Here is a 144,179-nt window from a genome sequence, read left to right as displayed (position 1 = left end):
GAGGCTTGGTCAAGTCCATAACCCATGGACTTATAAAAGCCAGGCTGGGGAGAGGGCGATGAGCTTTTCCCATTAACTTAATGACAACGTCAACAAAGGTAATCACTACTACCAGGTGCTGAGCATCGACTCAAGAGCCAGGCCCTGACGTACCCCATGTAGTTAGATCCTTATGAAAGCCCTGTTCATTCACCCAACCCTATTTATTGAGGTCCTACTCCGAGTCAGGTACTCTTCTAGGTACTTGGGGCAGATCAAGGGCAGGATAGACAAAGCCCCTGTGCTCATGGCAGGGTCACTGTATGCAATGAACGACACATGACTCTAGGAGACGCCATACTCATGGGCCACCGTGTGACTGGGATGCCCTTGTGTGGGGCAGCCAGCTGCCCCTCTCAGTGAGATACTCTAGTGAAGGTAGTGAGGTACCAGTGAGTCCGTGTCCTCCATTACTGAGGGGAAATGGAGACATAGGGTTAAGTGACTCCGCCAAGGGTTTCCAGCTAAAAATGACTTTGCTGTGATTTATACCACAGTTAGCTCGACCCAAAGCCCTTACGATTCACCTGTTTTCTGTACCTACCATGCGCTTGCTCCCTGGTGGGCTCAGGAAGGAGGGAGCTGGGTTGTCTGTCTTGGTGGAGGCACCATGTCCTGCTGGGTGGACTAGGTCTGGTTGCAAGGTACCAGCATCTCTAGGTGAGACTCATGAGAGTCTCCATGGGAGCAGTGACCTCCACGGAAAGCCTGGGAAGACTGGCCATTTATCGTCACTAGTTGAAGACTCCTTCAAAGATGTCTATCTCTGGGTAGACCTCGTGGTCTTGGGGGACCATAGTCAGTTATTGGTTTATTTATCGTTTATTAGTCCTGGCTGTGTTCCGGGGACAGAGAAGTAGGTCAAGGGACTTGGAAGTTTGCGTGCACAGCTTCCAATCACCTGTGGGTGATGCCCTTGGGTTGCTTTACTGAATAAAAGGAGCATGCGTAGCAAGAGCAGAGACTGCCCTGTCCTCTGGGCAGCTCACCCTGCAGGGGTTGAATTTGTTTCCCTAGCCGTGAACTTGAGTCTTGCTTTTGGTTGGACACGGTGGGACCTCAGACCACGAAAGGAGGAGTGGCTTGTTTAAAATGTTCTGCCTTTTGTTGGAGCTTCTGTGTGGATGAGGAAGGAAGATGGCCCCTGCTTGTCCTTCTTGCTGCTCTTCAGCTGTGTCTTCCTTCTCCCATTCCTGGGCGAACCTGCATGAGGGGTTTTCCTTCACCGGGACCAGAGTTCATTTCCACTTGCAGGAGTAGGTTGTAGAACCCCTCTCTCCCTCTCCTGGAACCAGCGGACCCAGATCCTACTCACCAGCTCCTTAGATAGACATGTTGATTCCATCCTTTAAACTGTCATCTGCCGTCAGCTCCCTAGGGGAAGACGGGAGTCTGGGATATTAGAGAGAGAACAGGAAGTTACCCGGGTGCCAGAGACATTGGGGGTGGGAAGGCCGAGGGAAGCTAGGTGTGCTCAAAGCCATCTTCTCTTCCTCCCAAATTTTGCCTAAGACCCACATTGCCTGGGTCACCTCTTTTTGGAAAAGAGAGAATTTGGCCAGCCTGGCACAGATACTGCCATGCTCCTGTGTCCCCAGCTCACAGAAGACAGAGCCTACTTGTCCTTCTCATTGGGACTGTAGGTGTGGATCCTTCTCAACACAGCCTCCAGGGTGGCTTCAACAGTCAGAGGTGACATGGGTAGCAAAGCCCATTTCCTGGGCCTGTTTAAGATGTTTTGCTGGGAATTCCCTCTAGCTGCCTCTTTTCAGGAGCACCCTGTCTCTCTGTGACTTGGACAGAGCTCGGAAGCCCAGAGAGGACAGTTCTGTGTTGCTGATTCACAGGAGGCCTCTGGATTTGATGGCTTTCAGGGTATACCAGATCTGACTGACTCATGGGTCTCTTTGTCTCCTGCACTGACCGAGCTGGTTCTCAGGGCTCAGCAGGAGCACTGGCTGAGCCCTCCCATTACCCCATATTCCCTCTATTACTAACGAGGCGTTGTTCCTTAATTAGGAGGTGCTGGATACCAGAAGTGCTTTCCTTTGTTTCAGTGGATTTAGCAAAGGACTTACTGAATATTTCTTGAGTTTGACATTCACTGCTTGATTTTTTTCATTCTTTAGGAGTGCAAAGGTCATTGATTTGGGAATTGGGGCCAATTAAGTGAGCTGGGGATCCGGGTGCTCGAAGGAGGCTAGACCAAGTGATACCTAGGACATCTGCAGGTGTGGAATTTGTCTTTATCATTGTGTTGTTCGGATTCTTTGGCAGGTCCTCGAGGGTATGTGACTGACTCACTGAAAGTAAAAAAGAACCAGAAAGTGGGAGAAGTAGGTGCTTGAGGCAATTTAATGTTATAACTGATGAAGACAAATGAAATTATCATATTAAATCACTAATAGCCCTGGCTTTAAAAAAAAAATTCCAAAATAGGTGATCTCAGTTTCCTACCTCAAGATGTTCTCTCTCCTCAACCTAACAGAGCCTTTAAAGATTCAGTTCCAAGGCCCAAGGTTTCTAATCCTGAGACATAAAAATTGGGGGAACTTTGCTGAAATTTTTCTGCTGGATATAGAATCCATCAAGAAAATTTTATTTTGTGAGATTAGCATACTATAAGGATGCAACCGCATCAATGTTTATAGCAGCACAATTCACAATAGCTAAGCTATGGAGCCAACTTAGGTGCCCTTCAACAGGTGAATGGATAAAGAAAATGTGGCATATACACACAATGATTCCATATTACTCAGCTATAAAAAAGAATGACTTTATGACATTCGCTAGTAAATGGATGGAACTGGAGACTACCATGCTAAGTGAAATAAGCCAGGCTCAGACCCTGAAGGTCATAGGTTAAACGTTTTCTCTGATATGCAGAATCCAGTATAAAACAAGGAAACCAGAGAGAGAGAGAGAGAAGAAATGGGGTAGGGTGGGGATTCCATCAAAACAAAGGAAAGATCAGGGAATAGAAGGGGATTGAGGGGGAGGGAAGAGGGACAGGATAGGAGGAAAAGAGTGGAAAGAATTTGACCTAACTTTCCTACGTACATATAGGAACATCCTACCATAACTCTCAGCATTATGTATTTCCATAAGTCACCAATTAAAGAAAAACAACTGTAAGTAAAAAGCACAATGATCAGTAAAGAGAACACAGGGAAAGGATAAGAGGAAGTACTGGGGTCTCGATTGAAGCAAATTATTTTCTGTGCATTTATCATTATGTCAAAATGAATCCCCATGTTATGTTTAACTCACATGAACAAAAAAAAATACCAAAAAAAGAGAGAAATTGTCTTTTTTAAATTAATGCAAGATTTTTAATTAATTAATTGATTAATTAATTTATTTTTAAAGTCACTTTTCTTTCTCACAAAAGCTAGGAAAATAGTGGAAGGTAGAGGCTGGTTGGAATACTAGTGAATGGATGGTATTCTTCTTCATCTTAGGGAAATGTGTGTCTGAAGGCAAAATGAATGTTAGACCCTGGTGGCCTGAGCCAACCACAAACAGTGAAAATGGCCTGAGGTCTCAAGGGGCATTATAACTACTGTCCCTGCCAACATACTCAGATCCAGGATGTCAGGGAACCTCTGTGAGCCTCAGTTTCCTCTTCTGCAAACCAGGCCGGGTAGTTCAGCCTGGCAAGACATTTAAGTGAGAAAAATGTAAGATGAGTGCCCTGAAAAATATGTAGAAAGACATTAGACATAGTTTTATTCCATGTTGTGTTGAAACTTGTTTTTAATAACAATTTTTTTTGTTGACACTTCCATGATCAATTAAATATATCTCTTGCATACATTTGAGAGAATACACACACACACAAAAAAAAAAGAGGGGAAAAGAATCACACAAAGTCTTCCCAAATACAAGTACTCTTAACGTTTGGTTTATTTCCTACTAGCCATTTTTGTGGTGCATTTTTAAAATTGTGGTGAAATATACATAACATAAAATTTACCATTTTAACCAGTTTTAAGGGTCGAGTAGATTCACCCTTTTATACTGTAGTACAGCCACCACCAGGCATCTTCCCAAACCCAAATTCTGCACCCATTAGACAGCAACCCCCTCCCCCACCGCCAATCCTGGTACCCACTGCTTTCCCTTCTGATTCTGTGAACTGGGCTTCCAGGTGTCCTGTAGAAGTGGAATCACTTCTAGGCATTTTCTGGGGGGGTGGGGATAGGTGGTGGTACCAGGGATTGAACCCAGGGGCACTCAACCACTGAGCCACATCCCCAGCCCTTTTTAATATTTTATTTAGAGACAGGGTCTCACTGAGTTGCCTAGGGCCTCTCTAAGTTCCTGAGGCTGGCTTTGAACTCACGATCCTCCCGCCTCCACCTCCTGAGCCTCTGGGATTATAGGCGTGAGCTACAGTATCCAGCACTTCTAGGTATTTTTTTTTTAATAAACAGATTTTCTTAAAAAAATATGAATGGAGTCTAGTGAATGTTGAATTTAGTGTCCTGAGTTCTTTTCCTCAACATTCTGACATCCCAAGATCCTTTTCCATTGCTCTTCTCTCTGGATGAACACCATTTTAGATGCCTGAACTTTATCAAATCCAGTGTTTTTTTCATTTTATTTTGATTCTGCAGGGATGCGGACCACTCGTAGGGTTGGGAAGGCACCCAATGTCTAGGGAGGAAGTGAGAATGTGGAGTTCCAAAACTCCCATGGAGGAGAGACTTAGGGTGCCCATGTTTTAAGGAAGGCCCTACTTTTCCTTGAAGCAGCACATGCGGGTCTAGCACCATTTCCCCCCTTTATATTGTGAGTATTGGGGGTGACTTGGAGATTTGCTGATGATGGCAGAGAGTCTAAAGTCTCCCCCCAAACCACCCTGGGTTCCTCTACTTGGGGAAGAGGCGATGTTCTCTCGCCTCTTGAGTTTTTGATTCCAGGACTCTCCTGCAGTACAGATCACCCGTTGGACCCCCAAACCCCAATGTTTTTTATAGGCTTGGCTCATTCAGATGTCATCCAGAGGGAGCCCGGATCTCTCCCTTGCCCAGGTCACAGTGAGCAGTCCTGAGCTTCGCCCGCCCCAGGGCTTTCTTGGCAGCACAGCCTGAGCAGCGCCACACCCAGCTGCCTTCGCTGCTGTCTAAGAAGACGTCACCGCCACGAGAGATGGGAATCAGCCCATTTTCTGCCCCGTGGCACTGTGCTTTGGCTGCGGGGCCAGAAAGCTGGGCCACATTTACCTATCATTTTGATGCTATCTTGGGGTGTAACTGGAATTGGGTTCTCCGTGCAGAAATTCTCAGAACACAAAGGGTGGAAGAGTGTTGGAGGCTGAACTTCACCAGGACTCTTCCCGGAGGCCTCTTGGCAGGGGTGGCTCTTGTTTCTTGGAGCGGTGGTATGGCCACCGGGTGGGTGTTCCCTGAGGGAGAGAGTTCCTGCTTTTTCAGTAGCTAGGGGCCATGGCAACCCTGAGGTTTCCTGCCTTCTCCGCTCTATTTGATGACTATGTGGGTGAATTGCTGCCTGGGTTAATCCTGAAGACAGAGCGGTGGCAATTTGGACAATTTGTTGGTTCTTCTTGTCTCTTCGGGAACCTTGGTCTGCATCTCACTGTTTCCCTTGAGATGTATCTGGGGGTCCCTCAAATGGCTTTATGCCCTGAGCGATGACATTCATATTCCAACCAGATTCAAAGCCAACCGTCCTAGCCTTCAGAGCCCACAGTAGGAGGGACAGAGTATCAATGACCCTAGGTGTGAGAAATCCTATTATTTCTACCCACACCAACAACATAAGCTGAAAAATTCGTTTCATTGAGGTGTGGGATTCATTTCTTGCTCCAAGTTTTCTAGGTAGAGTTAATAGAATGATTTTGATTGGATCCTCCTTTTCCTGCTTGGCCTTGGTTAATTCTCTCACACTAGCAAAGGGCATGTGCTCATTTACTAAGGTGAACACTTACTGCGTTTCACGAAGGGGTGCAAGAACACACCGCAATTCCTGTGGAATCCCTTCCATCATCCTCCTTTCTCAGCTGAGATATGGGTTCTGACCCTGCTCACTTGGAAAAAAAGCAAATTGTAACATTTTTTTTCTCTTTTTACATTTCGCCTGTTTTAAGATAATATGAAACAGTTGGACAGCAGTTGGCTGCGATGGTAGTTATAGGCCTGGCCATGTTGGGCGTGATGAATGGCATGATGTGCATAATGTCACTCGCTCCATTTATTTGAATTGGTGATGATGGCATTGGCAGGATGATGGTTAAAGGGATGGTCACATTGAGGGTGATGAGCATGACCAGAAGTGGCAGCCTTTATAGTCCCTTACACGCACCACGTCACCAATGCTTGCACCCGCCTTTCCGAGCCACCCGACAAATATGCTGACTAACTTGTGTGTCCTGTCTCCCGACTTGGCCTTTCTGCTTGTGGATCTGTTTTGCTGGTGTGCCCTCCTCCCGTGCTGCTGGATCTCTGGCCCTCTGTAGAGGCTGGTACCATGCTTGCTGCATGTGGGTTCCGTAGACAAAAATCTCTGCTCAGGGCAGCCTTTATCTTCCAGTAGCAGTTGATACTCAATCAAGGAAGTCACCTCTCAGGCTCTGGGGACTGTGGGTAGAGTGCTAGAAACCTATGGAGCATGGCCCTCTGTGGCTTTGTTCATGCTGTCTTTGCCATCAGGAGAGAGGGAAGATGTTGTAGGGAGCAAGCTCTTGTTCGTGTTCACACCTGGGCCTAATGCCCAAACCCAGGCAGAGAGGCAGCTGGCATGTGCATGTCCAGAAATTCTCCCAGGCCTCCAAGGAAAGGCTGAATATCCACTGGCCTGGGGAATATCCACTTCCTGCAGAGAAGGACTTCCTCCCGCCCACCCCCCCAAGATTAGAACAAAGGAAGGCTAAGATTGTGCCCAGTAGAGGCAAGAGGAATGGCTGAAAATACAAACCTGCCTTAAGCTCTTTCTGTGGGCTGGAATTTTTCCACCCCTTTTTGGTTGGATTTTGAGGAAATATACACCACCCTTTCCAGGAGTGGCTCATGTTTTATGTTTTTAATACATTCAGGAATCAGGGGCACTTTGATGTAACCTCTCCAAATTCTCATTCTAGGTATTGACTTGGGAAATAAACCTTTTAAGCAAATTCTGACACGGGAGCCTCTTACCCCTTATTTTTTACTTTTTTTTCTATAGATCACATTGTATGTTTCTAGGATATTCTGAGCAGTGATGCTTAAGAACATACCCTTATCTCTTTATGCTAAATCTCTATTTGGGGTGTCACTCTTGTCTCAAGCTATTTGACTCCAATTCTAGGCTTAATGTATGAGATTTTGTAGAATGACATTTTTATGTTTTTAAAACACTAACTACCCATGAATTCAACACAAAACATCATTCTATGGGCTTGAAACACTTGATTGGTTCTAGACTTAATTGTAAATATTCTTTGGGTTAATCTAATCTTTGGGTTATCTAATATGCAAAGAATTATGCAATTTCAATTTGGGATCGCAGTTTTCTTTTCAGTTTCTTCCATGTTGGAGACCCCAGGACAGGGAAGAGAAAGAGATTTTTATTTGATGAGCTGATTCTGTGCTTTTCATGGTGACTCTGAGGAGCACTGGTCACAAAGCCAGTTTTCTAACAGAGGTAAAAATGAGTCCGGTGGCCCTCTGGTTGGCAAGATGGAGCTCACATTAATTCTTGGAAGCATCATTTTGGCTAAACACATCAGATTGACCACTCAACATTATCTAGTACCTCCCCTCCCCAGCTCCAACCCCTTATAGGAAATTAAAAAAAGGACTAGAAATATATTCATCAAGTGCTAAATGGATAATCAAAATGTGGCATCTACATATAGAAAAATGGCACCTCAGCCATAATGAAGAATGAAATAAATGCTACACATGTTTGACCTTCAAAAAAATCATGCTAAGTGAAAGTCCAGATACAAAATGTCTGATTGAATGACTTGACTTATTGAAAAAATATAGAACAGGAAAATCCACAGAGACAGAAAGCAGATTGGTATCTCCAGGTGCTAAGGGGAGGTGGGATGGGGAGTGGCCTTCTAATGCACACAGGGTTTCCTTTTGGGGTGACAAAAGGTTTGGAACTAGATAGAGGTGATGGCTGTACAACACTGTGTTGAGCTCATTGTCATGGGGTTATCTGGAATGGAAAATTTTATATTATGTGAATTAATTTAAAAAAAAAGTAGAAACAGGCAAACACTGAGGGAAAGAGAGAAGAGGAGATTTCAACAAATTTTAAAGTATAAAAAATATCTGGAGGAGCAGTAATTGGATTACCAAAGAGGGGGAAGCAGTAGCCTTACATGATTGAGAGGAATTAGGGTAAACAGTTGGTACCAATGAGAAACAAGCCACTTTACCAGAAGGAACCATGGAAGGGCTGATGTGTGAGGACAGCATGTGCTACCTTAGGTGGCCATGGAGGGAGATGTATACAAATTCAGAATATAGAATTTCTATATTTGGATGTTGGGACCTGTCCCCCTGCCAAGCGGCCAAGAGACTGTGTTATGCTCCGGGCTAAAGAGACGTGGAAACAACAGAGTGGAGGACGCAACACCATCCAGGAAATGAAGATGAGCAAGTCCACAGGTGAGACTCCACCTCTCTTCCTGGAATGCTGGGAGCCAGACTTACACCAGCCCCCGTACCCTGCCTCCGGCAGAAGACCAGACGCTCCCTTTCTGGAGAAATGGCAAATCCAAAAGAACACGTTTGGGAGTCCCAGGTGAGAAATAGAGCTCACCCCTGATATAGTGATGGCCATGGATCAGGCCCTCCCAGGAACCCAGAGCTTCAGCGTCCCGTCTTACTGATCAAAAGATCACTTTTGATGAAACTTCCAACAGAAAAGAGAGAATAAGATAAAGAGGAAGAAGAAACTTGGTAGTGTAGACAGAAGAGAAATGTCAGGGAAATAAAAATATCACATTCCTAAAGCAAGTTTAAGTTACCATAAAAGGAGATTTTTTTTTTTTAAATTAGAGCTGTTCTTTTTTTTTTTAAGAGTGAGAGAGAGAGAGAATTTTTTAATATTTATTTATTTTTTTAGTATTTGGCGGACACAACATCTTTGTCTGTATGTGGTGCTGAGGATCGAACCCGGGCCGCACGCATGGCAGGCGAGCACGCTACCGCTTGAGCCACATCCCCAGCCCCAAAAGGAGATTCTTTAGTGAAGAGAAAGAAGAAAGAGCTCCCGGAAATTAAAAACACAAAAGATAAACATTTAAAAAAATTAAACAGAAGTTTAAAAGATTACTGTTGAAATAACAAAACTTTAGATTTTTGAGAATAACCACCGATAATCAATGTAGAAAGTTATGTGTGATCAGAAGTTGTTTCAGAAAAATAAAAGAGGAAAGTAGGGGAAGAAGAGTTATAAGAAAAAAATTTCATGATAAAAGGTCAGGGGTTTCCAGATTGAAAAGAAACATCTCACACCCAGGGAATGGGTTTAAACACACACACACACACACACACACACACACACACACACACATGTTGAAAGCCATTTCTGTGAAATTTTATAACAAGAAAGTTCTAAAGAGCCAAAGGGGGGGAAATGGGTCATTTAGAAAGGTATTGAGCTCAGAGAGGCATTAGACTTCTTTATAGCAATCTTGAATACTAAAAAATAAACATGCCTTAGAATTTCTAAGAGAAAATGATTTTTTTTTTTCTGGCCTTCTATATCCAGCTCAATAAAAACCTGATGTGAAGGAGGACTTAAAGTATCAGGTAAGTATTTAGATAAGGACCCTAAAACATTACACCCTGTGTACCCACCCTCAGGAATCATTAGAAGATGTGCTTCATCAGAACAAGCCCAGAAATCAAGACGGGAAGACAGAGGGTTTGGCAAGCAGGGATACCACACAACACAGAGGGGTCTCAGAGAAAATGTATCCAGGGAAATAAGCGGAGGACAACTCTAAATGGACCATCCCAGGGAGAAACAAAAGAAATGTCTGATTAGTTGAATCATTTGGAAAGTAGTATTAACAATGTGTGTAACAGACACGTTGTTACATTTGTTTTAAAACAAGTAAAGTACTCAGAGAAAACCAAATGTATGAAAAATAATAAAAAATAATAAAAACAAGCTTTCAAGAAAAGGAAAGAGAATAATGATGTACAACTTGACTAATGAGTGAAAAATAAAGATATACATAGTTACTAAAATTACAACACTGATTTTTTTCCCCAAGGTTGTGTGACATTTGGAGGAAGAGGTAGGGCAGCGGGGTAAGAGAATTAAATTTCATTTACCATCATGTCTAAAACTGAGATGCCCAATAACAGCAACATAAGCCCATTATTTTAAAACACAGATGCAAACATCAGAAGAAGAATTAAAAGATGTAAAGGTGCTTACCTCGAGAAATAGATCTGGGATGTGACAGTAGGAGAACAGGGGCCAGCTGGATTTTGTTTATGTTTTCGGAGGGTGTTTCTGATAAGTCTTTCAGAACCATTAACTATATTTTCAACAATGTTGAAATTTTTAAAAAAATTTAAATTTTCAACATGTCTCAAGATTTTAGAAGTAGATAGTTAAAATTACAATTAATTAAAAATATGTGCCAGTGTTGAATGATTCAATGGCATATTACGTGCCAAGAGTGATTGATGGCGGTGACTTCCTTGTGTGCGTATCCTAAATGAGGGCAGATTGTTAAAATTGCTGGCATTTATTGGGCATTTAAGATGTGCCACTCCACAACATCTCAGTTGATCCTCCCAACAAACCCTGTGAGGCTCTTGTACTCCCCTCATTTTACAGAACAAGAAACTCAGAGAAGGGTTTAACTTGCCCAGGGTCCTATTGCCAGCAGCCTGCAGTGTGAAAGTAGGAGTCAAACCAACTCTAAGAGTCCCCTAAACCCATATGCTCATTGTGCAGTTATGCTACCTACCCTCTGCACTTAGGTGGCAATGGAGGGAGATGCATAGAAATTCAGGATATAGATAATAATATACCTAATTCAGAACATAGATAATAATATACCTAATCGCCCATGCTCTGTGCGGGCGGGGGTGGGGGTATGACAGGGGGATTACCCACAAACAATGAGTGCCTTGACTCTGGTTGACAGCAATATATGAAAAATAAAGGCTAATAGACCCATGAAATGATCTTCAATGCCACTAATCATTGGGAACATGCAAATCAAAACTACAATGAGATACTACCTCAAACCTAGTCCAATGGCTACTATTATAGCCAGAAAATAACAAATGATGGTGAGGTTGTGGAATAATTGGAACGCTTAATAGGATTGGAAAATGTTTCAGTCAGTATGAAAAATAGTATGGCAGTTCCTCAAAAAATTAAAAATAGATTTACCATGTGTTCTAGCAATTTCACTTTGGGGAATATATCGCCCCTACGAATGGAGAGTAGGATCTTGGAGAGCTATGTGTGCATCCATGATCATTGTAGCATTATTCACAAGAGCTAAAACATGGAAGCAAGCCAAGTGTCCATAGATGAATTAAGAGCAAAATGTACCATAAACATACAGAGGACTTTTAGTGTAAAAAGGAAGGAGATTTTGATGCATGCTGCAACAGAGAGGTCTGCTTGAAGAAATACTGTGTGAAAAAAAGCCCAACAGGGGCTGGGGTTATGGCTCAGTGGTAGAGCACTGGCCTTGCACGTGCGATCCTGAGTTCGATCCTCAGCACCACATACAAATAAATAAGTGAAATAAAGGTATTGTGTTCAACTACAACTAAAAATAAATATATATATATATTTTTAAAAAAGCCCCACATAAAATGACAGATATTGTATGATTTCACTTACACAAGATACTTAGAGCAGTTGAAATCATAGAGACAGAGAACAGAATAATGGCCACAGACAGCGGATATAGCAGTTACTGTTTAATGGGTTCAGGGTTTCAGTTTTACGAAGATGAAAAGATGCTGGAGATGGATGGCAGAAGTGTCGCACAACATTGTGAATGTATTTAGCAGTACTGATTAGTACGCTTAAAATGGTTAAGATGGTAAATTGCATTTCATTTGGATGTTAGCACAATTTTAAAAGATTGGGGCTGGGGGAAAGCACACATACATTGCCCACTGATTTCCAGCTAGCATACCGTGAGGGGGAGGTGCAGATGGCACTTGGAGCCCTGTAATTGCGGATGTTAAAGTGATTTGGGATGGATGGGGTGGTGGTGGGTAGGGATGCCAGAACAGGTCAGGTATTCTCCTGAACCAAACACTCCGCTCAGGCAGATGCTAAATCACCTGTGCCCAATCTGTCACCAAGAAAACCTCCTTACCCTTTGAAGATTCTCTCCAAGCTATAACTTTCCATGCTTTTTCTGTTTACAGCTGATGATGTTCTTGTTTAGGTTTTAAAAAGTTGATTTTATGTTTTCTCCCACATAAACTATCAAGATGGACATTTTTTAAAATTGAGAAATACGGAGAAAGAAAAAAAATCATTCAAACTTGATCATAACTCCTCCTTGGTTTTCTTTAAATTTATTTTTATTACTTTTTAATCAAAGAAATACACATTTAGAGTTTAAACACTCACGAAGTACTATAATTTTGCAACCAACAGCAGGGAATAACTCCCTTTATCCTAGCCCTTGGTTCCAATGCCTCTGTTTTTTTTTTCCCCATATTTCTCAATAATATGCTTCAACAACTTTTCTGTTTTTCTGCATTATTTGTTGATTATTTGTTGAGTCTATTCTCATTAAAAATAAGGATAAGTTCACTCATAGGATCCTCATATAGGGCCCACTGTACCCACCTACATACATGACACCCGCCCCCACCCTGTAGGTAGTGAGATTCCCATTTTGCTTAAGTCAGAGGTCAGTATTTATAACTGTATAAATATGATTGCATAATGTGTTAGGGTGATATTTTCTGTCTTTTACTGCTTCTCTTCTTCTATCTCCCACCCCCACCTCACTGGAGTTCACTTGCCCTTCTTTTGCTTGCTTTTTTAAATACCTACCTCCAGCTTTTCTCTCCACTCTTTCTCTGACTCTTGTCTTCATCACTCTATCTTTTCCCCTGTTGACTCCTCTCCCTGAGCCTCCCACCTGCTCAGTTGTCTTTCTGGATTTTCTCATCTTTGTTATCCTGGGAATTCCAGTCTCCCGTTTCCTGTGCTGGGCCCAGTGTCTCCGAGAGCCCAGATCTTCCTGGGTTTTTTTTCCCGTTCTTCTCTTACTTTGATTGAGCACACTACCTATGAACTCCCTAAGGAAGAGTGAAAGAAAACTACATTTTTGTGGGGTTTTTTTGGGTCCTGGCTGAATCTTGAAGTCAGCAGCCCAGAAGCATCTCTGTGCCTTCATCAGTATGTCCGAATCCCCTGCACTTTCCAGCTGTAGACTGTTCTTTTCTGTCTCCCTAACTTATGGTGAACCCATCCCCCAGGACAACACTGTGTCCTGGTCTGGCATGAGGCACCTGCCTATGCCCAGCAAATGCCAATCAACACTTGTCTTAATAATACCTTAGCCTCAACACTTAAGGTTTAAGTTGCATTAATCACCTAATAAAGAAACCTTCACAAGTGCTAATTACTAACTTAGTCCTCATGCTAGACTCATTTAAAAAGGTGGCATCTTAGAAGCTATACGGCTTATAATCATTCAACAAGCATTTATTGCCTACCATATACAAGACACCATGCAAGGGCTTTCACATGGGTTATCTGATTTAATCTTCCCAATAGTCCTGTGAAGGGGGCACTATGGTCATTTGTAAATGAGGAAGTAGTTTTAGAGAGATAAAGATAATCTCTCAACACACTTACGATGCAGCTACTATAGGCCAGATGACGAGAATATACACAAGGTGGATCCATGTGTCCATGGCCGCTTGGAGCTGCCAGTCCCACCCATGGGGACAGACATCAAACAAATAATTTCACAGACAATTTCTTGAATATATTTGGGACAAGTGCCATGAAAAATAAGTGCAAGATTTTATGGGAATGTGTACAGGAAGCAACTTGTTCTAGTCTGGGGAGTTAGAGATGGTTTTCTGGAGGCAGGGCATGGAGGCTATAAAATAAGGAAGACTTATCCAGATGAAATGAGGTCTAAGAAGGGAGAGAAGGGAGGAAGAACGTAAGCAAAGGCCCAGAGGCAGGTAGGCGCTGTTCATAAGTGAGGAACTCAAAGGCCAGAGTAGCCTGAACAAAGTAAGAATGTGGTCCTACAGAGAGAGACCAGTCAGGGAGCAGGCTTATGAGGTTCCTGCACTGGGTTAAAGAATACACGTGTATCTTGCTGGACTTGAAGGAGGTGCTGAAAAGTTTGGCATAATGGAGAGAAATGGTGGGCTTTATTTGGTAAGCACTCTTCCTTACAATTGTGCAGAGGACATTGGAGGGAATGAAAGAGACCTGGGAAGACCCCAGAGAAGGCTGTTCCAGTGTCACTGTTGGAAGTGATGACTGCTCAAGAGAGGTACCTGTGGAGGTGGCGGGGGTAGAGGGAGTGGAGGGATGCAGGAGGTACACAGGCAAGAGGCTGTTCAACATCACACAGGCCAGAGCCAGGATCTGAGCCTCGCTCTTGTGGTGACAAGGCCATTGTTCTTTCTGGGACATGAAATCAGCTTCTTTCTCTGAGCCAGACGGACAGGGCACCAGCACAATCTTTGTATCTCCAGGCAGTGCTTAAGGATGCTAAGTTATGCTCTAATTAAGCCAGGAAGAACCCGAGTCCTTCCTGTGCCACGAAAAGGCCTCTACCTAATGCTGTGCAATGTGTCAATCACAGGGATATGGGAACCAAACACGGTCAGCTCCCTGTAATAGCACACAGCCTCAAAAAGACAATGGGAATGTCAACAGGATTAAAGAGTGAGTTATGGAAGTTGTAGAATCTTATGCAGTTCTTGGGGCCATAATTTGGGGGCTGTCATTTTTTACTAACTATGGAATAGGCAGCAGTATCTTTTTGTTTTTTAAATATTTTTTAAGTGATAGATGGACACAATACCTTTATTTTGTTTATTTTCATGTGATGCTGAGGATGGAACCCAGGGCCTGATACTTGCGAGGCAAGTGCGCTACCACTGAGCCACAACCCCAGCCCGGCAGCAGTATCTTTAATGGTCCCGAAACTCAGAACAAGGGCAACACTTTTGAAATTGTCTTTCTTTTCTAAGTTCAAATAGTTCTGCTAAATAATTGATCTTTATGGGTTTTGGCCAATGTTTTAAAACTTGAATGAATTTCTTGGTCATGGGGTCCGAAATTCTGCAAGTCAAGAACGAGACCACATGGCCTAGATTTGCTACAGCGTTTACTCAATGGTGTAACCCTTTCATTAGAACATGGACCTAATTTTGGTTTGAAAATAGGATTTACCTCCCAGGAGCAGTGAGTAGGGAGTTGAAGGAGAGTGTTTCCCGGGGAAACTTTGGGGTTCAACTTGAAGAGAGCTCAGGACTCTGTAGAGCCCTTGGCATCTTGGCTAAGGAGTCTCTCGTGGGCTCCTGGGGACTCCAGCTGTGTTCCTTGGACAGGCAGAGGCTGAAAGGTGGAAAAAGAACAAATGCTGAGAACCAAGGTGATTTGTTCTCAATGGTTGTGAGTCCTATGTTACCTGGCCCAGGCCTTAACAAAGTGGTTCAAAGTACATAAGAAAAGCCCTGAACACAGGGTGTGTTGGTGTTATGAATTGGATGTGAGGTGTCCCCCAGATCTCATATATAAGACAGTGCAAGAAGTTTCAGAGGAGAAATGACTGCGTTGTAAGAGTCTTAACCCAGTCAATGATTTAATCCCCTGATAGGAATTAACCCAGTGATAACTGGAGTGGTGAGGTGTGGCTGGAGGAGGTGGGAATTGGGGCATGGCTTTGGGTATATATTTCTATCAGGCCAAGTGGAGTCTCTCTCTGCTTCCTGATCACCTTGAGGTGAGCTGCTTCCCTCTGCCACCCTTTCCCGCCATGATGTTCAGTCTCACCTGGAGCCCTGAGGAATGGAGCCATCTTTCTATGGACTAAGACCTCTGAAACCGTGAGCCCTCAAATAAATTCTTCCTCCTCTACAATTGTGCTGGTCAAGTCCTTTAATCACAGCAGCAAAAAAGCTGACTACAACAGTTGGTAAGTACGGATCGATACGAAGATCATGTAAACACAATTTAGAAATGACACTAAAATATACAGTTCTCTTTCTTGTGAATTCTTGATAGTCAGTTGATCCCCAACAGAATGCTTTTTGTTGATTTTTGCTTCGGGATCTTAAACCCATAGTGTAGCCAATCTAGGACTTCCCTTGATGAACAAGTGTAGTTCCAACAAATACGTGATATTTCCCTTTAGGTAAACGAGGGACCAAGTGGAGTGACAAGTTACACACCAGCCTTCCATCATTTGCCAACGATGCGAACAACTTCTTAGATGAATTGAGGGCTGGTTTCCAAAGGCTGGAAGAACATTTCCTCACTTTTTTTTTTGTTGTTAATTGCCATCCATTGGCTATAGGTACATTTTAGAATTTAATCTGCATTATTAACATTTCTCCATCACTTTAAAAAATTCTAGACCAGGGATTAGGAAAATTATAGTCCAGGCGCCAGACCTGTCTCCCCCTATCTTTGTAAATGCAGGTGTTAGGACACAGCCGTGCTGGTTTGTTTTACATATCATCTAGGGCTGCTTTGATGTTTTTATGTCAGAGTTGAATGGGTTGGATGGAGATTGGGTACAAAGTTGAAGATACTTAATATCTGGTCTGGGCAGTCAGGGCAACGCTTACATTTTATAAAAGGATTCTTGTTGACACCAAAGCATGCTTTTCGGCTGCCTAATCTTCCCTTCACCGATGGTTTCTCCATGACCAGGCCATCTTCCCATTGGCAGTCCTGCCCGCCCTTCCCCACCCTCCATGGTGCCAGATGGCAGAGCCAACCAGGAACCTGGAACACACCAGTTCTGGTGATGCACCCCGTGTGCTCGGCATCAGCCAAAACCACACGAGTCAGGCACTGGCAGTTCTAGATATGTGCAAACTGCTGAACACCTCCTTCATCTCCTTACCCCCTAGTGCATGTACCAGCTGCCCCACCTTAGCTACAACTGTGAGGTGGAAATAAAGGGGAAATGCAGGGAAGAGAAGGAACTAAAGGTAAAGATGAGAAGGGGAAAAAGTTTTCAGGAGAAATCAGAGTCACCCAAGAACAAGATCGGGCTGGGTCATTCCTTTGGAGAAAACAGTAACCTCCTTGGGGTGACTAAGAATTCCAAAGATGCCCCTCACACCTTGCAACATTACCAGACATTTAAACTCTATAACTTCCTGCTACAGCAGGAGGAGACAGGGCAAAACCCTGGGGTTCAAGGACTCCTTTGTCATGCAGCAGAGTATAAGAAAATCCAGGGTGAAAACACAGGAGGAGGCAAGCAGGTCAGACTCTGGACTGGCAGTAGAAATGAAGGGCAAAGACTTAGGGAAAAAACATGCGTGTTTCAGCGAAGGTTTATTGAGCATCCTCTATGTTCCAGACCTTGTCTAGGCACGGGACTAAAGTATAGAATAAAATGAAGCTCTTCTTCTTATGTCCCTTGCATTTTTAGTGGGGAGGAGCAGAAGACAGCAAAATGGCAAGAGCAGAGAGTGCGGGAAGAGTGGTAGGAAGGCAGGTTAGAGGGGGAGGGTGCTGGATTACGGAGCAAGCACTAAGACAAGGCAGGAATCTCCTGGAAGGGTTTGAGCAAGGGCCGGTTAAGTTCCGACTTGCATCTGAAGAGGAAAACTCTGGGTGCTACATGGGGAGAGGACACCAGAAGCTATTGCACCAGTTCAGATGAAGATGGCTGGGTACTGGAGGTGACGAGAAGTAGCAAGTTCTAGATCTGCTACAAAGGCAGAGCCGGCAGGATTTCCAGATAGGTTGGCCATGGGAGGTGAGAGAAAAGAGGACTCTGTAGGTGGCTTCAAAGTTTTTGGCTTGAAGAAGTGGAGGAATAGAACTTCCATTTACCGAGACTCAGAGGTTGTGAAAGGAGGCATCAGAGGGTGGAGACAACCAGGAGGTTGCATATGGACTGGGTATGGACTACCCACATGCAGATGGTGAGTAGAAGCTGTCAATGAATACAGTTTAGGAATCATTGCTATGGAGAGAGCCCCTAAAGGCATGAAGCCCAGTTATCCCACCTATAGAGAAGGTTGGATGCTGAAGAGGCTGATCTGGGCTTCAGGACCCAATGTTTAGAAAGAAGGAACAAGCCAAGGAATCCAGTATCTATACAAGAAGAAGGCATGGAGAATTGTCTTCATCAGGCATTTACACAGGGTGTTTGGAAGTGGTTTAGCTGTTGGGTGATGAATCCGGCTGATCACTGTGTCTCAGAGAAGACATTGTAATATTTGGTTGAATTTCTCCAAGTCAATTTTAAATGACAACATATGTCCTATGGTTTTCTAGAATGTTCTACAGTCATGCAAGCAGCCATAGGATGCGGTGGGCTGCAGGAAGAGTGGGGGTTTCTGAAGCTGTCAGGCTAGAAGAATGAGGCGTGAGGGAATGATCTCTGGCTACTCCTCAGTGGGAGACTCTATGGAGTGTTTCCCCAGAAACATTTTGCAACTCACCTAGACGCCTGCACATTAAATATGAAGGTTTCCTCCTTCTTTCAAGTCTCAACGCTGCCACTGATAGTTGTGTGACTTGAGGAAAGTTGCTTAACTTCTCTGAGCCTCTGTTTCTTCCATGGTAATGACTAATAATTCCTACCATAGGATATTGGTAAAGATCGAGTCATTTTAAATACGTTAAAGCATGTAGTGAACTGCAAAGTGATATGCAAATCTGGGACAAGAATGACTGCCTGTTGCCATAAGGCTCCACTGACGCAGAATGGGTTTTCACACTTTGCATAAATAATGGGGGTTTCTATACTCAGCTCAAGCAACCTAGTATCTTTAGCATCCAAAATCTCCAGACAGCATCCTTCACTAGCAGGTCAACTATTTATTGTTGGCCCAGAGAATTAAAGCAAGCCCCACTATCTCTCAGGCTGCAAACTCAAAGCAGAATTTTCCGTTTCCAGGTCAATCCACGCTCTCTTCCTCTGATTTCTGATCTGCCTCCTCCTTATCTTTGTGAACCCTTTAGCCAGTTGCCCTGTGGAAATGCCTCTGATCTTTCTCTTCTGCCTCCCACAAAGTTGATAAAAAGCAGGTGGGAACATGCTGGATGAAAGCAACCCTGATCCCATCAGCCTTGATTATTAGAACATTTTAGGCTAAAGAACGGGGTGTACGTATGCTGGGTCTAGGGAGAGAGCTGAATTACATCAAGGGTCAGTGGATCGGGTTTTAGTCTTGACTTTCACAAAGCCTCTCTCTACAACATTGACATTATTCAGTGAAGTCAGGGGATTTGGTTCGAACATTCAGGACCTTTCTTGCTCTTTCTGCTGGGAATTCTGACTCCACTTGATTTAGACTAGAAGCCCATCACTCTCAGTCTAGTTATTTCTGTGTCCTGCCACCCGATGGCGATGTTTCCTTTACCCCAATACAAGTTTTCACTCTTGGAAAAAAGCCAGGCTTCATTGCCAACATTTTATCCCCTGAACGTGCAAAAGAATGATTCTTCAAAGCTGAAGAAGGAAGAAAGAACATTCCTCTTAAACACGTCGGAGAGTTTATGCTGGAAACAGGACTCGGGAGAAGATTTCTGCTTTCCATGGGGACTGGGAACTCCTGATGTCCTCTGTGGCGGCATAACCAAGGGAGTTGGGAGGTGTAGGAATTGGGTCCTAGGGAGGTTCGGGTCGTGGAGATATGCCTTAGCTGGTAGGCTGTGTGAGCCCTGCAAAACTACCCAAACAGCAGCATTAGACGCCAAGTGTTTCCTGGCCATGCAAAACTAGGAATTGCTGATGCATGTGCAAGGCCGTTCAGACAGTCCTGGCAGGATCAGACTTCTGCACTGTGAAGGTCAGAGATGCAAGAGCAACATGAAGTCCAGCCCTCTCCTCCTGCAGATGGGGAAACTGAAGCCCAGAGAGAGTCAACACTTGCGATTCTATCTCCTTGGCCATTCACTTTGTAACTCAACATTTCAAATGACTTTTCCAGTGTCTCATGTGATATGCTCCGCTAATGCAACTTATTAAGCCTCTGGCCTTGGTTCTGCCCAGCAGGGCATGCTATCCTGGATGAGGTTCCACAGTGGATTGGCTTACTAGGGGAGAAAAGTCATGTCAAGTAATTGTTTATTAACTTGCAAAACAAATCTTGCAGCAGGATTTTTTTTGCATTTAATAATAATATAACAACAACAAACATTTATTGAGTGTCTCCTGTGCACCAAGTTTTGTGTTAATTACCTAACATCATTGTACCATGTAATCTTCCTGAAGAAGCTGTTGGATAGCTATTATTCTCTCTGCTTTACAGATGCAATGGAGGCTCAGAGAGGTTAAAAACTTGCCTAAGGTCACACAACTAGAAGGAATAGAGTCAATATTCACACCCTGATTTGCTTAACTCCAGATTGATCTTTCAGCATCCACACCGTGCGGTTTTTTCTATGACACTTTCTCCCATTTATAGAATCCGATGTAGAAACTGATCAGAGTTTCTTTCTGGAGCGCCAGTCACCATCTCATCATTTTCCTGTTGTGACATGAAGGCTCCATGTTGGTGAGAAGGCTAAGAGCCTGGAAACTTGGTGACATCACTGTCACACCTACAGGACACTCAGAATGTGAACCTGTGGGACAACCAGCAGTGTTCCTGCAAATGACTGCCGGGATCCAAGAAAAAAACTGGAATCCGTGCCTGCTTGGACAAGACCCTCACCTGCAGAAGTCAGGAGGAGCAGGTAGCCCTGGAGACTGTGGGAGCAACATCAGAGGCGGAAGCTGGTGTTCCGAGGGTTTCCTCCGTGCCAGTCTCCGAAGGAAGTGTCTTGGGGGCACGATCTTCTCTGCAGGAGAATGCAGGAAAGAAAAAAGAAAAGAATGCTAGATAAAAATGGTCTTTAGAAATCAAGGTTCCTGTTTTACCTCAAAAGGGTGTGAAACTGACATGGAGACATGAAGATGTAGACAACCATCAGTGCCCAGAGCGATAGTCACTGTCATAGGAATAGAGTCAGGATTTCCAGTCTGACAGATTGGATTCCGGCTCAACACCACCCCCTGCTCTAACCCTGTGACCTCAGGCAAATTACCTTGTCTTTTCTGAGCCTCAATTTCCTCATCTCCCAAAATGGGAAAATATGATATATGTGTCCCAAGGTGGTTGTATTAAGTGGCATGCCTGGCTGGATGCAATTTGTGGCATGAAGTTGTCATGAAGTAATGGTGCTGGTGAGGATGGTGGCTACTAACGCCCACCCTTCTGCAGAAAGAAGAAAGATTCTTCTTTCTGCCTGCCGTGAAGCATTTCGAATCTCTGTACCTAACCTCCAGAGCCCGACATTTCTGCCTGTTGACTCTTATTTCTCTCCCATCCTTCCTGCCCTACTCCATGTTTTCCCAGACTCCAGAATATAGGCAGTAAATCCTCAGGATTTGAGGAGCTATGGGCTAGGATGAATTTATTACCTGTGCCCAATAAATGTTAGTGAATAAAAAAAACCCAAAGCAAAAACAAAGTTTCCTTACATGCACTTTAGAGCTTAATAGGCCTTTGTATCCAGGCTACTCAGAGCCAAATGTGTGCCTAATAAAGATTTTACGAAGAGCTTGGGATGGTGTGGCCAGAGAAGCAGGGTTCCAGTGTCCATCACTAGAGGTCCGGTAGACAGTCCTCTGGGGCAAGGCCCGTGGCCACATGTCACCAGGTCTGATCAACACCATGAAATCCACTCTAGTCAAAAGGTCCTATCAAAGAGAGGAGGCCAGAAATGGAAGAGGGAGGGAGGAAGGAGGAGAAAAACCCCAAGGCCACCTTCTTCCAGAAGGAGGAACTATAAATCCAAAACAGAAAGTCTTTGCAAAAGTGACAGACAGCTGCCTTGATGACGTTCTGGCACCTGAATGGAAAAAAGCCACAAGGAAGGACCCTGTGACCAGCTGTCTCATGGTCTGAAATTCCACATTAGGATTCCCCCCCTCCTCTGGATTAACCACCAGGTTAAGAGTAGGGTCTGGAAAGTTCTTATTCTACACCTTCAGCTTTTTGAGTCACCTTTTCTTGATTATAAACATGAACAAAAACTAAAAACCCTTTCTTTTTTTTTTTTTCTTTTCCCCCTGGATTCAATGACTTTAATGACAACTATAGAAAAAGTTCTAAAAGGAAATATCTCAAAAGAGTAACATTGGCTGATGCTCATTATATGTACAATTTTATGTGTTTATAAATCAGTTAAAAAACAAATTAAGAAAAATAATAATATTGGTTGGTAGCATTCGGTTTTCCTCTTCCTTTCTACTTTTTTTTTTGTTTTGTCCATATTTTCTACCATATTCACGTTTCCTCTGCAATTAATAGGGAAAATAAATCTAAAATATGGACAAATAGGTACATTTGTAACTAATGTTTGAGTTGTATTTCATCTTTCATTATATTATGTTGTTCTTAGCTGATATTTTTTAAAACATCAAGACAGAAAATTTATTTAAATTGCATGCTACGATGATATATACGTAGCATGTTTTAAAATACGTGTCTGATTTTACTTTGTCTCTCATGGGTAAAGTGTTGATGGAGGAGAAGCAGATCACTGCTCCTGTAGGCTCTGGCCCCATGAGATCAGGGACAAACCAGCAGCTGCTGGATCCTTCAGCTCCCAGGTGATGGAGTTTCCAAGAAAATCCCAGGGAAGTGATTCAGACCCATCCCCGTAGGTGAATTGTTGCTTTAACCCCGTGAAAACTTGTACTCTGGAATGTTTCCACCCGACTCTGATGATATGATGACTAGGAATCTAGGAGGGTCAACCGGAGTAGGCATGACCATGGGTTGTTCATCCATCTGGCTTCCCCCTGGGCTGTGAGTTCTTCACCAACAGGGATGGCGTTTTAAGTTCTCTCTCCCTAGCAGCCACTCTTGTCCCTTTGGTGCTCATTTAATAGTTCTGGAGGCTGTGGGAGTCCAAGATCAAGGCACCAGCATGAACTGCTCTTGGTTTACAGATGGCTACCTTCTTGCTGTGTCCTGAGGCATGGAGTTGAAGAGAAAAAGACAGTGCTTCTCTCTCTCTCTCTCTCTCTCTCTCCTCTCTCTCTCTCTCTCTCTCTCTCTCTCTCTCTCTCTCTCTCTCTCTCTCCTCTCTCATTATAAAAGAAATTTATATTCATCACAGAACATTTGGGAAAAAAAGTGATAAATTAAGAAAATAAATTCATTCTGGAATCAAATCATCCAGAGATAACTACTATTAAAATGTATGTATGCCCTGTGCTGTTTCCTTTCTAAACAAAATATTTTTCCTTATAAAACTTGACAATATAAAATTCAACTGTCTTTTCCTTTGTGAGTAATGATTTTTGTTTCTCATCTAGAATTTTTTTTCTGAGTCATAAAGAATTCCCTGTATTTTCTTCTAAAATCTTTGCACATTTTGGCCCTAGGTGGTTAATATTCACCTAGAATTGATTTCGGTATGACATGCAGGAGGTATAAGTCCTACTCTATCCTTGAATGGAGATCCTGGAGCAACAAACTATCTCTTCCCTACTACACTGCAAGTTTCATTCGTTGTTGAAAACTCAATTGTCCACAGATGGGTGGATCTCTTTCTGGTTAATCCTGTGTTCCACTGGTCTATCTGTACGATGGACAGGCTATACTTTCTTTTGGTAACAGACAGCTTCAATATTTCAAGGATGAATAAATCAGAGTTATTCCTTTTTTGCATGAAGGTCACTGGGGATGTAGGAGATGCATCAGGACAACTGTCCTTCCCAAGGCGAAGTATCTGCCCCATGGGATGTTCTCCATCTGGAGAAGAGAGATTGGGAAATGGTCCATGAGGTTCTTATTGACTCACCATGAAAACATCACCCATCATCTCCTTCCTCTTACAGCTCACTGGCCAGGACCAGAGTGTTCCACCCAACTGCAAAGGGATGTGACGTGCTGCCTGCCATGCGCCAGGAGGGGAGGTTACTCAGATATTGGAAAATACTGGTAATGTCTACCTCTATTTATCTCTCCCTGAATGAAAATGACAGTCTTAATTATAGCAGGTTAATAGGGAGACTCCACACCTGGAAGAACAAGTCCTTCAACTCTATGCTTCTTCTTTAAGAAGGTCTTGGCTGGTCTTGAACCTTGGGAATTTAAATTTTAGAAATCATTCAAGTCCTTTAAAATTTCTGTTGGGACTGCCATAACTCCATCTAAGGAGAATTGACATTTAAAATAGTGAGTATCCCAATCCATTAATTTACATCTATTAATAAAAAAAGAAAAAAATCCAAAATGTATTAAATTACAACATACCATGTGGTTGGTATATTGTAATTTAATTCATTTTTCTATATTGACTTTATATCCAGCAACCTTGTGAAACTCTGCTAAATTCTACAAATTACCTGTAGCTTCCCATGACTTTCCCATGAGGTAATCATATAATCCACAACAATTCTACTTCTTCCTTTTTTGATCCTTTATTTCTCTTTCTTGCCTTTACCCTTATGGGACATGTAGATAGTGCTGAACAGGTGTGAACATTTTCACAGGGAACATTTTCAAGGTTTCGCTTTAATATATTGGCCATTACAGATTTTATTGCAGATAACCTTCACCAGATTATCTATGTGCCTAGTTTTTTTTTTATTGTTGGTCGTTCAAAACATTATATCTTTCTTGATATATCATATTTCACAATTTGATTCAAAAGGGTTATGAACTTCCATTTTTACCCTGTATACAGATTGCTGAATCACATCAGTTACATCAGTTACATTTCCATTGATTTACACATTGCCATTCTAGTGTCTGATGAATTCTGCTCTCTATCCTGTCCTCTACTATCCCCCCTCCCCTCTTCTCTCTCGACCACCTCTACTGTAAAACATTTATTCCACTTGTATTATTCTTCCCTTACCCCTCACTTCCTCTTGTATGTAATTTTGTATAACCCTGAGGATCACCTTCCCTTTCCCTGAAATTTCCCTTCTCTCTCCCTTTCCCTCCCACCTCTCATCCCTATTTAATGTTAATCTTCTTCTCCTGCTCTTCGTCCCTACTCTGTCCTTAGTTACTCCCCTTATATCAAAGAAGTCATTTGTATGTGCCTAGTTTTTAAGAATAAATAGATGTAGAATTTTATCAAATGCTTTTTCCTGCATATGTTGAGATGGTACCTGATGTTCACAGACTTACAATGGGGTTATGTCCTGGTAAATCCATCATAAGTTGAAAATAATGAGTCAAGAATGCATTAATGGACTGGGGATATAGCTCACTTGGTAGAGTGCTTGCCTCACATGCACAAGGCCCTGGGTTCTGTCCTCAGAAACACACACAAACACACACACACACACACACACACACACACACACACATCATAGCTTAGCAGCACAGAGTAACACACCATGTAGGTGGTTTCTGCTTGTGGTCCCAGGGCTGCCTGGGGCTGTGGCTCGCTGCTGCTCTCCAGCATCTTGAGAGAGTATCATACTGCATATTACTAGCCCAAGGAAAGATCAAAATGCAAAATTTTAAGTACAGTTTCTACTCAATGTGTATCACATTTACACCATTCTAAAGTAAAAAAAAAAATTCTAAGTCAAAGCATTCATGTGATTTTGTTCCTTTGGTAAAATGGTGAATGGCACTGATATTTTTTGAAGTGGGGTATTGGGAATGAAACTCAGGGGCACTCGATCACTGAGCCACATCCCCAGTCCTATTTTGTATTTCATCTAGAGACAGGGTCTCACTGAGTTGCTTAGTGCCTCACTTTTGTTGAGGCTGGCTATGAACTCAAGATCCTCCTGCCTCAGCCTCCCAAGCTTCTGGGATTACAGGCGTGAGCCACTGTGCGTGTTGGCACTGATTTTTTGATAATGAAGCAGCCTTTATACCAGAATTTAAACTAACAGCCTGGAAACAGCCCAATTTGGACATGATGGGCTTGTCTTTTTATATATTGCTCATAATGTATTGACTCATAAATATTTTGTTTTCTCTTTTTGAACTTATATTCACCAGCAAAATTAGCCTGTGGTTTTCTTTCTTATGCTGTTCTTACTAGGCTTTGGTGTTACTCTAGCTTCACAAAATAAAATGGGGAGTATGCCCACTTATTGTGTTTTCTGGAAGAGTTTGTATAAGGTCAACATTAAATCTTGAATCATTAAAGAAAATTTGCTTGAAGCCAACAAACCTCCACATTTTGACAAGTTTATTTTTAACTAAAAATCGATCATTTTAATAGTTATAGGATTATTCAGATTTTCTCTTTCTTCTTTTGTTAATTTTGGTTAGTAGGAGTTTGCCTATTTCATCTAATTTTGAAATTTGTTGACAGTTTCTTTGAACATTCTCTTCTACCTTGTGATACTAATGATATTCTTCTTTCATTACTAGCATTATCTGTGCTTTCATCACTTTTTGTCTTGATCTGTCTTAGCAGAAGTTTATCATCTTTATCAGTCATTTCACGGAACCCAATTTTGACCAATTAAATCCTGTCCATTCTATTTTATCTCTTTCTTAATAGTTTTTGCTTTTTTTGCTTGTTTCCTTCCCTAACTCTGGAATATTCTTTTGCTGTTCTTTTTTCTTCTCTTAGGACTCCTAAAACAAGTGAGTTTACTCAATGCACTTTTCATCGTTATATTTTCTGTCCTGTTGCCTCTCTCTGTTTTTCCCAGGGAAGTCTCTTCTGACGGAGCTCAATTTGCGAATTCTCCTCCACCTATGTTGGATTCACCATCAAAATCATCTGGTGAGTTTTTCATTTTTGATGTTGGGGTTTAAAATGAAAGGATTCTAGAATTTCTATTTGTTTCCTTTCTCAAGTGTCTGATGATTTTGTTTCAGCTCATTGCTGAAATCCTGTAAGTCAAGTGCATCCCTGAGCACAGTCGTGTCCAGTCTCTGTGTGAACATTGTCCCTTTCATTCATCTTCCCAAGTTGCTGGGAGCAGGAGTGGCTACGAGAGGCAAAGATTCTCCCTTTCAGGCTCTTATGAGGCTTACCCATGTTTCTTTGATGACATCGGTTATTTTCTTATCTCATTGTTTAGATACTTTCCTCCTCGACAAGTCTAATGGTTTACGGTTTATCAAAGATAAATTCTCTGGCTCGGTCATCTTTCTGTCTGTCATAGTACTCATCAGAGTTCTGACTAAGATATGGAGATAGTATGAATAAGTGAACATCTATCTTCCTACCTACCTCTCACTTACGTCTTTTGTCCCTTGGTTTCTTCCCTAGCCGCCATTACTGCTGCTCTCTGCTGGGCTCCTAGTAAAGAAAGATAATGACCTCAAGGTTACTGCACTTGCTTTTCCTTCTGGAACATTCTTTCCCCAGTTAGTCTGTTTTAATCTCTCATCTCGTCCACATCTTGTCTTCCATGTCACTTCTACACAGAGATCTTCTCTGGCCATTTTTCCTATGACAGTGCTATTCCCTGTCCCCTCTGCCATTTTTTCACCTCACTTTGCCTTATTGTTCTTGTTCATCACCACATAACAGTTTATTATAAATGCTTTTGTTTGCTTATTATATGCACCTATCACTAGTTCCTAAGTTCTTGGAGGGCAGAGACTTATTTTTTTGGTTTGCGGGGTTTTTTTGTTTGTTTGATTGTTTTATTTAATTAATTTCATTTTTAAAATACATGACAGCAGAATGCATTATTTTGTTTGTGTATAAATTATGTTCACACCAAGTCATGTCTTCATACATGTACTTTGGATAATGATGCCTATCACGTTCCACCATCATTGCTAACCCCCTGCCCCTTCCCTTCCCCTCCCACCCCTCTGCCCTATCTAGAGTTTCTCCCATGCTCCCCCTCCTTACTCCACTATGAGTCAGACTCCTTATATCAGAGAAGACTTTCGGCATTTGGCATTTGTTTTTTTTGGGGGGATTGGCTAACTTCACTTAGCCTTATCTTCTACAATGCCATCCATTTACCTGCAAATACCATGATTTTATTCTCTTTTATTGTTTACCACAATGATCTCTGGTACCTTGAAGTGTGGGTGGTTTGCAAATGGTGGACATTTAATGAGTGGATGGATTTTGGATGAATATAGATAGTTATTGGATGGATGTGTGGCTGGGTGGAAGGATAGATGGATACTGAGTGGATGGATAGACAGGAGATCCATAGTATATGATGTATGAAAGAAGAAGTGTTAAGCTAGAACCTGAAGTAACTAAACTGTCCTGAATCATTGATTTATATAAAATTAATTTCTCTCCATCCCTTGTACAATTTAAAAAGGAATTATCATCTTTATTTTCCTGATAAATGAACTTTGGCTCAGAGAAGTTATGTTAACATTCTCAAGGAGACACAGCTACTGAATGACTGATCTGGGATTTAAACATAGGTCTGTGCTAATGTTAAGCTGCCAGGTCAGCCTCACATACCTGACAAATGCCTACTAAGACATGCATATAAAACTAAAACAGGCAGGCAGGGGGCCAACAACTATAGGGAAGGGTAAGGAGAGTACACTGAACCCATGGGGTAGCACCCAGCACTCTCTTACGGGTTGCCGTCCTCTTTTGATCCCTCAAAGGATCAGCTTGATATGAGAATCCCCGAGCCTGCTCTGCCTAAGTCAGCCTCTCTGGCTGTGGTTTGAAACAGCAGTGTCAGCAGAAGAATGATGACCAGATATATCGAGCAAAGTATCAGAGGGAAAAAAATAAAAAGCCGCTCAGGTGATGCAAGATCATTCAGATGTCAACGCTGTGATCACACACATGTTCGTTCATGCTGTTAATTTTTTTAACATTTCTGATAAGCCCAACAGATGGGCTGCTGCCCTCAGGACCTCTCTAGATGAATTAATGTAGGCGTCTACGGCTCAGATTTTCCAAAGCCAAGTTTCTGAGCCAAGTGCAGGGGAGGAAGAGCTTCCAAGAACCCTGGGAGAGAGAGAGAGAAGGACAATCAAAGGACTCCTGGAAGTTGCAGTACCAGGGTCCCGTCCTGGAGGTTTGGAAGGGGGATTAGAACAGCATTCACCTGGACCCTTCGCTGCTTCACTAAAGCTCCATTTAAGAGAAAGCAGGAAGGAAATGCTGAGCTCTCTGGAGAACAGAATGAGGATGCCCTACACAGAACTAGTCTTGTGTACAATTGTCTCCAAGGTCATCTGGAGATGGAAATGGGCTTCATTATGGATTGGGTGATGGGACAGACCAGAGCCTGATTTCAGAGTCAAGCAGAACTTGACTGGAATTTGGGTCAGAGAGGAGTAACCCAGAGGTAGTTATTTAATCTGAGTCTTTGACTTTGCCTCTGTAAAATGGGAATTATACTAACTACACCACAGCATTGCTTTAAAGAGTACAGCACCCATGTACTGGCAGTGCCTTGGACTAGGCCCAGCACCTACTAGGTGGTTCCCCGTACTGGGTATGGAATGCTGGTCAGAAATGAGCTCCCTAGTCACCTCAGGATCTTTTCTTTTTGTGGGTACAGACAATGTTTTTCTGTTTCATGGAACAGTGGACCTCAAAATTTGTTTTCATAACAATCATCTGGGTTGCTAATTAAAAACACGCCATCCAAGTTTCCATTTCCCAGATCTTCTATTTCAGTAAATGATATTAGGGTCCAGAAATCCGTGTTTTTACCAAAATACCCACTATTGTGGACTGAAGGTATGTGTCCTCCCTCCTCAAATTCATATGCTGCAATGCTAATGCCCAATGCAATGGTATTAGGAGGTGGAGCCTTTGGTTGATAATCAGGTCATGAGATCCAGACTCTTGTGCAGGGTTAGTGCCTTTATACAAAGTCCCCAGACAGTTCCCTTACCCCTTTCACCCTGGGAAGACACAGGCGAAGATGGCCATCTGTGAATGAGGAAGCTGGCTCTCTCCAGACACAGATTCTGCTGGTGCCTGCTAGTCTCTAGAAGGGAAAGAAATTTCTGTTGTTTGTAAGCTCGGTTTAATAGCAGTCCAAAGGGACTAAGGCACCATCCCCAAGCCCTCTCAGGTAATTCTGACTTGAGCAATGCTGTCCTAGGATTTAAGAATACCAACAAAGCCTGGTTGACTCAAATGCAAAGTATTCTTTTAAAGACCAGAATAGAAATGAATACTCCCTCAAACTCTTTTGGGTGTGCCATTTGCATAGTTATAGCACCTTTTCATCAGGTGCAAATGAGACCCAAATGAATCTTTCCTGTGACCCAGGAAGAATGTCTTCTGGTGGTAAGGACTGAGGGCAGAGAGAAGAGTCTGAACAGCATAGGGAAATTAACACCGCCACAAGACACCTGGCTCCTGGCTCCTGCCCAGTAGCCAGCTGTGTGTCACTGGCATGTCACTTTAGCATCTATAGATCTGTTCCCTAGTCTGTAAAATGAGAGTGGTACTCCGTGGGCCCAGGGCAGAGGAGGAGCAGAGAATACCCAGCTTCTCACTCCTCCATCCGGTCTCCAGCTGGCACCGCCACTGGCTGAACCCAGGAAAATATTTCTCCTCTATGGAGCACAGTCCCCTTACGTGCAAGACAAGGATCAGAGGCTGGCGTAGTTTTCCCTTCAATTTCTCACTTCTTGGATTCTGTCCCTGTGGGGGTGTGCTGCCCAGTAAGTGAGCATCGTTTTTCAAGTCCACACCTCTGCCTCTCTCTATTAGCAGCCTCTGTGTTCACCAGCACTGCGTTAACCAGAACTCTCTCTGAACTGGCACTTGCAGCTCCTAAAATGCCTATGTGGCCTCTTCATACTCCCGAGACATTTTCACCAAAGAAGCATAACGCTATGCTTAGAGACCATGTCCTAATGGCACATGGATCATGGAGTTTTGAAGTCTTGAAGAACACGTGCATGGTAGATATAACAGTTATGAAACTTGGGACAGGTGATGATTATTTTTCTGGTGTTTAACTGAGTAAGGGTTAGGTAAAGGTTGGCTAAATTCCCTATAAATACTTACTTCCCTGGACAAGGAAACGTAATATTGACTAAAGTTTCCGATAAAAAAAAAAAACTTGGTTCAATGCCATTTCTTTTCTCATGAATCTTGGTCATTGTGCAGGCAGTGACCCAGATCTTTACCACCTTAACTTTTGGGACTTTTTTTTTTTTTAATTTTAAACTTTTGAATTGAGTCATTAAGTGCTTCTGAGGTACAGGATGGAGAAGGGTAGCCCTGTTAGTTCCAAAGCAAATTTCATTATCAAAGATCTGTGAGTGGGACTGTGTCCAGGCGGATCAGAAGAGTGTGTCCTGGGCCTCTTTCTCCTCAGATCCATTCTCTCCCCTCTCTCCTCTCCTGGCACTCATTTATCTCTCATCTGCTCTTTTTCCTTTCGGTCGAATGCCTGAGGCTGCAGGACTTTCTCTGGCTCCCGTGTCCCACCAATCCAGGTAATTCAGGGTTCTCCACCTAGCGAGTGATGAGTAACCAGGGACCACATGAGATCTACCTCGTTTTGTCATCCAACTTGTCATCTAAGGTCAGGATGAGCGATCAGAGATGGTGTGACTCAAAGACCACAGTCATGGGCCTCCCACGTTCCCATAAAATGGTCCCATTCCTCAGATGCCTTCTCTGATTTAAGACTCAGGACTCTCTGAGGGTGAGGCCAGGAATTCTGCTTTCTAACTGTCTTCCCTGGTGATTCTCACACATGTTCACGCACACGCACGCACTCATGGGGCTTTATTGCATGGAAAGTGAATGATAGAATGAATGAAGCCACCAGTGAAGATGCTGTCACAGGGTATTTCTCTAAGCTCCTGTTTAGGTTGTTTCCAGCTATTTATTTTAAAAACAATCATGTGATGGTGTGCACTGTCACCTTGTGATGTGACAGTTTCCCAGGGCTTGTATCTGGACACGGATTTGGTGATCTTGGGCACTCCGTCTTCCTCTTTCTTAACATTAACAACTCACTCTCCAACATGTTTGCAGCAATCCACGCTCCTCCCTCTTCAACGTGTCTTTGCTAATGTTTGTTACCATCAAGCCTTTTCATTTAGTCAGTTTAAATGACCTGGTAGTTTGTGTATGAGTTTATGCTTCTCTGATTATGGGTGAGGTTGAACATCATTTTTATTTTTTATTTTTTTTTAAGTACTGAGTATTGAACCCAAGGGTGTTTAACCACCAGCCCTTTTTAATATTTTATTTAGGGTCTCACTGAGTAGCTAAGTGCCTTGCTAAGTCACTGAGGCCGGCTTTGAACTCTTGATCCTCCTGCCTCAGCCTCCTGAGCCGCAGGGATTACAGGCATGTACTACCACCGCCTGGCTGTTTTTATGTGTTTACTGATGCTTAGTCTTTTATTTTTTTTTAGATTTTTTTTTTTTAGTTGTAGTTGGACACAATACCTTTATTCAAATTATTTTTCCATGTGGTACTGAAGACTGAACCTGGTGCCTCATGTATACTAGGCAAGCACTCTACCACTGAACCACAACCCCAGCCCCATGATGCTTATTCTTATTGATTTTTCTCCTGTGCTTTTTTTTTTCCAGCAGTGAATTTGCATCATAAGAATATATTTCTTTCATCCTGGAACTCAAACCAGTTAAGCTATTTTTATTTGAATGTAAGAAAATTGTACAAATGTGTACTTTCTGAATTTTGCTGGCCTAAAAGTGGTTGCTCAGTTCTAGAAGACACAGTGGTACTTTGCAAACTGGAAATGCAGACGGCGATCCTTAGAAAGGTCCTGCTGTACCCCTGGAGATGTGAGGCCACACCTGAAAGTCAGGGGAACCCACCTGAAAGTCAGGGGAACCCACCCGGCCCACTGTCTCTTCTCTTCTGGGTTCTGAGGCTGGATCTACCTGTTTCTTCCGAGTTTCTATGTGCTTTTATTCCTCTGGCTCTTCTTGGTACCTGGAAAGTGCTTACTTCATGACGGAGAGTCTTTGCCTCGTTCAGTCATGAGGTCTCCTGGGAGTTACTGGTAGTTACCCCTGGAAGCCACAAACATGGGGAAGTCACAAAGAGATGGCAAGTCCTTAGCCAATGGTATCATCAGAGACAAAGAAACACAACAAAGGAACTAGACATGCGTGGCCCAGGTCTCCCGGGGTCCCTTTCACTGGGTCTTTGGTCACACTTGTGAAAGTAATCAGTTCCCATCCCCCACCCTGCCCTCTGTGGATTCCCAGATCTTGAATTTATCTTCTCTGTTATAAGGGAGCCTTTCCTCTGGCTCAAACCAGACACAAGAGCGGGAGTTATCAGCCCTCACAGGGAGACCGGGCTGGGATGTTTTCTGATACAGCCTTCTGGCTTGGTTTTTCCTATTCCTGTCTTGTGGTGACCACATGGGGAGTATAGTTTCCAAATGCAGTCCTCCCTTTCCACTGGGACCTGTCCACCATCCTCCTAATGACTTGCTTTTCCTCAGGACCAGCCAAGAGCAGTGATGCGGTGGACAGAATAGACAAGAGAGGCAGAGAAGACAGGCCTTCTGGGACGAGCTCTGGCAGCTCCATAGGAGAGGTGGAGGTGCAGGACGGGGCAGCTGAGAGTCCTCCGGTCTTTGTGGAACAGGCTCTGGGTGGACTGGGAGATAGCTGAGAAGGGCCTCCCTGTGGCTGAGGATCTTTTCTGCAGATCTCCTCCCTCCCCCACCACTGGGACTTTTTGCCCTGAAAAACCAAGGCTAAGTGAGCTAAGTTTGTGTGGTTGGTCTTCTAATTCAGTCACTCAGCAAATATTTATTGAGTTTCTCTTATTGGCCAGATTCTGCACTGGATGGCATGAATGGGACCAGGGCTGGGGGTGGAAATAATACAGAGGAAACTTGTCTTCATTCCTGCTGTCATGTAGCAGGATATTAAGTGAGAAAGTTGGACAAGCAAATTTGGATCCCTGCAGACAGAAATGTCTGGAACAGGATATGCTATGGGGGAATGGGGAGGGCAGGGAAAGTCAGTCCTGGATGCTCTAAGACAGGACCTGGATGCTCTAAGACTGGATGGTCAGAGGCAACAGGTGCCAGAGGAAGCCCAGAGTATAGGGGTGGAGAGTTTCTGATCAAATCTTTTCCCTCTATTGAAAGTTTATCTAGAGCTGAGAAATAAAGTAGGTGAATGATCAAATATGGTACAAAGTGCTGGATAAAATGTTCTGTTTTTCTTTTCCTTTCTTCTTTCTCTTAAAAATTTTTCTTCTTTTTGCTTCCTACATGCTTTTCTGTGTCTAACTGGATTCCACCCCACCTCCCTATAGCAGGGGTTGGGCCAATGTGTTCTGTAAAGGTGTCAATATTTTTGGCTTCGCAGGCCAATGTGTCCCTCCTACTGAATCCTGCTGTGGTACAGGAGCAGCCACAGAGAATACATAAACCTTCGTTGGCTTTGTTCTGATATAACTTCTTCTGTGGGTACTGAAATCTGAATTTCATATAATTTTCACATTTGCTAATATTATCCCTGTTTTGATTTTCTTTCCAATCTCTTAAACATGTTTAAATAACAAAAACAAGAACAAAAATAAAACAACACACACGCACCCACACACACACACAGAAAACATTCTTAGATCACTGGTTGTACAAAAGCAGACAGCAATTGGATTCTTGTCCAAAGGCAGTGGTTTGCTGGTCCCTGATTTACAGCAATAGTTTTTAAATTTTGAGGTTGGCAACCAAGACTCTGAGAATGCATGGAAAGCTGCACATTCATTCACTCATCCTACAGATGTTTTTGAGTTTCCCTGGGCTCCAGGTGTTCTGGCTTGCTGCTGGAGCTACCTAAACAACACCAAGTCCTGCCCTCAGGGAGCTTGCATTCTATACACTAAATAAAGAGCCAGCAAAGTGAGTCACATTATGATGGGGTGCCGTGGGGAGCTGGGACTGGGAAGCAAGCGGGTGAGGCGGATTCAGCCTGAAAAGTCGGGGCAGACCTCAGGGATAGTGACCTGTGGGACCAGATCCTGGAATGTGAAGAGAGGGCAGAGGCAGGCTGGAGGTGTGCAGAGAGAGTAGCAAGGGTGAAGGCCTCCTTCCTGAGCACCAAGGCCCAGGACTGGACCCGAGGAGAAGGAGATGGAGGCAGGCAGGGTCTCCTGCATCCTGATAAAGGTTTGCCCCCCATTAAAAGCAATGAAACAAGCAGGAAGCGAGTAAAGAGGTTTCCAGTGAAAATATCAAGGTCTGAGTCACTTTGGCTGAGTAAAGAAACTCGTCCCCCAAAAAATGCATGTAGATACGTGCCCCCAATCATTTTTCTTATGATTGGTATTTTTTTTTTACCTGTTCTTTTTAGTTATACATGACAGTAGAATGTATTTTGGCAGATTATACATACGTAGAGTGTGACTTATTCTAATTAGGATCCCACTCTTGTGGTTGTACATGATGTGGAGTTACCTTGGTCGTATATTCAAGGCCAAGAAAGTTATGACGGATTAATTCTATTATCTTTCCTATTCTCCTCCCCCTCCCTTCCCTTCATTTCCCTTTGTCTAATCCAATGGTTTCTATTATTCCCCTCCCCAACCTTCCTTGTTTGGGGTTAGCATCCACAAATCAGAGAGAACATTTGGCTTTTGGTGTTTGGGGATTGGCTTATTTCACTGAACATGATAGTCTCTAGTTTCATCCACTTACTAGCAAATGCCGTCATTTCATTCTTCTTTATGGCTGAGAAATATTCTACTGTGTATATACACCAAGTTTTCTTTATCCATTCATCTGTTGAAGAGCACCTTGGTTGGTTCCATAGCTTAGCTATTGTAATTGAGCTGCTATAAACATGGATGTGGCTGCGTCACATGTTTGTGGTCGGACTGCAGATTGGTGCAACCACTCTGGAAAGCAGTATGGAGATTCCTTAGAAACTTGGAATGAAACCACCATTTGACCCAGTTATCCCACTCCTCGATTTATACCCCAAGGATTTAAAAACAGCCTATTAGGTTGGTAGCTTTAAGGATTCTTGGGTTTCCCTGAAAGTCCCTCACTGGAAGACCAAACTTTCTTGAGTTACAGAAAGTAAAAGACAGAAGAGGCCACACTGAGAGGAAATGGTCTTTGTGTCCCCTGGACAGTTCTGGATGATGCTTGCTTGGTTAGTCAGCTGCTTCCTCTGCAGAGTGGCCCAGCTGGGCGGGGCTTGTAGGAGGGGTGGGAAGTGATTCCTTCAGACCTAGGAGCCTCTGTAAATGGAGCTCTAATCTGATGGAAGCCACTCAAAGTCAGGTCTGTGCAGAAAGCTCTTGGGAGTAGGGTATCTCTCCCAGGTCCCTGTTGTTATTCCCATCCCCCCAAAACAGACATAGGAGCCAGCTCCTGCACACATGGGTCCTTGGTGCGGATCCCAGCAACCTCTGCCTATCAGCATAGTGCTAAACCTCTCGGCCTTATATCAGATGGTGCCTGTGACCAGGGGCTGTGCCTCAGGTGTCCCCTCTCTTGTGGTGAGAACTGGACCCTGACTCAGGTTCTCCTGCTCCAACCCAGTGGCCACCTGGGGAGCTCCGGGGGGGGGGGAGGCTGGGAAACTTTCAAAGAGCAGTTAATCACTAACTTGCTGCAGATAAGAGAATGAAACAATTGAGAAAATGCCCAACCCAGAGCTTAGTGCTTCCCTGCCCGCACATGCCAGGACCGGGCCCGCCCAGGGAAGCCTGGGATCACACTGAGATTGTTCACTAGAGAGAGTGACCTGCAGTCTCTGGGGGGCTGCCGAACCTGGAGCTGAGGGGCTGATGGCAGCTGCTGCTCTTTTCCCTCTCTGGCCATTTCTTTCAACCAAGTCTCGACTCCCAGGATGAACAGGGGCAGTGGCTTAGGCTGCTGAGACAGTTGCCCCTCGTCTGTAAAAGTCAGGTACTGGAATTCAGCTTTCTCTATTTACTACTGCGGCTCCGTGTGGGACACAGAGACCCAAGATAACTCAGACAGGGGGCCTGCCTGCACTGGGTTGACCGTGGGAAGAAGCAGAGACAGACAGAAGGCCTACAGGATAAGATGGTGGAGGAGTAGACAGGCTGAGATCCAAGGGAGAAGGGTTCAGTCCTACCTGGGCAGGTCAGGAAGGGGGCAGCCAGCAGGTCATAATCACAGGGCTGCCAGGGTCAGGCCTTAGCCCAGGAGGTGCCTGACGTTATCTCCAGTCCCACAACCCCCCTGCCTGGGCGGTATTAACCCCACTTTACCAGGAAAGAATCTGGTGGCTTGTTCAAGGCTACCCAGGTCCTAGAGCTAGTAGCTAATCCAGCCCAGGTCTTTCTGACCTTAAAACCACCCAGCTTCCCTTCCCCTCTCCCACAGCTGCAGTTTTCAGTGGAGTGTGTTCCCTCCAGCCACGACTTGGATTCTGGAGAAAACAAAAGTACTTGCCTTCCATTCAAGCTGCCGACAGCCATTCATGCCTGGGTATGAATGATGGCCAATGGCGGAAGGCTGCTGGGGAGGCGGTGGGGAGGACAATTGGGGGGGCGGGGGTGCTGAGAGCAGAGAGAAAATGAAAAAAAAAAAGAATTACGTGAGGCACCTGGTTCCCAATTTTTCTGAAGACCTCGACACCCTGATCACCCCAAAGGACTTGTAATTTATGACTTCTGAGAATTCCGCTTAAGTGCACCTACCTTCTTTCTGATGGTATCTGTAGGACTTGGCAGAGTTACCTCCTCGATTTTTGTTACCTCCTGTCTCTTCAGGATCTTGGAGATAAAAACTGCCTCCTGAAAGCTCTGAGAAACTTTTAGGAAAAATTGACAAAAAAGATTGCCAGCTGGAATTCTGCCTCTGCTCTGCTCACGGTGGCAGGCAGCTGCCGCGTGGGGCACCCTGGGCTCTGTCGGCCATCCTGTTGGCATTTTTTTTGGGGGGGTGGGTACGGGCTGTTCGTTACTACTGCAGCTCCGTGTGGGACACAGAGACCCAAGATAACTCAGACAGGGGGCCTGCCCGCACTGGGTTGACCATGGGAAGAAGCAGAGACAGACAGAAGGCCTACAGGATAAGATGGTGGAGGAGTAGACAGGCTGAGATCCAAGGGAGAAGGGTTCAGTCCTACCTGGGCAGGTCAAGTCTGAACCAAGACTAGCTAGATGCTGGAGAAGAACGGCACGGATCTCCTGGGCAGAGGTCCAGGACAGGGCAAGAAGGCTGCCTTACCATTTAGATAAGGAAGCCTCTCTTTCTGCCTCTAATGACAGTCAAATTTCAAATTCACATGTGCAAGTGAGACCAGGCAAAGTGCTCCATAGATCTTAACTCACTTAACTCTCCACTAATCCTGCGCAGCAAGTTTAAGCAAAATGCTCAAGCCCACATGGCAAGAGAGGAGAGTTGAGGAGAGTTGGATTTTGAATCCACACACGTTGGCCCCGGGGTGCTGTACACGGTTCAGATGACGGTCTGGGACCAGGTATGGACCACTGGAATCCTGCAAGCGATGCAGAATTCTCAGCCTGCCCCAAACTCCCTGAATCAGCATTTTTATTTTAACTCGATCCTCTGGCGATGGGTGGACGTCACAGTTTGAGAAGCACTGCCACCTCCCCCCTCCCGTTGCATGACACTGCTCAACTCCGGGTAGTGCATTTTGTGCCCAAGCTATTGTGTTCATTCAATCAGCCAAATATCCCCAAGCTCCAGACATTGTGCTGGGCAGGTGATGGAGGCAAAGACAACTGTCTTCATGAGACTTCTGGCTGTGCCCTCCAGGAAGGCAGTGTGGGGAATGGGGCAAGGTGGTGCCAGCCAGGATGCTTGGCTCTGAGAAGGAGGCTGAGTCATTGCATCTTCCTGGGTCAATTTGGCCATGTCTCCAGGATGGGTGAAAAATCAGAGAAGGGTGGAGAGGATGGTGGGAATGATCTAGAATCTTGGCCTCCAACCCTTTATCACCTCATGTGATAAAGGGAAAGAGGGTAAATAAGATCTGGACATCGAGAATGGCTTTGTCTCCTCTTCCTTCTCACTTTCCTCCTTCCTCTTATCTCCAAACTACTTTAATTTAAATCCTCTCTGGTGATCAAGATCAATCCAATCGTACATCCATCATGATGAATATGTTCTTTGTTCTTGCTCCAAGCTGGTCCCTGCACTATGTGCTTTTGTTCTGTGTTATCACTGAATCCTTCAAACAATCTGATGGGGTGTAGTCACCGTTGTTACCCCCACTTTACAGCTGAGACACTGAGGCTCAGAGCGGTGAGGCGCCTGAGGCCTTTCAACCACTTCCTTGTGATGGAACCAGGATATGAATCCAGGTTTGTTCAATTCCATAGCCAATGTACTAAGCCACTGCACTCACCGCCTTGATGACCGTGGACTGTCACTTGGCCAAGGAGTAAAGTCTACTGAGAAAGCAACTCCAACCAAGACCAGAACAATAAGGCTAGCATCTTGCTCCCCAAAGGGGACAAAACACAGCTTTCCTGGCCCACCTTTAAGTGACTATGACTCTGTCATAGTCAACAAGCCATTTTGGTATTTTGTTAAAGCCCCCAGGTGACTGGAGCTGAGCCTGCAGGGGACCCATCACCTTGGAGAGAACTGGGCTCCACGGGACTGACCATTTCCTCTTTCCCAGTAGAAGGCCACTAGCTCCTGAGAAGGAAGAGTCATGTACTTTGAGGAAGCTTCCTGTGAGTGATCTTTGCCCTCTGTGAAAGTGTGGAGATCAAGATAAGGGAGAAAAAGTGTGGGCAGCAGGAGGTTGGGCTCCACTTAGCTCTGAAGCTTCCCTCCTGGAGACAGGTGCATTGACCCCCGAGTCCAGGGGTGGGGTGGGAGGGAGGGTGACAGGTGTGGGATTAATTAAAGCATTAAGCAGTGAACCTTTGGGTCATCCTGCTGTGGTTCTTTAAATCCCAAACTTTAGTTTGTCTGGTCTTCAGAGTTGCTCTTGGCGACTCCCAACCTCACCACTCTGCTGCGTTCAGTCTCCTAAGCACTTCGGGTTTTGCTACATGCACTATCTGTTCTATTAGCCTCATAGGTCTTTTTTTAAAAAAGATTCACATATTAAAGTTCTAACGTTCTATAGCACAGTCGGGTGATGACAGTTCACGAGACTTCATTGCACATGTCAAAATGAACCAGAAGAGAGGAGTCTGAAGGTCCGCAACACCAAGAAATGATAAATATTTCTTTTTTTTCCACAAAAAATTAGGAATGCTAACACCCCGATTTGATCATTACACCTTGGACACATGTATTAAACTATCTATTCCATAAATATGTACAATTATTTTATGTCAATAAAAAAAGAATTTGCATGTATTTACAAAGTGACCAAATCACTATCTCCAAAGGGAACTGAGGCGCACTGGCCCCACGTGGACATGGACTGTTAACAAACAGGATAAAGCCCGACAATGGAATTAATCTTCCATGATCCTGCAGCCTGAGCTTTGGTGGAAAGGAGTTGTCAGCACACTTGAGCCCTCCTTTGAGGTCTCTGAAGGACTGAAAAGTCATTGAAAAAGGTCCACATTTCTCACTCTTGTGATTCAATACTGTTTAACTTCAGGCCCACAGATATTCACTCACCGATACTAATAAATTCCACAGCAACAGAATGTAAGCTCCAGGGTCGCAAGGCATTTTTTTCTCTGTATTTTTGTAAAGATATGATGGTTCACTGCTATATTCCCAGACCCTGAATGGCGGCCTCTAAGGCAGCAGGTGCCCACATGTATGTGGGAGATGTGGATCATGGGGCATATGGGTCTGACTATCCCAAATCTTATTTTCTTTGCAGACTGAGAAGCTAAATTTAAAACAGGAGGAGTGTCCAGCTGTCCATCAAATGTCTTGGTCACTGCATTGGAACTCAGTCACTCACTTAGGTCTGAGAATTCTACAGCCTGTTCCATCCTTGGATATACAGGCTACCATGCTGTTGGAAGATCAGATGAAATCATGGATGGGCAAGCACCCTAAATGCCCTGTGCACTTAGAAAAAGGTTGAACTGATTGTGCACAGCAGAGGAAATACCTGATTTTGTTCCCATGATATTGTGCATGCTTCAGCTGCTATGAGAGTTCCTCCAAAGCCTGACCCTAGAACCTTTTCTTTGCCTCTTTCTGAAAGCACACCTACCTGCTACTCTTATCATCTAGGGATCACTCTGACATTGTTGAGAACAGATTCTGTGTTCTACTTCTATTGGGAAGGCTGACCCAGGAGGCTCTGTTTATTTTTAGCAGAACCATTATTAAACTGCTACTAATATTAACATCAATATTACTCCTACTAATAATACGAGGAAACACCCACTTTTGTGTGACTGTGCCAGGTTGCCCGGAGGCAGAGGAATGGATTCATTGACCTTTTGAGTTTGATCTCAGCCCTTTGGTTCTATTACCACCTTGTAAACTTGAGGGTGTTTTGTATTTACCCCTAAGGAGTTGTGGTTAGAATCTGCTAAAAATATCTCACGATGCACCTCCCAATGGTCATCGCCCTTTATAACATACCTGTTGTTCAAGACTTAAAGTTTCCTGGGTGGGGACAGAGAAGAACTGGCTGGAGGAAGGCTGTGGAATTTAAGTGACACTTGCCAAGCTGGTGAGGCTAAGTGCCATTCCAAAGTCTGATTCCTGCCATCTGCTGTGGGGTTACTTCCATACCGTGCCATTCCCCATTCATTAAACACATAGTTACAGATTCCTAGAACGAGCCAGCCATGGTGCTAATCTAGCCAGGAAGAGAGACAAGCAAACACCCACAATGCAATGTGGCAAGTGCTAGGGGGCGGAGAATCAAGAAGAGGGAAGGCAAGGATTCAGCTGGGACTGATTGATGTCAAGAGGGCCTATCAGGAAAGGCTCCCTGAAAGAAGCTGTGTTTGGGTTGAGATGAGAAGCATGAGTATCAGATAGACAGGGGAAGAAGGATTAATTGTGCTCTGGGTATGGACAGCATAGGCAATGGTTTGGTGGCAGGCAGGGACAATGACCTGCCCATTTGGGTTCCTGTGATATTATGAAATAAATAGCTTCATCCAGTTTCCTGGCATACAATTCTTAAAATCCTTGGTATCTCCAAAGGGATGAATGTCTACAAGGACATTAATGGGGTGACTGATGGCTGGCCACTTCTAGCAGCCTTTAGGATGCAGGCTGGTCCATGGGAAAACCAACCATACACTCAAAGGATTTGCCCACCACCTCTGAGGCGGAGAGAGGAACTGGAAGTTGACCTGGTCACCAGTGGCTGATGACTTAATCAATCATGCTTAAGTAATGAAGCCTCCATAAACCCCCCAAAAGGACAGAATCTTGGGGATTCCAGGAAGGTGAACAAGAACTCACTTGCATACCTGGAGAATAGTGTACCCCAAATCCATGAAGATGGAAACTCCTGTTCTTAAAACCCTTCCGCAGCTTGTTCTGTAGAGCTCTTCATCTGGCTGTTCATTTTTATCCTTTTAAACATCTTTTCTGATAAACTCGTCAACCTAAGTAGGCTCTTTTTCTCTATGAGTTCTGTAAGCTACTCTAGCAAATTAGTCAAACCTCAAGGAGGGATTTAGGGATCCCAGGTGGTCAGTGTCAGGATTCACTAGAGGACACCCAGCTGGTATGTCCACTATAACATTGTTGACTTGGTGAATGGTGAAACCCATGCCTTTGGTCACAGAAGGATTCCATGTTGTCAGTGTAGAGTAGGAGAAACTGAATTTGTTTCATCTACACAGACACTAAAAGGAGGCCTTGTGTGGAAAGCCAGGTGAGAAATACCTGGAGAGGAGGCTGGGGAAATAAGCAGATGCCAGACCACAAAGGCTCTCCTGAATTGCGTTTTAGAGGCTGGGCTCCATTCCATAGGGCATGGGAGTCGTTAGTAATCAGAGGAATATTTTGAAGTCCTCTGAGATCTCCTGTCTTCTACCTGTGGCTAAGGGGACAGTTCCATGAGACACTCTTGGGCAGAAATCCATACTTAGGACAGGAGTGGGGTTTAGGCTTAGCTCATATACAGCGTAGAGCAAGATGGTGACAAACGACTCATTTCTAAACAACATAGCTGACATGAGAAGGTGACACGTTAGAGTCTGGCTTCCCTGCTTTGCTGATGGCCTACAGATTAAAGAACAGGATGCCAAGCCTCTGGTGCCTTCCCAACCCTTCCTATTCTCTCTTCTCTACCGCGCCCTTTACCTCCCCTTATCTCTCCGCTCTTCTTCCTTCCACCTTCAGCTTTGGTAGCTATGCCCAAGAATTCTGGTTTTCATTTGTGCCAGAGAGAGATATAGGATTCTGGTCATGGAAGGAAATATTGCAAATATCAGCTGAGGCCAGGGCTGAAAAGTTTCCTGGTACTGGAGATGGACCCGCTGGGCGTCCAGTCCTGGATCCACCAGGCACCAGCCAAATGACATGGGACAGAACCCCCTTTTCTCTGAGTCTTTCTCTCTGAGCCTCTGCTTCCTCAACTCTAAAACGGGGGCAATCTCATGGGGATGATATGAGATTTTAATGAGGTTTTATTTGTGAAATTGCTTTTAGGTCCAATACATGTTTGTTTTGGATTTTTGCATTGTTTTTCTGAAGAAATCTACCACCAAGATATCGAGGAAAGAAATTGAGAGAACTATTGTGTTGGGATACATTTTTTGTCATATAAATATGAATATTCATGTCATAAAATCAAAACAAAGAATGCAAACTCTATCCCCCTCTGCTAGATCCCACCTGCTGGGAGCAAATATTAATTGTTTGTTGCATATGCTTCTAGGCAGGCATGAAATATGTGTATTTTTTAAAGGAAATATGCCCATTAGCTTGTTCTTTTTAGTTTTTTTTCTTTCCATGGACATCTTTCAATATCATGGCATGTAAACCTGTCTTCTTGATATTACTTCATGGTGTAGATGGACCATGATTTACTTAAGCCTTCTCCTATTGACAAACACTGAATTTATTTTCAATTTCTTTTCACATATTTTTGTGACCTTTTTGTACATATACCTATGGGAGAAATTTCTAGAAATGGAGTTGCTAAGTCAAAGGAGCGGAACATTTTACACTGTGATAGTTACAACCAAGTTGCTCTCCATAAAGATTGTGCAAAAATACCCTTTCACAAGCAAAGTGCCTGCCTCCCCGTTCCGACCCAACCATGGGGATTACCAGTTCTGTTGTGGTTTTTGAAACCACAGAGTCTTTCTCCTCCTTCGACTGGCTATTTGGACACTGACCAACCCCACCTCACTGCTCCTCTGTCTGACCAGCCTGGTCCTCCATGACACCAGTATGGGCATCTGAGAAACGGTTTCCCAATCAATGGTTGGAAGCAGGCCACAGGATGTTTGGAAAGCTGGCTTTAAAGATTATATAGAACATCCACATTTCCAAAGGTAATGTTTAGAAGCAATGGGGTCATGTACTTTAAGCACACGGCATTGTATCTGATACAGGAAGTGATCATTATTGATTCTCTTATGATGAAAGGTTCTGACACTCAGATTCTGGTTTGGGTTGAAGGGATGGCAGGTATGAGGAGGCTGAGGTGGGAGTTTTAAGAAGTCTTTGTCATTGTCAAGCTGTAGCTAGATTCAAGTCCTGGTCACATGACTAGGTGTTAGGGGCCTTTGGTGTGGCATAATGCAAAATACCTGGTAACCAAATAGCATTTCCATGGAAAAAGCCCATGACCTGGTGTTGTGAGCAGGTGAGGGAGTGGACACTGGGAAGGGGTCGGCCAGAGGGCAGAAGGTGAGAAGGGGCCTCTGCAGCCTCTGAAATCTAAACCAGTGGGCCACTGGAAAGCTCTGAGGCCCAATTACTGACAACACAGGCCCCACCCCTGACATGTCTGGGATACTCCAAGGGTTAGGAACCTGAGACTGGGTTTGGTCCCCAGCCCAACTGGCTCCATTTGAAAACCGTCATTACAAAGTCTAGGTGAAAAGCCAAAAGGACCATGGAGAGAAGGTGGAGAATGGAAACTGCGTGGCCACGTGCTGGGGAAAGAGGAGGCAGAACTCAGGATCAAGAGATAAAATAAATGACCAAGTAGCCCTTCACATGCATCATCTAATTTTGTCCCCTTAAGAACCCCTGAAGAGTGAGTGCTGCAGGGATTTGCACTTTAAAGAGGAGGAAGCTTCTGCTATAGTGAAATCAAGTCACTTGGCCAGTGTCACCCAGCCACAGGGGCCTAACTGAAACACAAATGTAGGCCCAACTGACTCTAAACCAAAATGGTGCCTATGGCTTCTAGTTCAGCATGGCAGGTTCAATTTGGAGGTTGACCACTGCATATGGGGGCGGTAGGTTTTCATTTTCTATGTTGCTGGAAAATGAGTTATTTTTACCCTGTTGCGGGATGACATGAAGAACGAGGACTTCCACGGTGTCGCTGACATTGTACAGCTGTGTGTATTTGGCAGGTCTCTCACACTCCCCATCCTATGTCCTCTCCCCACCTTTTTGAGAATATGGGGCTAGAGGGGGCCATGGAGGGAAAGGCAAGGAGCTTATGCAGTGTGGTAGCAGCAACGGGGGAGGTTTTCTGTTTTTAAGATCTAGTTGGGTCCCCAGTGCCTTGGTGGAGACTCTAGACCTCCTGGAAGTCTTTGAGGTTCTGATTTATGACCTTATAAACTAGACTGCCCTTGGCCTTAGTGTCGCGGCTCCAGCCTGTAATTATCTTTGCCACAAGTGGAGGCCTGGCTTTGTTCTGCAGTTAGATGCTCCTTTCTCGGTCCCTTTGGGTTCCTGAGTCACTCTCAAGCTCCCGTGTGCTTATCCAAACTGGTGAGTCATTTGCCATCATGTTGGAGGGCGATGCAGTTCCATTGGGAAGGAGGAGGTGCTGCCGTGGAGAGGGTGCTCCCCAGAAGGGCCCCCTAAAGAATAGTGGATAAGGATTGGGCTGCATAGGATGCTGTGGCAGCAGACCAGTGGGCTGGGCTCACCTACTCATTCATGCTGTCTGATAGGTTCATACTGCAGGTTCCAAGAGAGTGCACAATGGATAAAGAGCAAGGATCTTGGCTCAGTCTGCCACTTGACCAGATGGATGACCTTGACCCAATCTTTAACTTCTCTGAACTTGGATTTTCTCAAATGGGATAAAAATAGTAACTGCATCACAGGACTTTTAAGAGGACTTGATAAAAGATGCAGGTGTAGTGCTCAGCAAACCATAAGCACTGCGAGTGAGGTGGTGGTGGTGGTGGTGGTGGTGATGATAATGGGACCAAATTATACCCGTTTTACAGATGGGAGAACTGAGCCTCAAGTTGTCCAGAGTGACATAGATGGTAAGTAGTAGACTTGGGAAGAGAACCCCAGTCTGTTTCCAAGTCAGAAACCCTTTCCTTTATCATACAGGAATGAGTCCGTATGTTGGTTTGTTGTGGACTGAGACACTGTCTCAAACTACAATGGTAGGTTGGCCCAGAGGGGGTTCTACATTTTTCTCCTCAGTCTGAAGCTGGAGAGCAAGATAAAGGAGCCTGTAAATATTTACTCAGGGTTCCGGGAAACCCATCAGGGTTGCAGGCTAAGCCATCTCCCAGCAAGCAAGGGCTTGCCTGCTAATTCTCCTTCTTTCCAAGACTGATCAAATTGCTCAGCACATAGTAAAATGCCAATTTCCTTTTTCTTGGAGGGGAGAAAAGCTCTCAGCCCCTGCTGGAGAGAGGCTATTGCTTATGCACTGTTAGGTGGTAGCTAAGGGCAGAGGCTCTGAGGTCAAGCAGAACTGGTTTTCATCTGTCCTTCCCAGCAGTGTGACCTTGGGCAAGTTACTTAATTTCCCAGCCCCAGTTTCCTCATCCTTCAAAGAGGGGATTGTGGTGTTACTTTATGGGGACTTTAGTATCTGGCATAGAGTGAGCCCCTACTAGAAAAAAATGACAGAGTGGGATAGATTGAGGATTTGGTTTACAAGTACTTTGCAAGAAGGTCTCTTGGTGCCTGCTATTCAGAGACCCCTGGTGAGACCATGCCTTTTGTGGGTGATACTACTGTGCGTGGGCACCAAGACCCCAGCTCCTTGGCACATCAGCCTCTAAAGAAAGAGGTGCCTGCCTGGCCAGCGTTAACCAGTTCATAGATTCTTTGATGCAGCCATAATATTCCCTTTTTACACAGCTCTCAGCCCATCTCCAGAGGTCTAATCATTGCAGCCATTCACTTCACACTGGCGATCCCCTAAACATACATCATTCCTTATTCTTAGCAGCATTCCTGGGGGGAATCTCCACTTAAAGATATCTTCACTTATAAATAATAGGGGCTCAGAGATATGGGGGACTGCCCAAGGACATAGAGCCGTTGGAGCATGTCTGTGTGATATTTTTTCCTGGTTTGCATGAAAGCATAGCATTTCCTCGGGTGTGGAGCATTTAGTTTTAAGATGGGAAAGGTCTTGTGTGATTTGGCTCGGGAAGCTGAGGCTTGGCAGTAGTTCTGGAAAAGGAATGGAGGTGGAAAAGAGAAGAGGAGATACAGAGAGGGGAATGGCAGCATGAGATGGCTCTGCACTATTATTGCAAAGACATCTGGGGCTTCTCCCAATCCTACCGGTGCTCCTGGGTGTCCTCTTTTCTACAGGTACTAAGTGCTCAGTACCTTCTGTGGGTTTGATTCCTATGGGAATTAGAGTTGTCTGTGCCTGGAGGTGCCTCACCCTGGAATCTGAAGAGAGCTTCCATGGATCTAAAAGCAGCCACTGGGAACCATGAACTTGACCTCTGGCCCCTTCCTTCCATGTACTAACAGCATGACCTCTGGAAAGTCACCAAACCGATGAGGTCCTCATGTCAACCATCTTGTCTGCATTACACGTCTCAGGGATATTGTGGGAGAACTAATGAGATGCTATAGAGGAAACAGTTTCTCAAGAACTAGAAACACACAAGGTCTGTGGGGGATGCTACTGTGTCTAGGCACCAGGGCCCCAGCTCTAGGATTTCAACCTCTGCCATGTGATTCAATTCAACAAGTTGGGTTGAATGCCCTGCCACTGGCTAGAGTTTTGTCAGACCTTTTGGGGATATGACCATGAAGAGGACTCTGTCTGCACAGATTAGCCACACTGGCTAGAAAAAGCTGCCCCACTTGGGCTATCACCTCACGTCTTTGGAATCTATATTCCAGGATGGCAGAAACTTTTCCTTACCTCCTGCCCAGCAGAGTTCCAGGTATGTGGTAGAAGTTTCACAAACATTCATTAAATGTCAGATATCGAATGACTCCAAGTACAAACATAGGCCCTGGGAAATTTAAACTTGAAGGCAGTTGGGGAAAGCTGAATGGAAATGGCACCGGAAAATGGGTGGTGCCCATCTTTGTCCTGTCCATGCGATGGGACTGCAGGAAGCAGGGAAGCACAGCTTGCTTGTGTGGGAGTGGCTTGGGGCCACTGTGCCTGGGATGTGCCCTGTGAGCAGTATTGGAGACCAAGGGACGTAGGACTGGAACAGGTGGCCACCAGGTGGTGGAGAGGGTGCCTATGGTTCCCTTAGGCAGTTTGGACTGTCAGTCTCTAAACCATTTCCACCAAATTTCAGTCACTCTCATTTCCTTGTCACCATTTTTGCCATGTCTCTGCACTCATCAAATATTTACCTAATAATTTCCCTTGAGTTGACTTTTACTTTGCTGAATTTGTTTTCATATCAAAACCAAATAACTGTTAAAATAAACATCATCATTTGCACTTAAGATCATCATCTTGCCTCTTACCTGAGGCAGGTGTCCTTCCCTCTGAGAAACATGGCTCCAGGGAACGGGGAACTAGCAGGGGTGTGTGTGTGTGTGTGTGTTTGTGTGTGTGTGTGTGTGTGTGTGTGTTACCAGGGATTGAACCAGGTGTGCTTTACCACTGAGCTACATTTACAGGCCATTTTTTTTTTTTTTGAGACAAGGTCTTGCTAAGCTACAGAGGCTGAACTTGAACTTGCAACCCTCCTGCCTCACCCTCCCAGATTGCTGGGATTACAGGTGTGTGCCACTGTGCCCAACTGACTAAGATTTTTTTTTTCATTAAGGAAATATTCTAGTTGCTTTGTTTTTTTTCTGTTGTTCTTATTTTTTTTTTATTTTAGAAGAAATGTAACATATATAAAATATCACTTTAAGTCTATTGTTAGTAGACTTTATGTAGATTCTCATTGTTGTGCAATCTTTAAAAGACTGCACAAAGTCACATAATGATGGGATTTCTTGTTACATATGTGTACATGCACACGATGTAACAATATAATTTGGCCAATATCACTCCCCAACACTTCTGTCCACCTCCCCTCTCCTGACTCCATATTCCCTCTCTCTGTGCACTTGATTCTTCTAGGTACTCTTAAATGAAATTATACCATATTTGTCCTTATTTCACTTAGGATACCCTCAAGGTTTAACATTTTGTGGCATATGTCACAATTTCTCTTTTTAAAGGGAAGAATGATATATATATAATATATGGTATATTAAGGAGTTTTTAAATATATATCTTGGATATTAGCCCTTTATCAGTTGAATGGTTTGTGAATACCTTTTCCCAAACTGTAATATATATCTCCCACATTTTGTTTATCAATTCACCTATCTATGGATACTTGAGTTGGTTCTGCCTTTTGGCTGTTGTGAATAATCTGCTATGATTCTGGGTGTACAAGTATCTATTTGAGTCCCTTGTTTCACAGATTTTGGGTATATACTCAGAAGTAGAATCTGTATCACGTGGCAATTCCACTTTTATGTTTTGAAGAATTGCTCTACTGTTTTCCATAGCCTCTCCATTTTACAATCTCAGCAGCAGTACACAGGTTTCCCATTTTTCCACATATTCCGCTACATCCTCACCAACACTTGTTATTTTCTGTTTTTTTAATTATTATTTTATTTTTATGTACACAAACAAACCCACCTGATGAGCATGGAGGGGTATCTCACTGTGTCTTAATTTAACTTTATTTTTAAATGAGAAATAATAGTTCTATATGCTTGTAGGGAAAGTATGGTGTTTTAATATTCTCACGCTATGTGGGATGATTAAGTCATTAATATATACATGACTTCACATACTTCTATGTGATGGAAACATTTAAAATCTATCATTTCAGCAATTTTGAAATACACAATTCATTATTATTGGTTGTAGTTAATATTATTGGTTGTAGTTAATTACTACATGCAATCTCTCACTACCACTGTAATTCTCCTAGCTGAAATTTTGTACACTTTGACCAACATTTTCCCCATTGCCCCAACTTTTTTTCAAAAATTCACAAGCCTGAGCAAGAACAGAATGGGGTCTGAGTGTATAAAATTTGGGCACAATTGTGTCTAACATGTTAAGACATTTTACCAAGGTGAGTTTTGGGGGGCATTTGAAAATTTCTCTGTGATCATCCAGATAAACCATGCAGCAATTTCTCTCTCTCTCCTCTTTCCTTCTCCTTCTCACTTTATCCTCTTTCCCAGCACCTCTGCCCTCTGCCCAGTGTTTGCTGCCAACAACTCTAAGGCAGGGAGAGAGATCGCAGAGGAATGAGTGGGTCTCCTCCAAGTGGGCTGTGTGGTGACCCCTGGGGGTCTTGGTGCTGGGTATCAATGTCCCTACTTGGCAAGGTGCTGTGGCTTTCTAGGCTTGTCTTACCTGGTTGTTCAAAGAATGTTACCCCCAGCCAAGGCTCAAGTTCACAGAGCACTGGCCCAATCCCTAACAAGTAGCATATTTTTCCCAGCTGTGCATTCAGTCCTCAAGTTAAGGTGACCTGCCAAGCTAGGGAAAAAAAAAATGGATTAGCAAAAACCAGGTATTTGCCAAGCGCTCTGCTTCCCTACTCACAATTGTGAGATCCCAGATTGGACTCCCTGAGATTTTCTGCCCTGGTGGTTCTGGCAACTCCTGGAGAACCACGGACTGATGAATTTGAGGACTGAAAACCTGGAGTCGACTTGGAAGTGTTTTGGTGTTGACGGAGAAAGTCCACAGCAAACAAGGCATGGCTTTCTTTGACACTCACCTGGTCATGGTGACTTCTGCCCCTGGCCCTCCTTATCCCATTCTTCCCCAGAGCTCAAAGGCCTCCATCACAAGGAAGTGAGCAGACAGTGGCTGGTCCCATGCACAGCAGGACTCTCCTCCCAAGAGAAGTTTTCAGATGTACTGATGATGCAGATTTGGGTTCAGTGTATGGGAGACTTCCTGTTTTCAGTTTTACTGTACACCCACCTACACAATATTTTTTGGTTCTCAGAATTTCAGAGCGATTAACCTCCAACCTTAAATCAGGACTCTCATAAAACTTTCCTGGGGCCTTGTCATAAAAGAAACTGAGCCTCAAAATAGGACAATGTGATAGACTGTCCTTGTCCAGAAGGAGAGATTGACTAATTTCAAACCCTGAACTGACATGTGGTTGCTCAGAATAGGAGTGGGGAGAAAAATCAGAGACATGCTGTCCTAGAAGTAGGGAGAATTCACTTAGATATTCCCCAAATACGAAATTGTTCAGAAATAATTCCAAAGGCTTTCTTTCATAACATTCCACCGATGTGCAGGTGCATATGTTTTGAATGGACTGAATAGATAACTTATTTATGCAAATGAGTTTTTGCATAGTTCCAGTAGATGTGCTTGTCACCTCTCTGATATCACTTTCAGGAGGTTTCTAGATGCTTTCTTTCTTTTCTGGGTGGGTCCAGAATGCCTAATTTCTGTCTGGAAGGCATTTAGGGACAGCAGTCTGGTTGGTAACTCTGAGACATTCTAAATTGCTTATAAAGAACGAGAATGGAGAAAGTGATAGTGATCCCCAGCCCCAATTAGGCTTCACCTCGGCTCTCAACACTCATATTTCATGCTCTCCTCCTTACTGCGGTTCTCTGCTCTGTTCCTGTATTTCTGGATCCAGATGTCTAAGGACTTCTCATGGGGTATTTAGCCTGCCCAGTGTAACTAAGCTTGTCGAGTGGCAGAGTGACCTTTATTTCAAAAGAGCCACATGACTTCCCAGACATGAACAAGTCACAGCTTTTCCAATGGGTTTCCCCTCAATTTTTATTCTGAACATTTAGCTTTTAAAATATTTGGTATTGACGGGAACGTGCTGAAGACTGGCCTCTGAAGAGCTAGACCTATTTGTGTATCTCATACTCACTTCAACCTTTCAATTTCACTCTTCTCAGGAATACTCACATTTCCAGTTGTCTTCTAGAACTGATCTTGACTTTTCATGTCTAGAGAAGATATTTAGAATCCAGATCTCAGCAGATTGCTAAGTTTCACTTATCTGGAGAGGGCTGTGGTTAAGAGATCTTGTTTTGGAGTGACATTGATGGGTCTGAGCTCCAGCCACTTGCTTTACTGAGTGGCTTTGCCAAGTTACCTTATCAAGTTTATGACACTCAGCTTCCTCATCTGCAAAGTAAGAATGGTAACAGTACCTTTCTGATGGAGTTTTGTGAGGATTAAATGAGGTAATGAAATCAGATTCTAGTCTAGTCACTGGAACATGATTAAAACCTAATAAATGTGAATATTCATGATTCTTTTCCTCCCCCCACCCCACACCTCATGCTTCTCCGGCTTCATCTCCACTTTTCCTTAGGATCATGGAGCGTTAACTATCTGATCCTCCATTCGTAGCTTCCTCTCTTGCTAAGGGGAACTTTTGGAATTTAAATTCCATACTTATTGGAGGGAACAGCAAGCATTTTCCAAGAGTTCACCAAGTGCCAGGCACCTTCTTAGCTTTATAATTTCTCATTATCTTCCCAAGCAGCTCATCAAGAACCTTAATGTTCCCACAAACAGATGGGGAAACTGACACCTGAAGTTGAAGTAGGTATATCCTAGTTTGCCAGACTCCAGAAACTATGTCCTTGTCACCACACCAGTCTGTTTCTGAGAAATCTCGGTCACTTGAGTTTTTAAGGCTGAGGGGATAGGTGCTCAGACCCTGGTCTTCTGACACCACAGGTTCTACTAGGTATTTATTCACCTGGTAGAAAATTCTGTACATTTTTTACTTGGGTCTGAAATTTTGATCCATCTTGGTCACTGAGTGAAAGAGACAGGTACTGAGAATTTTACCCAAGGTAGACTCCACTAAAATGTCCTCTTGGACAACAGGAACAAAATTTTCCTGTTTGTCATCCACGGAACAATGAAGGTGTCTACAAAATAAAAGTGGATGGTGATAAATATAAAGCAGATGATCTTCTCTGCTGTCACCCACCCTTGCAGGTACTTGCTGATTTGGTAGATGTGAAGAGATATTCAGGAGAAGGGATTTGTAAAGGGGACTCTGGTGGTCCATTGGCTTCAGGCAAGGACGTAGTAGGGAGGGCTATGTGGCAGAGACAGAATGGATTCCTGTGAGCCCAGCCAAGGGGAGCCAAGCTGCCAGGGCATTAGCTGCCCTACATTAATGTATCTACAGCAGCAATTATTTAATCTGTTTCATCTTTTGGGGTTCCATAATAGTGGAAAAGGAATTCTTATGGCAAAATTTAACACATACACACACATACAACTGTAAATTGTACAACATTATTACCGAAGTAAATAGCAATGCATTGTGACCTGAAAATTGCTAAGTGAGTAGTACCATTACCCAGAAAATGGTGTCTGAGGTAATGCATACATTAATTGGTTTGTTTTAGCCATTTTGCAATGTATACAGATATCAAAACAATATGTATTCCATCTTATGATATGATATGTACCATAAATGTGTCTGTCAACAAAAAAGATTAATAACAAAGGGAGAAAACCCAACTGCTATAAATATAAGAAAGTCTTACCTACCTGCACAAAAATGAAACTCTGGCCACTACAAGATGGTCTGGAAGTGGCCAACTGTCTCCATCTCTTAGACTGAGAATTGAGGTTTCCTGGCGATGGAAATACAACGGAGAAACTCAAAGTAGTTTGATCAAGAATCAAGGTGCTTATCCCAGAAGTAAAGTTGCCTTGAGTCAGAGAACCATGGAAAGCTATTTTTGAGGCAAGATAAGGGCAAAAAGATTAATAAGATACAGGTGAGGCAGAAGGAACAGCACAGACACAAGTCACCTTATGCAAGAATGGAGTCATCCTAAGAATAATTAAAAGATAAAGGGGGAGTTCAGGAATTTTATCTTCAGTGCTTAGGTAAGATTGGCAACATATTTAGATGCCAGAGGGTGTGTGTGTGTGTGTGTGTGTGTGTGTGTGTGTGTGTGATGTGCACAATCTGTCATTCTTTCCATCAACAGGGTTGTCCCCGTCTCAGCAGTTCCAGTGTACATGCCATTGGCAGAGGGTTTTACTCAGCATGTGGGACTCAGATGTGACAACAAGCCTTGCTCAGAGTGTTCCACACAAATCTACTGGGACAGCTGTCAGCATGAGACCTTCCAAAGAGAGGGGAGGTGCTGCCTTCAGAGCCCAAGAGCTTCTCCACAGAGGACAGGAATGTCCCCTGGAACCTAATCTCATCCTAAATCAAAAGATTTTGCAAATATGGCCTTTAGAGGAGCTTAAGGTCTGAGGCAAGATGATATTTATTAACCTTAGTTCCTTATTTTACTATCTCCAGGGTGATAGTAAATGATAATGATATTCTACTCTATTTGACTCTTACCCCTGTAAGTTTCACAGAACCAGAGTTTCCTGTTCCTGTCAGGACTTTGTTAAGATTTCTGTGTGGTTCTCACATTTTGGAGATAGCTCTGAGTCTTTAGGAGGGGATGACAGAAACACACACACGCACACATACACACACACACATACATACACACACACACACACACACACATGTTTTCAAAAACAAATATAGGGCCGCTAGTTAAAAGATGCTGGGTAAAGTAAGTGAGCATCCTCTTTCTTGCAAAGCAAGCTTGTACCTCTGTTGACCTTGTAACCACAACCTGCGTTGGCGTGAAGACTCAAGGCTCCTTAGGGCTTGCTTGATACATGTGGCTTAGAGAGATTCTTTGTATTGGCCTCGGTTTAGCAATGAAAGTCCCTGGGGTTCCTTAGTTCTGTAAGGCAGATCTGATACCCAGCCTGACGGAATTCAGGGTCTCCAGGCCACTGCAACACTTTGGTTTGTTTTGCTTTGTCCTCTTTTCTCTGGGGAATCAGCATCAGGAATTGACTCTAAAGCTCTGTGCCTTGGCACAGACCTGAGACAGCAACCAGGGCATGATCTACAGAGAAGACCAGGAAGATTTCAATGCTAAGTAGTTGGGTCTCCAGACCTTTGCCTCTAGAGTTGATTTTAGTTCCTAGTATTATCTGGATCTTGATTTGATCTCACTATCCCATGTCTTTATCAGTCTTCCAGAGAATTTTGGTTTAGCATAAAACAAATGATGGAACTCTTTAGTGATGATGAATGAGACTCCTGCCTGATATCTCCCTTTGGTCATAGGCAGAACTTACAATGTGTCTGTATGAAGTATCTACTGTGTTTGATGTTTTCATGGTCTCAGTTTTGAACTTCGCATTCACGAGGGACTTACTTGATACATGTGAGACTTTTGCAGTAAGAATCCTCAACATCAATTCCAGTTTACAGTATTCTCAGCTAAAAACCAGAACATCTATCCCATCATGTCTGTCTGTCTGTCTATCTATCTATTTGTCTAATTTGATGGCAGTGCTGCTTTTTCAAATTGATCTTAGGGTAAAAGAATTCATACTCCAAAAGAGTTTCTTTAAATATATAAAATGCCTAAAAATCTGATTTTTTTTTTTCCGGGAAGGGGGAGGTATTGTTTTTCTTCTTGGAGGTTCAACCAAGTCCCAAGTAAATAAAAGAATCAATGTGTCCTAAGTACCCACTAAGTACCAGACACATTGTTAGGTACTTCATATACCCCCAAATCCACAAAAACAGTGGCTTATGTGTATTTGATGATATCTCTCTGCCCCTTTCCCCATGATTTCCACCATCCAAATGAGTTTTCTCAGGAGTGCCTTAACGGAGCAGTCTTCCCATCCGGAATGATCAGAATGAGAGTGGATAAAGGAATGGCACGTGACCGGACATCTTCAGCGGGGAATTAAAGGGCCTATAATTAAAGGTGGTTGGGATTGGGCCAGAGAGTCGCATCCTGTAGGAGTTCCATTTGAAGTTCACGACCTCAGGACCACACACCACCTACCCACTACTCACCGCTGCTGGGCTGGCTCCCTTCAACCTCAGGTGAAAGTGTAAAGAAGGCCAAGTTTGCCTTCCTAGAGTCCTGCGGGCATTAATGACACCCCCCCCCCCATCTCCCCCGCTATCATTTGCCCTGTAGAGGGCGGAGCTCCTTCAAGCTGCTCCTGATTCATCTCTCAAGCAAAATTCCAGCAGGCTGTTCCCTCAGGGCTCTGCTCTCAGATCTGGAGCTGATAAACTAATTGGAGCTAATGTGATAATGGGCAATAATGACATTTACTGTTTTTATCAGGCGCAGGGCATACATCTGCCGGTTAACAGGGCCCTTGGCAAGTGCACTAGATGAACAGGAGGGAAGGATGGGAGGGTTTGGTGTGGGTTAGAGAGGCAGAGGGGCTTACTGGGCTGCCCTAAAGCATACCACCCAAACCTTCAAGACCTGCTTGAAGATCTGAGTTCCAACCCCTCCCAAGCCTGCAACACCCCCCCCCACTCACTACTTGTAAAACCCTCTGCATTCATGATGCACAAATAAATAAAACAAGCCCTCCTGCCTTAATAATACAATCACCGCTTGCTTTTTGTTCTCTTTCCAGTCAGCCTTTGGTCATAGGCAGAACTTTCATTTTTACATAAGGAACTATTTGGTTTTGATCATAAAATCATTTTCTCATTGTCAAAACTCAATTCCCCTCTCTTCTCCCTCACAGGGGAGTCCCGGCAGCTCAAGAAAGCTGCTTGAACCCTTGGCTCATGCCCGGCCAGGCAGTGTCCAGGAAGACCCAAGAGAGAAAGTTAATGGTTAGGAGATGGTATTTTTCCTTGCCAGGGGAGTCGCTCACCTGTACCGGGAGGAACATCTGTGAGCCAGGGAAGGAGCAGGCAACCCCTGATATGCCCTGGGCCCCAGGGCAGGGTTGCATGGGTAGTTGAAATCCATGGTCCTCCCCAACATTTGACCTCTTCTTGCCCAGACTGCATTGATTAATTTCCAATTTCAGTATCTTGGCCTTTACTTCTGGAGTACCTATGGGGAGCGTGAATAAACCAGTAGTCAGGGTCATGTGAGGTGTCCAGAGGAAGTGAGGAGCCAGATAATCCAGCAAATCAGCCCTTGCATCGTTGAGAGCTGACTGCTGGACCTGAACATCTCTCGGGGGATCCTCCTCCTCAGGAGCCTGCCTTTCCAGACATCTTCTAAGGCTCTTTCCTGGCTTTTCAAAGTTCATTGGAATTGCCAAGAGTCACTGTCAACGAGGTAGTTGTGATGCTTGAAGGGAGACCTGGCTGGGGGCTCCTTTAGAACCTGGTACCTGAACAGCCAAGGTAAAGACCTTGATTGCAAAGCAGGGTAGACCAACTAGAGATTAGAAAATGAGACAGATGCTAAAGGGGGCCCCCATGCCCCTTTCCCATCATCCCTGCCAGATTCCGACTTCTGCTCCCTTTGCCCTTATATGGTCTCCCTCCCTCAGGGTGTCTTTGGGGAGCACAGTACTTTTCACCTGAAACTGCTTCTGAGCTGAAAAGAACAGTCACCACCAAATCAATTCCTCATCCATTAACAGGTTGTCTCTGTACTTGAGACACAGGCATAACCTGGTTAGACCTGTTTTGTTTGAACACTAACCTGTGAGTTGGCCAAATGCAAATGAGCCAATGTTTGTAATCCTTTATTTTATTTTTTTAAAGGGCTGGGTAGCCAATCACAAGAGGGGGAAGTGACTTAGGGAATTCCCGGTTGGTGGCTTATTGCTTAACATCCTACAAAATGATTTTAAATTATTGTCATATGCATTTATCTTCACTCTGATGAGGGCTCCGGCGTGATAACACCTGTGGTGGCCCATCCCTGTAGGAGCTGGAGAGATAGCTGCCTGCTGCCTCCCCTCCATTAGCCAGAGCTATTGGATTTCCCACCCAGAATCTTTAGGTAAATGAGGTAAGTCTTAATTTTTAAGCCTTCTTTTGAATCTGGAATTCAAACACCTGCTTGGAAAGAGAAGCCTGCCCGGATTCAGACAGAAGAAAATAAAGCAGCCGCTGCCGGCAGCTGGCAGGGGGTGAAGCTTGCTTTTCCAGGGCAGACCTCACTGGGTCTTGGTAGGATTTTATTTTCAGAGGAAGCTGGGTGACTTTGGATGTTATCTGTGAGTTTCCTGCATTGTCTGGACTTCCAATCACCATGAATTTAAAAGCCCTCTGGCTTCCCTCTATCAGCGTGGCAAAGCCATGTCCCTGGGTCAGATTGTTCTGAAACCAACAGGCACAAAAAGATAGGTGGCTCTGATACAGCTCAGCAGAGAGCCAGTCGGTGAGGTCGCTATTGGGGTTCAGAGCACATGGTCTCCCTTTCTAGAGATGTCTTCTGCTGGTAATTTTTCTGACTCATGAACTATAAGGGAAGGCTGATTCCTCTGTAGTATCTCCCACTGTTGGACATGGCAAGGAAATTCACATCCACACTGGAAATATTGGTCAGGCAGCCAAGGTAGGCAGGGTCCTGAGGAGAGCGGAGCATTTAAAAAATGACTCCATCCAGGAAAAAAAAAAAAAAGAAAAATCAATTTAGACAGAAGGCTTTACCATATCACAAGGGGACAAACTAACCCTTTGTTCACTCCATAATGGGATCCTAAGACCAGACAGGCAGATGTGACTCAGCAGTGACAAACGCCTTGGGAACAGGGACTCTTTTGATTTTGCTTGGACAAGAAGGGTTGGCTTCAGCATGGACAGAACTGGGAACAGTAGGGAGTTCATCTTGTGGGTCCATAACAGTACCCAGGCGGCAAAGTCACAGGTTTCAACAACCTTCTTTGTCAACTCTGCTTACTCCAAGTACTACTGGGTTTCCGAGGCCAAGTGCAAGGTCCCCTGAGTCCAGGTTCACAGGTGTCTCCCCTGATGTCTGCACTGACCTCGGTGGCAGGGGGAAGCCATCGAGGGTTCAGACCTGAGAGCTTTCTGGTGGAAGGTGTAGGGCAAGCTTTGGTTTGTAGGGTGGGTGTGAAGATGTGTCAGATAGTGACTTTCAGTGTGCACAAGGGAAGTTGGGGCTCACGGACGGCTGTGCGCTACCTCCACTGAGGTCGAGGGGAGAGTCAACTTCTAACAGGAGAGATGAAGGCATGTTATTGGGAAGAATTTCGTGGTTAAGAGATGCTATCAGAACAGGAGATTTAGACGATGACTATAATAACTGCATTTGGAGCTTGAAGAAGGTCCTTCTTGTCCTCCTTTTAAGACCTGAAATTCTGGGGCTGTGATATAACTCATCAATGCCACCTTCTTATAATATGGAGTGGGGTAGGACCCTGTAGTTTCCCCACGAAAGGCTATTATTGGTATTTCAAAATCATGGTGGAACACAAAAGGAGAGTCATTTTGAAATATAACCACACTTAAAAATTCATAAATATCCTAGACACGATCCTTCTTAATTCCAAAATATTTTACAGAGTCATTTTAAAAGAAAGCAACCTCGAGGGAAAGAAACGGCTGTGCTTGGAGTTCTGTTAGGTTACCTAGAGATGGTGCTTGGCTAGGACGCTCATAAGGGAGATTGTGGGCAATCGGTGTGTTTGATCCGGGTCTCGTTTGTTTGAAAGCTCTCAATTTTATTTATTGCTTTGTAGTAAAATGTACCTATTGGTTAAATTCACATAAACTTTTTTTTTTTTAGCTTTATTTATTTATTTCATTTCTTAACACATTACTGTATTGTTATTTCCAAATGGAAGTACTCTGGGCTTTCCCCCATCTCCGACAAGCCCTTCACTCACATGATTCCATGTTGGCGGGCATCGGAAAGTGCCCCCATTCATCAGCCAACTGTCCCTTGATCCTCTTTCAATATCTTTTTGACTCCTTAAGGGTCTGAGACGAAATGGAAATTGAAAGGTTAGACGGTGTTCACCACTGTACTCGCTAATGCCAGTTGGAAACTGGAAGGAGCTCATAGTGAGGTCTCCGGGCAGAATGTGAGTGCTTTGGGTCAAAGTTCACTTCCAAGGAAGTGGAATTGAGCTTTCTGGAATCTAACAAAGTTTTATTTCCGTCTTATCTCGCTCCGCTCCACCTCTCCCTGAATTTGGGAACTTGCACTTGAGCACTGGATCGTGTTCATTAGACTCTAGCTTTTCCCAAAGCCCAGGGTAAGAGCCCTGTTTCACGTTATAGTAGCAAGCAACTGTCATTGAGGCTTGTACAGATCATTGAAGAGTTCCTGGATGTTCCGCCCAGAGTCCCCCCAGGTTCTTTCAAGCAGATGTGATTTCGAACCACCTCTGGGAGAGGGGTGGGGTGGAAACCAAGAATCCCCAAGCAGAATCTGCTCACACACTCGGGAAGCAATGCCACGATTTTGAGGAAGCAGATATAAATTCAGTGACACCATTTTGCTGCCAGTTCAGCCCATTTCCCTGGTTCAGATTGCTCCCTGGTAGAGCTGAAGCGACAACCTTTTCTGTTGTGGGTGAGGCCCCGGTTGGGAGGCATCGGCGTGGTGTTTGGAGACCACACATCCTCACCCTGCCTGTGTTACTGGGTAACTGAGCTAGTCACGGTGGCTCTCAGATTTTGTGGTGGGGATCAGCCTCCGAAGACAGAGGCATGGGGCAGCCACGTCTTGCCCAGGTTCTCTTAAATTTGTTTCTGAGTAACTGAAGGGAGAGGGTGGATAATTGGATTTATTTGACATTTTCATTTTCTGTTTTTTTTTTTTATTTTTATAAAATGAATTTTAAATAATATGAGTTGTTCTAAGAAGTGGGCAGTTTGTGCTCTTATTAAACATTGTTAAGTTTCTTTAAATCAGATGGGGTTTTAAAGTGACAGATTGTGGAGCTGTGCAGGGACTCAGCGATGTGTATGGGGGGGGCGGTTGGAATGCTCCTCACAGCAGCTCGTCTTAGGATGGGACAGACTTTCCAGCCAAAGGGCATTGAGGCAAGGAAGCCAGGATACTCAGGAGTAGACATTTCCATGGATCTTTTGGAGTTAATCTGATCAAAACTTCGCTGGATTAGGGAAGGGTAAAAGATTTTTCTTTAAGAATCTTCCTTGAGAAAGGTCAGACTCCATTCCTGGAGCCCAGGGCAAGGAGAGCAGAAGGTGGGCCAGTCAGGAGACCTGGCAAAGCTGTGTGGCCTAGGGCAGCACACTTCACATCTCTGGGCCTTTGGTTTCCTCTTCTCCACAAACCAGATCATCCTTAAGATGTATTTCAACCCTCCAATTTCTGTAGCTGTTGTGACCAGATGGGGGATCAGCCAGTGCTGCCTGGGTAGTGGCTGTTCAGCAGGATGGGCCTGGGTCTGAAAGCTGAGAAAGGGGCAGGAGACGCTTGGAGCCTTTATTTGGGGTGTCAGTTTACACCCACATAAGATCCCGTCTTTCCCAGTTTGGTTCATGTGTCCAAAGCTGGTGAGAGTGTGCAAGGGGATGGAGCAGACTGCTGGTGACCGCTGGACGTGATCTCATGCCATCTTCCATAAAACACCAAGGCGTTCTCCTGAGAAGGGAGCACACAGGCCCCAGGGCCACTGGCTCAGTTTATGTGGGTCCTCATGAGCTCACGGGGTGGATTGCCTGCGAATTCCTGGGTAAATGAGACAGATGTGGATTAACTTCTACAGGAAGACCCCATGGGCAATCATAAGACTGGCCCAGTCACTGGGAAGCCCCCTCCCCGGAGCCCCTGGTGATCCCAGAGGGCCTCAGCTCTGTATCGGGAGCCACAGGGCTTGCCACGGAGTCAAGCAGGGTGTCCAATTTAAAGAGGAGCATAGGGTATTAATTGGCCTTGTTTTAAAAGAGACGTCCCGTAAAATATTCCTTTGAACATGATTTCACTAGCACCTAACCATATTTTCTTTTCCATTTGCTGTCTGGGTCTGAGCCCCTTATTCTGGTTCATTTGGATTCACAGTCTCTCTCCTCCAGCTTCCCCCTACAACCTGGCCCTCAGAACCTTCCTCACTTATTTTCTCAGAAGCATCTTGATTGTTGGTAAGGGCACTTGAATATCTGTTTAGGATATGACCAGTGTGGGTGCATTCAAGACATGCTTTGCGATGAAACAAAGTCTAAAAATAAAAAGTACCTGTTATCGTATTTGATTATCAGACGAATAGACCACCTCATTAACCACACTATTTTAAAGTAAATGCTTATTTCTCCTTTTGCATGACCTTGTCTAGATGTATACTGTCTTTGATGTTGTCATTGTGGTGAAGTTAAAATATCACCTCTAAACTGGACATCATGGGGCATGCCTATAATCCCAGCTACTTGAGAAACTGAGACAGAAGAATCAAGTTCAAGGTCAGCCTTGACAACCTTGTGAGGCACTGGTCTCAAAATAAAACAGGAAAAAAATAAAAGAGTTGGGAATGTAACTCAGAGGTGGGGTACTTACCGAGTATATATGAGACCCTTGTTCAATCCCTATACATAAAAAAAATTATAAATTATATTCTCCACTTCTTCCTTACTCTACATCATAGACACAATAAGTGATCTTGAGGGCTGAGCCCTTAATGGCCCAACTATAGATTTGATGAATTTCTGTCACTCCATTAGTTCTTTCTCTGTCTAATGCAAACTTCCTAAAAAATTGGTTGAGCCTTTCTTGGAATAGGAGGTTCTTCCACTTTTTTTGAATATGACAACAGAACTTGAAGAAAATGACCATCTTGTAGACATTCTTCCAGGATCCCTCTTAGGAGCCTTAAAAAACAATTCTCAGTAGAGCTGATGGCATGTTCTAGGGTATGAGGTGAGCAGAGTGTGAAGGCCAAGAGCTATTTTCAGTTCTGTTTTTGTGGTGACTCCTGACAAAACTTGTGTCATCTTTTCAGGGTCTGAAAAGTTCAGCCTCTATCTCAGCTCTGTCCACGTAGAAAGTCAGAGGGCACCCGGCCTCTGTTCCGCCATCTTGACTCCACTGGCCAGAGGCTGTAAGTTGGGGAACACCTATGAAGAGCAGGCTTGACTGCTGTGTGTCTGGAGGGGTGGGAGGCTGTGCCTCCTTGTAGTTTGAGAGCAGCTGAGAGGTGGTATCAAGAGCACCTTAGAGTCAGAACCCCCTGCGTTCAAATTTGACTCTGCCACCGGGTATTTGAGTGACTTTGGTTGACTTATGTAAGCATCTAAGTTTCTTCATCTGGAAAATGGGGTTAACCGATTTCACAGGGCTATTGAAAGAATTCAATCAAACAAAGAATGTGAAAGTACCTGGAAAAATGCTTGTGAGTAAATAATTTCGGAATGGAAGTCAAGGAGAAATATTCAGTTTAAGCACTTGCAGTGAATCTCTTTGGGTAAGAGTAGATAAATTAAATTTAAATTCTGGGAATTTTTTTTTCTCCTGTATGATCAACTTTGGTTTTGTATTGTGATCTTGGGAAAGAAATGCTGTTGGTTAGTACTTTTTTTCTTCACCGGGGACAGTGAGCAGCAGGGAAATGTGATGATCATGGTAATGGGAACCCTTCAAGTCAAATTTTGTTTTAAGCTGATTGAGACCACAACCCGTGGTGGTCCTGGGGCAGACCTGGGGGGCAGAATGTTCCTAGCCCCTTGTCTGCTCCAGGCAGCTCACATGACTAACTGCAACTTTGTATAACATTGTCCACCACTAAAATTCTTGTTTTCTCTGTAGACATCCACTAACCAGGCTGTAAAAAGCATTAACCTTGAGCATTTTGCCTGAACAGAGTAAGGTCTGCTTCTTAGTAAATTGTTCAGATGTTCTGACCATAGGGAAGTGGTTTCAAGCGACTGAGTTGAACAAGTAGTCCTTGCTGTTAGTAAAACAGCCAGAGTTCCTAAACTGGCATCCAAGGGTTTCTCAGTGTCCATGGAGAGAATTCAGGGCACCTATGAATTTGGATGTGAAAAACTAGATTACTAATTGCAATAACCTCTAATTAAAATTTGCTATTTTCTCTCAATATAAATTTAGGCAAAATTCCACATTAGTATTAGTTGCAATTAGTTACCAAGAGAAATTACAAGCATTTTTCTGTTGCATTATACTTACAGCAGATTTATTAAAATATTGACATTTGACATCTCATAGGTTATTAGACATGTCCTAGATATTCTTTTTTATTAATTCTTTTTATTTATCTATGACAGTGAAATGCATTACAATTCTTCTTACATATATAGAGCACACTTTTTCATATCTCTGGTTGTATACAAAATATATTCACATCAATTCATGTCTTCATACAAAAAAAGCCTATGCTACTATATTACATTTGTCTTAAAAATATTTTGATAATTGAGGCAATTGAGAAAGGGCCTATAGACGTCAACAGATTGTAAAATGAGTTCATAGTACAAATAAAAGTCTTGGAAACCCTAATTTACAGCATTCTCTTGCATGGGGCTAATGAAGTAACTACAGAAGAGCATTAGCTGATATTCTCTGTCATATGGGGGAATGTGTTCTTCCTGCTTCTGGGAAGTCTTGGGGTTGTGGAGGGACCTTGGCACAGAGAAGACGATAATAATAGTAGGAATGATTAGAAGAGCTAATATCGCTCGGCGCCTGCTGCCGGCCAGGTGGTTAAGAGCATTTTCAGTGTCATATTTTGTTTTATCCCCCTCCCCCACTTCTGAGAAGGCAGATCACGGGGCAGTCAGAGACAGAAGAGATGTCTCCAGCCACAGTGGTGATAGAGCCTTGGTACAGCAAAGGCTAGAGTCAGAGAGGGGTGCTTGGCTTGCACAGCTAGGTAGACTCAGCAGTTATTGTCTTGGAAGTCCTAACAAGTTTCTGACAAGGGGCTCTGCATTGTATTTTTGCTCTGAGTCCTGCTTATGTAGCTGTTTGAATATGTGACAGTTGTGGGATTGTTTGATCCTCGACAGTTCCCGATGCTGGGAGTCTGAGAAGCTGCTGTGCAAAGCCCCCTGCAGGTTCCTTCCTTGCCCCTCTAACCAACCACCGGTGGAAAGCTGAGGTCCTTTGAGGAGGGAGAATTGGCTTTTGAATTGGTGAATTTTGCAGTTTTGTTTGAACTCCAAAGGTGTCTTCTGAAACAGCCAGGGGCCAAATCATAGGCTGGAGGGGATCTGATTCTTTGAACAACATTTCTGATTAGTGAGTTGCTGACCTTCCTGATGAGTGTTCACTTTTTATTCTCCAGAGAGCTTGCTGTGTAGGTTCAGAGAAGCAAAGTCTGTTCTCGAAGGGAAAATGAGAGCCGGGGTGCCTCATCTCTCATTCTTATGGAAAGACACTAAAACAGAGACTGGCTTTCTTGCCTACTGACATTAATGATTATCCAAACAAGGAGAAGACCTTATTTTTGCTAAGAGGTGTCACTCTTAATTTGTGGAAAAATTCACATGTTGTTTGCTTCTTAAGCTGCAAAGAGGATAATGGAATAAGCCTTACATGGTCCCATCCATTTTTTTTGCAGCTAAAATTTCACAAACTGTTCCAAGGTCTGAAACAGGGCCTTGGGCATAGCACAGTGAGGGTGGAAAAGGAGGAGAACTTTGCTAGATTCCTTTCAGTGACAAAGTGCAGGATCCCTGAGTGACACTTTGTAGTCCCTCTCTGGTCCATGAGATGTTCCCAGCACAAGCCGATCTGCCCTCAGGACCTGTGTGCCGTGCTTAGTTACCAGGTGCCTTCCAAAAGAGTCATAATTCCTCCCTAATTTTCAGCAGATTGTTTTTTCTCCTGCTGTTACTACTGCTTCTTTGTCATGATTAAAGTCTGAGGTGGCTTCAGGCAGTCGCCTCAACCCTTGAGTCCACCTGGGGCTTTCAGCAGAGGTTGGATTGAGGTTTTCTGATTTGTTTTGATTTTGGTGCTGGGGATTGAACTTGTGCCTGCTGTGCACATCCTCTAGTACCAAGCTGCGTCCCAGGACCCCCAGACTAAATTTTGATGGATGAGTTCAAAGGCTATGTTCAAAAGTCCTTTGGTAGCATGTGGACTAATGTGCACTCAACAAGAACTTTCATATTAGGGCACAAGGATGAACAGCATACCTTCTACTCATATGGAAGGGAAAAGTTATGAAAGCTGCCCTAAATGAATCTTGACTGTCAAAAGTACAGGGTTCCAAGACACGACTTCTCCTCTTTAGCAATGGAAGGATCTATTTTCAAAGCTATAAAGAAGGACGTTGCTTTTCCCCACCTGTCCCCCAAACACTGAAAATATATCCAGTCCAAAATCAGTGGAGGGAAGGAACCTAGTGGCGGGGGGTGGAGAGAGAGAGAGGGAAGCGCCGGGGAGTGATCTTGGCCAAATTATTTTGTTATATTTTGTGTTGTGTGCACGTACGAATGTGTATCAACGAATCCAATCAGTACGGATGACTATAAGGCACCCATTTAAAAGTGTGGGCAAAAAAAATACATCCAGTCCATTTACCAGATCTGTGTCTTGGGTGAGTTGTTTAACTTCTCTGTGCCTCCTCATCTGTGAAATGGGGACATTGGTGCGTGATGTTTAGGGTTCTCCTGAGGATTGAGTGAGGTAATTCACGTCAAGCCTAGCTCAGTTCGTAGCAAAGGGTAAACAGCAAACAGGAACCACCTCCCTGTCATAGTTTTTTGCTGTTGTCTTGTAATTATACAGTTTGTGGGATTCCAGATCGGTGGCTGTGGACCTTCCCTTAACTTGAACAACTCCGTCTTTTCCTGGGAGGAAATCTGACTCTCAAAATGGTCAAATCGGTTGCCTTGGTCCATCCCACCCCTCCCTGGCTCCGATCCCCACCCCTGGCCTCTCTCCACCCTTCCCGCATTCCTGCACAGTTGGTCTTCTTTCTTTTCCAGTCAACTAAGGGTGTTGTTAAGTCTTTTCTCTTTTGGTTGCCTGATTTGGTTCGAGGCACTCCACTCCCTGCCCTGCTCCTGACAAGAATGCTTGGGAGAGTTCAGCCAGCCATATCCCTCCCTCGTTGGATCACCCTGTTCTTAACGCTGCTGGAGAAGCTGCCTTCGTTGCCCTTTCCCCACGGCCGTGACACTCCCATTAATAAGCTAGTGGTCTGGTGGTAATGAAGGCCCCAAGGCTGAGAGAAGCGGGTGGAAAGTGGTTTTCTGGGGGAACGCTGGAGGTTGTTTCTGACTGCTGTCTTCTCCAGTTTAAAAAAAGAGATGTTCAGAAGCTTCCTCTGACTTGGCTTGCTGATGGCTGGGCGATGATGCCATGGCTTAATTGGTGTTGTTCACGATCTCCATTTGAGTGATTGGTTTGGCTCTTTGTGGCCCTTTTGGACCTTCGCTCATCATGTGATACTGACAAACTCATGAGAAATAGGAACACCACGATGCTTGGATTAGGACAGAAATCACCCCTCAAACTTCTCAGGCCGTTCCTCCTGGGACCTCAGATCCCCTGCTAGAACATGAGCGAGTCTACACAGCCTGCTTTTGAGGTAGGTGTGGGTACCTTTCTTCCTATGGTCCAGGGACTGGTGGTTTTCAATGTATGCTCTTTGCCCAGGGTTGGACACAGGACATGTGTGAGAGAGGTTACACTGAGACCAAAGGTGGGGGGAGGTAGTACTGCTGAGTCTCCGCTTTGGGAGGTAACCGTGGACCACACCTACTCCCTAAAGCATATTGACTTTCGGAAGTCAACCATTTGGAAGAGCGTGGTTTGGGTTTCGATCACATCCCAGCAACCCCTTCTCTGCCCTTGTTAATCTGATCCGTGATCTGAGGCTGGGCTGGTTGGAGGCTGGCCATATCACTCTGCAGACCTTGGACACCCCTCAGTGCCCTCGTGGAACCAGCCAATGGAAAAGTACAAGGTCTTCTGACTTCTTGGCCCTGCCAGCTCCTGCGGGCCTGTTTGAAACCTCCTTTCATTCTGAGTGGGAGGATAGCATCCAAACTGAAAGCGCAGGTTTTTCTTTGGTTTTTTAATAGGAAAAACAAATTGGCATGAATGCTCAGTAAAACCAGCTCAGGCTGTTTGGGCAGATGCCTTTCTTTGCTTTTTTTTCTGTTTATTTTCCAACAAATCAATGCTTAACTGTGTTGTTATCGGAGCAGAGCAACAGGTGCAAAAAAATAACCCTGCTGCCAACTCAAATGAAAAGGTAGGGCTTCTACCCTCTGGGAGGTATTCAGAAGATAACAGAAGCCCCTGCCAGCAACCGAATTAACAGCTCTGTTGACGGTGGGTTTTGTGTTAACAACCTGCTCCTAACCCTCAGACACATAAACACACCATTGTCCTGGGACAAGACATCCAGCCACCCAGACAACCAACGGCTTTATGCTGCCCTGAGTGGAGATTGGTTTTGGCTGAGGTTGTTTTGTGAAACTCGCAAAGTATCATGTGGTCTGCCAACTCCGCGTCTTAGCAAGGGCATTCTGTGAAGGCAAGGCCATGGGGTGGCTGCAGAGGAGAGGACCAGTCCTGATTTTTAAACCTATCAAAATTCTTTGCAAGGTTGGTTAGGTCCACATGCCAGAGTGGGTGGCTCTGAGTGCTCTGCTCTCGCTGCATTTATCCCCAGTTGGAGGTGGGGATGAGCTTGCACGGCTTTGGAAAAAGCTGCTATTGTTTTGGAAGTGTCTCCTTGCTAAAGGTCCATCAGGACTGGGCTGTGTCTGTGTTCTGTACACTATAGTCTCTCTAGCATCTAGCGTGATGCCGAGCATCTAGTAGACAGTTTATATATAGATGTGTGTATGTATATATATATGTGTACACATATATATGGATATTTATACACACATATATGTATATACATATATACATATGTGTGTGTGTGTGTGTGTAAACTGGAGAGAATAAATAAATATTTGTAATAGACAGTATTTCTTAGGCATAGTTTATGTCCCCTAAAGGCTGAGATGTCAATTTTCTTGGGTATGAGGCCCCTCATCCAAGTGGTTGAATAAATTTTTTAAAAGGAATAAGCTAATTTAATCAAACAAAACAAATTTATATTCATTAAATAATCTTTTGAAGGACTAAGGTGGGGGTTGGATGGGGCTGGGGTTAAGCCAACCAGCCATGGGATTCTCTAGATGGAGGAATCATCATAGAAATCCTTTATGAACACTGTTCTGGGCCAGGTTGTGTTTTCCGCCTTGAGAGGTGCATATCTGTGAATAATCAAATATTGATGCATTTAACAGTTTGGGGGTACTGACCATTAGGAACTTTTTATTCCAAACAGACAAATAATACCATGATACGTTCTCCCCAGGTGGATGGGGGCTTGAATTCTCCTAATTGAATCTTTTGTCTCTGACTCTATAAAGATTTTCTTGTGTTGATGGACATTTCCTTCAAGGCTGATGCGTCCTGGAGTTAGTTATCTTGAGGTGGGAAAGTGAGCCTACGGATCCCAAATTGTCAACTCGGAGACTGCTCAAGAATTTTTTTAAGGCAGGTTCTTGGAAAGTGGACTCCGATTTCTAGGTCTGGAGTGGAACCCTAGAAAGTGTCAAGCTTAGCCCTTCCTTAGGTGGTGATGGTTCAGTGGCCTGTGGACCAAACCAAGAAACAGGTATGTGGCCTCTTTAGCCAAGTAGAAAGAAAACATCACACAGATCATCCACGATGCTTCCATCTCCACATCTTTGCCTTAATCAAGACCCACAAAGACCCACAGGTGTAATAAGAAAGGAAGCCTGTGGTTTTGCTATGTCGTCTTTATGTTATGGTCACTTGCTTTTAGAATAGTATAGTTCCTGCTTCAACTGCAGCTGCCCTGGTCTTAGTGTAGGAAAATAGGCCACACCCACGCCAGGTAAGAAAGCAGGACTGAAATTTCTCTCATGTCTCCCAACCTTGTGTCTATGACAAACTTTTAAAATTCCAATCTAACACGAGTGCAAGAGAGATTTCTTTACCCTCCTTGGTGTCCGTAGATCTTCAGGGGCCGATGGCGATCTTTAGAGGCATTGGGACCCACGGAATACATGCAAACTGAAAGTGGACGTGCCTTCTTGGTAGAAGGACAGGGCCTTCGCTTCTTTTGAGGTCTCACAAGGCTCTGTGACCTTTTCAGATTCAAAGCTTGTCCTATTCTCAGTTGTCCTATCTGAACAGGATTGATAAGCAGATGATTGAAAGCAATCTTGTCTTTTGATCAATTTGGTGCCTGCCGCTGTCAGAAGGTTTCCTTTTGTCTGGTTCTGGCACCAAGAAGGATAAAGATCAGCGTACTATGGATATTTCCGAATGACTCACAGTTAATAAGGTGTACCTATAATGGATCCAGGCCCGTCAACCCAGAATTGCATTATTGATCCTGAAAATGCTCGAAACCCCAAGAATCATATGTCCAATGTTGCCCCTGGGAACATGAAATGTCTTTCAAAACACATTATGAAGGTAGAAAATGACCTGTGATGCAATCCCAAGGGAACAAATGCATTCCCCAAGCTTGATTCACATTTTGATTCATTTGTAAAAGCACAATTATTGCCTGTGTTGTATTCAGTTACATTTCCCACGTTCATGAATTTTCTCTTCTCTTACTTGGGAGTAGTCCTTTGAAATGACAGTCATATTGAAACAGGAAGTCAGTAAGCTGTTGCAACACCCTTAGGACAAATGCTGTGAATTCACCTGCCAGGAACTTTGATAAAGGACTGAGAATGGTGTGGATGTCACCATTATAGCAAAAGTAATTATTTAAAAGGCCTAATTGCTCTTCTGGCTTGAGGAAGAAAAACGTCCCATAGCAGCTAGTTCTGTGGCAGTTTGGAGACAAGGAAGAAGGCATGTGGTGGCCTCAGCTCAGTCCCCTGGGGTGGGGAGGGATGCAGACACCAACCCTACTCAGTTCTATCTGTGACACTGGTTCCCAGTGCACTTCACTCTTGCAGGTCTAAGGTCTAATCCAGGTACAGCCCAAATAGCTATGGACCAGTTTATTTCTCGAATATAAAATTAAAATAACTTCATGGAATCATAGGGGGAGCAAGTGAATGGTGTGTGTATATATATATATATGTATCTGTTTATATGTATCTGTGTGTGTGTGTGTGTGTGTGTATTTGGATATAAGCTTGATAAAGTTGTGACTAACAGTCCAGAGAGATGCTGTGACCACAGATAAAATGGGAGTGGTGGTCAGGATGAGTTGAAGACAGTTTTTTCCCTCTCCACTGGAGAGTAGGTAAGCCCCCAGGGTTTGTTGCTGGATAGTCTAAGTTTGAATTCTCTGCTAGCTCCAGTTCTTGCTAAGCTGTGTGATCTTTTTTTATTTTTTTATTTTTTTTCATTGTCAATGGACCTTTACTTTATTTATATGCGGGGCTGAGGATCAAACACAGTGCCTCACACACTGCTAGTCAAGCACTCTGTCACTAAGTCACAACCCCACCCTTAAACAGTGTGATCTTGATTAAGTTACCTAAACTCTCTGATCCTTAGAAAGGCCATCTGTTAAATGACATAACATTTCACAAAGTTGTTGCGAGCATTGCATGAGATAATGTGTTTTAAAATCATTGGCACAGAACTGACACATTGTAAGTGTTCAATAAGGCTTATTATTATTTTGACGCTATTCAATTAAGCCTTATTATTTTTCAGAGTCTCAGTAGTTCCACCACCGAGCAAAAGAAATCCCTTCTTTCAGCTGAGTGGACCCAAGGTCGGGGCTGCATTCCTTTCTGCTGGGAGGCTCTCTGTATATTTCAGAAGAGAGGACAGCGAGCAGTTGTTGGTCTGGTTATGAGTCCCGATGCCTGGCAGAGCCACCTAGGTTTGAGATCCAAGGCTCCAACCCCTGTCAGAGTCTTAGGAGTGTCTCTTTTGCATTGCTTTTCTATCACTATTAACTCAAACCACAGACTCTACTCTGTGGAGCAACTGAGCATTCCCTATGAGAACGGCCCCTGTAGGAAAGAGTCGTCTTGGTCACACTGCTGGGCTTGCATTGCAGAGGGACCGCTCTGCCTAGCTTTCCCTGTACCTGCACACCAGCTGTAGTATGTGGGAATGCAAAGCCTGTGGTTACCTGGAGCCTGGGGGTACATGCCCTCCCACGGCTCTTGGCAGCCTCAGGCATGGTGGGTCTGGTGAGAGGAAGGGGAGTAGGAGGGATAGCTTCATTCCCTTTGGCAAGAACAGTGCCCAGAGGGGAATATCCTGGATTCTGTGAGCAAGGCCCAGGACCTGCTGTTCATAGCTTGATCATAATGGTGCATCCACAGCGCTGCCCCCAGAATGGGAGATGGAAGGGCAGGTGGGCTGGTCCTTGTTTGACTGTGCCATGCAGCTGGGATTGCAGAATGCTGTGCAGATGAGGGAAGTTTGAAGTTTGGCTTGAAATGAACTTGGCCTTCAGTCTTCTCCTTGGAGGCTCAAAGACATAATAACAGCAGCAATGATTAATATTACTATAAACACCAGCTAACATTTATCAAGTACTTACTATGTTCAAGTGTCAAATGTTTTTCCAAGCACCTTACAGCTATCATTTCATTTTTGTTTCTCAGCAACTCTATTTCAAATCATAATCATTTTGTAAATGATTTTGTAACTTCTAAAGAAGTTAAATAACTTGTCCAAACTTGCCCTAATTAGCAAATTGGCAAAGCCAGGGTTTGAACTGTGGCCGCCCGACCCCAGAACCCAGAATTCCTTAGCCATGACACTCTCCTGCCTCTGAAGAGTCTACTCCTACTCCAAAAGTGTCCCCAAAGCCAAGCTTTGAAACTCTTAGGTTAAAATATGCCCCACTTTGAAAAGTGGGGCATATTTTAACCTAAGAGCGAACATTGATTTAACCCTTGCCACCCAAGAGGTAAGGTGCTGTGTGCTTTACAAACATTCCATTCACTTCCATGTTGTTCCATTTTTGGTCCTATGGGGAAACTGAGGCTGTAGGCAGGATACAGCTTCTCCAAGGTCGGCGCAGCCATTGAGGTGCAGCACCACAATTTCAACCCTTGCTTTCAGCCTCATGGCTGCTTAGAGTTGTTCTTGAGGCAAACAGCAATGGGGAGGCTGAGTTGGAGCCTCTTGACACCCTCTGTATGTCTTGGAGGCTCAGATCTATGTGGTGCCGTCTCTGTCTCTATGCTTCATCCTCTCCTGGGGCAAATTTGCCACTGACCAGCAGCAAAACTTGAGATGCTTTGAAACTTTAGCCAAGTGCTTCGTTCATCGCCCCCGCCACTCTGGTCCAGCTGATGTGTGCTGGTGGCCCAGCTGATGTATGCTGGTGGCCTGGCTGGTGCTCCTCTGGGAGGGAAGCAAGTCTTTGATGAAAGCCTGGAGAGGAGTGGGCTCAGGGGGCTGCGGTTGTCTCTGTGGTGACTGGCACAGGAGTGGTCCAAGTCCTTAGGGCACTGGGGAGCTGATGGGCACTTGAAACCACGAATTCAAAAAGCGAGGGGTGAGGGGTATCTTTCCCACCAGACTCAGGCTGTGGCTACTCAGTGTGACACATGTTTTCTTGCACTAAAGTCAATCTTGGATTGGTCAAGACCTGGTGGCCCATATTTTGAAGGGGAGCTTGTGGCTCATCATTTGGTGGGGGAGTCGCTGTATATGATTGGATAGGTCCTGGCTGGAAGCCTGACACCACGTGCTTGTCTGTGATTTTCTCTGTTGGGTAGCATGTCTGGCTTCTCCTCTTCAAACAGGGTACAGACTTCTGTCCCCTGTACTGTCACTCTGTGAACTTCTGCACAAACGGATAAAGTTTTGGGCAAATGTGAAAGTCTGGACCATGCGTGATTATGTTTACCCATGACTTGGGTAGAGGGGAAAGAATAATGAAAAGAATCCCTGGATAATCCTCATTCGATTCGGCTCTTTGGTTTTGAAATAAAATTTACTTTATTTATGTGCGATCATTAATACCCAACTAATAATTTATACTCTATTTCTAGAGTACATACTACCTGGGGATCGACAGAGGTCGATACCCAGTATATTTTCTGAAACCTCCACTGGTTAGGCAATCGCTCTCTGTGCACCAGGCACCAGGCTGTGTGCGGACTCTAAGGCCTTGTTTAATCCTCAGCAAGTCTCCGTGGCAGGGACTAATGCCATCTGTTTCCAGGACAGGAAATAGCAGCTTAGGAAGGCTACGAGTCAGCCCAAGGCGGCCACATCATAGGAGCAAAGCCCAAAGTGTCTGCCTCCATCGACTTGGGTTTTAATCCCTGTTCTCAACCTGGGGTGGTTTTTCTCCAGGGGACCTCTGGGGAGAGAGGTGCTACTGGCAGGTAGTGGGTGTGGGCTGTGGATGCGGCGGAGCACCCACCTCCAGAGCAAAAGACTTTCCCATCCCCAACTGCCCTCCCATGTTTACTGAGCCTCGCATGTTACAACAGCCAAGATATGAGATCAACAGAGCTATCCATTGACGGATGAATGGATGAGGAAAATGTGGCTTATATCCATGATGGAAGGCTATTCGGCCAGAAAAATGAATGAAACATCCTGTTGTTTGTGGCAATGTGGATGGAACTGTTTTAAGTGAAATAAGACAGGCAGATACTCCATGCTCTCAGTCAGTTGTGGAAGTTAAAGATGTAGAGCAGGATGGTGGTCACGGGAGGCTGGGAAGGTGGGGAGACAAGGGGCTGGAGAAGAGAAACACCCACATGCAGTTAGCTAGGAGGAACTGGCCCTAGTGTTTTGAAGCACAGCGGGGTAAAATGGAAATGCTAATTACCCTGATTTGATCATCACACATTGTGTACATGCATTAAATTATTACACTATATGTACCCCATACACAGGTACAAATGTTCTGTGTTAATTAAAAATGTCTTTTTTAAAGAATAATTGAGTCTCCAATTTTAGTCGTGGAGACATTGAGAAACTTGGCTTTTAACCACTTCCTGGCATGGGTGAGGGTCCCCCCAGTCCCTGGCTTCCCACTTCTGGTTGAGGATGGAGAGAAATGAGTCCTTCCCCAGCTCCCTGGTGACATGCAGGAGCACTTGTTCTTCCTTAGGCTCTGAATTAAGGACCCAGTCCTAAAAGAAGGAGGATATGTTAAAGGAGCACTGTGAGAACTACCATTTAAGGAAAGAAAAGAGACTTTTATTGGGGACCAGGCTCCGGACTTTAAACCCACTCTATTATTTATCCTTCGAAACAACCCTTAGCCTTAAAGGAAATCAGCGTTACCACCCCTCACCCTCCTCTCTTTAAATCTGTGAGGAAACTGAGGCTCAGAAAGGTTAACATGCTTGGGTCACATGGCTGCAAGATGGCACCTGGATGGGTCTCTTAGATTCCAGGCCCCACTGTACATATTTGATCCATCTTTTAGGGAAATAAGGAAAGCTGTGCTGATGGCAAAGTGGGGACCTGAAAATAGAGCATTAAATAACCCTCCTGCTTTTTAATTAAAAGGGTTGCCTTTTATATCCCATAAAGTACTCACTGCACACCACAGAAAGTCTGGAGAGGTATATAGGGTGTGGGGGTGTTGGGGATAATGGGACTTTTTTTTTTTTACAGTTCTCAAGGAACATTTATTGTCCATTATCTCATTTGATCTCCTCAACCGTCCTGGGAGGCTGTTGGAGGACACATATCCTCATTTTATACCTGGAAAAACTGGGCCTCGGAGGGGGGTAAGACTGGGCCAAGGTCCTCGGTGGAACCAGCCCACCCTGAGGGCGCTGCCTGCAGTTCCTTGCTGGGTTGCAGATGCTGACCTTCTTTGCTCACAAGCCTGGGGGAGCTCAAGTGAACCCTGACTCACTGAGGGTTAAGCCACATAAACTCTTTTATGAGTGGTAACCATTTAAAGTGCCCTGTAAAACAGGGCCCCTCACCACGCTGCTGCTTTCCCTTGGAAAGGGGGTGCTGTCATGGAGCAGGATCTGTGCCCACAGTTCAGTCAGCCTTGGGGGTGGGGGTGGCAACTGAGCAGCTCTGACCCTAGGGTCCTGAAGGCTTTTCTGTGAGGTAGGTGTAGTTCTGGATGCTTCCAGAAGCTTATGGTGAGAAATGTCACCTACTCTGAAGACAGGAGCCTGTGGGCATCAGGCTAGAAGCTGAGTACTGACTTGAGACACATGGTAATTCTTTTTTTTTTTTTTTAATTACCTGACAAGTTCTCTACATAACCAACTTGTGTGCTTGTCTGGTTAGATTTTGAATATAGTAGTGTTCCCACTTTTCAGGAAGGAAAAGTGAGGATCAGAAGGTTTTGGGCTAGACAGATTGGAACACAGGGTCCTCTGTAGTTAGCAGGGACCTGGATTCTGAGCCTGCCTCTCCTGACTCTGTAGCTGTTGCCAGGTTGCTTTGCCCCCTATACAGCCTGCCTTCTGCTGGTTAGGAAGCAGTGAATATACCCTGAGCTGGCTGAGGACGTGGCTCACAGATGACCTGGGCAGGTCTTGCTTCTGCTGAAATGGCCACTTGGAAACGGCCCTGCAGGTGAATCCTCATGAAAGAATTTCAGGGAAGTCTCCCCCGACCTGGAAGGCCAATGGATCCCTGCAAATGGGCTGGGCTGGGAGCTCCGGCTCTTTCAGGGTTAAACAGTAACCTTTCCGCTGCTTGTGGTTGAGCAAATGCTGCCAAGGAGTAAGCCCAGCCTTGAGCAAACAAAGCCAGGGCCCTGTGCCCCTCCCTCCCTACCCCCAGCCACTGCTTCTGGGGACTTGAAGGTTTTCTTTTGACTTGAAGTCCCCAGACTGATTTTTTCACCTTTAGGGCAATTGGTCTAGAAAGTTGGGTGAGAAAATGCTCAGTTATTGTAAAAAAAAAAAGAAGAAGAAGAAGAAGAAGAAGAAAAAAAGAAAAAGAAAGAGGAAGGTTTGGCCTGAGTTGGTTTTCTTTCTCTGAAGGTGAGCATCAAAGAGTTTTCTAGAAAGAAGAATTGGTGTAGTCATCTTCTTGAAATTTCCAGATGGGGAAACAGGCCCAGCGTTGTTTCTGGTTCAGGTTATGCAGAGAGGCAGTGACTCTCCGCATCATAACACCTGTCCTACTTAATAGTGGCCTACTTCTGTGCCAAGTGCTTGAGGTACAGAAACTCATTTGTTCTCCAACCAATGTCCAGGTTAGATAGGATCATCTGCACTTTACCTATGAGGAAACTGGGGTTCAGGGAAGTTAGGAAATTTGTGTGAAGTAGTGCTAATATGAGCTAGTAGGAGGGAGAGGTGGAATCAACTCCACATCTCCTGGGTTGACTCAAAACTCTTCTCAGATGTAGAAGCCAGCTCCCCTGGTCTTCCTACCAGTGGTCCCTTTGAATTATAATACCCATCATTCCTGGCTTATCTTTCTGTCTCCACCTTCCACTTAGGCTGGATTCAAGCCTAATTATTTATCAAGTAACAAAGATGATGATGCTAATAATCATCACAAGTGTTTGCTTGCAGCCTAGTTCAACCCTTAATCACTGCTCTGTCCCTGGTGCCTAGGACAGTGAGTGCCCAGCTCTTCACTGATTTGATAAATATTTGTTGAATCAATGAATACATGAATACATCTTTCTGCTTTGTCCAGGCCCCTTTTCTATCCCCCTCCCCCCGAAGGCCCTCCATCAAAGCAGAGGAGTGAAGTTCAGTTGGGGCCTGGGGATGGCAAGGCTGGAATGACCCTGGGTCCACCACTCCAATCTGAGGATGCAAAGTTTCCCCCAAACCATCAGAAACATTTCCATGATGTGAAGTAATCAACTCCTGTCCCCACCTCAACGTTTTCTAAAGAGCAAGTGACTTTTACAGCCTCTGGGAGTGCTTAATAACTTTCTGGAAACAGCCTGCTCTTCCTTTGAATGATTGCACACACCCTGGGGCTTTGGTCTGTGATGGGGAGGGTGCCCAACTTTGGGGTAGGGATGTCACAAATGCAGGGCAATTGAAGGAAATATTTTTAAAGTATAAAATTCTTACCTGGTTTAAAGGCCCATGGAGGAAAGCTCTTTTCCTGGGTCCTTTAACTGAGAAAATGATTCCATGGGCTTAGGAAGTCACCCGGAGGTCAGCTTGAAAGCCTGTTGAATTCTCCAGATCTCTAACAGGAGGAGAAGAGCAAGTCAGAACTTCTACCAGAGAGAGGGGGGAAAAAATAATGTTCTTTACCAGAAATGGGCTGTACCTGTTAGATAAACCAAATGATTTCCGATATTATCTCAAAGGCAAAATATTTAAGGAGCTCTACTAAAATATGACGGAGGCCCTTGGACCACTAGCCAATCCCTCAGCAGGTATCTGTACTAAGGCAATGAACATTCTTGGGTCCCCAGGGGCAGGCTGCTTAGGTGTGTGGGGACCTGCGAATGTCCGGTTTCAGACAGAGTTCCTGCATAGATGCTGGGTCTGAAATTTCACCGATTGAAATTCAGCTTTAAATAAATAAAATCTCTTAATGCTCTTTTGGAGAATTTTCACTCTTAAAAAAAAAACAAAAAACAAAACAAAAAAAACCTTGGATGCTGTCCAGACTTGCCCTGGGAGCAGGTATTGCTTTTCCTCCTGTTTCATTCCTGATCAGAGATTATTCATTTATGAATGGGTGGCTGTAAAAACTTGCCTCATGCATATGAAAATTGAACCTGGAAATTTTTAATTGCCATGAGTTTTGCTTTTACGGAAAGGGCTGTGGCAATGGGAGGACACATTCCACATTCTTTCCTTTTTCTCTTTTTCTTCCTAAATTAACTCTCTGATTGGCACCCTCCGATGACATTTGTCCAAGAGTCAGTGTCTGAATGGGCTCTCTGCTCCCCTTACAGATCATGATTCTGGAAGGAAGTGGTGTAATGAATCTCAACCCCAGCAATAGCCTCCTCCACCAGCAGCCGACCTGGTCAGACAGCTACCCCACGTGCAATGGTAAGGGGCCATGTGGGTTTGGGGGTCACTGCTCAAGGGCATTCTCCTTTTGCTTGAATTCCCCAACCTGATATTTGAAAACTGCAGATTTCGTTCAGCAGAGGCCATGGGGAACAGAAGGAATGGAGAAAACTCTTTTTGTGTGTGATGTATTGGGGATGGAATCCAGGCCCTTCTGCATGCTAAGCTTGCACTCTCCCATCCCCAGCTCTGAGAAAACTCTTAATGCTGCTGTTCTCTGTCGGTTCTCAGAGCTCCAGACAAAAGCCCATTTGAGATATTCCACTGTCTCCTCCCAGAATGCAGGGTTCCAGGTTGGCAGCCTGGCAGTGTTGGTGCTAGCAGAACTGCCCAAAGGGAAGACTCCTTGTGGAAGTTCAACAGTGTTTGGTTGGGATAGCAAGACAGGAATGGGGAAGTGTGTGTTTTTGGGGGGGGGGTGGGAAGCATGGAGGTTAGGGAAGAGGGGATTATAGCAGTTTGTCTTTTAGTTCACCTTCCAGTGGCCTCACTGATTAAGGGGAGAGAAATTGCTTAGGAACCAGGTGCTCTCCTTTAGTGATTTAGTCTAGCACACATTGATTGACAGAGGGAGAACCTGATGGTTAGGCTGGTAGAGGGTGTGGTGGTCAAGCCTGTGGCTTACGGTGGAATCTGGACAGAACATACCTGCTGAATGAAAGACCTCACATCCTGCAGTACGGGCGTTCAGTTGAGGCAGGCCATGGGGCAGCCAGTGGTACTGGACTTATGAGGCTCTGGGGCTTAGCCCACCCCATACCTGTTGCTAATCTCCCCACCAGAGGCTCTGCGGCTGGTTTGCCTTGGAACATGGACAGAGCCTGTCCGTAAAGCGTAGTCTGAGAAGCGGGAGTGGGAAGGTAATGGGGAGGGGGTGACAGTCTCTCAGAAGCAGCTGGTCCATGTGGAGCTGCACCTCTTTTAATTTGGAATCCCAGCCAAACATGTTAGAAAGCACGAACAGGTGGTTTGATGGCTAGTCCCACCAAAATGCTGCCTTTCCTAGCAGTGATACCTTTTTTCTGTTGCAGGTTTTAGATCCCCTGTGGGGACCTGGAAGAAAGGTCCCAAATATGACATCTCCAGGTCCCTGGATCCTTGATTAGGACAGAATGTCCTCCCGTTTTTGCTTGAGAGAAAACTAGAGCAATGTTTGAACAGGGTGTAGAATTTGGGGATTGCTTTTATTTCTTAAACTCCAGAGATTCCAAAGGGGACTGAAAGAGAGAGGAAGAAGGAGACAGCTGAGTGACAGGGAAGATGAGAACTCATTGGATTTTCTGATGAATTCTCTGGTTGTCTATGTATCTTCCCAGACAACTTCAGACAAAATTCTTGGATTCTCTCAAGTTTGAACAGGATGCAATTTTAGCCTCTCTTCTTTACACTAGACCCTATTAAGTTTGCAGAAGAGATTATTCCAGGTCTGTCATTGGGTGATTGAAAATTGTTGGCAAATCCAGTCTTGTGCTGTGATAGCCACACAATTATTTTAGGGGGAAAATATCATACGTTTAGAGACTACAAAAAAATATATATCCTATCCTTGAACAATTGAGTTTGTGAGTCACTAAAATAATTGGGGAACATGGAAACATTTGACCTAAATTCTCTGTTTTTGTACATTTGGGAAGAGTTCTATACCACCAGATTTTTGGACTAGATTTTTTCCCATCTTCACTCTTACCCCCACGGTTGGCCTCCTGTTTAGGGCCCAAGCTGAGGGTCTAGCTCTGCATTTGTTTGGCTGAGAAGCATGAGGAGTGAAGCTCATCTTGCAGGTGGCAGGTATTATCAATGGCAGTTACCTTGTGCCCTAAATGATCTTGACCTTCTGCTCTTGTTGCTTCTGAGGTCAGAAAACAGAGAATGCATTCTGAGCAGGATGAGGAAAAAAAGTGGGATTGAGTTGGAACATCCCCACTTCAGTTTGTCCTCTGGGGGGTGCTGGGGGTAGGCCATGGGTGTTACGGAGATCAAGCCTTTTGGAGCACTGTGTCACTTTGTCACTATACAGACCAGCAGCAGCAGCAGCAGCATGGGGAAGTTTGTTGAGATGCAGAAACTCAGGCCTTACCCCAGATAGACTGAATGAGAATCTGCATTTGAGCAGAATTCCCCATGATTCATGATCACATTAAATTTTGAGAAAGGCCAGGTGCAGTGGCCCACACCTGTAATCCCAACAGCTGGGGAGGCTGAGGCAGGAGGATCCTGAGTTCAAAGCCAGTCTCAGCAAAAGTGAGGTGCTAAGCAACTCAGTGAGACCCTGTCTGTAAATAAAATGCAATAGGACTGGGGATGTGGCTCAGTGGCCAAGTGTCCTGAGTTCAATCCCCAGTAACAAACAAACAAACAAAAAAAAAAGTGAGAAGGATTGACCCGCATGGCTTTGAAGGAACAGTTAGAGGCAGTTTCCTTACAAATGCATTTTCCCCCTATTAGTTCATGTCTTGAGTTTGTGTCATGATCAGTTGGATTTTTCTTTTTTCAGCTTGGAGAGATGTAATAGCATCTTTCCCTGGTTCCTGCCCTTCCTTGCTTTTCTTGGAAGAGATAGCCTCCTCTTGGCCTCCATTTTCAAGAGGACTATACGATCTCTCAGCCCTGTAACATGGCCCCAGAGCTGGCTCTCTGTTCTCCAACCCCCAATAACTTTGGGTCAACTATGTGGTGTTCTCTTAAATGAGCAGGATAGAGTCACATACCTAGATGTTTAGCACACGACAGGCTCAGCCATATTTATTGACCTGAATGAACTTCACTGCTTCACTGTGTCTGAACTAGTCATCTTTACCTGTACCTGACAATGCTTCCAATTCCTGCATTATTTCTTCTTCTGGCAAAAATCCTACTGAATAAATATATAGTGAACATTTTCTATGGAAAAGGGTCTGAGGCAGTTTTCATAGGAGATATGAATTGAGGAGAGGCGTACAATTTACAAAGAGGACGAAGATAGTACTTAGAGAACTATGAAGAAAAGCAGAACGTGACAGATGCCATTTAGTGAAATACCAAGCATGTCTCCTGGAGGCCCAGAGGACAATGAGCCCCTGAAGCAACTTGCAGGGACACTGATGGCTTTGTGAAACACTGATGGATCAGAGTTTCAAAGATGGGAATCCAACAGGAATAAGAGTAGAATGCAAAGGGGATTGAAAGAATGGTACAGAAAAAGGATGAAAGTCAAAGGTCGCTTGAAAAGTAGTGAAGACCCTCAACACCTGGCTTGCTAGTTTTTTACGGTGGAAACTGGAGGTAATTGAGGGTAACCGAGCAGGGAAGTAACATGACAGCAGCTACTGTAACCAGTGGGTGGCAATAAAGATGTCAGCACATTAGCAGATAAATGATGGGGACCACTTGTGGGAGAAGCAAAGGCATCATAGAGAAAAGAACCTTAACTTCCAGCTTCATTGTTGGTTTAAAATGGTCTGGGATTGGAGGTGTATTTGTACACGCCTGTAGGAATGTATGTAAGAGAAAAAAGGGGATGTGGCTCAAACGGTAGCGCGCTCCCCTGGCATGCGTGCGGCCCGGGTTTGATCCTCAGCACCACATACAAACAAAGATGTTGTGTGCACCGAAAACTAATAAATAAATAAATATTTAAAAAAAGAGAAAAAAGGTGGGGGGACTATAGTCGACCCTCTAAGTCTGAGGGTTCTGCATTTGCAGATTCAACTAACCTTAGATTAAAAATGTGTCTTTACTGTATATATACAGACTTGTCTTCTTCTCCTCGTTTCCTGGGAATCATACTATAGCAGTTATTTATGCAGTATTTATGTTGTATGATGGATTCTAAGTAATCTAGAGATGACTTAAAGTATGTGGGAGGAATTGTGTAGGTTATCTGCAGATATCATAGCATTTTATATGAGGGATTTGAGTATCCATTAGGAACCCAGGCACCAATTTCCCAGGGACACAGAGAGACAGAAGTGTGTGGATAATACGCTAATAAGTTGCTGAGACTATAGCAATGTTTAAACTTTTGTAGCATTTTTGGGGTGGGTGAGGAGTGAGCTCAGAGCATTTGAGGTCTCATATTCTTATCTACATGAAGTCACAGAGGCTAAATGATGGCCCCGCCACAGTTGGGAGGAACCACATTTTTCAAGCCTCCTGTGCAGAGTGCATTGCATGTTCCGAAGCCCTCGCTGAGGCACAAGGTCTTGGGTCATGTTCCCAAGACATCTGCCAGCCAGCATCCCTGTGTCTGAGCCTGTGTCCAGGAGCAACCAGGGGCCACTCACAGGGCCACCTCTTGTTTTTCAGTATCCAGTGGGTTTTTCGGAAGCCAGTGGCATGAAATCCATCCTCAGTACTGGACCAAGTACCAGGTGTGGGAGTGGCTTCAGCACCTGCTGGACACCAACCAGCTGGACGCCAGTTGCATCCCGTTCCAGGAGTTCGACATCAATGGAGAGCACCTCTGCAGCATGAGCCTGCAGGAGTTCACCCGGGCGGCGGGCACCGCGGGGCAGCTGCTCTACAGCAACCTGCAGCATCTCAAATGGAACGGTGACTACCTCTCTCCCTACCCTGCTGGGAGGCAGCTGGGAAGCGCAGGGGCTCGGCGGCTGGCTGGGCTCTTGCAGAGACAACAAAGCATGGTCTCGCCTCCAAACTGTCATTTCCCAAGACAGAGAATTAGAAGGGAGGTGAGAGGACAGGAGTGAAGCCTAGGGTACAAATCATGTCTAATCCCTTCTAAACATGATGTAATTTAATTCTCTCCTTATATTAATTTTCAGGGAGACAAGGGTTGGCTGGGTGCTCATGGAATACTTACTACCCCTAGACAAACTTTTCTTTTACCTTTTTTTTAACAGAGGTCAGGAGTTTAATTACCAACTCTTTGCTTGTTAAAGATGATCAAGATTACTTAACAAACAAAGAAACAAAAACCCTTTTACTTGGGTTCTTAAAATAGAGGCCTAGAATAGTAAGAAGATATATGAAATTAGGTCTGCATGTTTGGGAGGAGAGAAGTTTCACTGTATTTCAGCAGATTCTTAAAAATTCTGTAACATAAAAGAAAAAAAAAGGAATGAAAAAAAGTTAGAATGAATTATTTCTGCAGTGATGCTGCCTTACAGCCTCAAGCGCCTCTCCCAATGTCATCTTGCGCACCGAGAGGCCACCACTCCAAAAGCTACCCACTGGTGGTGGCTTGTCCACACACGCATATTCTACACTGACTTGTAAGACCCAGCAGGGCAGACAACTGCTCTTGCAGAATGCTTTGACACTGGCATGAGGTTCTTCTAATAGTGGCTGTAAAAAACCGGCCCCTCTGAGAACTGGGACATGTTGCATTGATTATTAAAAGCTAGTGGTCTGGCCCGTCCACACGGGAAAGAGCACTTATGTCTTAGGAGAACCTGTACTTGCAAGTTATTAGGGCTCAGGAAATGTGAGTTCCAGAACTTGAGGCAGAGTCAGACCCTGACAGCTGCCATCCACACTGAGCGCAGCCCGAGTCCAGCTGTGCGGCTGGCAGCTGGGGCGGCCATTGCGGATGACCTCATCCCGGGCCCTGGCACTCCCTTCTTCTCACCCACCTCATGGCGCTGGTTGCTCATGTTTTTTTTTACTAGAATCAAACCAAACAAGGCTCTATAAATAACCCCCAGGAGTCTTCAGAAAGAGCAGGCTTATAATTGAAGAATTAAAAATATTTACCTCCCCACCTCCAATTAAGTCCACTCCTTTAAAGCTTTGCTCTGATTGAAGCCTGAGGCAGGGAGACCTGGGAGGTGTTGTGGCCACCTTTGACCTTCCGTCTGTGACCTTCTGTGACTTGCTTGGTCTCCCGCAGGCTGCTGTCACCTCTGAGAGCCTAATGGACAGATGTCTCCCCCTTGTATTGTTGTGTGCTTTTTTGCAGATGTTTTACTTACTTACATTTATTGAGTATTTGTTTATATTATGCACTCATTGAATGACTTTAGGACAAACTAAATATTGTAGCCATATTTTAGATGGGAAATCTGAAGGTCAGAGAGGTTAGAGGCTTGAAATAGTCATAATCTATCAGGAGAGGAGAAAAATTCTAGATTCATTTGCATGTACATGTGTTTTTATGTACCATGTAGCTTGAGAGGGGTTTCAAGCAAACACAGGACTAGGTGGTGGGCACCACTTGTCCACATGCTGAAGGCACAAACAAGGGAAGATTTACTGCATTTTATCCAGATGTATCTCCTAGGTTGGATCTAAGATCAAAGAAGAATCAAGCTGGTTAAATCAAAATGACTTGGCCTATATTCTCCTTTCCATTTCATGTCATATCTTAATATGGGAAAATGTCTTAGAGGTCGGTCATCTAGGTACTCTATCTAGTAAAATTCCCTAAATTCATGATGAGAAAACTGAGAACAAAAGAAATGAATGCCTTCCACCTGGGAATGGAAAAACTGGTCTGCTACTTCTGAAAACCAGGTCCACCATACTAGATGCCTTCTGTCTACAATGCCAAATAATTCCATTAGATAATGGGTGACCTAGGCTGATGATTTGTGGGGCTAGGGACAGACTCCAGACTGGAATGTGTAGAGGCCGAGAGGGAAGCCCCCTACCATGAGCAAACCTAGGTGGTCAGGCAAGAAAATGGCAGAAGCTCTTCAGAGAAGCCAGCCCGTCTTTATTTAAGCATCAAATTTTGGCTTCATCTGGGTCCCCTCTGACTTTCCCATTCTGTCCTTCACAGGCCAGTGCAGCAGTGACCTGTTCCAGTCCACACACAATGTCATTGTCAAGACTGAACAGACGGGTGAGTGGCAGGAGATTCGGGGAGCCAGGTTGGCTAGACAAAGCCCTGGGAAGAAAAATGGGGAGGGAACACCGGAGAGAGCATGGGAGGAGGTGTAGGCAGGAGACCCAGAGAGGCCACTCTCCTGCCTGTCTCCAGTGGACCACCCTTCCAGGAGCCTCATATGTCTGCCGGGGGGGGGGGACCAGCGATCACCCACTTTCTGCCCAGACTTCTCTGCTTCCTACTGCAGGTCAGCCTGGTAGCTGGGAGAGGGCAGATTCTAAGATGGGCTTCCTCCCCAGAAAAAGAGTAAGGGGATTAGACTTGGAAAGTTCAGAAAAGCAAGGCGAGGAAAGAGGAAGGGTCAATGTCTCCTCTTCTCCCCCTCCTCCCTAAATGGGAGTCTGTTCACCAGGAAGGGTGGGGGGGATGCTGAGTTGCATTGTGGTTAGTGTAGTTTCTGGCCCTAGGGAGCTTCCTTGGGGACGGCCAAAGGCACTGTGGAGCCCAGCTCCTGCCTTAAGGACATTTTCACAGGAGAGATGCCCTGGGCTCTGAGCAGAGTCTACAGTCCTTTAATATCCATGTTCATTTTTGTCCCCTTTCCTCTGTCCTAAATCTCTCTCCCAGAGCTTTCCCCACAGTCTGCCACCATGATAAAACAGTGCAGGTGCCACGGCTCCCAGGTCACTCCCTATGTCCACATCGGGGAGATTGCGAGCCACGTGGGCTGACCAGGTTTGACACAGGCCTCCCCGAGGGTTGCGTGCTAGTCACCAAGGACAGAATTTGACCTGGGGGTGATTTGTGAGTCACTTGGCACCAAAATTAGCCCATGCAGTTATTGACTCTTTTATAAGGGGACTGGTCTACCATTATTAAAGAAAAAAAAACAATAGCTGCTAAGCATGTTAATTAGGCCTCCTTAGCCCTGCCCTCCCTCTACAGACTGGGGGAGGGGTTCCCGAATGGCCTGTGCTTTATAGGTCTGCCCTAGCCCCCAGAGATGACGCAGGGCGTGGCTAAGAAGATCCCTTGCAAATACACTCGACCTTACCGATGACCCCTCTAGAGGAGACAGGGTGATATTGGAGACATCCCGAGAGCTTGGCCACCCCTCCCTGGCCACCCAGCCATTCTGGTGCTGCCAGTTCAGAAGAGCTGAGCTGAAGGGTGGAGAAGGTCCACCCTGGGAGGAGGGGATGAGAGGCTCCTGGAGGGGCCAACACCCCCAAACCTCTTTGGTTCATTTTGTTTAGAGAGACAACAACAGGTGTATGAGGTGACCCAACAAGGAGAGAGGGTGTAACCCCAAGAGATTGGGCTTGGGGTGCCCAAACACGTAGCTATTAGTTCAAACACCAGCTAAATCCCTATGTCGTAAACAGGAGGACTTAGCCAGTGAGTCAGGTTTTATACCATTTATGCTATAAAAACAACATGAATCTCGGCCAGTGGCTTACCACCCCGGCCCTACAACTCAGAACCTGGCCAGGAGGGGAGTGGAGGGCAGCCTGCACAGGCAGGGAAAGGAAATCAGGAAACTTGGGTGGGGCGGGGGAGAATAAGGGGAAAAATCTTGATGCTCTTGACCAACTCGGAAAGGAAATGCCCGTGTTGGAGACCAGCCCGGTTATGGGGGCTGGGTGGGAGCTGGGCTTCGTTTGGGGCAAGGAGAGAGAGGAGTTTCCTTCAAATCGGAACTCTGGAGAAGAGTCAGAGAAAGATGTGCCTCCCCGGCGTGCCGGAGAAGGACGGGTTGCTGAGCAGCCCTCCTTTCTACTCTTACAAGTTGTTTGTTCAATTTGGCGATACATTTTTTCCCTTCTCCACTTAAGTTAACTGGAGAGACCTAAAGGAAGCCGGTTGACACCTAATGGGAAGGGGATTCTCTCTGGCTTTTAGTCATCAAGAGACCCTGATAAGGCTGAAAGACACATTCACCCAGGAAGATATCCATAGGAAAAAAAATGAGCTCACTGCTCACTGATTATACATTTATTTGTCCCGAACCAGGCTTTCCCTCCTCCCCAGGGTAAAAATATTCTGGGGATTATATAGTAGAGTGTAAGACTAAGCCAGGGGAGGCTGGAAACAGTCTTAGGAAATCAGAGCATTGGTCAAGGACAGGATTCCACTGTGGCAGGTGTGGATCACCCGGAGGGCACCCTAGCCAGGTTGTTCCCATCTGGCGCCCGATGAACTGTGGGATGGCGTCATTTAAAAAGTGATGTTTAGCTGAAGCACACTGTTGCCTTTTTCTTGGGGGGACACCCTTCTTCCCTCTGAAGGGCAGTGACTTGGAAGGGGTAGGTTCTTCACCCTGGGAATAAGGGTTGTTGACCTTCCCCCATTTTCTATTCTTTCTAGACCCTTCCATCATGAACACCTGGAAAGAAGAAAACTATTTATACGACACCAACTATGGTAGCACAGTAGGTAACTAACTCCCCAACACGGAAGGCCCTTTGACATTCTTAGTTTGATGGTCCAGTGGCCACACACTGTGTGGTGATACAAGAAGGCGGGTATTAATGCCCTTGATTTTTTCATTGCTGCAGACTTGTTGGACAGCAAAACTTTCTGCAGGGCCCAGATCTCCATGACAACCACCGGTCACCTTCCTGTTGGTAAGTTCTCCTGACATGGGAGGCTAGACATGCAAGGGCTAACAGAGAATTAGTGAGAATGACCAACATCCTCCATTTCCATTTTGCTGGAATCTTGCTCATGAAAAGGCTGAGAAAGGAATTGAGTGGGCTTTTATAAAAGCAGATCTGCTTTTGAGGCAATTTACATGCACTGAAGAGGACCAGTAGGGATTCCTATAGGAAAAATGTTTGTCACTCATAGGACAACAAAAGTTGTTCATGCTTTCCTCCTTTTTTTAACATAAATCTGCTCTGGGGATATATCTAATAAAATTATTGATGAGAGAGAAGGCTATGATTAATTCTCAACTACATTTGAACATTCGTTTCAAACTGCAGCTGGCTTTAGGGGAAGAATATCTAACCAGGGAATCCAGAGTCCTTTGAATTTGTGGTGGTGGTCTCTGTGTGGAGGAGGAGGCATTGGAAATTTCCAGAATCCCAATGATCATGCGTTTTTCTCAGTTTTTTTAGTTTCACCCTGCGGTTCTCTGTGATATGTCAGAGCCCTGTCGATTATGTTCACATTGGTTGCATTTGGTTAAGATCGGGTGCAATGGGGTTTATCTATGACTCTTAGACAAGGCACACCAAGTGAGAGGTTGGCATGTGGGGATTCTGGAAGAAGGGCTTTCAGATGACACCCCCTCATATAGAGGTACATTAGCATGGATAGAGTATGAATTAGTTGAATAAAAGATTTTTTGCTGTCCCTTGACCTGGGGACAAGCTTCTGCATATCTTTGGGTCTATAAAATAGAGTTTGGACATGGAAGTGCCCTCCTGCAAGAACCGAATCTGGGTTAACTTCATGACTGGGATATTTAGTTGCTTTGTGAAAGAAAGCATGAAATTAAACGACAAACCTTACTCTTTTTAACCCCCCTTCTTTGGTTGAGTGTGTATTTTTTGAGAACTGAAATAACGAAAGCTTTTGGTCTGAGGTTTTGTTGGGGTCAAACCCCTTGAATGAGACGGGGCCGGGAGCCAGTATAAATGCTTCTGGAATTGAGGTTGAGAACCGAAGCCAATTCGTCTCTCTACTTCCTCTCCCTCCAACAGCCCTTAGCATTATGTGTCACTCGAAGTTATTTGTTGAAATTAGGAAGTCAGGGCGAACACGGGAAGGCGGGCAGCGCCTGTGCCCCTCTGGAGGAGCAGCCCGTGGGGGTGCAGTCCTGCTGTGGCAATCGCTGCCACCCAGTCAAGACGAAGGGCTTCAGGCTGAGGACACCACCCCAGCCACCCTTGGGTTTCCTCTCAAGCTTCCCAAGGTGTCACCTTCCGCGTCCTTCCCGCTGGGTCTTGGACTTACGGCGAGAGATTCCAACTAAGAATAAAGTTGAACCAGCCACTTCCCACGCCTCAGGGGTTGTCAGGTCGCAGGGCTTCTGGGAAACCTGAGAGCCACAATCTCGGCTCTGCTGCCTCGGAGCCCTGTCCTCCTTCCCCTTTTGTGACTCTGCTCTCTGCTTCTAGAACCTCAGAGCCAACAGGGGCTGGGGGCCAGTTTGTGTCTGCACTTTTGCTGGGATAGGAAATGTGCCACCTCCTGAGCCACCTGTTATATTTTTGGATACTCCTTCTTAAAACGGGCTTTTTGAATCTGCTCTCCCCCACCTCCCTGATCCCTGTCCCCAGCCCCGACTCCCCCCCAATCTGCTGTTATAACAGGCTAGACAATGAGATGAACAGACAAAAACCTCTCTCCCCGAATTACTACCTAAAGAATCCATTCAGTGTCTGCAGCTGGCACCCTTGGGAAGAATAACCCTCCAAGTGGATTATTGAGCCCAATTTTGCACAGATCAGTTCTTTCCGAAGAGTTTGGTCTCTGCTGGATGGATCCAGAACCGCCCCCCGCCTCCCCCACCAACCCTAAGACCTCTGCCATGGGCAGAGTCTGTATCTTTCCAGCTCCCATGCCCTCCAGTGCAGCTGCAGATCTCCCTGTGTCTGAATGCAAGTTACCAGCTGAGCCCAGGCGAGGCTCCCTGTAAACTGATGGCCTCTGTGATAAAGGCAGGTGGGGAAGCAAGCGAGCTTTGTTTTGATCTCTCTGTCATCTGCCATTTCATAAAATGGCCGCCGCCAGTGTTCTGATCCGCCCGATAATCCTGCAGCCCAGCCATGCCAACCCCGGGCTTGATGTGTTTATCTACTGACTTGTCGAGCCTGGAGCTAGGGTGGCACGGTCTATTAGAACGCTGAAATTTGTATATCCCGTAAAGAAATGGCTCACCGCTGAATCATATGCAAATGCCCCTAATCTCTGCTTCTTGCGAAGCAGCGAAGCTGAAGTCATGTTCTTCACACTGGCATCGTAAACGGGTGGCTGGTGGCTGCCCCTGCCTGGACCCGGCGGACCTTGCCCCGGAGTGCCTGGGAGGGGAGCCGAGAGAAAGCCGGGCCGGACAGCCTCCCCAGAGCAAGCCCTTATTTTATGACCATGAATCACTTCACCACATGGCTAACTTCAAAGGCCTGGACTTTTATTTTGCACCACTGGGGAGGACCCAGGGGGAGAGGCTGGCTGTATGGAGGTGGTACATCAAACGATGGGGGTGCCGAGGTGGCTCAGAGATCCCCCCCCCCATGTCCCCTGCATATTGGAACAGCAAGAGGGGACTGGAAGAAATTCGATTTTTCTTTTGCCTTTGGCTGCTTATTCCTCCCTGTGAGTCCAGAATGACCTCGAAGGCTTCATGTCAGTCATCCCTGTGAGGATGAACATTTTTATTGGTTTTTGTTTGTTTCTTTTTTAATCTTTTCCTAAGCTGGATGGAGGCCTAGCCTGGGTACATGGCTGACATCTCCAACAGAAAAATTTCCTCGTGGTTTGTCTCACCTGGGGCTTTATAATCTAGAGTCCACAAACTCTGAAGAGGGCCGCCGACCTCTGAAATGATTGACCAAATCCCATAACTGCACACACACGTCTGTGCATATTTTGTTTTTTCCTGAGGAGAGTGTCCAGGGTTGTCTTCCTATTCATAAAGGTAACTTAGGCCTGAGTGATTGATTGGGCGTCAGGTCGTAACTCACAGTGATTGAGGAGAGTACACGGAGAGACACCTGGGTTTTTCTGGGTTCAACTCTGGCTCTGAAATAATAGCCTTGCATCCCTCCTGGATGCCATTTGAAAGAGAGCTCTGCTTGTGGCCTGTTGGGTAAATGCCACTCTTTGTCTACAGGACAACGTGGCCCTGTCAGAGTGATGTATCACTTGGAAACCGGGGTGGGTGCCAGACCTGTTGAATGTTGTCACATCCTGATGGGATGTTGCAACCTGGCCCCGCAGCCTGCAGGGAGGGACAGGGAAGTCTCCTGTGTTTCCCGAGAATTGATCTTTCTCGATTTCAGAGAAACCCAAGTCAGGGGCAGACCCTCTTGGGGACAACACCTGGAGAGAGGTTCTTAACTGTAGCGAGAAGGTTTTCTTCTTCTCCGCTCTTATTCAATCCCTGTTCTCTGTCGTGCCCTGGATTTTGGAGAACCTGCTGGGAGCACTGGGTCCTCACAACTCGGGTGATCCGATAGATGTGTGCCCTGGGAAATACGGAATCCCCAGATTGGAATTATGTTTTCAACTAATAGAGGCGTTGTAAAAGTGAACCTGACTCTTGGCAGGATAGACTTTGAGAAATCTGTTGTGTGCCAAAGTAGGTTGTCATCTGTGGAAATGGCTCAGAACCGTGCTTATGAGTAAAACCTCTGGATTCAATCAGTTGTGTTCACAGCCTGACTCCGCTTTCAGGCTGTGTGACTACACACACGTCATTTGAACTCTCTGTTTCTCAGAGCCTCCATAGCTGTAAATTCTGGACTAGGATAGTGCCTCACAGGGTACTCATAATAGTACTCAGAGTTACTGTAAGAATCATGTAACGTGATTCATATAAAGTGCTTAGTACAGTGACAGTGACTGGTAGAAAGAAAGTACCCCCAAAACACTATCGCTTGTCTTTTAACCATTCTAATTAGGAGCTTGTCGGTAGTTCATGAACTCTTTTTGAATACTGGACCACTTTTTTTTTTTTTTTTTTAACCAGGGATTGTACCCACGAACGCTTAACCACTGAGCCACATCTCCATCCGTTTTTGTATTTAATTTAGAGACAGGGTCTCACTGAGTTGCTTAGGGCCTCGCTAAAGGGTGATTCTCCTGCCTCAGCCTCCTGAGCTGCTGGGATTATGGGTGTGCACCATGGCACCCAGCAAACACTAGATTACTCCTGACAAAGAAATGAATGCTCTGCGCTCCTTTCCTTTATGTGTGGTTTTAGTCCAGAATGACCTCGAAGGCTTCATGTGGGTCAGTGAACCCTAGGTTAGGAAGCCCAGATGAAATATGCACTGAAGAGACTTTTCTGGCCCAGGAGTGACTTGTGTTTAGGTCTCTTTGCCTGTCTGTCTGTCTCGTCTGTCAGTCTGTCTCTCTCGTTCTCATACACAGACACACAGCTTGAGCGTTTGGTTTTCACTTTCTTTTTAATTGACATGATGGTTGAACATACTTCTTGGGTACCGTATGCTAATTTGATGCCTGTGCACAAGGTACAATATCAAATCAGGGTAAGCAGCATTCCCTTCTCCTTAAACTTTGATCGTTGCTTGGTGTTTGGAAACATCCCACCTTTCTCTTTGAGTTCTTTATAAAATAGGTCGTCAATAGCTGTGGACTGAAGTCAGCCCCCTGTGCTGGGGGGCACTGGAACTATCCCCTCCTCCCTGACTGCATCTTGCTCCCTGTCTGTCCTTGTCCTTCCCACTTCCTAGACGCTGGTGGTCAATATTCTACCCTCTGCCTCCCACGTCTACATATGACAGAGAACGTGCAATATCGGCTGTCTTATTTATTTTTCTGAGAATTTTTACTTCATAGATCCGCCTCTGCCTCCTCCTCTTTGGTGACAATTGAAGAGTTGCCATAATGAGTCACTGGTTAAACTAACCTGTGTTTCCATAGTCCACGGTGGCCCTCTGTACTGAGTTCAGGCCACTCAATGGCCCCTTTGTCAGGGTGATTAAAATGTAACTTTGCACGCCAAAAAAAAAAAAAAAAAATGGCACTCCTCTAGCTTAAAAGCCATTTTTCTTTGTTAGGAATGTTTACATTTTTGTATGATGTGAAAAAAAAATCTTTCTAGTGACCTAAATCTATTTTCTCTAGAACAAAGTTCTTTAAAAGTCCTAAAAAGTCCTAAAAAGGCACTAATGACCGGGAACTCGGCTCCTGCTGCTCTCCTCTTTGCTCTCGGCCACACTGTCTTCCTTCTTCTTGCACACCAGCCTCAGGACTTTTGCACTTCCCGTACTCGCCCATGGAAGGCTCCTCCACAAGCTCTGTGCACGGGGATCTCCCTCACATCCCTCGGGTTCCTTAACCAAAAAGGTTTTCTGTGTCCTCCTTGATATGAAAGTGCAAATGATTCCCACCTCCATGCTTCTAGCCCCATTTCTTAGCCTGCATCATTTCCCTCCATAGTGTTTATCATCTGTTTCACTAACTACCATATAATCAAATGGTGCAAGGCATGCAGGAGGTGCTCCATCAATACTGTTTCACTGAGTACAGGCATGAATGAAAAGGATAACTGGAGACACAGGTAAACTCAAAAGCTCTCGTTTTTCTCCCGCGCAGACTCGCCTGACATGAAGAAGGAGCCAGAGCACCCTACAAAGTCCCACACCAAGAAGCACAGTGAGTGCTGGCCGGTCTCTTGGCCCTTCCCTTCTCGTTGCACTAACCAGAAGCCACTAGGTCTTAGCAAACATTGCCTCCCCCGGCTGTCTCCGTGTCTTCACCTCCAGCTGGGCTGAGAGAGAAAACAGACACCACTTACTGGCTCAGCACTCTCAGTGCAGTGCTCCTCAAAGTGGGGCCTGCAAGCCCCACTTTTTATTCTAAAACTACATTCATGGAATAAGGACTTCTTGCAGGCAAGGGGTTAGCTACATCCCTCCCTCCCTGGAAAAGATGAGGAGAGATGGCTGAGAGGTAGCCTCCTTCTCTGCTGACACCCGCCCTCGTGGAGTTATTGTTCGAAGAGAAGAGGCTGATTATTCAGGAGACTTAACACTGCTCTTTGGAATTGGATTTCCCCCAATCACAAAACCTTATGAACACAGTGAGCTATCAGAGACACAGAACTGAGGGGGGCTTAGGGAGAAAAGAACACCATAGAATCTTTTTTTTTTTTTACAGGGAATCGCTGTCTCTTTACCATTTGCTATTCCAGGCCATGCCATAAGAATGGTCTTACGTGGTCCCTCCAATGGCACACGGGAGGGGAGGTGTCACAAATCCTGTGGGAGGAAAACTGAATTTGGTTGCTCATCTCCTTTCAGTAGCTGCTTCATTTTCAAGAGCCCTCCCCCCAACTCCTGTATATATATTGTTATATTTAATTTTGTATTTTGTGGAAAAATTCCTAACATATTCCCCCACCCCAGTATATTCTAAGAGTTAAAATTCTGGAGCCTTCTCTGCTTTTCATTTGGCTGCAGCACAGTTCCTGGGGTGGAGCCATTTAATTGGAAGAGGTACTAGATAAGAGGTTGAAGTCGCTTTCTGGGGAAGAAGTGACTAGTTGAAGTGAAGACCAAGCCATCTGTACAAAACTGGAAGAAATTCCCCCAGCCAAGGAGACCTAACACCTATTTCTTAGCCTTGGCTTTGCCCATAGTTGACTGTGTGACCTTAGTCAACTCACTTAAATTTTCTGGGACTCAGCTTCCCAATTTGTAAAAAAAAAAAAAAATGTGTTCATTGTTCATTTTTTTTTGCAGGGGGAGGGTGTCAAGGATTGAACTCCTGGGCACTCGACCACTGAGCCACATCCCCAGAACCTTTTTTATATTTTATTAGAGACACTGAGTTGCTAAGGGCCTTGCTAAATTGCCGAGGCTGGCTTTGAATTTACAGTCCTCCTGCCTCAGCCTCCCAAGTTGCTGGGATCATAGGCGTGCGCCCCCGTACCCAGCTCATTGTTCATTTTTTATGTCCAGTATTTGGTGGTGGGGTAACCCTTCCTTCGGGGAGCATTGAGTCTCTCCTGCTTAAAAGAGGCAGTGGGACCCAGTGTTCCTCCTGCTGTCCTTGTGCTGTGATGTCCTTGAGGCCATTCCTCAGCTCCCTTCTCTTCTCCCCCCCAGACCCCAGGGGAACTCACTTATGGGAATTCATTCGTGACATCCTCCTGAATCCAGACAAGAACCCGGGGTTGATTAAGTGGGAAGACCGGTCTGAGGGCATCTTCAGGTTCTTGAAATCAGAGGCCGTGGCTCAGCTCTGGGGCAAAAAGAAGAACAACAGTAGCATGACCTACGAGAAGCTCAGCCGGGCCATGAGGTGAGGAGTTGCCTGTCTCCCAAATTGATGGGGCCAGGGGACCCGTTCCCTCCCGGACAGCCTTAGTCTGAATGGCTTGCCTCATGGGGTGTCCTTGGTTACAGATATTACTACAAGCGAGAAATTCTGGAACGGGTGGACGGACGAAGGCTGGTATATAAATTTGGGAAGAATGCTCGTGGATGGAGAGAAAATGAAAATTGAGCATCGACCCCCCCCAAGCACAATCCAAAACACACCCGGAATGACTCATAGCCAGCCAAGGACTCCTGGACGTAAATATTTCAAAGACTATTTTTCTCTGATATTTATGTACCACGAGTGGAAAAAAATATAAATATATATATATATATATATATATATATATATATCTACTTCGAGTGGGAAGAAGGAACACTACGGTTGATAAAAGATTATTTTGTTACTTTGAAGTATGTCCTATATGGGGAACCAACGTACACAGTTTTCTGTGAAATACGACGCTGTATGTGGTTGTGATTTCTTTTTTTGTCTCTGTTGTGAAGTTGTTTCCTGCCACAAGAATAACAAGGGGTGTGGCCTTGCGCTTCTTGCTGAGAGGAAGAAAAATCAAAGGGCATTAAATGTTTTCAGGTGTGTGCAAAGTGATTTAGGGGAAAAGGTGAGGAGTCTTCCACACATCAGCATCCACAGGACCTTGCCAAGAGAGGTGGATATGGCTGTCAGGATGAAGTGCAGGGTCTCAGAAGGACAGGATGAAACCAGGAGGATGCCAGGAAGTTTAACCTGTTAGGGCCCAGTGAGCAGAGATTGGAGACTCCCCAAATCCAGGGTGGGCTGCAATCACTTAGGATCACGTGACCTGGAAGGTCTCTGGGCGAGAAGAATAATGGTGAAGGGTTTTATACTCACCCAGGGATGATTTACCTATTCCCCCTTTCCCTCGGATGGTTGGTGAAGAAATGTCAATTGCTACATCTGCTCACTTCTAGTTACTTAAGAGAGAGAGAGGTGGGTCTTGGTTATTTTTATTCTAGATGATTAAAAATAGAAAAATGGGGAAAAGGAGGTGTTGGTAGGAAAATGACTAAGGCTCTTGGATCTCTGTAGTTTAAGGTTTCTCAATTGGCGCAGTTGACATTTCATTCTTTGTGAGAAGGGCTCTCCCATGCATTGCAGGATGTATAGAAGAATTCCTTACCTCTACCCCATGGATACCAATAGCAGTCCCCAGCTATGACAAACTCAAAATGTCCCCAGACATCACCAGATGTCCCCCAGGGGAACACATTGACCCCCCTCATGGAGAACCACTGATTTAGCCAGTCAAGATGAAGACGGTGATTTATTCTCGGAACAAAAAGATTTGTTAAGTTCTTTTAGTTCCTAAAATGAAAGCAAGACTCTAAAATTAACTTATCTTTATGTTTTAAACTGTTAGGGATAAGGAATGGAAATATTGAGAGGAATTTCTTTTCAGAACTCAGATGAGAGCCAAAGTCAGATGAATGAAATGTAGTAATGCAGGAAAAGCTACAATACTACACCCGTGCACTGGAATTTTAAGGCAGAGTAAAAAAATTATAATGCAAAAGGAGAATGTGTGTGTGTGTGTGTGTGTGTGTGTGAGAGAGAGAGAGAGAGAGAGAGAGAGAGAGAGAGAGAGAGAGAATCTCCTAGGGAAAGCCCTCTTTGTAGGCATCTTTCTTATAATCTTTCTTATTTTGGATCATCTCTTTTCCTGTCTCCTCTGAACTCATCCCAAAGTGAAAGGGCTATTGCATAGATTTGCATTCACAGAAATGTTTCAAAAGAAAAAGAGAAGAAGAATGGAAGAGATACACATAAAGTGCAGCTCAGGAGCAAGGAGTTGGAAATGACTTCCATCATGGGATTATTCTGGAATACTTGAAGATAGATTTTGGATCATGCAAGCTGGGAGGGATATGAGTCTGTAGGTACCTTGAAAATGGATCAGGACCAGATTCTTTTTGCAATCTTTCTTTTTACCCCCCTCACGCCCTTGACTTTCTCCTCTGCTCTGCCTATATCATGAGCAATGGGACAGGAATGAAGATAGGCCTCTATAGGAGTGACCTTTAGCAACAAATAGAGCCCCTGTCATCATGTCCTTCCTGACCAGGGAGTTGAGCAGTTTGTACAGAAGGGTTGCTAAGTGCTTATAATGTATTCAAAGATCTAGATGTAAGAAGAATTAATATCCTAATTATAATGAGGACCATTAAGCATGGTGACCTTGGAACACCCTTGAGTGACCTTCTGAAGGGACAACCCAGTTCATTTCATTTCTGCCTGACTCGGTCACCTGTACAAAGGTTTTACTTGGTGTTACAAGTGAAAGTTACTGAGGGGGGCTGAGAAAAATAACAATAGAACACCAAGGACCTTGACTGTGCAACCCAGATCTTACTGCACAAAAGACACACCTTGTTTTTCAAGGCTGAAGAACCACGGGGCCTTCCCAGCATTTGACTATAAATTACACAGAATGAATTAGACATCCGGGTATTTGAAGTGGTGTAATACATGAATATTTGTGTGTCTGTGCATGTCTGAATTGTGTGGAATTATTAGGGGCATCTGCCAATTCTCTCTGCTGTTCCTTTCCTGGCTTTGCTCCTCATCTAAGGTGTCTACTAGATCCCTCTCTGAGTTCATTCTTCCTCATATCTGTAAATTCCTCCCAGTGGGCTTTGGTTCTTGGTGCGACTTTTCCATTAAAGAGCAATCTTTGTCTGGGGAGTAGCAACTGGAGCAGTTCTGCAGATAAATAGCAGATTGTGTTATTTGTCGAAAGTGACAGTTTCTTGGCACCCAGTGCCTGTCTAAATAGGCTGAAGTATTAAGTTCTCGGCATATCGCTGTTGTCTCAGCTTGACTTTGCTGCCTTTTCTATGTGCTGTTCGTGACTTGGAGAACTCAAGGTAACCGAGTCCTGCCAACTTGGGGTGTGAACAGAGTATTTCCCACTGTAATGTTGAAAGATACAGCCAAATCCTGTAGAGAAGCCCCCCTTTCTTTGGGGGGCCACGCAGCCTCTCACTGGAAGAGCTCATCAGTGATGAATGTCCACCTGGGCACTGAACATGGTCTCTTGGAACCTTCTGTAAGCCAAGGGCTCTAGCCCTCTCAGTAGGTATAAAGTCAGGCAATACACTGTTTAGTCTTCCCAAGACTTAGATCATCCTAGGTGCCTCTTTGACTTGATAAAACTTGAGCAAGGCCCGTGGCTCGCAGGGACATCCCACAGCATCTTGAAAGTGCCACCTGAGAAGAGCAGATCCAGGTTCTGAGCCTTCCTTTGCATACACTGGTTTTTGTCTTGCTAGACTGTAAGCTCTTTGAGGGCAGGGACAAAGTCTCATCACTATTGTTTTCCTGGTATCTGGCAAGAAACAGGTAGACAATGAATACTTGCTGGATGAATGAGTGAACGTCTTCTGGAAGATTCCTTCAAGGAGGAGGCCCAATCTATAATTGGAACATGAATGATTTCTTCACTGGAATAGGAACATGGCAGCCAAATCTTCGAGGACATATTATCTATGATGAACAATTTACTGTGACACTCCTTCCTTTGCTTTCTCACCTGGGCTGAAATGAAACCCAAGCAGGTTTTTTGGTCCCACCAGTCAACATACGTTGGCTGAGGATTCTGTTGCCTTCCTTGGAACTGTGAGACCTACCTGGTTCAAGATGCCAGTAAATGAATCCTTGACCTATTTTAACCAATGAAGATTATGAATGTGTTTATATGATGTCAGTGGCTATTTAAGTGTAAAACAGTTTTAAGTTTTAGTATTTGGGGGTTGGTTTTTATTTTATTTTTTTCTTCTTGAAAAAAAATACCAAGGGATCTTTTGATAAGGTTAGTAATGCCTATTAGATATTAGTTTTGCAAGCGTGTTGTTTTTCAGTTACAGAAAACATAAGAAAAGGTAAAACAGAGGGAAAAGCAATTATGTCATTCTTCTATAGTTAAAAACAAGCATTTGTTGAGCTCCTACTATGTACACAGTGTGGAACCAGATGTGAGAAGCTGGCCTGATTATATTCGCTATGATAGTTTCTTGACATGTAGCTGTTTGAGGAATCCTTACTGTTATGAATGAAACAGTGTCATGGTGATCACAGTATCAGAGCTGAATTATGCTCAGCTTTGGGTCTCAGGATTCAGTTTCTGGGATAAGCGATAAAGCCTTTTAAGAAGAAAAAAATCCGTTCAAACTGTGTCTTATAAAACTTTTGGAATACGCAGGCCTTCACATGTTTAGCTGAATTGGGATTAATCTTTCTGTAGCTATCTGCATAATTCATGCTTTTCTTGCCTTCTGCCTTCTGGGTTGACATTTTTTTTTTTAAACAACCGTACTGCCACTATTGTTTTAAAAATCAGAACTCTTTCCCTTTAAACTACATTAAATTCAAACTGAGTGTTTCTGTTTCACGAGAGAATTACTGTTTTTCAACATGTGGGTTTGTTTTTGTTTGTTTGTTTGATGGGTCCCAGAAAACACTAATAAAAGCCACAGAGACCAGCCTGTAAATGTGTCCTTTGTTCTTCAACAGGCCACCCCCAACCGGGCTTAGAGAAAACGGACCTGGTCTGTAGGAGCAGAACACACACAGCTTATTCACTCATTCGATAAGCCCTTAATAAGCATCTCCTTTGTGCCAGACACCATCCTAGGCACTGAGCTATGGCAGAAAATGAGAGACAAAAATATTTGGCTCTCGTGCTGTTTGATTTATGGGGTAGAAACAGATAAGAAAAAAATGCTAATAAAGTAGCATATCAAATGTGGAGTAAAAACATGTAAAGCAAGGAAGGACAGAAGTGCTGAAGCATGTTGGGGTGTATTACAGTTTAGGTATGATGAAGGGGGAAACATTTCAATTTTCAGAAGGATGTATGGGAAAAGCTTTGCAGGTAAATAGAGATGTAGTCTATGAAAGTGCAAAGGTCCTGGGGTGGGTGTGTGCCTGTCCCTTCCAAGGAATAGCAAGAAAATCTGTTTGCCTGAGCAGACTTGCACTAGTAGGAATCAAGACACTTCGGGATCAGACCACATAGAACTTGGAGGTCCTTATGGAAGTGCTAATTTTTCCTTGCATGAGATGGGAGGCCTTAAAGGAATGACACACTCCAATTTTTGGTTCCAAAGGTTCCATCTGGCTGTTGTGTTGAGAATGGCTTTCAGGAAAGCATAGGCCACTGGGTTAATGTTTTCAGTAAAGGATGAACAAAGGGGGGCTGAAAAGATCACTCTCCCATCCAGGTTTCTAATACAATATTAAGTTTGTTCTAGGCAGCAAATGAGTTTTGCTTGTTCATAATGCATTTCTCCCTGTGCCCAGAAAGTCTGTCATTTAGTCACTTAACTTCATAAATAAAAATAATAACAGCTAACCATTGAGGGAAAATTCACTTTATCTCAAGAACTGTTATGTATACCTTATACGTGTTTTTAAATTTAATCCTCATGCAAGCCTGTGATACACAGATAGAGTCAATATTTTTCAAATGATGGAAATGAAGTTCAGAAAGATGAAGTGACTTTCCCAAGGTGGTAGATCTGGTCTTGGATACTCAGGTCCTTCTTCTTCCACCCCTGAAGGGCACACGCAGACACACACATTTCTGTGGTTAAATATGTTGGAGAAACACTAAGCTGAACAGTGTTTTCCAGAGCTACATGCTGTAGAAATTCCCAGAGTCTTTACTATGACGCCATACATTGTGAATCTACAAGGGAAGGGAAATGTGTGCAGAAGTTCCCAAGCCTGTTAACGATGAGCTTCCCATCAAAGACCTCAAGAAACCCACACTGCTCAGAACACACGGGAAGAGATAACAACCTTTAGAGATAAGTTCTCAGACAGGAGAGGCAGTATTTCCTGCCTGCCAATCTTGGCCAACTTTGGATATATGCCATTTTTTCCTTCTGTGGGTAGAAATCCTCTCACTGACCGACCTGGGCATTATTGATTTGTGTTGCTGCATGTCTCTGTGATAACAAGAACTTGCAAAGTGACAGGAATCAATAAACTCTCCTAAATTTTCACTCTTTGGAATATTCAAAACTCTAGGCCACCTGTGACTCAGCTTAAAATAGTTAAAACTGTGTCAATTAAATATGCCTTTATCACATGGGCCACTGATCACGTGCTGAGTACTTATCACTAGTGGTTACCGTACTGGACGGGACAGATGCAGAACATCTCCATCGCTGGAGAAGATTCTGTTGGTCCACGCTGCTCTGGGATCTGACCTGGGGTGGTGGGGTTGGGCCAGCAGGGGAATCAGGAGAGTGACCAACGTGAGATGAGTTCTAGGGAACCTTAGGAACCAAAGGTGCTGGAGATTCTAGAGAACAACAATAAAAAAAGGATCTGAAGCAAATAGCCTTGTGTTTGCTGAACGAGTGACAGAATTTTCCAGTACGGACACGTTTGATGCTGTCAGCAGAGGCTCAGAGGGGGAGGATTTGATTATTCCTATCTCCGAACCCCACATACTCAGCACAATTGTTAGTGGGCATCCTAAAGACGTGGCTTTCTGGTTGGGAATGTTGGCACTGAGGAGGGGTCATGGCAATAGGAAAAGAAATGAAAAGTCCCCCGGAAAAGAACAGCTGCCACCAAGTGGCCCTTCTACCACTTCATTTCCTCTTTTCAATAGAGACTCTGGTAGCGTAGCTTTAGGCTCTCTCTTGCTTTGCGAGTCGGCTCTCCTCCATTAGCCGGCACAGTCTGCCTGTCCACATCACTGTGACGGTGCCCTATGGGACGTCACAGTCAGACTCGTTCCTGCCCCAGGGACTTCGCTTCAGCATCTCCCTCCTCCTGCCATGCATCTTTTGATCTTTTAATCTTCCCCTGGCTGGCTCCTTCTAGGTCTCCCTTCAAAAAGCCACCTCCCCTAATCAAAGGAGCTTCAGCAGCCCACCTACCCCCAAATCGCCTCCTATGACATAATACTTTTAATCTTCTCAGAAATCACAGCACCTGAAATGAGATCTTGACTTTATTAATTCACTTTTATTGTGCTTATTTTTCCTTCCAGGACATAAGCTCTCGGGGAGTAAGGGCCAGGCCTTGCACGTTCACCCACAGAGTCCCAGAACCAGGATGCGCCAGATGTATGCACCTGGCTCTGTCAATATTTGTTGAACAAATAAAGGACCTTCTTATTTTCCGATTCCAAGTACTTTCTTCTGACTTCCTGAGTTTTGACCCTGGTGATTCGCTTCCCCGGTTCTTTTGGAAAAGATCTTCCTTGTTTTTTCTGCAACAGTGAAAAAAACTTGCTCTTCTCCTTTCCCGGGAACTCATTCTTTACTTCTTCCTCTTCTCGTCCACCAAACCTTGTGTATTCCATGAGGTTCTATCCCCAGCCCTCTTCTCTCTTCACATTCCGTCTTTCAGAGCTTAGCCTCGTGAAAGCCCAGCCTCAGAGGCTTCGTCATGGGGTGAAGGAGGCACAGGATGTTTTCTTTAGGGTCCTGGCTTCAGTTCTAAGTGTTGTGGACATGACGCTGTAATTTCTCATTCCTTAGTTTCTTCTTCATTGAATGGAGAGTGGTGAGAACCAAGAAAACAGATGCTAACATCTGATCATCTTATTAATGATGGACGGTTATTCATACAGACCTTGTGCTAAATGTTTGGCTTTCCTATTTTATTTTAGTCCTTATTCTAATCCCTTGATAAAAGTTCCACTGTAATCTCCATCTTATAGATGAGGAAACTGAGGCCCACAGAGGTAAAGCTCTTGCCTGATTTCCTTCTGGAACCTCTCCCCTGGTCGACAGCGGAGTTGAAGTCTTAATCATGATGCTTTATTGTCTCTCTTTGAAAGCATTGTGAAAATAATCACACATGGAACAAAGTAAAGGACTTATTTCAGAATGTATGACCCATAGGGGAGTACTTGTGTGTCCAGCCAGGGCATGAAACAGATTTAGCCAACTTGGTGTCTTCGAGTCATTGACCCCGCATTAAAGTCGTGCATGACCATTCTAGCTAGAGACGGAGATTCAAAGAAAAGTCGGTGTCTCACTTGCCTTAAAATCATGACCCCAAAGATGCTTAGATGGAACAACCAGTTGGCACAAACTCCTGTGCAAAAAGTTAGGCTTGGGGTCACTGAGCCTCTTAGCCAAGAAAGAAAGCCAGCTTACAAATGTTTTCCAATCAAATGTGAATCTTCATGGTCACGTCTCATCCTCCTACCCACGTCCCCACAATCACAGGGTCATTCCATTGCAATGTGGAGACAGCCACAGGGAAGCTCCTCCCCGCATCCCCATCCCCCCCACCCCCGGCCTCCATAGTGATGCTGTGAAACCCTTTTCTGCTGATTCTCTTTATCCAGCCAACATCACCTCCCTCTGAGTCACAGGCAGTGAGGCTGCACATCCTAGATGTTGGTGGAAGAGCAGATATGTGACCAGAAGGTCCAAGTTGGAGCTGCTAAGAAATAACAAATGCGGAGTCAGAAGCCCTAGAGAGTGTGCGCTCCGGCAAGGGATCCTGTAATCCTCTGCCCTTTGTCCATCTCCCTCGTCTGCTTCCTTGCGTGTGTGTGCATGTACGTGCGCGTGTGTGCACCTGAGTGTGGGTGGCTCCCCTGCTCTTTCTTGTTCTCTGTCCCTTTCAGAATCCCTGTTTCTCTCCTTCCCAGACCCTCCTTCCTCTTGCTCACCAATCCCCTCCAGAGTCCTCTCTCCAAACCTGTCTTTCCAGGTGCGAAAGACAGAGCCAAAGAAAGGACGGTCCAGGACCAGGAGTGGTGCCACCTCTCTGATCGTCTTAGAGGTGACAATAACAAATGGTATTTACCTAAGCGTTATTAACACATCTACTGTTCTGTCCTTCTGTTTAGTCACGTCACTCAACACTAATGGACTTTTTCAATGGCAAACAGAGAGAGGAGGAGGAAAACAAACAGGGCATTCACACCAGCCGGAGTCGGTGATCCCTGCCGGAGCTGGGAAAACAGAAGCCGTTTCTCAAGTTTGACCCGGGGACACGTCTCACCTGCCTAGGGGTGCGCAGGACTCTGGGCCACGCTGGAGTCTCCACTAGGGCTCCTTGGAGGGGGAAGCAAGAGGGAAGGACACGGTTTCATGATGTAAGAAAAAAAGTGCTTCACTTCCTCAATAACACGCTGAATTTCAACTTATTTCATACTTATTTTTCATACTTATTTCAACTACTTACTGATGACAAGCAGGGTGACAGGCACTGCATGACCAAAGGCCAGGCAATCCCATGAGAATGGAAGAGAGGTCAGTGGAGGAGAGGAAGGGGACTTGGGGAGGGATGGGAGAAAGAAGGAACAGTGGAATGAATCTGCCCAAACTCTCCTGGGGACATGTAGGAACATAGGACAGTGGATTTCACCTTTATACAGAGCCGCAGCACCCTGATTAAAAATAAATAAATAATTTTTTAAAAAAAAGACCAGTGGAGTAGAGGAAAAGGAACAGGAAGAGGGAGGATGGGAGGGTAAGGGGAAGTTCTAGGGACTGAATGGGAGCAAGTTATATTCCATGCTTGTATAATTGTGCCAAATAAACCTCAATATTACCTATAAGTATAATATACTAATAAAAAATATTTTTTAAAAAGTGGCTGGCCCAAGTTTACCCAGTAGCCCAGTATCGGAGCCCACCTGACTTCCAGGTCTACCCCACCCCACTTTGTCTCTGTTGGCAACCATTATCTCCTTGGGAAAGAGATAGTTTTCAATCACCAGGCCTGGAAAGCAGGTTAACCGAGTCAAATGCACTGGTCTTTGAGTTGGAACCATCCCTCTTCCAATTCTCATATCTTTGCTTCTATGCAGGGTGACCCTAGGCAACTGGGCCTTTCTAAACCTCCACTTCCTAACGAGCCAGCAGAGAGTCCTAAGTTGGAGCTTTTAGTTTGTCAGGGAGATAAACAACTAACAGATATTACACTGCAGTGTGATCAAGAACTAAGGACTACAGGGAGACAGGCCACCAGCCCTGGGTTCCAGTCAGGGCCCCAACACTAACTAGCCACAGGCCCTAAGGCAAGGTTCTCAAACTCTCTTACCTTCGTTTCTTCACCTGCAAATCAACAGGTTGGACTAGATGATCTTTGAGGTCATTCCAAATAGCAAGTTCCAGGAATTTATGAAAATAAGTTTGACTCTAGTCCAACATTCATTTAAAATTTTTTTTTCCATTCAGCTAAACTCTTGAGAAATGGCTTCCCTCATCTCCCTGAGATGGATTAGGGAACTAAGGAGAACACTGGGTTGTTCTCTGGTGGGGTTGTAGGTGGTGGAGATGAGAAGGGGGTGGAAACAAAATCAGCAGAGCCTGGATCCCTGGATATCTGCAGTCAGTTCCAGGGGAAGCTGCTCTTTTGAATCTGAAGATCGCATCTCCCAAGGGTAGAGCTGCTCCCCAGGGTCATGGTTCACAGGTAACGTTGATGGTTGATATTTATTTGGTATTTACTCTGCGTCAGACAGAACACTGCACATTTCCTGTATGATTTCATTTAACTCTGCGAGAAAGGTGCTGTCATTAGGAATGTCTTTCCATCGGACAAGGATGCTGAGGTTCAGAATGATTATACACTTTTCCCAGATGGCAGACTCAGCTGATGAACTCAGCTCCCAGGAACTGCCCTACCTTTTACATGAGTGCTCACAGAAGCACTATCTGTGGTTTGAATGGCCAAGTGATGACTCTTCTTTCTTTGAGTCTACTTTCTTAGAAACAGGAAATAGAGTTTTGCCCCAAACAAAAATAAACATGCCCCTGTGACGTCGAGTATGATTTGAAATTCAAAACTCATGAGGGATGTTGCCCTTTCCTGAGTCTGAAGAGTCCAGCCACACAGCAATGCTGGTGATAGGACCGAGACTCCCATGAGCCCCTGCAGCAGGACTCCATGACGGGCACCCAGGTCACCTAGGTCTCAGAGGGCGTGTGCCAGGATGCAGTGTAAGGATTCAGGATTCCAGAGAATCCTGACAGTCCTGACAAGGGCTTCCTCAAAGTAAAGGATTTAAGAGAAGGGGAGAAGTATTTGTCTTTGGAGAAGGGGAAGTATTTTCATTTCTGTTCTGATGACTTTTAAAAAGTGATGTCTAATCATGATTTGAAAAAAAAATTAAGAAATATAGAAAGATACAAAGAAAGCTTAAAAAATACCCCAAATCCCATCACTTAAAATAGTCTTTACATACATTTATTGACACTTTTTTCAGGCTTCTAGAATAATAAAAGGATAGACGGATTGAGAGCTGAGAACTGGGGGCATGGGGAGATATAATAAAAGCAAGACTTCACCATAAAACTTTACATCTGAACCAAGCCAATGTTATTACTTATTAGATAAAAAGAACAATATATAGACACATTGATAGAAATAATCTTACAAAAATACAGTCTTTAGTCAGAATTTAAGAACAATTCAATTTGACTTGAACTCAATTTGAAGAAAAATAAATGGAGGAAATCATTAAATTCAAATATACTTTTCTTTAATATAAAGTATATCAGTTTAAAGAAGAAACCTTTACGTTCATTAAAATAAATATTGACATGGGAGTAAGTACTTTTGAAAAACACATGTTTTCATTTAGACTGGATTGACTCATTGCTGCAAAAGATGATAAAATTCACTCTCGTGGTTTTTTTTTTTTTTCCATTTCTCTTCTACTTAGCAATCAGGGTTTGAGTCCTTTTATTTTTTTATGTTGCTGAGATTTAAAGATTAATCTTTTTCTTTACAAAATCCCAAAGTAGTTTAGTCTTTGATGTAAATTGAACTGTGTTCAATGTTTAGCACTGTTTTTTTTTTTTTTTTTTTTTTTTTTTTTTTGTTGTTGTTGTTGGTTGTCCTATCTTCTAGATTTCCTTGTTGCTTGGCCGGATTCCCTGATGTACTGAATTCCTATTGGTTACAGTCTTCTATTCTAATAGTCTCAGCTTCCATCGGGAATTCACATAACTCTGAGAAAACTAGCTTTTCCTCCAACCCCAGCCATGGATCATATGGCCATGCTAAGCAAATCCCAGTACTCTACGTCCTTGGTGAGGGTGTTCATATGACCCAGGATGGTGCAATCAGAATGCACCTCAGCACTTCTTGCTAGGAACGCTCAGACAGAAGTCTCTTCCTCAAGATTGTATGGTATGAGGATTTGAATCCTGGGAGTTGCAGTAGTAATGCAACTTTTTTTTTTTCCTTCCATAAGGGAAGTTAGCCTGAGGATAAAGTCAACACACAGAGTGGGGTCAGAACAAATCAAATTTCAGAGAACAACTGCTGCATCCCTGATGATATCGTGAACACCTGGACCAAGTTGCACCTGAACTTGAAGCACTCCCTGTTTCTAGGTTTTTCAATTAGAGAAGTCAATGCATCCTTCCTTTAGATAGCATGAGTTCTGTGTTGCTTGCAAAATAAGGAGCACTAGTTAATGCAGTTGTGAAGGTACCTGATGACAGGGGGGTTGTGGAAAGCGTATTCCTGTAGAGAAAATATCATGAACAAAGCCTCAGAGGCCACAGAACCAAGGGCACGTGATGAAGTTTTTAGGAGTTTAACTATTTCTCATGTTACGTGGGGCCTTATGCGTGTTTAGCAGGAATAGAACATTATGGTAACAGCTCATCTATGATGGTTTAAGTCATTTCCCTACAGAAGTATTTCACCAGGGGCTAGGAAAATTCATGGGAGCCAAGAGGAACCCTGAGGAGAGTTGGGAGACGAGGGAGGAGCTTGTCCTGGCAAATAGATGAAGGTTATTTTATTCTCTGGTAGAATGTTTTAAGGCTTTGGGTCTCAAGCTGTCCTGGGACAAATGGAGACAGAATTCTGAGTAAGAGAAACCTGAAATTGTACTAATGAAGGTGACTGCTTTTTATTTGAATTCCGACTGCAGTTTTCTGTCTTTGGGATAAAGACCTCTTCTGCCATCTCCTGAAAGGGTCCAGTTTTCAGGAACCACCAGCCCCTGATGTGGAAGAAGCAATGTGCCAGGGCAAGACTTGGGTGACCTTTAAACTCTGCTAATCCCAAGCTCCCCATACACAGGGGGACTTCACAGTAGTCTTTGGGAATGTCACTGAGGAAATTTCATCAATAGCCTCTGACTCCCTGGCAGGCAGTATATTGCAGTATTGAATTATTTGGCTTCAGGACCAGATTGCATGAGTTTGAATCTTGGCTCAATCGTAATTCCAAAATCACCTCTAACCTGTGCATTAACCATGTGTTGTTAGGATTTGCATTTTACAGACAAATAAAGGAGGTTCAGACTACTTTTGATCTTATCAAATTTATACAGTTACTTAATATCAGGATAGGATTTAAACCAGATAGACCTACTTTTACCCCTGAGCTACCTTTTATCATTTCTGTTAGGAGCTGTTTCCCATAAGCTCACTGTTGCAGGGTGAGCATTTTTTTTTTTTAATCTGTTTTTTCCAGAGCAAGGTTCAGGGAACCTGAAAGTTTGGATTATGTCTCAAGCAAGAAGAAGTAGAAGAAATCATCTCTAGGCTCCCTATTTTATGCCTCTATTTGTTCTATTCCATGTATTGTTCCCAACATAACCCACGTAGTACACAGCTCTGGCTATGCCATCTCTTACCTTCAAAATATTCCAGTTATCTGAAGTTATCTTAAGGTCAAACTCTTCAACTGTTTTTCAAACTCTTCTACTGTATTTCCCATTCTTACACTTCATAAAAATGAATAAGTAGTAGTCAAGTAAAATCAAAACACTCTTGGAATTTTAAAGAGCACTATAGAATTCCACTATAAGGGAAACCAGCAACAATATAGTACCTCCTAGCAAAACAACAAAAAAACGTTTAAAAGTATTGAGAGTTGCTAAGGCAATCAGGACTTGAACAGACAAAATCCCAAGGAACAAGGAACATGCAAAAAGGAGAGCTGTCATTTAAAAAATCTCAGGTTATTTTTCCATTTTGAATTTTTGAATAAAGGGAAAGAGACAGCTACTAAAAGGTTGAGAAACCTGTGAAGATTTTGATAGACTGAAGAAAGAAAAATAAGATATTTGAATGGTCAGAATACTGGTGAGAAGAGAGGGCTACATAATGGATCCCAATAGCACATTAGATTTCTCACCCTTAATATTTGACAAACTCTGAAGATGCTTGGGGTAGGAGACTGATAAATTTGGATTCTGTGAAACTGAATGAAATTTTTGGTCATTGCAATGCCAAAGGAGCAAGAACGGAGCCAGAGGGAATTGTGTTAGATGAAATAAGTCAGGCACAGAAAGACAGGAGCATGTGTTCTGACTAAAACAACAACAACAACAACAACAACAAAAAACACCTTTTTAGCTGAAAAAGTTAATCTTATAGAAGAAGAGAGTAAAATATTGGTCAGTAAAGACTAGGAAGAGTAGGGACAAAGGGGCTAGAAGCTCAAAAGTAATTAACAAAACATAGTTGGATAGATTTTTGTTGCTGCAAAAGACAGGATTTCAAAGACTGGAAAACATTCTATTGTATCTATATTTTTCCAAATTTTTAAAATTCATTCATTGGTGAATGAATACCTTAGTTGGTTCCATGTCTTGACTTTTGTGAATAATGCTACAATAAACATGGGAGTACAGGTATTTGTTTGATATGTTGATTTCTCTAGTTTTGCTCTTGTTGCCTCTATTTTTAGGATTCTATCTGAAAAATTCATTACCCAGGTCAATTTCATGGAACTTCCCCCTATATTTTTTTTCCTAGTAATTTACAGTTTCAGGTCTTAAATTTACATCTTCAATCCATTTTCAGTTGACCATAACTTTATGGGAGACCTTCAGCCAGACCCTCCTGGACGAACAGTTCTCAGACTCCTGATGCTCAGAAACTGTGTGAGAAAATAAATGTTTGTTATTTCAAGATTCTGAGTGTTGGGATAATAAGTTACGTAGTAATATATACTAACATGCTCAGTACAGGTACTCAATAAACATCAGTGGAATAAGTTAGTACACCTGTGCTTGGTTTCTTATGTTAATTCAAGATGTTAAGTAATTTTCCCAAGATCCCACACCTGCCAGTGAGCCACCTTCTGCCTTCCTAATTATGATGCCTCTGAGGACTTTCTCCTTCTCACATCCTGCCCTCAGCCAGATGGGCAAGAGGGTCAACCTCTGAGGTCCTGGTCCCTCTCTACCCATCGTGACTAGGCCTGTTTTCAAGAGATAATAATCCTGGCCGTACCATGGAAGCCAGGGAACTTTTATTTCCCTGTTGGATCTGTCGTATCTACACATTTCAATCCATTAACTAAGAAAGCGTTTATCTGAGCCCAGGAGGAAAATGTCATTTTAAAATTGTTGCATTGTGATCTTCTTACTTCTTTCTGGAGAGTCAGTTCAGGGCTGTAGGGATGTAGTTTTCATGTTATCCTGTGATAGCAGGAATAGAAACATCAAGGCAGAGGTTGATAATGAATCTCAGGGTCAAACCAGATCCCAGAAGATGAAGTCTGCTCTGAGCTGCTGAGACCTGAGATAAAGCCTGACTCATGTGAACACGCTTTAGTGCTTATCTTGCTGTGATTATAACCAGGAAAGGGCTTCCCAGCATCCAGGATGTCACATGTCATGTTGCTACATTACTATAATGTCCCACACTGGGAAGAGTTTCAAACTTCTCCCTCTCTGCCCCCACCCACTGTGTGTGTGTGTGTGTGTGTGTGTGTGTGTGTGTGTGTGTGTGTGTGTGTGTGATTGCTACGTGCCCTGGACTCCAGGCAGGTACTGGGTCACATTTCTTGTTCAATCCCACTACCACACACTTCTGGGCATAGAGTCAATGTTGAATGAATGCAAAGGTGTGCATTTTTCAGCTTCTGTGATTATATGATTATTTTAAGATTTACTTTTTTTAAAAAAAATAGTTATTTTTTACTTTAGTTTTAGGTAGACACAATATCTTCATTTTATTTTTATGTGGTGCTGAGGATTGAACCCAGTGCCTCACACATGCTAGGCAAGCGCTCTATCTCTGAGCCACAACCCCAGCCCAACATTTACTTTTCTTACTCATTTTAACCCTTAAAAGTCTCTTCCTCCTTCCACAAAACAGAACAAATCACAAAAACAAGACCAAACTACAAAAGCAAAACAAAAACTCAGACTGATTAGCTCATAACCAATAGTTATTCACTTTCTTCTTCGCGTCATCTACTGTCTGAAGTTATTTTCATCTATTATTGCAATTTTTTTTCCTTCTCGAGTTCAGATCAGAGGCCCATTCTTTCAGAAAGGCTGCCTTCCTTCCCCAAAACACACGCTCCACAAAGGGCAGAGATGAAATTTGAACCTGGGTCTAACTTCCCAGCCACATGCACTTTCCACTGCCCATACTGTGTCCATTCACCTGCTGGTAGCATGGTCCTCTGGCCTCCAGCTCCATGGCCAGCCCAAGGAGAACCTCATTGTTATACAGAATACATTTATGATGTTGTAATGAGAAAAAGAAAAAAAAAGTGTGTCACATTAGATTGGATAGAAAGAAAGGATGGGAGAGGAGGGGAGGAGTAGGGAGGATAGGAAGGGCAGCAGAATAGTATAGACAATATGATTGATGTATGTACATTCCATGTATGTATTATATGTCAAAATACATTCTGCTGTCATGTATGACTAAAAAAAAAAATTAAAAATAAATCGTATGGTTAAAAAAAAAAAAAGAAGAAGAAGTCATGCAGATGTCCAGCCTCCTCAGTAAAGGAGTAGCCCTGGGCTGTCCATTTATTATCAATAGAGTGGTTCCACTTTTCTTGGCTTTACATTTTGGGCTTTCCTATAAAATTTCATTTGAACAAAGTGTTCCAGAGGAAAACCAAACCAAATCCAACTGGAACAAATGGAGGAGTCCGCTGATGTTGATGACTGGTTAACCTCATGGATCCCTACTATGAAATCCCAGTTACTTCCTCTCTGAGCCATTTCCTTCAGCCTCAGGCTCCTGGAAATGGAGAGTGAGCACAGAGTCAGACCTCCTTTGGTACAATACAGCAGCACCTCCTTCCAGCCAGGCTCAGTTTCAGGGTTTGGACTCCCTGTGAGAAGATGAGGGGGAGGGGAAACCCAGGCAGCATGAAACCTAGAGGACTCAGCATATTGCAGTCTCGCCTGCAGCAGGGCGGGCCAGTCTATTCCAATGGTTGAAAGGCAAGACTCTTGACTCAGAGACTAGGTAGGTCAGGTTCCAACTTTAACTGCATGCTAGATTTTTCATTGAGGTAAATTCCTCTATTCTTCTAAGCCTCAGCACCCTCACTGATACAGTCCATAGTAAAGGCCATCTCATAAAGTTGCTACAAAGATGCAATGAAACCAGTGGCTACCATTTTTTGAGCACTTACTACCTGCATGTGGTCTGCTGAGGTTGTATAGACATTGTCTTAGTGTACTTTGACATCAGCCCACTCAGGGAGTATACTTGACCTCTGACGGCATGCATGAAAAGGGATCAGTGAGTTGGAGTGAGCATTATTACTATAACTGTTACAATGACATGTGTGGGGTCAGCTGTGCTGGGTACTCCAGTGAATGACCACAAGCCATATGCTAGGCTGGACTACCCCCACTGCTGCCTTCACCTGAGTCTCTGGCCACAGAGACTTAGCACCCCTCCCTGGGGCTAAGGAGTTTCTCAATGAGTTCTTCCTGTTGAGTTTTCTTCTCTCCTGGCCTGAAGAACTTGTGCTGCCCTCCTTAGCCCCTGTCTGAGCCAGCCTCTCTGACCTCAGCTGGCATTAGTAAGTAAGAAGGTAAAAAGAATTTTTTTCAGAAACTGCATTAGATTTCAAATCAGAAAACTAGATTAATTTCCAGTTCTTACATTTTCAGACAAAGAAGGGATGGCTGTCATTTGCTATCGACATGGGAAACCTTTAGGGAATCATAGTGCCTCTTTCAGCCTAAAGTTCCATATCTGAAATAAGTGGGTAGAAAAAGGGTCTACTGAGCACTTACTACAGATCAGGAGATGTATAGAAATTGTCTCCATTGTTCATTTCTACACCTTATAATTATTGTCACCATTTTACAGGTGACAAAAATGAAAGCTCATGGAGATTGAGAGACTTACCCAAGATCTCACTGCCGGTAAAGGACAGAAGCAGAACTTGAAGACAGGATTCTGAAGCCAGGTCCTATGTCTCTCCCATCTCATCCACCAATAATCCCCAAGGCTACCTTTTAACTGCCTCTTATTTCTCCCTCCGGCTATATAGAAGCTGTGTGCTTGTATATAGATTGTGTATCTCCTTTTTTCTTTGGTCTCTTAATAGATAAACATCTTTTGCAAACTTCTCACACACTGGGGACAGATGCCCACTACTTTTCTTGGAGTTTCAAGGCTATAATACTTCCAACAGCATGCAACTTCCCACTCTACCTTTTGCAGGTAATTGAAGTCACTCAAGCCTCTGCTTAGCTCCTGACATGACTTCTCTGAATCTTTAAGCCTAACCAGAAATGGTAGCTTTGGTCCCTGTAAACAAACACAATGACACCATTGCATGACCCATCCATCACTCATTTCTAGTGGCTTTCCAAAGCAAAGGCATGACATGGTACTGACCACCTCTTTTGTCTCCCTGGACCCTGGGAAAATTAGTTCACATGTCAGCCACCTGTGCTGATGGGGTAGGTTAAGGAAGTGAAGAGTGAAGTCTAGAGAGAGGGGATTCATGGCTTTGCTGGAAAAGAAAGAAGTCCCTTCTATGCTAAGGGATATAGATGATTGAACCACCAAATGATTTAGAATCTGCTGAGAGCCAGGTGCTTGAAATACAAAAAGGGATGAGTTAGGGATCTTAGAAGCAGATTCAAGTTGTAAAATTTTGCTTGACCATCGCACATCAAGTAACAGTATGACTAGGTAGGAAAATCTGGAATTTTGTCAGATTTTAAGACAAGGGCCCTGCTATTCATCTTGTAATCTCTTGGTAAAGGAAAACAAAGTAGTTGGGATTGAAAGGCCTCCCTTTCCAAATTTTCTTTCCCAAATATGGGCCACCTAAAATTCACCTTGAGTTTTTGTCTTTAAAGTTTTGATCACTATTAGCATATAAATATCCCTGGGGAAGAATCTATGTGGCCAGGGATAGGCTGCTCCATGGAGCTATCTCAATTGACAAGAAAGAAGGAGCTGGGCTACTGTATTGAGAAGGACTCTAGGTCTCAGGTAGGACTCATTGCAAGAGGGCTGTCCTCAGGCTGGGATAAGAAGTGGTAGGCGGGGTGCTCTGTAGGCACATTCGCTGATCCTTCAGTGGGAGCCCTTGTTTCCTTATGGTGCTTGAGTGTCAAAGAAGCATGTAAGAGTAAATTATAGCTGGGCACAGTGCTGCATGCCTGTAATCCCAGCGACTTGGAAGGCTGAGACAGGTGGATTGCAAGTTCAAAGCCAGCCTTATGGGGCACCAAGCAACTCAGTAGACTGTCTCTAAATAAAATACAAAAAAGGGCTGAGGATTTGGCTCAGTGGTTAAGCACTCCTGTAAATAATAAAAATAAAATAAATCATAAAAGTGATCAAGATGCTTTTTATAATTATAATTAATACTATAGAGAAGCTAAGAAACTAGAAAAAATAAAAATAAGTAAAAGAAAGCATTCATAGTTTCACTCTCCATATATGTATGTGAGTGTGTGTGTGTATATGTGTGTGTATGTGTGTGTGTGTGTGTGTGTGTGAACATATATACTAATATTTTGGTATAGAGTTGTCCATTGGTATTCATGGAGAATTGATTCCAGGAACCCCCTCAGATACTCAAATCCTTGGAATCTTCAGTCCTTTATATAATACAGCATGCTATTTTCATATGGCATAAGTATCTCCTCTTGTATACTTTAAATCATCTCTGGATTGCTTATGCTACCTAATACAGTGCAAATGCTATGTACAGAGTTGCAAGACTTTATTGTTTATGGAATAATGACCAGAAAAAAGCAATTTTCCCCTATATATTTAAAAAATTTGTTTTTTAGTTGTTGATGGACCTTTATTTTATTCATTTATTTATATGCAGAGAATCAAACCCAGTGCTTCCCACATGCTAGGCAAGTGCTCTATACTGAGCCATCACTCCAGCGCCCCCCTATATATTCTTGATCTGCTGTTGGATCTGCAAATGTGGAGCTCAGGGGTACAGAGCCAACTGTGTTTCTTCCTGCATTTTTCCTATGCATTAATTTAAAAACAAAACATAATTAAGATTGAATTACAGTACACTTTATGTGCTAGATAACATGCTAAACACTTTGCACTTGCTATCTCAGATAATCTCCACATAAATGAGTAGCTTCCATTACTGTTTTTATAGTACCGAAGCTGACACTGATGCTAAGAGAGGTTAGTTCACCTATTGACAGCCACACAGTTAAACATGTAAAGGTTGAGATATAAACTTAGTTTTTTCAGGCTGTTGAGCATGTATTACTGTTTTCAAAGAACAGCATTGAGGTGTAATTTAATCGATAGTATGTTTCCTTATTTAATGATACATGAGATATGAAGTATCTTACAATTAATGACACCTTAGCAAAGATGAAATTTAGCCACATTATGCGAGGATTACTCATTATACATCTACAAATATGTATGTCCTCAATCCATCTTCAAAAAAATATTGTTATCTTTTTCTCTATGCCTGACTTGCTAGTGTCAGCAACAAATAGCCTGAATTTCTGATGGATTGGTAGAGTGGTAGAATCTGTTAATTAGACATTCTGTAATGCAGATGAGACTGAAAGCCGGGGATGCCAGCCCACACCCTCACCAGTAAGGAACCGAGCTCTGCTCCTGGACCTGCCTTCCCATCCAGACATATTGTCCCCTCCTTGATGCTCCAAATCTTCTTCTTTTTAACATGATTTTTCAGGAATATATAGCATTCCTTCAAAAGTCAAAAATGTTTGACTTGAGTGTTCCCTACTTACGGGCCATTTCTGTTATTTCAATGCTTTTACCATGCTAAGTGAGATAGAATCAGGCATTAGAAGATGATGGAAACTCTAGAGATGAGGGTGAAAAAGCAATGAGAAATTGTTCACTTTTTCTTGGTCCTATGTTCCTCTACAGGTGGTCATAAAACCTAAAAATGCAGGCAAATATCCATAATAGATGTTTTGTTGCTATTATACACAATAGATGACACATTCACGGTGCTGTCCTTTATCATCATAGTTCAAAGTGCTGATGAAGATTGCAAAGTGCTGATGAAGAACGCATACTTGTAACACATTTCCTTAAGTCTTATTTATACATGCATGATGTTTGCATCAGATAATTTGTGCCTAGATTTTCCTTGAATAAACTGTGTTGCTAAGATACTCCAGAAGCAAATGCCTGTAATTCCAGTGGCTCAGGAGGCTGAGGCAGGAGGATCAAGAGTTCAAAGCCAGCCTCAGCAACTTAGGGAGGTCCTAAGCAACTCAGTATGACCCTATCTCTAAATAGAATATATATTTTAAAAACAGGACTGGGGTTATGGCTCAGGGCTCAGTGGTTTGTGGCTCAGTGGTTAAGAGCCCCTGGTTCCAATCCCTGGAACAAAAAACAAAGCAAAAGATACCGCTAGGACTGGGGATATGGCTTAGTTGGTAGAGTGCTTGCCTTGCATGCACAAGGACCTGGGTTCAATTCCCAGCACCATAAAAAAAATGGATACCTCTAAAAGAAAATATCTGAGGAGTCCAGTATCAATAGAAACAGATGTTGGTCACTATATTCTGTTATAATGCACACCGTATTATGGTGTTTGCCACAGTCTGTCTGACTTACTAGCAGCATCTGTATATTAAATGTCTCTTCTTTGCCAGAAACCACATGAACTCCTTACTTATAGTATCTTTTTTTCTGTGGAGCAATGGACTCTTAGAGGGAAAGAATATCCTCAGTTGCAGATTTGATCACAGTTTATGAACTATAATTGGTTCTGGTTCCTAAGGGAGTCCTTTCCATTTTACTTATTTGCTGTCCTTATTTTCATACCCACTCCCGTTGCCCATGTCCCCCATGGACAACCATTCTCGGATAATGAGTGGGTTTGTTGTGGTGGCTCACATTTAGATCTTTTTAAATACACGTTGTTTGAATATGCTTTGTTGTAATTATAGGCAAATTGCATTTGGTTGCATGTCTTTTTTTTTTTTACTTTTACTACTAAGTACAACATTTTTGAAGATCTCTTCGTATTACTTTATGTGCCCCCAATTCATTGCTTCTTATTGTTACATAACAGCCGAGGTGTCTCCCGCTATGTGTCTCTTTCCTCTCCTCCTGATAAACACGCTGCTTGCCTCCAGTGCTCTGCCACCACTAAACGCACTGCAGCAAGCACTTTTGTGCAGTTTTTAGAACAGCATGTTGTACACCATGAATACATACAATTTTATTTGCCATTTAAAAACTAAATTAAAAATTGGGCTGGGGATGTGGCTCAAGTGGTAGCACACTCGCCTGGCATGCACGGGGCGCTGGGTTCGATCCTCAACACCACATAAAAATAAAATAAAGATATTGTGTCCACCGAAAACTAAGAGAAAAAAAATTAAAGACTTAGGCTGAGATTGTGGCTCAGTGACAGAGCCCTTGCCTCACACGTATGAGGCACTGGGTTCAATCCTCAGCACCACATAAAAAGAAATGAATAAAAGAAAGGTATTGGGTCCATCTACAACTACAAAATTATTATTATTTTTTTAAATGAAAGGCTTGAGGTGTAGCCCAGGGGTGAAGTATTTGTCTAGCATTCACAGTGCCCTGGGTTTGATCCCAGGCATCGCAGAAAGCAAGGTAGAATGAAAGGAAGGAAGAAAGGAAGGAAATTAAAAGTAGTTTTCCTCTGATTACTGATAATTTTGAGGTTTTCTTATACCAAATAATTTTGTGTTTCCTCTTCTGTAAATCATCTTTCCAACCTCTGTCCATTTCTCTATTGAGGGGTATTGTAGTAAATGTTCTCGACTATTTTAGATGCCCGTTTTAGAGATGGCAAGTGTCTTTGCTGAAGGCTTCTCTCCCCCTTTATCTTCAGGGCTGTCATTCATCCGTTATTTTTTTGTATGCCCTTCAATGAAAAAAACTCTGTCATTATGTTATAGTTACATGATTTTTATTCTTTTGCCATAGGTGCTATGCTGTGGAAGTTTTATTAACTCCTTCCTGTACCAATTCAGAGCTCACATGGTAGTCTACATTTTCTTTTATTTGTTTAATAGTGTAACTGCTCATATTTTGGTACTTCATCCATCTAGAATATTCCCTTGTTTATGGAGTTAGATAGGGATCTAATTTTCTTCATATCAGTCAGTTTTCTAGTTTACCAATATTACTTAAATCACAAGTGTCTTTCTCCAAGAATCTATGGTGAGTCTACTTATCTGTTTCTGCCTGACTCCAATTTCTCTCCCATTGACAGATTTGTCTATTTCTGAACCAATACCATACTTTCCATAACTGATCTTCTAGAACATCTTAAAATGAATGCTGTGTTGGTCATTCGTGAGCCAATATAAATTTCAGATGATTGACTTCCTCAAAAACAATCCACCTGGAATTTTAATTGGGATTCCATTAATTGTACACCTGGAGCACAAGAGGATTTTGTCTGTTGGTGACCTTGTGACCCTTGGCAACGGGCCAGATGTGGCACCCTGCATTAGAAGAAGGGTTGGTGATGCCAGCACATCTGGTGAAGCCAGCACTTCAAGGCACTCCTCGGGCTCCTGGAAATCTCTGCCGATAGGGATGACTCATGGTTTCATCCTGAAAAGTGCTGATCTCATTGGTTTCAGAAATGATGGCATGGCTGGGCAGGGACTTTCAGGTGGAAGGGCTGCTGACGGTGCCCCCTGGAGCAACACCTCTCACTGCTCTTGAGGTGGCGAAATAGCCAGAAACTGGTTCCCATCCAAACCCTGGAAACTAACATGGATGAGCTCATGCCTACGCATGCCGAGACCTTTATGAGATTGTTATCCTCACGATTCGGAAAAGTCACTTTCCCACCAAATGTTCTAAGCGATTGATGAAGAAAGAAAGGTGTCCCATTGTGTTAACTCTTATTGTTTGCTCTTCCTAAAGAAGTATGTGCTACACCCCAACAAACCACACACTCACACGCTCACCCTTGCGCATGCTACTCCAATGGAGAAAAATCACAATTGTTTCACATTTAAAAAATTGGCTTTCAGAATAACAAAGACAAAAAAGGAGAAGACATTCTCAAACAAATAATAGCAAAATAAATCCACATGCCCAGAAATGATCAGCGTGAAAGTCTTGATTTTACTTTTCTTTCTGGGTTTTTGAAAATAATTGTGACATATTATATATATATATATATTTATTAAATATGTATATACATATATAAATATATATATTTATGAAAAATATATAAATACATATACATATATATATAAAATTGTTAGAAATTATATGGAGTTTTTCTTTCCTTTTGAGAAACAAAGGGTAACTTGACAGATGCAGGCGACAACCACAGAGTTCCCAGCCCTCATCCTGTTCTCTTGCTTCTCTTCTGAGTGATAACTAGTGTCCTGAACTATCATGCTTGCTTTTATACTTTTACTACATATGCACCTCAAACCTGAAAATAGCAAACTTTTGGGCCTTTTAAGACTTTATATGGATGATCAGGCTGGTCGTATCATTTCTGAGATCAGTTCTATTAGTACAGATACATGCTACTCTCTTGCCAACTTTATATATATAAAATACATAAATATTCAACTATATACACAAATCACAATTTATCCATTTCTATTAATAGATAGTGAGATGATTTTCTCTTTTTTTGCTCCAATCAGAAAGCTGCCATACAAGAAAAAAAACCAAATGGGATATAATCAAATGGAAAAGCTTCTTCTCAGCAAATAAATAAATAAAAATTTAAAAAATAAACAACAACAAAACAAAACAAAAAAACAATCAGTGAGGTGAATAGAGAGCCAACAGAATGGGAGCAAATTTTTACCACACACACATCAGGTAGAGCACTAATCTCTAGGGTATATAAAGAACTCAAAAAATTTAACACCAAAAAAAAAAAAATAACTCACTCAATAAATGGGCTAAGGAAATGAACAGACAACTCTCAGAAGAAGATATACAATCGATCAACAAGTATATGAAAAAATGTTCAATATCTCTAGAAATTACAGAAATTCAAATAAAAACTACTATAAGATTTCATCTCACTCCATTCAGAATGGCAGCTATTAAGAATACAAGCAACAGTAAGTGTTGGTGAGTATGTGGGGAAAGAGGCACACTCGTATGTACATTGCTGGTGGGACTGCAAATTGGTGCAACCAACCTGGAAAGCAATAGGGAGGTTCCTTAGAAAACTTGGAATGGAACCACCATTTGACCCAGCTATCCCACTCCTTGGTTTATACCCAAAGGATTTAAAAACAGCATCCTGTAGTAAGACAGCCACATCAGTGTTTATAGCAACACAACTCATAATAGCTAAATTGTGGAACAAACCTACATGCACTTCAATAGATCAATGAATAAAGAAACTGTGGTATATGTACATAATGGAATATTACTCAGCATTAAAAGAGAAAAAAATCATGGTATTTCCAGGTAAATTGATGGAGTTGGAGAAAACATGCTAAGTGAAGTAATCCATTCCCCCCAAATCCAAAGGCCAAATGTTTTCTCTGATAAGTGGATGCTGATCTATAATGGGGATGGGGGGGGGTGAGCATGGGAGGAATGGAGGGACTTTGGAGAGGGCAAAGGGTAGGGAGGAGAAGGGAGGGGAAATGGGGTACGAAAAGTGGTGGAGTGAGATGGATATCATTACCCTAGGTACATGCATGAAGCCATGAATGGTGTGAACTCTACTTTGTGTACAACCAAAGAAATGATAAATTGTACTCCTTTTGTGTACTATAAATCAAAATGCATTCTGCTGTTGTGTGTAACAAATTAGAACAAATAAATTAATCAATCAAAAAAAAGAAAACTGCCATAAATATTCATGCACATGTTTTCTTTTCTTTTTTTTTTTTAAAGAGAGAGTGAGAGAGGAGAGAGAGAGAGAATTTTTAATATTTATTTTTTAGTTCTCAGCGGACACAACATCTTTGTTGGTATGTGGTGCTGAGGATCGAACCCAGGCCGCACGCATGCCAGGCGAGCATGCTACCGCTTGAGCCACATCCCCAGCCCCGCACATGTTTTCTTGAACACAGGTGTTCAAGTTTCTCCAGAGCACTATTCTGGAGAATCTGAATATCTTTGGAGTTCCTACATAATACCAAATTGTTTTCCAAGGGGTAGATTCAATGTACTCTCCCTCACCAGCATTCGTCAGTATTACCATAGATTCCATGTCCTCACTGGCACTTGATGTTTTCATAATTTTGAAATTTTATGAATATGGTGGATGTAAAATTGCATCTAATTACTGTTACAATTTGCATATTATGAATATTAATGAGGTTGGGTACATTTCCAGTTCATGTGAATATTCTATTCATAATATTGTCCTATTACTCATGGAGTTGATTTTTTTCTCATTAATGTATAGAAAAATTTTTTATAATCTGCATATGAACCTGTATGGTTACATAATTTGCAAGTATCCATACTCAGTACCTAGCTTGTCTTATGTTCTACAGAAGGTAATAATTTTAGTGCATTAGATTTGTTTTTCTTTTCTTTTATGGCTTATGTCACATAGATAATGTAATATATATATATATATATATATATATATATATATATATATATATATATATACACACACACACACACATACACACACACACACGCACAGGTACAAGAGATTGAACCTAGGGGCACTTAACCATTGAGTTTGCTGAGGCTGGCTTTGAACTTGCAATCTTCCTGTCTCAGCCTCCTGAGCCGCTAGGATTATAGGCATGTGCCACCATGCCTGGCTTAAATATGAATATTTTCTATGCTGAGGTTATAAATACATTCTTTCTAATTATGAAATTTTATAGATCTTGCTTTTCACATTTAGATTTTTAATTCATCCAGAATATTTTTGTGTATGGTGTGAGATAGGGAGTCATTTTAAATTTCTTCTTTTCAAATAAACAATCAACTGTCCTAGCAACATGTATTAAATAATCCATTCTTCTCTTCTTGATGACACCACCTCCATCTATAATATATTTCACAATGGGACTAGATCTGTTTTCTTCTGAAGTGTCTCACCAAGTTGCCTAGGCTGGCCTTGGGCCTTCAGTTCCTGCCTCAGCCTCCCAGGAAGTTGGGATTACAGGCATACATTTTTGGGTCTGTTCTTGTGTCAGTTGCACATTTTATAAATTAGTGTATCTTTTTTCTTCTATCTCTTAATCCTTTGCTCTTTTTCTAGGATCAAATTGTGAAATTGAATGAAAACCTTACCAGAAGTGTTTTTTTGGAATGACAGAGATTTTTTAAAATTAATTTGGGGATAATTGACAATTTTATGATTTTGTGTCTTCTTCTGTATAACTATGGGGAATGTCTGCATTTATTTAGGTCTCTTTTCACCTTTGATTAATGTTTCACAATTTTCATCATGAAGGCTTTTCATACTTGTTAGCTCTATTCCTAAATGCTGTGCAACTTTTATAGCTCCATAAATGGGATTTTCCTGTAGCATTTTCTAATTGCTATTACTTAGTTATGAGTAAACTGGTTTTTGATACGTTAGCCTAATGTTCAATAGTCTTGCTGAATTCTTATTAGTTTTAATAATTTTTTAAAAAAACTTTTATGTTTTCCATGTAATTCAGTCGTCTCTTTTTCTTTTTTTCTCTTTTTTTTTGAGAAGTTCAAGTCACAGCATATCTCCAAAGAGCTCTTTTTAAAAATTTTTTATTTGTTCTTTTTAGTTTTACATGACTATAGAATGTATTTTGGCATATTATACATACATGGAATATAACTTATTCTAATTAGGATCCTATTCTGGTGGTTGTACATGAAGCGGAGTTCATGTACACTGTTCTCAGTGTAGTTTTGATTTGCATTTTTCTAAAAACACTTCTGGTAGGGTTTTCATTCAATTTCACAATTTGATCCTAGAAATCATACAAAAGAGCAACAGTTTAGCTATTGTGAATTGAGCTGTTATAAACATTGTCATGGCTGCATCACTTAGTATGCTGATTTTAAGTCCTTTGGTTATATGCCAAGGAGTGGGATAATTGGGACAAGTGGTGGTTCCATTCCAAGTTTTCTAAGGAATCTCCATACTGCTTTCCACAATGATTGTGCCAATTTGCAGTCCCACCAGCAATGTTTGAGTGTATCTTTCTTCTCATATCCTTACCAACATTTATTGTTACTTGTATTCTTTAAAATTGCCTTTCTGACTGAAGTGAGATGTTCTCAGTGTAGTTTTGATTTGCACTTTTCTAACTGCGATAGTTGTTGAACTTTTTTTTTCGTATATTGAAGAAAACATAGCCTCTTCAACATATGGTTCTGGGAAAACTGGAAATCCATATGTAGTAGAATGAAATTGAACCCCTGTTTCTCACCCTACACAAAACTTAAGTGGATCAAGGGTCTAGGCTTTACACCAGAGACCCTGCGATTACTAGAAGAAAGGGTAGACCTAAATCTCCATCAATGAGGCTCCTAAAGCACAAGAAGTAGAATCAAGAATCAATAAGACAGATGGTATCAAATTAAAAAGCTTCTTCACTGCAAAGGAAACAATCAAGAACGTGAACAGAGAGCCTACAGAATGGGATAAAATGTTTGTCACCTGCACCCCAGATACAGCATTAATCTCCAGGATATATAAAGAACTCAAAAAACTTAACACCAAAAAAACCCCCACAAATAATCCAATCAATAAATGGGCAAAGGAATTGAAGAGGAACTTCACAGAAGAAATAAAAATGGTCAAAATTTATATGAAAAAATGTTCAGACATATCTTCTGAAAATAAGAACAGATTTGTCTTCAATTTAAAAGAAATCTTTAGCAAGAAAATGAAGCAGGAGGCATCACGATACCAGACCTTAAACTATGCTAAAGAGCATAGTAACAAAAACGTCATGGTATTAGCACCAAAACAGACATGGAGACCAATGGCATAGACTAGAAGACACAGAGACAAACTCACACAAATACAATTATCTCATACTAGACAAAGTGCCAAAAACATTCATTGAAGAAAAGATAGCCTATTCAACAAATGGTGCTGGAAAAACTGGAAACTCATATGTAGCAAAATGAAATCAAACTTCTATCTCTCACCCTGCACAAAAACCAGTCAAAGTGGATCAAAGACTTAGGCACTAGAACAGAGACCCTGTGCCTAATAGAAGAAAAAGTAAGCCCAAATCTTCACCAAGTCAACCTAGGATCTGACTTCCTTAACAAGATCCCTAAAGCACAAGAAGTGAAATCAAGAATCAATAAATGGGATGGATTCAAACTAAAATGCTTTTTCTTAGCAAAGGAAACAATCACTAATGTGAGGAGAGAGTCTACAGATTGGAAGAAAATCTTTACCACAGGCACCTCTGATAAAACACTAATCTGTAGGATATATAAAGAACTCAAAAAACTCCACATCAAAACAACAAATAACCCAATCAATAAATGGCTAAGGAACTGAACAGACACTTCACAGAAGAAGAAATGCAATCGATCAACAAATATATGAAAAAAATGTTCAACATTTCTAGCAATTAGAGAAATTCAAATCAAAACTACTAAGATTGCATCTCAGTTCAGTCAGAATGGCAATCATCAAGAATACAGGCAACAATAAATGTTGGTGAGGATGTGGGGAAAAAGGTACACTCATACATTGCTGGTGGGACTGCAAATTGGTACAACCACTATGGAAAGCAATATGGGGATTCCTCAGAAAACTTGGAATGGAACTACCATTTGACCCAGCTATCCTACTCCTCAGTTTGTACCCAAAGGACTTAAAAGCAGCATACTACAGTGATGCAGCCACATCAATGTTTATAGCAGCTCAATTTACAATTACTAACCTATGGAACCAACCTAGGTGTCCTTCAATGGGTGAATGGATAAAGAAAATGTGGAATATATATTCAATGGAATATCACTCAGCATTAAAGAAGAATGAAATTTTGGCATTTGCTGGTAAATGGATGGAGTTGGAGAATATCATGCTAAGTGAAATAAGCCAATCCCAAAAAACCAAAGGCTGAATGTTCTCTCTAATATGAGGATGCTCGTTCACAATAAGCAGGGGGCACTAGAGAAGAATAGAGTTACTATAGGTAGAGGGAAGTGAAGGGAGGGTAAGGGAGGGGAGGAGATGTGGGGATAGGAAGGATAGTAGAATTAAACAGACATTTTACTTTATGTTTATATATGACTGCATGACCAATGTGATTCTACAACATGTACACTCAGAAAAATGAGAAATTATATCCTATCTATGTCTGATATATCAAAGTGCATAAATGTATTATACTGTCATGTATAACTAATTAAAACAAACCACAAATTAAAAATAAACATTAAATCAAAATTATGAAATAAAAAGATTTTTATAGTAGGTCAGTTTTCAAAGTTGAAAAAAAAATCTCTAAATTTTCCTCCAAATTTTGCATTAGCTATAGTAAACAGGTTTTAATATTATAAATCTTTGGAATCATTTGTTTAGATTCATTTGGTAATTTCCATTGTAATTCAAGATTGAATCAATGATTTACTTTGAATTCCTTTTTTAAGGCACTAAATATAATTACAAAAATATTTCTTTAAATATCAGTTTATTATCCGAGAACATGATTGATGTAATATTGATTCTTTGTAAGTTTTTGAATCTTCATTAGGGACACATTGTGTGGTCACTTTTTGTAATTTTGCATACTGAAAATTATAAATATATTTATTTTATAGTTATACCAATGTATTTTTAGATATAGATACATGTTTATTTATATTGCTATATGATAACAAATATATGTATATAAGCTTTGTTAGGTGGAAATTTTTATAGATTGGCATATAGAACTAAGTTATAAAAACAGATTTTACTATTTGAATTCACTATATTTTTATAAATCTATTTTATGCTTAAACTATTAACAATTTTCTGATAGGATTATGCTAAATATAATGATTATGACTTGGCCAACTTCTTATAATTAGATCATTGCTTTACATAGATTGAAGATTAGTTGGTAAGCACAAGTAAATTCATAATTTGTGTTTTTAGAGAATATTATTTGCACTATACAAAATAAAAATTTCATTATATAATGTACAATTGTATTCTATCTATCTATTTATTTTTGGTACCAGCAATTGAACCCAGAGCCACTTAACCACTGAGCCACATCCCTAGCCCTTTCTTATATTTTATTTTGAATCAGGGTTTTGCTGAATTGTTTGGGGCCTCACTAAGTTGCTGAAGCTGACTTTGAACTCATGATACTCCTGCCACAGCCTCCCAACAGCCCTCTGAGCAACTGGAATTATAAGCATGCATCACCACACCCGGCATGTAATTGTACAATTTGGTCCCAATACTTTTTTCCTTTAAATCTTATGTAGGTTTATGACATTGTGAAGATAGCTTTCTCTTGGCTAATATTTGAAAACTATAACTTTTTTAAGTGCTCTTTTTCATTGTTATTTGTTGTTTTGCTTCCTGTTGCTGTTATTAAGCTAGGTTAGAATTCCAGAGTTAGCACATAAAAATACAGAATTCTCAGTTCAATTTGAATTTCAGCTAAACCATGAATATCTTAAAGTAAATATGTCACAAATATTGCACATGACATATTTATATTAAAATTACTTAGTTATCAAAATCCAAATTTAACAGATGTCTTGCATTTAACTGGGTATCTGGCAGCTCTAATCTGAACATAGATGGAATTGAGATCATGGTAAAGTACTACTGGCTTTGAAAGCTTTCACTCAGATGTAACACAATTTGTTCCATTTATATTTCAATATCCAAATGTAACTCAAATGTCCAAGCTTAATGATAATCATGCTGTGGTTTAGATCATAAGTGTCCCCCAAGGGCCCATAAGCTTGGTATCAGCCTGTGAAGCTATTGGGGGTGGTGGAACCTTTAAGAGGTGGGGCCTAAGGGAAGGAAGTTAGGTAATTGAAGGCATGCCCTTAAAGGGGATATTGGGACCCTGGCACCTTCCTCTCTCTCTCTCTCTCTCTCCTTCCTGACTGCCATGAGGTCAACAGCTTTCCTCCACCACACGCTTCCCATCATGACGTTCTGCCTCCTCACAGGGCCAAAAACAATGGAGCAAAATGACTATGAACTGAAACCTCTGAAACTGTGGGCCAAAATAAATACTTCCTCCTTTTGAATTGTTTATTTCAGGCATTTTGTCACAGCAATGGAAAGCTGACTAGCACACATTAGAAGTAGTATTATTTTAAAGAAAAGGTAACTTCAAAAGAAGCAGTAAATATGCTGCAGAGCATTGTAACTTGCCTCATATACTTAAACACATTTAAAAAAATATAGTCCAAAGTTAGTCAACACATAAAACACCCTCCTTTTCACATACGCAAATTGGAACTTAAAACATGTTAAAATTGTCCACTGTATACTTTTCATCTTCTCTGTGTTGTCTGAAGTTTTAATTTTCCCCTTTAAAATACGAAATTTTAAAATAGCTGTTATCAGCTAATTAAACATATTGGAGATACAGATGTATCTATATTCCTGTATTTATTATTATCATATCTTGGGGGTTCACTTTCCTTACTAAAATATATCCTTCAATTTTTTTTAGAGTCTTTGAAGTAATTTCTCTTGATACTGTAGTTTTTTTTTAAGAAGTCTTTTTTTTTAAACCCTCACTCTTGAAAAAAAATGGGTATGATCTTAATTGACAGGTATTTTACATCATTAATTTGAAGAAATTATTATTTCTGGGAACTGAGATTTCTGAAGAGATTATTGTTGTAAATATTAGTCATTTCTTAGCAGGCAGCCTGTGGGCTTTTTTTTTCCAATAGCTTCATATCACTTCCCTTTATTATTATGAAATTTTAGCGCATTTTGTCTAAATACAGATCTTTATTTATCTGTTTGATATCCAGACTGCACTTCAAATCTGAGGATTTAGCTTCTTCTTGAATTCTAGAAAATTCTCAGGTATATTTTTTTTTCCCCTTCAAATATCACTTTTCCATGTTTACTTCTTTTCTTTCCTGGAGATCCTATTAGATGAATTTCTGGAGCCTTGACAATGAAACCTTTATGTTTTTTTTTGTTGCTGTCTTAATTCCACCACCACATCTTTGTCTACACTGTGTTTTGGGTAAACTTGCCAGGACAACATTGTAATTCACAAATTCTCTTTTCATTTAATTTAAAGTGAGTCCTGTGTTTCTGCATTTCTTTCCTCTGTGATTGTATTTTCATATCCAATATTTATCACTATTTCTTTTTCATCCTCCTACTCTTCTTGTTACATTTTTGTTATCTAAGTTTTTACTCTTCCTTGCAAATTGTTTCTCCATTTGAGGATCTGGAGATTTATTTGAAAGTATTTATCAAATTGCTGTGCAACATTAAGTTCATTTCAAATCAATCTGAGTCAATAAATTATATTTTGTCTAGATACCAATTTAATCTTATCTCTAATACTGTCTTACAATTTATAGCTTTCTATATTTTATATTCTCACTGCTTGCTCTGTAATTTGTAATTATAGTCTTAAAAAGTCTTTCTTACTGTTTTTGTGTGTCGCAGAATTTGTTTGTAATAAGCCCCACAACATACTGTTATTATTTTGATTTAAGCACATTTGTTTTTAACAAAATGAAAAAACATGGGAGAAAACATTTTATTTGCCTGCTTATTTATAATTTCCAATTCTCTTTATTCCCTATTTTAGACCCAGTTTCCTTATAGCACTAGTGTTCTTGAATTTGAAAGACTTCCTTTATCAATTATTATAGTGCAAATGCAATGGCAATATTTTTTTTTCAGTTTTAAAATTTAGTTGTACATTAGGTACATTCGAGTTGTACATGAAAGTGAAATTAATTGTGATATGTGCACACATGCACATGTGTTTGGTTAATTTCATTCCACTGTTCCTCCCTTTTCCTTCTCTCCTCCTTCTTCTTTGTTCCACTCTCTATTCCACTGTTCTTCCTTCAATTTTCATGAGATCCTCCCCTTTTAAAAAATTCCTGTTTCTTTCTAGCTTCTGCATATAAGACCCTGGACTCCTAGGTCTGGCTTAATTCACTTAGCATGATGTTCTCCAGTTCCACCCATTAACCAGCAAATGATATCATTTCATTTTCCTTTATGATTAAATAAAACTCCATTGTTGATATATGCCACATTTTTTTTTTCCATTCATCTGTTGATGGGCACCTGGGCTGGTTCCATAACTTGGCTCTTGTGAATTATGCTGCTGTAAACATTGATGTGCCTCTATCATGATAGTATGCTGATTTTATTTCTTTGGGGTAAATATCAAGGAGTGGGATAGCTGGGTCATACGGTGGCTGTATTCCTCCTAGTCTTTTCAAGAATCTCCATAGTGATTTATAAAGCAGTTGTATTTTTTCAGCCCCATCAGCAATTTATACATGGACCTTTCGCTCCACATCCACACCAGTACTTATTTGTGTTTTTTACGATAACCATTCTAACTAGAGTGAGATGATATCTCAGTATGGATTTTACTTGCATTTCTCTGATTGCTAAGGACATTGATCATTTTTTCATATAGTTGTGGCCATTTGCATTTGTTCTTTTGAGAATTATCTATTTGGTTAATTTGCCCTTTTATCAATTGGGTTATGTAGGTTTTAGTTTAATTAAATTAATTAATTAATTAATTTTTTTAGTTCTCTCTGTACTTTGGTTGTTAATCGCCTGTCAGAGTATCTGGAAAAGATTTTCTCCCATCCTGTAGTTTCTCTCTTCACACTCTTGTTTCCTTGTAAGGAGAATAAATTTATTCACTGCTGATTTGACTGAAACATATTTACTTCACTTTCACATGTAAAACTTGTTTATATTGGTCACAGAATTTTTATGTTGACAAAATGATTTCAGAAATTAAAAGCACTGATTCATTGTCTGCTAGCTTGTAAGTTCCCATCGGAAGATTACTACTATTCCTGTTATTGGTGTATGATATGTGTATTCTTTGGGTAATTTTAAGAGTTTCCAAGTCATCTTTAGTTTTCAGCAATTTGTTTGTAACATGTTTTAGATTGCTTTGTTTGTACTTGTCTTTCTGGTTCTCATTGAAGTTTTTTGATCATGGGACTTAGACATTTGTAAACATTCTGGCCACATTTCTTAAAAACACTTTAACCTTTTCTCTGATTTCTTTATAACACTCCAATTACTTAAATGTTAGACCACTTAAAATATTAAGTAAATCTGACATATCAAGGAGAATTTTATTTCTTTTTAGTCTTTTCTTTTTGTGGAATTCATTTTGGATAATTTCAACTGCCACATCTAGTTCTCTGGTATTTTCTTCTGAAATATCTAATTTACTCTTAATTTTATCCAATGAATCTTTCATTTCAGATAGTGTTTTTAATGTCTAAAATTTTCATTTGATTATTTTAAAATATTTTACATTTCTCTATTTACTGTTTTATGTTTTTAAGTATTTCAACATACTTGTAATAGTGGCTTTATTTCTTTTCTGCTAATTATATCACTTTTGTCATTCATAGGTCTGTTTCCCTTGACTGTTTTTTTTTCCTGGTTGTGGATCACATTATCCTGTTTTGTCATAATACCTAAGAAATTTTTATTTGATACTGGTATTATGATATATATGTTGTTAAATATATGGATTTTGTTGTTTTCTTTTAGAGAGTAAGATTTGTTCTAAAAATAAGTAAAACCCCTTGTCACTCAGTGGGATCATTTCTAGCCTCGGTTTTAAGCTTATTGTGGTAGGTTTTACTTTAAGGATAGTTTGATTTCAAGTCAGTTGTAGCCTCACAAAAAAAGTTGTCTTTGGGGATCTTTACTGAGTGTCCTCAGTGATCAATGATCACTAATAAGTTGGAGTTCTTTCAGGGTATTTACTGAATATACTAAGTGATCAATGAGGCCTCTCCACTCTGGCTGGAGTTGGAAACTTTATCACACCTGTGCAAGCTCTGGGAACCACTCTGCTCACAGATTCTTTTCACTCTTTGCCTTATGTCTTGGAGTTTAACCCTATGATGTGAAATTTTAGGATTCATGACATTTTCAAGAGGACACCTATTTATATTTTTGAGGCTCCTTTCCCATATAACTCTTCTCTTCAGAACTCCAATCAATAATTTCTAGCCACCTCAGTTCCATAGAACACCAATATCAAGAATACATCAAGACCCCTGCACTCCACTGGAATTCCATCTTCCTGCTTGTGGTCTAGAATGTCTACCAAGAAAGAAATATGCAACACTCATAGGCACCATTTTTTGCTATCCTTCTCTCAGGTAGTACAATTATTCACTGCCTATGATAAAACAAATCTGTAACCAATGGTTTCCTATGTTTTGTATAGTTTGCTAGTAATTTGCACTGAGAGGAAATCATTCAGGGTCTCAGTGTAAGTCTTATGTACTTTGTTTTGAAAAGTTGGTAATACAGAAAGTTTTCAATTTGCTGTTTTTTCCAATTTGCTATTTTGAAGGAGACTCGGGTGGGTAGAGTGATGGATGAAAAGAATGAATGGGATAGGAAGCTACATGTACAGAAGAGGTGGCTATATGGATGAGTAGCCAGGTGCACAAGTGCCTGTTCACTATCATGTACTTTCTCTTGGACCTTTTTCAGAGTATACACTAATCTCACGGAGTCAACAATTTGGCTCACACACAGCTTTGAGAAAGCCACGTGTGCTCTTCTGTATCCACAATTCTCATGAAATCAATTCTGATGGATACTGTGACTGGATGTGTGTGTGTCAGCTTTCCATCACTGTGACAAAATACTCACAGAAAGCAACTTAAAAGAAGAAAAGGTTTACTTGGCTCATGGTTTCAGAGATTTCAGCCCATGATCACTTGGCCCTGTCATTTGGACCTACAGTGAGGCAAAGAGCATGGAGGAGAGCCTGTGGTGGAGCAAAGCTGCTTCACTTTGTGGTAGTCAGGAAACAGAGCTTAGTTTATAACAAAGTCCCTCCCCTGAACCCCACTGAGCTGTGAAACCACCATTGGGTTCACCCATTCATGAGGTCAGAGTTCTCACGTTCAATCATCTCTCAAAGGCTCCACTTTTAAAACTGCTGCACCCAGGAGCTTTGGGGGGCATTTAAGATACAAACCATAACAATGGGTGAATCACAAAAGAGCAAGAGTGGGCTTTCAGACCTCCTTTAAAGCCATCCACAGGAGGTAGTACTGGAGGATTAGAGTGACATGCTGTTTTCAAGTACAGGGGAGATCTATTTATCTATACATATGTACACACACACATGCACACACACACACACACACACACACACACACAGATGAAATTTGAGCTAGTTGTCAACATTCAAAATTAGAGATATTTTACATTTTAAAAATCTGGCTCCAGATTCTCCTCAGTCACGAGACCTGGCCACTCTCCCACATGGCAGCTTTTATGGCAGCAGAATAGTGACTCCTTCCTCCAAACAAACCCCATGATCTCCATATTCCACGGTCCCCACCCCGTCTTTTCATCATCTGTGTTATCTCTTCGACTGCTTGGTATTTGAGTTTGAGATCGCTAATCTAAAGATTAAACCCAGAACTTACTGATAAAGATAGCAAAATAAAGCCACATCAGAAGACTATCCTCCTGCAACTAACTAGAAAAATGAATAACAGGAACTTTCAATGAAGCAAGACAAGTTTTTTTGGTTTTACACACACACACACACACACACACACACACAAAAGAGTATATGATGCCACTTCAAAAGACTAGAACAAAAAAAGAAGGATAAAACCATGAGACAGTTTAGTATCATCCTTCCTCTCACCCTAGAAAACTGATGCTGGAGAAAGAATGTGAGCAGACATATTCCTGAGGGTTTTCATGATGAGCCCCTCATTTACAGTGAGGCAAAAATCAGACCATGGAAAGACGGGGGAAAGTGATGTGAGATACCAAGAAAGAAGTAGGTCCTGCCTGTCTCTGCAGAATCTCAAGGCATGGTGGAAAGCAGGTAAGCTCACGAGGAGTGGCCATCTTGCAAGATCCCACACTGAGCTGAGAGAATGAATTTGATTATCTTGAACACATATAGTGAACACACACACACACACACACACACACACACACACACACACACACTGCATATTAGAAAAGAAGATTAAAGCTGTTTACATTTCAGATGAAAAACTGCAGAGGAAATCCTGAGAAATCTATTATGACTATTGATAACTGATATGTGAAGTTAGCAAATTCATAAGATGCAAGGTTAATATAGAAAAAATTACTTATATTTTATACATTAAAATAAAATAATTGGTCCTTGATACACTTTGAGTTTTGTACGTGGTGAGAGATAGGAGCTTAATTTCACTTTGCTGCATGTGGATTTCCAGTTTTCCCATGAGCACCATTTGTTGAAAAGGCTGTCTTTTCTCCAATATATGTTTTTGGTGTCTTTGTCTAGTATGAGATAACTATATTTATCTGGGTTTGTCTTGTGTCCTCTATTCTGTATCATTGGTCTACAAGTCTATTTTGGTGCCAACACCATGACGTTTTTGTTACTATTGCTCTGTAGTATAGTTTAAGGTCTGGTATTGTGATGCCTCCTGCTTCACTCTTCTTGCTATCGATTGCTTTGGCTATTCTGGGTCTCTTATTTTTCCAGATGAATTTCATGACTGCTTTTTCTATTTCTGTGAGGAATGCCATTGAGATTTTAACTGAAATTGCATTAAATCTGTATAGTGCTTTTGGTAGTATGGTCATTTTGACAATATTAATTCTGCTTATCCAAGAACAAGGAAGATGTTTCTATCTTCGAAGGTCTTCTTTAATTTCTTTCTTTAGTGCTCTGTGGTTTTCAATGTGAAAGTTTTTCACCTCTTTTTTTAAGTCGATTCCCGACTATTTTATTTATTTATTTTTAAGGCTATTGTAAATGAGGTAGTTTTCCTAGTTTCTCTTTCAGAGGATCTGTCACTGATATACAGAAATACATTTGATATACACGTGTTGATGAATTTATTTATTAGTTCTAGAAGTTTTCTGGTGAAATTTTTTGCATCCTCTAACTATAGAATCATGTCATCAGCAAATAGTGATAGTTTGGATTCTTCTTTTCCTATCCATATCCCTTTACTTTCTTACATCTGTCTAATTGTTGCGGCTAGAGTTTCAAGGACTATGTTAAGTAGAAATGGTTAAAGAGGGCATCCCTGTCTTGTTCCAGTTTTTAGAGGGAATGCTTTCAATTTTTCTCCATTTAGAGTGATGTTGACCTTGGGCTTAGCATAGAGTTCTTTGACAATGTTGAGATATGTTCCTAACTAGACAAGAGACTCTGCATCTAACAGAAGAAAAAGTAGGTCCAAATCTTCATCATGTCAGATTAGGCCCTGACTTCTTTAACAAGACTCCTATAATGCAAGAAATAAAATCAATAATCAATAAATGAAAGACTCAAACTGAAAAGCTTCTTCTCAGCAAAAGAAAAATTCAATCAGTGAGGTGAAGAGAGAGTCTACATAATGGGAACAAATTTTTTCCCCACACACATTAGGTAAAGCACTAATCTCAAGGATATATAAAGAACTCAAAAAACTTAATACCAAAAAAAAAAATTTTAAAAAACCCAATCAATAAATGGGCTAAGGAACTTAACAGACCGTTCTCAGAAGATGATATACAATGGAACGACAAATATATGAAAAAAATATTCAACATTTCTAGAAACTAGGAAAATGCAAATCAAAACTACTCTAAGATTTCATCTCACTCCGGTTGGAATGGCATTTATTAAGAATACAAGCAACATTAAGTGTTGGTGAGGATGTGGGAGAAAAGGCACACTCTTACATTGCTGGTGGGACTGCAAATTGGTGCAACCAGTATGGAAAGCAGTATGAAGATTCCTCAGAAAACTTGGAATGAAACCACCATTTGACCCAGCCATCCCACGCTGCATCAATGTTGATAGCAGCACAATTTACAGTAGCTAAATTGTGGAACCAGCCTGGATGCCCTTCAATAGATGAATGGATAAAGAAACTGTGGTACTTATACACAGCATTAAAAAAGAATAAAATCATGGCCTTTGCAGGTAAATGGATGGAGCTGGAGAATATCATGCTAAGTGAAGTTAGCCAATCCTAAAAATCCAAAGGACAAATGTTTCCTCTGATAAGTGGATGCTGATCCATAATGGGGATCAGGGTGGGAGAGCAAGGGAGGAATGGGGGAACTTTGGAAAGGATAAAGGGGAGGGAAGGGAAGGGCATAGAGGTAGAAAAGATGGTGGAATGAGATGGACATCATTACCCTAGGAATGATATACAATGGAACGACAAATATATGAAAAAAATATTCATGTATGAAGACATGAATGGTGTGACTCTACTTTGTGTACAACCAGAGTAATGAAAAACTGTGCTCCATATGTGTACTACAAATCGAAAGGCATTCTGCTGCCATGTATAACAATTAGAACAAATAATTTATTAATTTAAAAAATGTCTAAAGCAAAAAAAAATTATCAAAGAATTGGAGAATACAAGTTTAAGAACAAGGTCATGAATGATAGTAGTAATCACAAAATTCTTATAATTAAATTGAAAAAAAGCTGTGTAAATCCTTTCCACTGAAAACCCCACACACTGCTGAGAGAAATAAGAAGAGTAAGAGGAAGAATATAGATTATTAATAGACTGGAAAATTCTGCTACTAAGATTTAATCTTCTCCAAACTAATCTTTACATTGGATGCCATCCCAGTTGAGTCTGAGTAGGCATTTCTTGGTTGTTGGTTTGTTTTGGGTAAAAATTCACAAGGTAACTCTAAATATGTACAGAGAATGCAAATGATTTGGAATGTCCAAAACAACCATACAAGAGATCAACCTTGCAAGGACAAACACGAAGTTAGAAGACTTCTTGAAAAGCTACAGTAATTAAGACTAGTGGTCTGGATAAGGATTGGATTAATTTCCTAGGGCTATATAACAAAGTAGCATAAATTGGTTGGTTTAAAACAACAGAAATTTAATATCTCATGGTTCCAGAGGCTGGAAGTCTGAAATCAAAGTGCCCACATGCTGCCTCTAACGGTGCTCATGAAGTATTTTTCTTACCGCTTCCAACCTGCTTCTGGTGGTTGTCAGCAACTCTGGTGTCCCTTGGCTTGTAGCTGCATCACTCCGATACCTGCCTACCATCACAGAGCTGTTAGCTTGCCTGTGTCTTCACACACCATCTCCTCTATAAGGACACCGATTGTTTTGGATTAGGGGCCCATCCTATTCCAGTATGGTGTCACCTTACTTAGTGATATCTTCAAGGACTCTTTTCAATAAGTCACATTTTGAAGTCCTGGGGGATTAAGGTTATGACTCTAATATGCCATTTTGGGGACTATAATTCAGACTACAACAAGAATCAACAAATTGATCAATGGTACAAAATAGAGAGCCCCAAAGTAGACTTCCAATTATATAGTCGTCCTATTTTTCAATGAAAGTACTAAAGCAATGTCTAACAAGAAAGAACCTCCTACTAAACACATGGTACTGGAAAAACTAGATTATCATGTGAACCCTTATACAAGAATGTTCATAGCAAATTTATTCATAATAGCTAAATATTAGTGATAGACCAAGTATCTGTCAATAGGAGAATGAACCAAGAAATTGAACTGAAAACATATTATGAAATACTACATCCTTATTACTTTTGCTATAAAAAAAAAGCAAAACATTGCTACATGTAAGAACAGGGGTGAAATGAAAAGGATATTATATGAAGGAAGCCTTATATAAGATCGTATTATTCCAGTTAATGAACCTCTAAAATGGGCAAAATTACTGGAGAGGATGCGGAGAAAACGGAACACTCTGACACTGTTGGTTGAACTGTAAATAGTACGACCACTATGAAAATCAGTATGGAGGCTCTTCAAAAGACTAGGCATGGGACCACCATATGACCCAGCTATACCACTCCTCAGTATTTACCTTAAAGAGTTAAAGTTATCATCTTACTATAGTGATACATGCACACACCCATCACCCATGTTATAACAGTTTATAATTCACAATAGCCAAACTATGGAACCAACTTAGACGCCCTTCAACAGATGAATGGGTAAAGAAAATGTGGTATATACACCCAATGGAATATTACTCAGCCTTCAAAAAGAATGAAATTATGGCAATTACAAGCAAATGGATGGAGCTGGAGAATATCATGCTAAATGAAATAAGCCAATCCCAAAATACCAAAGGCTGAATGTTTTCTCTAATATGAGGATGCTAATTCACAATAAGGAGATGGGGGCTAGGGAAGAATAGAGGTACTTTGGGTTGATAGAGCGAGTAAAGGGAGGGAAGGGGATACAGGGATAGGAAAGATAGTAGAATAAGTTGGCTATTATTACTGTACATGCATATATGATTACACAACTAGTGTGACTCTACATCATGTACAGCTAGAAAAGTGAGCAGTCATACTCAGTTTATATGATGTGTCAAAGTGCATTCTACTATCATGTATAACTAAAGAAAACAAATTAAAAATGTATTCTACTGTTATGTATAACTAATTAGAACAAATAAATTTTAAAAAAGAAAAAAAGGTTAATATAGCAAGAAAAAAAAGAGTTTGGACATTTCATTGTATGTAACTTTTACTTCCACAGGAAAAATACTATAAATAAATACAGGTCTCTAGGTCATGATAAGCATGCTAAAATAATTTGAGGAAAGTGAACAGTTATTTTTAATTGACCTTGAAATATGTCAAAAAGTAAGAGAGACTGATGGACAAACGTAAATATGGATGGATGCATGTGACAAGACATAGTGAAAAGCTAAGGGTAGAATCCAATTATTGAATACATGAATATCTACTGTCAAATTATTTCTCCTTTCTGTACATAGAAACTCACCTGATGGCATATGTTGTCCTAGGCACAAGTTATTCATTCAATAAATCTTTATTAAATGTCTACTGTATGCCAAGTACCCTTCAGGAAACCAGCCACAGAGCAATGAGTGAAGTCAACGAAATACTTCCCGGGTGGAGCTAGCGTCTTAGTTGGGGAGAGACAGATAATAAGCTGATTTTTGGAACAAAAATACAGAACATGTCAGATAGTGACAATGATCATGGGGGGAAAAATAAAGCGAGGAGAAGGGAAAGAGCTGCAGAGAGGCGTGGTTCGTGCAGGTGTGGAGGCTGCTGGTTTACATCGACTTTCCGGGAAGGTCTTGGTGATACAGTGACATCCAGCAGCACCCTGCAGGGAGTGGAGAGGCCACAATGGGACTCTCTAGATGTGCTCTGACAGAAGGAGGCCGGTGTGGCAGGAGCAGGGGAGGAGAGGTAGAGGGACAGTAGGGATGAAGGCCGGGGAGGGGCTGGGCCAGTTCCACAGGTCCTGGAGGCCATTGTGAACTTTCACGCCGAATGACATGCGAAGCTCTATTTTGAGCAGAGGAGTGACATAATGTAAGGTTTTAAAAAGGCTGACTTCTGGCAGCTCTGTAGACACAGGACGGGTGCCGGTGGGAGTGAGGAAATGGGGAGTCCAGGGGCAGACACGAGGTCTGCCTGGGGCTACTGCGGTAATACTAGGAAGAGGATGGTGGTTTGAACCAGGAGGGTCTTCAGGGAAGGTGGTGAGGGATGATCAGGCGTGTAATCAGATGCTGGATATGTACGGAAGGTAAAAAAGTCACAATTTGTTGCTGGATATGAGGAAAAATTGGAGTGAAGGGTGATAAGGATTTTAGCCTGAGAATATTTAAGGAGGGAGTTTCCAGATGAGGAAGATATGAGGACAGCTCCAGGGGACAGTCAAGGGGCTCAGGTTTGGACATGAATGAGACAGATGCTGATTATTCGTTCAAGTGGAGACAGTAAGAGGGTTACTCAGAGAAAGGTGAGCTGCTGGTGCATATTTGGTAGTTAGCAGATGACGAGGAGGACAGTTATAAAACTAGATGAGACCCTTTGAAGAATCATTGGAAATAAAAGAGAAGACTAAGGAGGAAGTTGCTCAGCCTTTGCAAGGGTGGGGTTGATCTGCAAGGACCAGGAAAGAGACCAGAAGAGAAACAGGCAAATGTGATAATTGAGGGGAGATGGCTTCATGTGGAGAGACTGGTCACTCATGTCCAGTACTATTGCTGGAGTGAGGATGGGATGGGCACAGATTTACTAACATGGTGGTGACTGGTGACCTTGATATGAGACAGAAGCCAGAGAGAGAGAGAGAGAGAGAGAGAGAGAGAGAGCAGAAAGAGATAACTAGAGACAGCCTAGGTTCTGCTGTAAAGAAGAGCATGGGCTAGTGACTGGAGAGGGACATGGGTCCAGGAAACAGAGGTAGACAATGTGTTTGAAACTGATGGCAGAGTCCAGGAGAGGGCAGATTTGGTAATGTGGAAGAGGGGAGTCCTTGAGAGGTGAGGGTGGAGGCCTAACGTGTGAAATGGAGGACACACACAGCCTCCTGTGAGAACACGGAAGTTCATTGTTGAGAGCCACAGCCAAAGGGACCCCAGCAAACTTCCAGCTGCCGGCTGATGATTGGCTCACAGCGGCCCCAGCAACATCTAGCTGATTGGCTCCTCTGCGGAGCTGCTCATTGGGGGACTTCTTTGGGTCCGCCCAGGCGACCCAGCCAATCGGCCTCAAGAGCAGCAGGATTGGGGGAGGTGGAGAGGCTGGTGTGGGGGAGAGAGGCTTGTGGAAGCCGGTGGTGGCAGTTGGGCTCTGAGGGTTTTTTCCTGAGGAGCTGTTTTGTTTGGCGTTTGTGGTTCTAAAAATAAAGTTAGTTTCTTTTGACAAGTGGCTCCTGAATTGTGCCCAGACAGACTGCGGCAGTTCAGCACTGGGAACAAAAGGAAAGTCAAGGTTGGTTCAGACCAAGATGGCTGGAGGGGATGGGAGCATGTGGAAGCTCCCTTCCAAACGCTTCTCTTCTCTTTGTGAAGCAGGAAGGAAGATCATCAGCTGAGAGTGAGGGTGAGCTAAGATTGCCTAAGAAGCGGCCTCTTCCCAGAGCTCAATCTAGTGGGGGAAAAAGACACTGACAGTTACTTCCATGTCGAGTAGGAAAATGGAGAGTTCAACAAAGCACTCTGGGAACATGGAAGTGGGAGTGATCACTGTACTGTCACTTGACCAAGTCTTCATGTAGGGACAACATTTTCTAGGCAGTGAAGAGTATCCTAGGAAAAAGAAATGGCATGAGAAAAGGTTCATCTTCTCCCAGGTCAATAAAGGGCATCTAATTGAATTGAATTTTTTTTGGTTACAACATTATAAATATTCCTAATAGTGAGTAGGACTCACAGGTCATATTTGTGCCTGTACGTCATGTAACACGATCAATCTCAACCCCCAGGACCTTCCCTTTCCCTTTCTTCCTCCTTCCCCTGATCAGCTTGTTCTACTCTTCTCCTCTCTCTTCCATGATTATTTCAGTTCATGCATTATAATTACACACACATACATAGAAACAAGATTAATTTTAGTGTATTCACACATGGATATAACCTAATCGGATACTTCCCCCTACCCTTCCCTCTCCCTGCCTCTCTATTCCCTTCCTCTCTTCTATTGGCCTCTCTTCTATTTTCATGAGGTCCCTTCCTCCCTTATTTTATTCCTTCTCTTCCTCTCTTTAGCTTCCACATATGAGGGAAAAAAAATCAACTCTTCACATTGTGAGTCTGAACGTATTTCATTTAGCATGATGTTCTCCAGTTGCATTCAATTATCACCAATTAACATAATTTCATTTTTCTTTAAAACTGAATAAAACTCCATTGTGTGTATATATTATGTGTGTGTGAGTGTGTGTGAGTGTGTGTGTCTGTGTGTGTGTGTATGACAATTTATGATCCATTTATCTATTGATGGGAACTTAGGCTCATCCCATAACTTGGCTATGTGAATTGCTATAGACATTGGTACGCATACATCTGTATAATATGCTGATTTTAGTTTTGTTTTTTCTTTGCATAAATACTAAGGAGTGGGATATCTGGGCCATACGCTGGTTCCACAACTAGTCTCCACATTGCTTTCCAAAATGATTGTACTAATTTTCAGCTCCACCAACAATATATCAGTGTACATTTTTCCTCACATCCTTGCCACCCTTGACCATTGTTGATATGCTTGATGACTGCCACTCTAATTGTAGTGAGATGAAATCTCAGTGTAGTGTGGATGTGTATTCCTCAGGATGTTGAACATATTTGCATGTATTTGTTGTCCATTTGTAGTTCTTCTTTTGAGAGAGGTCTGTTTAGTTCATTTGGTTGGGTTATTTGGGGATTCTTGGGGGGTTGTTTTTTAAATTTTAAATGTATTCTGGATATTAATTCCCAGTCTGAAGAGTAGCAGGCAAAGATCTTCTTACATTCTGTAGGTTCTCTCTTCACACCTTTGTTTCCTTTGTTGTGCAGAAGCTTTTTAAATTTGATGCTATCCCTCTTGACTGATTCTTGGTTTTATTTCTTGAGCTTTAGGGATCTTGCTAAGGAAGCTGGCACCCGTGCCAATATGTTGGAGAGCTGACTCTGGTTTCTTCTACTGGCTGCAGTGTGTCTGGTCTAATTTCTAGGTCTTTGATCCACTTGGAATTAATAAGGATATTTAAAACAACACTGTAATGAACATTCTGGTAGCAAAATCTTTATTCCTATTCTTAGTTATTTTCTTAGGATAACTTTCTAAAAACGGAATTTCTGGGTTAAAGACCTTGCCACTTTTTTTTTTTTTTTGGCTTTTGATATATTCAGAAAGACCTCTGGATTTTAAAATTGGAAATTCCATGAATGATTATATAAAAGTTTTGAAAAATTTTAATCTGATCCATAAGGGATAAGGAATATTGTGGGTTCTATCAGATAAGTCTACAGAGGAACAAGATAGTTAAAATTTTTAATTTTAAAGTATTTCCAATGATTTTTTATTTCATATTATGTGTCATAGAAAGTAATCTCTTTGTACTATTAGGGACAATTTGGAAGATGAGGCAAATTCTGGAAGACAATATCGCTAGGTCTGAACCCCACTGACCATAAATCACCTGGGACTGGGATCGCTAGTTAGAAGAGAAGATGACTTTTCTCCACCAGGACCACACAGCTACTCTATTTATATATATTCAGATGTTTTAAGACATGTTGGTCTTGGTTTTAGAATCATGAAGGCTTGAAGTATTCTATTGTCACTTGCACTGCTACAAACACTGGTACCCATACATTACTATGGTATGTATACCAATGTTGTTACCAAAGACCTCTAGCCTTCCCAGGGTAGTGCCCTGAGATCCAGGTAAGAAGGGCTCCTGATTAAGACCTTTAATTCAGAAGATCCTTCTGGCCTTTCTGTAGCTATAACCCTCCCTATAAAGTGAAAGTTCCATGGGACCAAAGAAGGAACTTGCCTGAAGCCCATATCCTTCCTTCAAGACCCTGATTCTAGTCAGCGATTTTCTGTTCATGTGGTCTTGAACCTGCTCAAAGACCTGCAGAAACCTCTCCCTAGGAGCATGTTCCTGAGGATGGACTGGACCTCTGGAAGAGGTGGCCAAGAAGCACTGCTTTTTGAGAGTTGAGATGGAACTTGGATGCATGGGCTGGAATATCCCATATTTGTGTGTGTACAGGATGAAGCTGAGGATAGGAAGAGAAGGAAAAGTATTCCCAGAGAATAGCAGGACTGGCTTTTCCACCATGTTGCAAGGTACTAGAGAATTCCAAATTATAGTCGAATCTTCCATGTTGTTTTTAAGGTCTATTGTTGTCAAGGTGGTGTATGGAACATATTTCATTTGATAGTATTAGATGAGATTTGCTTACAAATATAAATATTTAGAATTATGGTATATAGCCCTTCATTTTAACTCTTGCTTGGAGCATACCTGAGTATCCTCCTACCCCAGACGCCTTGTCCTGAGACCTTCCATGGGGCAGATAGTCTTTGAAATCTATTCCCTATGGAAAGAGAAGGGAAGCAGTTAATCATACCACAGTGACTCTGTGCCCGCAGATCTCAACAGTTGTTGTTATCCAACGTGGCCACGTCAAGTTGTGCAGTCC

The 144,179-nt window shown here is 42.9% G+C and overlaps 1 protein-coding gene across 3 annotated transcripts; it reads left to right on the top strand.

Moving 5' to 3' along the window:
* The first annotated feature begins 58,011 nt into the window (after positions 1-58,011).
* Positions 58,012-100,383, top strand: Ehf (ETS homologous factor). Of its 3 annotated transcripts, none has more exons than XM_078046247.1 (9): positions 58,012-58,195; positions 78,954-79,053; positions 83,359-83,604; positions 85,796-85,858; positions 88,211-88,279; positions 88,402-88,470; positions 94,136-94,195; positions 95,650-95,845; positions 95,950-100,383. In XM_078046247.1, exons 2-9 carry the CDS (start codon positions 78,957-78,959, stop codon positions 96,047-96,049), a joined length of 900 nt encoding a protein of 299 aa, XP_077902373.1. In that variant the 5' UTR covers positions 58,012-58,195; positions 78,954-78,956; the 3' UTR covers positions 96,050-100,383. The 3 variants fall into 3 exon arrangements, with proteins under 3 accessions (XP_077902373.1, XP_005327471.2, XP_040140451.2); XM_005327414.4 differs by having other exon boundaries at positions 58,015-58,204; XM_040284517.2 differs by lacking the exon at positions 58,012-58,195 and adding an exon at positions 67,154-67,682.
* Positions 100,384-144,179: the final 43,796 nt, after the last annotated feature.

This window comes from Ictidomys tridecemlineatus, chromosome 4 (assembly GCF_052094955.1).
Source record: "Ictidomys tridecemlineatus isolate mIctTri1 chromosome 4, mIctTri1.hap1, whole genome shotgun sequence".
Classification (NCBI taxonomy): domain Eukaryota; kingdom Metazoa; phylum Chordata; class Mammalia; order Rodentia; family Sciuridae; genus Ictidomys; species Ictidomys tridecemlineatus.
This window is presented reverse-complemented; position numbering and strand designations above follow the sequence as displayed.

Bases quoted from the DNA above. Each gene is read 5' to 3' on its own strand.
- Ehf (XM_040284517.2), top strand. From the start codon at position 67,653: ATGAGCGAGTCTACACAGCCTGCTTTTGAG. The intron at 79,054-83,358 runs GTAAGGGGCCAT...CTTGTTTTTCAG, and splicing joins CAGCTACCCCACGTGCAATG to TATCCAGTGGGTTTTTCGGA. The intron at 88,280-88,401 runs GTAACTAACTCC...TCATTGCTGCAG, and splicing joins CAACTATGGTAGCACAGTAG to ACTTGTTGGACAGCAAAACT.